Source organism: Acartia tonsa, chromosome 11 (genome assembly GCF_053477335.1).
Source record: "Acartia tonsa isolate MP-2025a chromosome 11, ASM5347733v1, whole genome shotgun sequence".
NCBI classification, from domain to species: Eukaryota; Metazoa; Arthropoda; class Copepoda; order Calanoida; family Acartiidae; genus Acartia; species Acartia tonsa.
Genome location: NC_137270.1, coordinates 20576836 through 20713103, shown reverse-complemented (window position 1 = coordinate 20713103; position 136268 = coordinate 20576836). Strand labels below are relative to the sequence as shown.

General features: G+C 33.6%; 3 protein-coding genes across 4 annotated transcripts; 2 read left to right on the top strand and 1 right to left on the bottom strand.

The window, feature by feature from the left end:
• Positions 1-22564: 22564 nt before the first annotated feature.
• On the top strand, positions 22565-25566 carry LOC145332184 (uncharacterized). The gene is made up of 2 exons (XM_080177142.1): positions 22565-23629; positions 23990-25566. The coding sequence occupies exon 2, from the start codon at positions 24123-24125 to the stop codon at positions 25149-25151; it is 1029 nt and encodes a 342-aa protein (XP_080033268.1). The 5' UTR covers positions 22565-23629; positions 23990-24122; the 3' UTR covers positions 25152-25566.
• A 6566-nt stretch (positions 25567-32132) lies between these two features.
• Positions 32133-116385, top strand: LOC145332656 (ATP-binding cassette sub-family G member 1-like). The gene is made up of 29 exons (XM_080177664.1): positions 32133-32225; positions 33126-33165; positions 34374-34484; positions 64686-64796; positions 65176-65265; positions 70428-70488; positions 71283-71332; positions 86598-86690; positions 88358-88385; positions 88888-88978; positions 89110-89174; positions 91721-91812; positions 92125-92180; positions 92524-92580; positions 93318-93405; positions 94293-94346; positions 94736-94800; positions 103091-103169; positions 107159-107280; positions 108167-108251; positions 108820-108934; positions 109651-109736; positions 112009-112119; positions 112286-112389; positions 112914-113017; positions 113721-113787; positions 114225-114279; positions 115392-115463; positions 115868-116385. Exons 1-29 carry the CDS (start codon positions 32194-32196, stop codon positions 115964-115966), a joined length of 2283 nt encoding a protein of 760 aa, XP_080033790.1. The 5' UTR covers positions 32133-32193; the 3' UTR covers positions 115967-116385.
• On the bottom strand, positions 95593-100254 carry LOC145332655 (uncharacterized). 2 transcript variants are annotated; one of them, XM_080177662.1, is made up of 2 exons: positions 100092-100254; positions 95593-100053 (listed from the first exon to the last, which is right to left on the bottom strand). In XM_080177662.1, the coding sequence occupies exon 2, from the start codon at positions 99546-99548 to the stop codon at positions 96360-96362; it is 3189 nt and encodes a 1062-aa protein (XP_080033788.1). In that variant the 5' UTR covers positions 99549-100053; positions 100092-100254; the 3' UTR covers positions 95593-96359. The 2 variants fall into 2 exon arrangements, with proteins under 2 accessions (XP_080033788.1, XP_080033789.1); XM_080177663.1 differs by having other exon boundaries at positions 95593-100042.
• Positions 116386-136268: the final 19883 nt, after the last annotated feature.

Here is a 136268-nt window from a genome sequence, read left to right as displayed (position 1 = left end):
ATAAAACAACAATAACAGTTCCTTGGATATTCAATTGGTCAAAGTAGACCATGCCCTCACAAGAAACAAGTAAATAGGTTTATTAAAGTCAAATTGTTGACTTAAACATTTCAATGTCCAAATACACAATTGTAGTATAAGTTAAAGACTAGCTTTGCTCTGATCTTAATAATTAGTCTAAATAGACAGCTAAAATGGATAATGGCCAAAAGGGGTAGCTGTCAATAAAGTATAAGCTGTGGGCTTAGGTAAAACAATGCAAAGCTAGACAACTTCAGTTGGTTTTAGAATTTAGCTTAGCTAGGTTCGCTCCCCTGTAGCTGTAGGTTTGAGTCCCTAGGTGTGGACACCACAGTTACATTATACCAACCCAGAATCATAAGTAATATATACATATATCCAGTTATTATTGAATCTACTATATTATTAATAAAGTGTTGATCAACATTAAACAAGGTGACATTAGTTATTTGTAGAAGTAGCAAATCTGCTCTATAATTCAGAAAGATCTGTCCTACGTCTATACTACAATTTTGGCGCAGTCTTGTACTTTTCATAGATTGAATTGTATAGAACCTTCGCTGCCTATTTTTGTCTACAATTTTCTAATTTCCTAAATTGCCATCTTATTTTGAACTTTTTGACTTCTTATTTTTATGATGGCTGAAAAAGGGAATATTAATATGGAGGTTGAAGAGCTCAGGGCGGCCATGGATAAGTTCATGGCAGATGTAACGGCCAAATTAACTGAAATTAACGCATCCAAAACTGAAGTGGCGAATTTAGTTTCGGCACAGGTTAAGGAACAAAAAGATGCTCTGTCCAATGATGTTGATGTTAAATTAACTGGGGTAACCACGGATATTAAGGAGCTTAGGAAAGTGGCTAAGGACCTGCCCAAGGATGGGAATCTAGACTCTTATATTAAGGACAGGATTGAACATGTTCAAGTGTTGGAAACCATGGGTTTGGCGGGTGGAAGTATGGACGATACATTGGATATTAGCTATGGAGAACATGTTTCAACCTCTCACTTAATAGAGGGGGCGGGTAGAATGGACAAGTCCAAAATAACGGCACCTGGCGAATTAAAAAATAGTATGTTTGACTTTTGGGGCCCCGACAACAATACAAATTGGGTGAATTGTTATGAGAAACATTTTTCGAATTTTGAACAAGCATTGATCGCTGAAATCCCTGTCATCCCTGACAGATACACTTATTTTGAAAGTTTGAGTATTTCTCTTAATAGGAGTACTAGGGAGGGGGGTGCGATCGATTCCGCACAAGATGTAACTCGTAGAATTGAGCGCCAACTTAAGTGGAATGATAATTTTAACAACTTTTCACCTGATTGGGATATTAGGGTTAATTTTGAGGATTATTTCACTATACTATGGAGGGGCGCTGAGGAAAATTTGATTGATGATCCAAGTATTATCAAAAAAGTACTTTACAAAAAAGTCATGAAGGCCAAGCCAGATATGGTGGGGTTAATAGCTACTCCTGAACGCTTCGCTTCGGCGTCGGCCTTTAAATATTACCTTCAGTTGCGACGCATATTAAGTCCCTATGCCGACGGTGAAACCGCAGCAAAGTTGTTTTACACTGTAAAGCAAAATGATGGCCAACCCTTGGATTTGTATTTCACTAAAAAGCTTAAGGCATATAAAAATATGCATCCAAGTTCGGTCAATGCAAGACAATGGAGAGAGTTTTATGATAATGTGGCAAGGGGCTTAAAATACAAAGAGCTAGCCAGGGACATGTCTAAGTATGGGGAGAGCATAAAGAATCCAGAAAACTATGGGGATTACTTGAACTATATGGTAAAGAGAGGGGCCCATTACATCTCTTGGGCTAACAATGGGCAGGGGGAAACCGAGAATATAGATTCTTGCTTTACTACGGCCACCAAGGATGAACTAGAATGTAAGAAAGAGAGTAAGAATGACAAAATTGTCATTAACGAGGTCAAAAACGGGGAAATAAATAGGGATGAAAGTGGCATTGTCCAAAATGACCCACATTCGGAAGGACAACTTGCAGAGTTTATAGATAGCACAGATCCTATAACTGGGGAGCAATTGTTGAATGTGATCGCAGCCTTGAATACGAGAATGAAAAAGAACTTTATTTGTTGGTGGTGTAATAAAGATGGCCATGCAGCAAATGAATGTTTTATAAAAAGGGATGGTAAACCACCCCTACCAAATTCTCGTTTTGGGAAAATGAACAAAAACAAGGAAAACAAGGGGGCAGCAACTAGATTTCAACCCTCATCCCGGCCAATTTCGGATCAATTTGCTCGACAAGTAAATCAGGTGGAAGCTAAAAACGGCGGGGATGATAAATTGACGCGGGAAATCGAATATTTAATAGCCGCGGGAATGGAAGCAAATCAAAATCATACGCCTATTTAAACACATAAAAGTTAACACAATATTATTATTGTAGATCTATATTGATATGGATATGCAAGAATATTATTGTGCACAAATGTGTTTGAAAGGGTTATGTCTAAAATTGGGGGAATTATAAACACATTTTGTTCAAGTTTGATTGGGGTTATGTCGACACAAAGAAAAAATAGTTTCGTTAAAGTACATTAATAAATTATCTAGCTATTATATATAAAATGATAGTAGCGCCTTTTATTATTTATATTGAAATTAGATAAGTTGGGGTTGATTTCTAAAACAAAAATTAATATTGTTTTGACTAGCTTGCAATATTATATCCATTATTAGGATTATAATGGATTATCTTTGCATAACACACTAGGGTGTTTCATAAATAAAATTAGGGTTACTTTACAATCAGAACTAATGTTCTTTTGAAACGTTTGCAAATAAAACTGTTTTGCTGAGTCAAAAAACATTTTGGGGTTATTTTTTATAAACAAAATACAAATTTTTTTATACGGTTGTACTGTAAAATCTTCCTAATAGGTTGTTTTGAAACGTTGGCAAATATTTATCTCTGGTGAGTAATTAATAGCCCGGGTTGCAAAACAAAGGGGAAGTTTGCAAAAATATAAGCTGTCAAAACAAAATCTTGGCACTAGCAAAATGGGGCAAAAGAAGGGGTGGGATAATAGGACGCACTTGCCTGCGGGGCCATTAAAACAGCTTAATGGGCTTCTAAAGGGTTCAAATCTTCTCCGTGACGCGTCGGAGAAAAGAGAAGGGGGGGAAGTTAAGATTGTTGTTTTTCATTGGGGGTAAACACAACAACAACACATTTTTAGCAAAGCCAAAAAGACATTGCTTGAAAGCACAGTCTATTTTTGGCTTTTACTCTGATTGGTTATAGAAATAAAAAATCAAAGTGAGTATTTTGATATTAATTGGTTACACATATATTATTACATATATGTATTATTGTAGTGTATATTTTATTTTAAAGTGAAGTCAAGTAAGTAAAACCTAAGTATATGGGGTAGACGGGGGAAATCATGGCTTATTCTAGCATACATTTTAACAATGAGAGGGGGGGGAAGTTGTTTTCCGCTAATTGTATATACGATAGCGGAAACAACTACCATTCGTTAATTAGTAAAGAATTGTTGGAAGAAAATAATATAAATTATTGGCCTCTAGAAGCACAAGCTTTAAATGTTAACTTGGAACCAGTTAGAATCATTGGGAGGGTGCAACTTAGGTTCACATTGGATAAATCTAAAAGTTCGTTTGTAGAAACATTTTATGTACCTTCTGTTACTAGTAAAGTGGTAAATTTAGGTCTACGTTTCTTGCAAAACAATAAAATAAATTTACTATTTGATACTAATGAAATCCAAATAGAGGGTGTTCACTTTAAACTGCCGCCGTATGAAACGGGGGGGGAAATTTGTGCAGAAGTTAGTAAAATTCCTAAATTAAAAGAATTAATACAAAACATTGATGTACGGGTACCGGGGATTAAGAATCACCAAAAATCATCAATGCGAACAGTAGGGGGGCAAAAATTTAACCTAACATTATGTCAGGGGGCAAACATAGTACCGGGGGGGGCAACGATCCTAGTAAAAGCGCCATCTGCAAAATTTCACTCTCGGGAATGGTATGTCGGTCCGAACACAAATAAAATATTAATTAATACAAGTCTTATGGTTTTGGAAGGGGTTTATAGGCCAAACTCTGATGGGACGTGTTTAATTAATTTAGTAAATATGAGTGGGAAAGAGGTTAAATTACAAAAAGGGATAAAAATTGCTTGTGGGTTTCAATCTTCATATGAAAAGGCACCTGAATCTAATGATATTAATTCTTTATCAACAGATGATTTATTGGAAAGAATACGTTTTCTAAAAGAAAATTTAAGGTTGGATGAAAATGAAATTCTAAAGAATGACAAAGTATTAAAGGGTAAATTACTTAAAATTTGTTTGGATAATTTTCATATATTTTCAAAAGGAGATTGGGACATTGGCCATACTAATATCATGCAATTTAATATACAACTTCAACCTGGGGCAATTCCAACTAAATCTCGAGTCATACCCCTTAACCCCACCTATGAAAAAAGTCTTAGGGAACAACTTGATAATTGGCTAAAATCCGGGGTAATTAGTGAGGGAATGTCTAATTGGTCCAGCCCAATTTTTGCTGTGCGAAAAAAGGGGGTGAATGGGAACCCTGGGAAGTTAAGATTCGTTGTCGACTACCGTCTGCTTAATAACCAGACGGTAAAGACTCAATGGCCTTTACCACTAATTCAGGATAATTTAGAAAGGTTGGGGGAGGGGCGGATTTTTAGCACATTAGATTTGACACAAGCGTACCACAGTATGCCTGTAGATAAAGAAAGTCGACCGTACACAGCATTCACAGCAAATAATAAGCAATACCTTTTTAACCGCCTTCCCTTCGGATTGTCTAATGCCCCTAGCTATTTTTGCATGTTAATGCAACGGGTGATGAGCCTAAATAGGGAATTGGAAAACTTTTCTTTGAGTTACTTAGACGATATTATAATATATTCTAAGGAAATATCCCTGCATTTAAGCCACATTGAGAAGGTGTTTAAAGTTTTGGGGGTGGCAAATTTAAAACTTAATTTAAATAAATGCAATCTATTCACGGAAAAGTGTCAATATTTGGGGCATATAATATCAAAGGAAGGTACACGAATGGATGAGGGATATTTGGATACGGTAAAAAGGTGGGCCAAACCTAGGACGGGTAAAGACATGCAAAGATTTTTGGGCTTTGCAGGTTACTATCGTGAATACTTTAAAGATTATGCAAAATTATGTCACAAGCTAGATGGGTTAAGAAATAAAGATTTAATTGAATGGGACACTGAATTAAATTCAGAGTGGGATAATTTTAAAAATATGTTCAATGAAGCAATCTCAAAGTCTTACCCTCAATGGGAAAATCCTAACCCTTTTATATTTGATATCGATTATAGTAGTCATTATTATGCAGGGGTAATCTCTCAAGTTCAGGAAGGAAAAGAAAAGATTATCGGTATATCAAATAGAAAGTGTAATGGGGCAGAGGGGGGGTATCCAGCGTGGAAGGGTGAGATGGCCTGTTTAGTTTTTGTATTAAAGAAATTTTTGCACCTAGCTAGATTTCGGCCATTCGTTGTTAGGACTGACTCAATGAGTCTAACTAAATATAAGACTTGGACAAAAAACTCTTTAAATGGTGTCACACACCGCTGGATATCTTTCCTGCAATCATTCGACTTTACTATTGAACATAGGGCTGGGAAATTACATGCGAATGCAGATAATGTATCTAGAGGGAAATTCTTGTGTAAAGACCATAATATTGATGAATGTACACAGTGTATAAATAACAATACTTTAGATCCATATCTCGACACATGTCCGCTAGAGGACCAAATCTTTAATGTAGAGGGGGTGCGAGTGGGGTCAGATAAACAAGCTTGGATATTAGCTACTCAAAATGATACTGTTTTATCAAAAATAAAAAATTATATTTTGGAAGGGAAAGTATTTACCAAGGGGGAATTGGAAATTTTAAATGGAAGGGAGGAAATGTTGGTTAAATTACTACCACATTTGCAATTTGATAAAGGTATCATTATTTTCAATCTACCATTACCCAATGGTAAACATGTAAAGAGACCAGTAGCACCTTTAAGTCTATATAATGAAATATTTGAATTAGCTCATAGCGGATATGGGGGCGGACACAGGGGGGTAGTCGAAACTACACTAAAAATAAACAGCGTTTATTTTTTACCTGGGGTAAACAAACTGGTGGAAACCAGAATTAATAATTGTATCAACTGTTTGAGAAAATACAATAAATCCCCTAAACACAACAGTGTTATAACTCAGTCTGCCAGATATAATCGAGTATGGGGGTGTGTGTCTATTGATCTAATTGGCCCTTGGACAGAAGTAATGTTTCAGGGGGGGAGGGTAAAGTTTGTACTAATATTAGTATGTCTATACTCACGCTATGTTTTCGCTCACCCAATAGCTGATGCTACTACAGAAAGCACAGTAAAATGTTTGTTAGAGGAATTTATTCCTACGTATGGATTATTTTCAGCACTCAGGTCTGACAGGGGAACAAATTTTACGTCACAAGTGTTTAAAAGCGTCATGCAAAGCATGGGAGTTAAAACTATACTAATTCCGGCGAGAAACCCTAATTCAAACCCTGTTGAAAGATATAACAAGGGGATATATAATGCAATTAGATCAGATACCAGCAGCGAACCAAGGGATTGGGCAAAGAAAATTAAAATGGCAACTTTTGTAATTAATATAAGCAAGAACAAAAGGACGGGGTATTCCCCATATTTTGTAGTTTTTGGACGGCAACCTTTGTTACCTTTGAACGTATTTTCACCTGTTGAGCAACAGTTAGTGGATGAATTGGATTGTAAATCATATGTAACATTTCTTGAAAAGGTTGAGCAGATTATGTATAACATTACTGGTAAGGAGGAAATTTACCTAGAATACGAAAACAGGAACAGGGGTGCCAGGGAAATTTTGGAAGTTAATGATATCGTATACGCCTTTTTTGATATTGCAAAAGTGGGAATTTCAAGAAAATTACAAAGTTTTTATGCAGGACCGTTCATTGTTAGCCATAAATTTTCAGATGCATTATTTGAAATAACTCCAATTCATAATTGCAATGTAAAATCAAAACATGTTATTACCAGGGATAAGTTAAGAAAAATTCACTCAAGCGTCAAAGTATGTGGAGAAAAGTTGTCATTTAGATCTAATCCTTCCATCGAATGAAATAATATTATCCTATTCAAACCCTAATTTCAATGAAAGTTTAGAAATACAGGGAGCGGGGGATAAGGATTTTGTAACTATTGACAAGTTAATGGACAATTCCGACAATGAAGATATGGGAGGGGAGGATACTAGGGGGGAGGGCGTCGAGGAATCCAGTAATGATGGTGATCAGGGAGGGGATCAAGGTAGTAATCAAGGGGAATACCAGGAAGGGGAGCAAAGCCAATATCAGGGGGAGGAACAGGATGAGGTATTTTCAGGGGAAGGGCACTCTTTTGGGGGGAATGCAGATTTAACTACTATTCCTGGGGAAGCTTCTTTTTGGAATAAAGAACCTATTCAATCCTCACCTGAAAAACTTGTTTCCATACCTGAAAATAGAAAAGTTACACTACCAGAATATGTTTACACCAATATAGTGGGAAAAAATTATGGTACTAGATCCAAAAATTTGGAGCAGCATTATGAGGTAGCACCTACAAGGCAATATACAAAGAAAAACAAAAATAAAAATAATTAATTTCATTTTTTTATTTCAGTTTGTGTCACCAGCAAGATGTCGGGGAAAAGATTTAACCAAGGTACATTTTTGTTTCTAATGTCAGTATGGCTATTCAATATTGGTTGGGCGGATGAACTAAATGTCAGTGTGCTAAATTGTACGGGGGGAAACATAACAATTAAAAAAAGTAAATGTGGGAATGGGTTATTTAATATTACTAACGATAATGTAAACGTACATATTCTGCAAAGGGCAAAAAAGTGGGTAATTCCTGGGGTGATTTGTCACATTTATGAAACACAACACTTTTATTACTGCGGGGCATATGCACATCTTCATTTAGCAAAACCAACACAAATTAACAGACCAATATTAATATCCGCTGACGAATGCGCCCAAGCTTATAAATCAGGGATAATAATTATTAGAGGGATACCCATATCAGTAAAATTAAATCAACAGGTTAAAGAATCTTTTCTAATAAATGGAACAATATATTTCAGGGATTCATGGAGGGATGGATTTAATCCCCAATGCGAGGGAAAAGGGATTTTAGTGGGCAACACTTTCGTTCCTAATTCATTTATTGATACTGAAGTAACCATTAATATTAGAACCGTTGATTTAATACAAACAGAGAATGGGTGTATTTTTAATGATATAATATTAGCCACTGACAATGAAACAAACAGGGATTGCGGGACGCCCCATCTTCATTGGGATATGAGTAGAATAATAGCATTAAATGAGACAGATACTCAAAAACGCTATTATTCAGGGTTTAGAACAATAAAAATATTGAATGCATCTATTCTAACGCACAGTGAATGGGGAGAAGATAATATCTTATATAACAAACTTCGGGTGATTTACAATGAAAAACATTCACTAGCTGTGGAAATGGGGGATAAACAAATATTTGGGGATGTCCTACCGGGAATTTACTACTATATAACAAACGTAGAGGGTTTATATGTATGGATTACCCACAGCATAAAGGAATTTTTTCCTTTCATCCACAGGGCAGAAATAGATGCAAATTTGGAAGATAAATTTTATTTATCTTATGGGCATTATAACAACTTAATAAATGAACACAATGACTGTACCTCTGACAGTGTTATTTTATACAATCTAGTTAAAGCACACAAAATGAAAATTCAAAGAACTATGGGGGAAATAATTTTGGAACAACAATGTGTACAAGTTAGGGTTAAATTAAATATTAGCGAGAAATTGCCTTGTTTTGTCAATCATTTTGCCGTGGCAATTAATGGGTCCATTTATGGCATTGTACCAAACACTAGATTATTAGTAAATAAAGATCATCTAATAGAGGTGGATTGCAATTTTAATCCAACGTACATTTCAGTAAATCAAAATGTGTACGCCGTTAACACGGATAAAGGGATAAATTTGGTAAAAGTAACAGAGGGGAAAGTTAAATCTTATATGTTTGAAGATCTTTATGGAAAAGTAATTGATGAGCAGGCAGATCAGGGGGAAACGTCTCTAATTAGCTTAGACGTCCTTAAACTACAGGAGCTGGCCCATGACGCTATAAAATTTAAACCCAAAGTCGAGATGACATGGGTCAAGTATTATGTAAATAAAATATCCGGGTGGGTTTCAACTAAATGGCATGAAATTTTAATGTACATGGCGGGGGGTTTAGCTGCAGCATTATCGGTCTGCTTGGTTGGGTCTATGATATATTTATGTTGCTGTGCTAAAATATTTAAAGTGAACAATACACAAGGGCAAGCAACAAATTAACAACTATTCTTTTATTCGTGGGAGGGAAACTAATTAGCCTTAAAATTTAAAATTAAAGCATGGATAATAATTACACCTTTATTGGTGATGGACGGGAAAGGAAAGCACCATACATTAAATATATTTGAATAATTATCCTTTTAATCGTGGTAAATAAGGGGAAAGCACCATAAAACACATATATATTTGTGTTAACATGTGGTAGTTGGACGGGGGGAGGAAAGCACCACTCACTAAATATATTTGAATAAAATTAATGTGTGGATAATAACTACACCTTTGTTGGTTAATTATTGGATAATTATCCTTTTACTCGTAGTAAATAAGGGGAAAGCACCATAAAACACATATATATTTGTTAACATGTGGTATTTGGATGGGGGGAGGAAAGCACCACTCACTAAATATATTTGAATAAATATCCTTTTATTCGTGGGAAATAGAGGGAAAGCACCATATTCCTTTGGGTGGGAAAATAAACCATGATAAAGCACATATATTATTTGTTTATTTATTTATTTGACTATTAATATGTGTTAATATTGTATTTGTATTGTTTGATATTGTAATTTAATTTTGCTATATTGCAGCACCCTTCGGACGTGGAGCCAGCCAAAGGAGGTTCAAAACTGAGCCCAGGGACACCACCCCTCCAGCAGCTGCCGCAGCCAACCTGGTATCCAACGACACGATGCTCGCAGTGATGATTGAGGTTAGACAGCAGGTGCAAGCCATGAACACTAAGCTGGATAATTTGACCGCTGTAGCTGGGGCCAACACTGCAGCCATCAAAGATCTGCAGAAGGAGACCTTAAGGGTGGACACCACCCTTAGGGAGCACACGGGGAAAAGAGGGATCACGTTAGACCAGTGGCAGCAGGAGGTCAACGCACTCCAAAATAATGTGACCTTCTGGGGCAAAAATAGTCAGAGTCAGCTCTCTGAGAACATGGATATTATTATCCATGAACTCAAAAAGCTGGCTGAAACGGTCAACTCCCATACTGATAGCGTGACCAGGGACAACCGCATTTCCAGTGTCCAAGAGTTGGGCTACATTCTACGACGAGAGTGCCAGGGCATCGTTCCAGCCACCACCGCCACCTTGGAGAATAAGCTGAAGAAGATCCAAAATTCAGTGACACTTGTACAATCAGCCCAAGACAGGTTGAGATTGAAGCTGGACCAGTTCCAAGGTTGGACGAAAAACAGGTTGTCCATAGCTGAGATTGATGTAACAGAGGATCCACCTGTCCAAGCACAGCGTAGCAACGAAGCTGAACCATCAATTTCTGCTGCTGCCAGAGCTAGGCAAACCTCGCCACCACGCCCTTCAAGTTCAACAGTAGCCAGAGTCAAGGAGATGACTGACCGCTACCTTGTTTCCACCCGTCCACGCAGCCCCAGACCACACACCCCACCCATGACCAGCGACAGGCTCTTGTTCACCAGAGATGATTACTCTGGTGGCCTGAGCAGTGATGATGAAACACTCTATGAGCCCCCATCACCCAGGTACACGCCAACTTCACCCAAGTACACACCAACCTCTCCTTCCTACAAGCCTGGTGATTTTTCTGAATCCAGCGATGAAGATGTCAAGCCGCCAAGGACCGAGCCCCCCAGGAAGAAAAGGAAAGGGAACCCCAACGGGATCCGCACGAGATCAGCTGCTGCCAGCGAGGCCGCAACCTGCCAGGATCCAGCACCCGTACCTGCTCCAGATCAGCAACCAGATCCAGCTATCCTTGATGAAGTGGATGAAGAGAACGACAGCTGACTAGTTGAATCTATCGCCCACTTGGTGGCCTTAGTAGTTATCAACATCAGACTACGCCGCCAGCAACGTCGACATGGGCGCAACCGCCAAGGGGGATAACTTGATTATCATTGTGACCACAAACAGTTATACCTCTAAGCTGCTTTGTACCAAAATTAAATAAGTGAACTAAAAGTTAAAACTATGTTCTTGCGCTGCGCTATGATGAATTTTGTAATGCTTGATGATTATGCCATTTTTGATATGTTTAATGTATTAGTATGTAAGAATTAGTATGTAAGAGGGTCAAAGATTACCAGCGGTAATCAATGATTTAATTATTAGTGCCATGGTTAATATTAAGGAAAGATTCTGGGGTTTAGGTAATTATGGGTAAAGGGAATGTAATTTACATCCCCTTCTAAGTCCGGGAGAATGTAGTATAAGTTAAAGACTAGCTTTGCTCTGATCTTAATAATTAGTCTAAATAGACAGCTAAAATGGATAATGGCCAAAAGGGGTAGCTGTCAATAAAGTATAAGCTGTGGGCTTAGGTAAAACAATGCAAAGCTAGACAACTTCAGTTGGTTTTAGAATTTAGCTTAGCTAGGTTCGCTCCCCTGTAGCTGTAGGTTTGAGTCCCTAGGTGTGGACACCACAGTTACATTATACCAACCCAGAATCATAAGTAATATATACATATATCCAGTTATTATTGAATCTACTATATTATTAATAAAGTGTTGATCAACATTAAACAAGGTGACATTAGTTATTTGTAGAAGTAGCAAATCTGCTCTATAATTCAGAAAGATCTGTCCTACGTCTATACTACACAATGACATATCGATCATGGGTTAGTCGTGGCCACTTTTATTAAACGCTGTATTGTCGACTTAATTTAAATTTTATGCTGAAAATGCTAGTTTTATATAATATCAAAATAGTACATGTCTCAACTAACTTCTACTATCCCCAGTAAAAAACTCAAGCTACTTCATTTCAATATTTATTGTCCAAATTTTCTAAAGAAGGCATCTTTCCTCATCAGGGCCTAAAATTACAAAATTTATGAACTATTTAAAAGTTTTTCATGCACAAATATTTAACAGAATTATCAATACAGTACAGCATGTTTGATCATTAAAAAGTCTAAGGTTAATCTTGCAAAAAGGAAAAAATGTATTCAATTTTAGATATTCCAACGGCTAATTTTGTTGCACGCAAATTTTTTCCTTTAGAGATTCGGTTCCCTGTTCTAAAATTTAAAACAAAAAGATTCACTTAGATTTAATTTTTTTTTATATATAAAATCCAACAACAGGCATAATATACAACATACATCTCATCCAGGCATTGTTTTTTGCACGCAATTTTGCTTCTTTAGGGATTAGATTCCCTGTCAATTTTTAACAATAAAATAAATGAAAACTTACATTTTTTCCATGATTTCACAACAAAAAACAATAATTTTTACATCACAGTGCATGTCTACAAATAGTCAAAAATATTAACAAACTAAACTAGCTTGGCGGTTATTCGGATTGTTTAGGTAAAAGATGGGGGTAAGAGGGGTTGGCGAGTTTTATACATTTTTTTAGCTTGTTGGTAATTACACCAGGAAATACATCAAAGTACATGGTGTGTCCATGAACATGGTAAAACATTCAATAAAATAAGGTTGGTAGAATACCTAGAGAGGGGACATTGGGATAAAAATTGTAAGGATCCACATAAACTAGTAGCGCCCCAACTTTTTAACCAATGATATTATTCTATACCTAGAAGAGTAATTTTGTTTACTATAATTGGATGTGTATCAATTTGTCATCCATGACAATTGTACATTAGAAGGAGGGGGCATTTGACCCACCCCCTCCCCCCATCTTCTTCAACTTTATTCATTTATGAAATATTATTATAAACCCCACAGTGAACACTAACATAACATAATCTATTCTGTAAAAAAACTTCAAAATAACATTTTATCGAATTGTTAACAAAAAAAACAATTATCAGATGACGTTTAGCTTCTGATTTTGTACAGCCAATATTCTGTACATACGGATTTTCCACGAGTTTTAGTTTTACATTTGAAAAAAGTTTTTTTTCTTCTAAAATGTACAAAAATTTATTTATGTATTCAACTCATAAAAGCAAAATTTTATTGGTTATTTGTCTTTGTAGTTTTTAAACTTAAGTACATTCTCGTACTATTGGGTATATATCACCAACTAGTAAGTTAACATTTAGAGCTTTTCGCTTAATTTTCTGTTTTTTCTTCTATTTTTAATAAACCTCAACCCTATCTGGGATTGGGATTTTTAAAAAAAAGGGAAGGGTCATGATCGATGTTACAAAGTGTATTTGTAAAAGTAAAATTATTTATCGCAACGTATTATAGACAACTTTCCGCGGATATTAAAATGAAATATTATAGATTTAAACTAGTTTTATTAACCCATAGGAGTCATAGTTAATCTAGTGTTGTTATGATGCTATACATTGTTTTTCAGTATGGCTGTGCACCAGTTCTAATCCAGCGGATATCAATTAGTTTCAAAGCCATATTGGAAAATATGTCAAACTTATTATTTTCTCTAGGGAATATATTTGAAAGGTTAGATTTGTCAGTAATCTCTCAGAAAAATAGCCCAAAACCTTCCTTATGCCATTGTAAAAATGCTTAAAATCTCCAATTCAGATATTTTAGATGACACAACCATTAAAAACAACTTTGTTAAAGCTGGATGAAACCCTTTTAGAAACTATCATACTTTATTTTAAATTTCAATATGTAAACCAATATTATGTTAAAAAATGTACCAGATTTTTCTAGTAAAGCCCATTTTTTGACCTTACCCAAATATTTACAAAATAGATATAAATCAATATTTTTAAATTAAACCATTTTGATATGTACAGCAGATAACTAAACTAATAATAATATTTAAATGGAAATTTATTGCTATCAATATTTTTACTAATTTACATTTGATGCAATTGCACTACAATGCACATTTATAAAATGGTGCTTCATTAGACAATTAGGCTAGATATCTTAAGCGTAAAACCTCTTTAATTCATTTTATAATTATGTTCTAATAAAGCAAGAACAAAAAACTACAAAAGAAACCAACTGTTACGACGAAGGATGGAGGGGGCATTGTACTGTAACTTAATCTTGTTCACAAAGTTTTATCTTTTGTTCACTTAGGAAGCTTGAGTACTTTTATTAAATTGCAGTTGGTTGGTGTCAAACTAGCAGTATCCATACTTTTCAACCAATTATTTATATCAACATAAGGGATTTACATCAATTTATCATCCATTGTCTTATCCCTTTAGATCCCTGAGTCGACACATTAAGTATTGTTTTTCCAATCCTGATTATATGCCTGCCACCCATAATTATGCAACTCTACTGTAATAACTTTGCACTGTATTAGAACCAATCGTCTACAAACACAGCGAGTGAAAGGAGCGGGTGGGTGACTGCAATGCCCCGTGCAAAAACTACGGTTTCTTTTTGCCAGTTAAACAAGCACAGTTTTTAGCACATTATTTTTTTAGTGAACATTATGTTATAAAAAAGTACAACTTAAAAAGCCGATAAGTTAAGTAGCATTTTGAACCTAAATAAATTTCGGACTTGAAAAATAAAAAATGCAAAAACTACGGATTCTTTTTGCCAGTTAAATAAGCACAATTTTTCATAATATTATTATAGTGAACATTATCCTGTTATTGTTTGTTTGTCTGTACCGAAGGATCTCACTAACTGCTGAATCGATCGGGTTCTTATTTACAGGGTAGCTTCTCATAGGTCCCGGGAAGGTTCATAACTATTTTAGGGGAGGGTACCACAACCCTCCTAAGAGAAATCACAAAAAATCAGAATTTTTAAAAATATTCTAGAGATTTGAACAAAAAATAGACACGAAATAAAAAAAAAATTAAGTGCCACTTGAGGCCTCTAGGGGCGTAGCCGCTAGTCCTATTATATAAAGTAACAAGGTGTTTTGTCTGAAGCTAAAGATCTTGGAAAAAAACTGGTACTAACTGATTGCACTTTTCAGTGAAGCATTATACATGTCTTGGGGGTGGTTTTAGGCTATTTTTGGTTTCAAACGCCCTTCCTTGGAGGCTAGGAGCGAAGCAACTCATGTTATAAAAAGTACAACTTTAATAGCAGATATTTATGTATAATTTTGTTAAAATAGTGAAATGTGTACTTTTAAAAGTGACTTATTAAGTTACAGGTAAAAGGGAATATGATTATGACAAACAATTCTAAGTGAAATTTCCCCACAACCCAATTCCCTTTTTTTCCTTTTCTTATCCACTTCCCTTTAGTTGCACTAAAAAACAAGTTTTGCGCCAACACTACGCCATCAAAATATTTAATTTTCGGCAATTTTATTTCATTTTATTTGGCTGAATATCAGCCCCTGATAAAGATATAAATCTACCTGCACTGTTTTAAAAAAATATTTTGTGCTTTCATTCAAACATATTTTTATAACCGCTAACCTATTTTTTTATTTTTCTCACTCCCTTTAAATTTAAGAGGGGTGTTTTTTTTAACTTGACATCCACCTTAGTTTTTTTAGGAAGTTGCAGACTCAGATCAATGTTGGTGTAAGGGGGTGGACCTGGACACATAGTTTTGCTAGGGGGTAGATACACCCCTGAAAACCCTCCTTCTGTCGGACACACATATCATGTTTTTAAAAACAAAAATAATAATCCAACCTTTGCAATCATAACTTACTGAATTTAATCGAAGAATTAACATAGAGCTGGATCGGTTTTGGTCAGTAGTTACAATGTCCATTGAGTGTGATTGCCTTTTGACCGTATTATAAAATAGTTATTAATGAAGAGTTGGGCTAGGCAAGGTTCGAAGCTATTTTTGAGAATAAGTTTTCCCTTCCTTGATATTAGAGAGGGGGAAGAGATGTATTATTACATTAGAAGTGAGAAGCCTCGATTTAGGGGTATATTAGTTCTTTAGTATGGCATGGGCCATAATAAGATATGAAAACATTGTACTGTCCCGGTAGATCGGCACTGGCCTATGGATAGGAATGCCCTTGCTGGTAAAGCAATTATCCCACTCGGAGGGTGGGAGGTTGTGCCCTTTCTGTGGATAGAAAGAGGAGAAAAAGTTGCACTGTACCGAAGGTTTGGTGCCTGCCTGTGGAGAGGTATGGCTGGCCTGTAGTGCAACATATTCCACTTGGAGAGTGGAAGGTGGTACCTTTCTGCGGATAGAAAGGGTAGAAAAGTTGTACTGTACCAGACACTCTCGATGGAGAGAGGGTCTTGCCAGTAGGGCAACATATCTCATTTGGGGAGAAAAGGTTGCTACCCCTCTGTGGAAGGGGGGGGGGTGAAGGGGAAACAATCGAATGTCCGGGAATAAGGAAGGCCGGGGAATAGAGGTAAAATGTATTGAGTCGGTCTGGACAGTACGACAATTATCTATTGACGGAGGGAAAATAAGTGTTACACTGTACCAGACTGGGAGAGTTGGTAGGGCCAAATAAATTTAAGTTGTACTGTTTCGATAAAGTGGGGCAGGAGAAACATACACACAAGCTGTTTACCAGACACACATACACACGCACATACACTCACTCACATTAGTACTTACAAACACAGACACACACATATTCTTTCATAACATATATACATACACACACACACTCATTCTCTTCTCTTTACTCTGGTGTCTCTACCCTCTCCCCTGGTCACAAGGTGAAAAGGGGAAAACCTGTTTTGTCTCCCACATGCCTTATCTGAAGAAAGAATGAAATATAAAATACTTAGTGATGGCTAAAAAATTGTAATATTCTATAAGTTTAACAGTGAAAAAATTGATAATTTGTAGATATAACATAAATAATAAGCTCTGTTTTAATTTAAATTGTAGTGGTCAGTTATATTCTAATCCTTTTTATTTATATGTCTTAAGTTATAGTTGGTATTGAGAGAAAAAGAAGGGGCTACATTTAATAAAACTCGTTTTTAATTTCCCACCCACCCACCCTGTTTTTTAAAGAATTCATCATTTAACCATCCACCCAACTGGTAAAAAATAATCCATGAGAATTAAATACAAATTATCTATAATTATTTCAGATTAAATTGTAGAAGGTCATCAACCAGAGTTAAGAGTTGACCCGCCGCCATTATGGAAGGAGATAAGAGCCCTAGCTCAAGTCCTAGAAATGGATCCGAAACTCCACCCCGAAAAGATACAGGTTTATAAAATTTCTATAAACTATATTGTAATTGTAATAATAATGGGAGGTAGGTAGACATCTTAGAGTGTTGAAATAGGGAATTGCATGTTAAAACCAATAAATTTAACAAAAAATTGGAAAAAATGTAGTTTAAACAAGTTTGGGAACTACAGGGAAGAAGTTTGTTTTTAGTAAACGATTTCAGGAGAGTGATAGGATGACACAAATCGTCAAATAAGGAGGAGGGGGCAGCTATGAGGTTCATTATGTAAATAAGCCAATATATTAATATATAGACTATGTTGGAGTAGATATTATCAAGTTACTATGTTGGCGTTCCACAAAAAAGTTTATCAATTTGTATGTGTTCTTAATGAGCAGGATTCATATAGTATGGTGGTTATTTTTAAAAGTAATATGTATATATTTTAGGTAGTTCACCGGAGGTGCCAGGGACACCACAGAAACAAAAGAAGCAAGGGAGTCCCATTACTGATATCCCTGCAAATAACACTAGTACTCCTGCCGGTGTCAGGGATAAAGATGGTAAGAGAAACCATGTGCATAGCAGTTCAAAGGAGACGTCCAGAGAACGGTCAAGGTCTAGATCTGTAGTGCAGAATAAAAATGAAAAAGACTCAGTGGATAAGGTGACACGTCTTGAGTCACAAATGGATGCCGTGTTTGGTATTTTAAAAAAGATTGCAGAAAGTAAGGGCAATGCAAAGATACGGAAGGATAACCTAGGACAAGGAAACAGTTCTGACGAAGAGGGGGAATATATCGACGAAGCTAGTTCAGAGGAGGAGATAGACTTTTTACAGTCTAATCAACCATCGCTTTTGAGACAAAAGGCTCCACACAAAATGGAGAGTAGTAGGATGTCCATGCCTGTCAAATCATGGACTTTAGAGGACGAAGGTCCTGGCACTAGCAGAGATTCAAGACACAGAAATCAAACTTCAAGAGGGGTGAAAAGACAAGCAGAAGAAGATTTGGGTTTGAGTCCAAAACGCAGCAGGTCCGCTAGTTATGTGACCATGGGGTTACCCGCGATCAGAGATTCAAAGGTATAGTTAGACAACAATTATTATTTAAAATAGAAGAGTTTGTCTGTAAAAAGTATTTCACCAATTAGAACCCGAGTTGGTTCTCTTTAATTCGATAATTAATAGAAGTACTGGGATGGTTTTTAATTAATTTCAATTACTTCCTTTATTCGGATTATTTAGTGCCTCCAGGGGCATAGTTCTCAAGTTATGAGGAAGAATAGTCATGTGTTGTCAAATATAAAAATGTTGAACAGTACCTTTAAACAATATGAGAGTTAATGAATCTTAATTGTTTATTAATGTTTACACACATCAGTTTAGTGACTAGCTTTACCTAGCTTTGCTAATGTTCTCCTCTCCCTTGTTTTTCTAAAAAAGTTGGGGGCACGACACCAACTTTTAATAAAAGATTAAAATAAAAGATGAGTGTAGAAAATTGATAAAACGAATGGGGAGGGGGGGGGTGTCATAATCTGAATTCACAATACAACGTAAAAATTTTTTTAAAAATCATGTAAGAATGGGATATTTAGGCATCTTATATTCAATAGGGGAAACATTAATATCAGACTGTTATAATTTTAGGCCCCCTGTTAATTTTAGTAATTAATGTCAATTTTTAGGGGAAACTGGTACAAACGAAGATTCCTGAAGTTTGTCAGTTCACTTATTCTGGTTTCATGCAATATCGCCAAAGAAGACACGGCCAAATTGGTAATCTTGTTACGAACAATAGAAGCGAGCTGATCTTCTTGAAAACCGAACTTTTGGAGTCGTTGAACCTAGAGGGCAGTTTAGAGGAAGCGATAAGAAGATTATACTTGATGAAAGCACCGGAAGATGTGAAACCTGAAATACACTCCAGTCTCGATGATTTGTTGTCTGGATACGATTGTTTAAAGAGAATGCAGAAAACAATAAGTCTAATGTTTCGGCCAGGTATAAAATTCAGCACAGCCACGAACTACGCTAACCAGCGCGATGCTGAGCACAGTAAGATGGATGTCAACGAGACTAGGTTGTTGGAAGAACTGATCAAGGAGCAAAAGGCAAGAGAAGAAGAGGATGGTAGGAACAAGCAAACCTATGGGGCTTACAAAAGAGGCAAGACTGCTGACGGTGCTATTAGTAGTAATTACAAAGGCAGGAAACAGTTATCTGATCTTACATGTTTTTTCTGCCAAACTAAAGGTCATATTGTTTCAAAGTGTAAGAAGAAGATAGAACATGACTCAAAGAGTAAGAGCACATGACTAGATCATCTGGATCTAGAACCAAATATACAAACTGCAGAAAACAAGTCAAATAGTAATCATTTATCACCCATCTCGTCTCAGGAATCAAATACAACCACCAAATTATCTAGACCTACACAAAAATTTAGTGAAAATTCAACTGTATCACTTGGATTCAACCTTCCATATTTTGTAACAGACATTAATATGGATGAGACTAATTTAAACAATTCACAGGAACAATCACAATCAGATAATGTAAACTTAAAACAGGAGCTTGAGAATGACATACAAACAGGCTCTGGAGATAAAATCATGTCAACTTTAGACCTTCAAGATATGGAGGATGATCAATTTGAAAATTTTCTACAAACAAAACGTAAGGAGTTATCGGATATGGGATACTTTCCATTACCGAGAGGTATTCATCAAGAAGGAGCTGTGCGAATGTATAGAGATGTTTTGCATGCGGGAGAAAGAGTAATGAAAATCCTGGAGTCTGGATATTCCCCTCAGTGGTCCAACGGCCCTCCTCCTAATACCAAACTCGAGAATAATAAAAGTGCAGCCCAGAATATGTCGTTTGTAAGAGAACAGGTCCAACAATGGTGTGATCTAGGGTTTGTCAAGCAAGTCGAGGAGGAACCATGGGTCATTTCACCGTTGTCAGTGGATACTAAAGTTGATATTTCAACAGGTAAAAGATAGTCAGGTTACTTGGTAGATAAAATTGGCTTATATTTACATGAATGACAAACAACCTTTATAAGGATAGAATGTTAGAACAGAGATTCAAGACAATTATAGACAGAACCATAGGCTTATTGTTTAACAAAAGTAGAAAAACTTTTCAATACGGGTCACAGGATTGTGAATGGTTTTAGATGCAAAAAATTCCATTTCAAACTCTAGTGAAATAGAATTTGTTAAAATTTAAAATACTTAAAATAAGGGGGAAAATTGAAGGATGAGTTTAATAAATTGTAAGCTGGTAAATTATGTAATTATATAGATATTTTAATTTAGGGGAGACAAAGAGACGTTTATGTTTGGATCTCAGCCGTTCTACCAATCTTTATGTGGATGTGAAAGGGACACCTATGGAAGGATTACCAAGATTTTTACCTAGGTAAGTAAGGGGAGGTTTTAAAAGGATAGTTTAAGTGACTAACATGGTGATAGAATTAATGGAGTCTGTAACAGTCATAGTTGTTGGGTTTAGTAGTGAAGAGATAATTCCATGTATACACAACTTGTAGACATTTGACAAATTCATATATGGTTAGAGTACATGTCAATTTAGATATTAGGGGCTCGTTATTCATTTTCACACTAGCATTAGGTTCCATAGGGTTTTAAGAACTTAGGATTAAAGGTAAACAAGGACTTAGAAACCTTTAACTATACTACATTCGAAATACCTGTAGGAAAGATCATGGGTTCAGATAAAACTTTACGTGGGTGAAGTTTTTTAAAAAATATTTCTTATCTAGGGTTGAGAAGGGAAGTTTCATCGGAACCCATGATATCCGTAGCATGTACCTACATGTCTCCCTCCATGAAGATGCTGTCAAATATTATGGTTTCTCAGTAAAGGATGAAAAAGGAGTAACGAGGCATTATGTGTATTTGGTTATTCCTTTTGGATACAATAACGCTACAAATATAATGTCAGATCTTCTGTGCCCTATCAAAGTTTACCTCCATTCATTATCGATTGATTGTAGCTGGTACGTGGATGATGGTGGAAACATTGGTTTATCGTTGAATCATATCATATCAAAATCACACTTTCTTTACGTTATCTTTAACAGGCTGGGAATTAGCTGAGGAGAAGACATCTTTACCGTCTACTTCTGTACTTTATCTAGGATTTATCCTAAATACACTTGAGATGACGGTGTCAGCTCCAATCAAGAAGATCATAAGGTTGCAAGCTGATATAGACCATATCATAGCAGCAAACAGATTCCAAGTTGAAATCCCATGTAAACAAATGGCCTCGGCGCTAGGTATGTGTGCACACCTGATTTATTCGCATGGAGAAGTTATTAAGATATGCACAAGAGAATCCCAACATCAGATGGGACAGAAAGTTGTGGAGTCAAGTTGGAATTCCGATAAGGCCGTCACAGATAGGATGGTCAAGGAACTAAAGTACTGTAAAGAGGTGTTAACTTCCTACAATGGGAGACCTATCAGATATGAACATAAACACACTACAATTGTAAAACCTGTACATAAATCTTATTTGTTGACAGAATGGAACCCCAAGGATGATGATAGAAAATTAATCACCATGGTCAGTGACGCGTCAGAAACTACTGCCTATGTTTTTCAGGCAGATTCTTTAAAAGTGGTGAAAGAATATCCATTTGATTTATCAACTTCACAAGCTTCAAGTACACTGAGAGAGTTAACAGCAATCTATAGATTATTTACAGAAGATGAAGGATTCTTACAAGACAACCAACACAAGATGATCCTTTGGCTTACTGACAGTCAAGTCTTGTGCCATATCATGAGAAGGGGTTCTAGAGTCTTAGAGTTGCAAGAGAGGGTTCTAGAGATTTATGAGTTACAACATAAATGGGGTAAGTTTTGGATATAGTGGAACACATTTGGACAAATAGAGCAGGACTAGAGTTAGACAGGCAAAGAGAGTATATGACTATTGAATCAAATAAATATTGATAATCGCTAACAAAATTTGTTTTTCAGATATCAAGTTGTACACGTTTTGGTCGGAGAGGTCTGATCCCAACCTGCAACTAGCTGATGATGGAAGCAAGAAAAATTCTACAGATGAGTGGACTTTAGATGAAACTTCATTCAAACAGTGCTTGAGAAATTCCAAGTCACCCCTGATTTGGATACCTTTGCCTCGTACGAGAATAAGAAATGTGATAGGTTTTATGCTAAAATCCCTGAGTTGGGTTGCGAAGCAGTAGATTTCTTTTTGCAAACATTATATAGTGACATTGTTTATTGGGTGTGCCCTCCTGTGTGTCATATAATCAGAGCCTGGCGCACAATTACTAAACAAAAGGATTTGACTGTTATATTTGTAGTACCATATTGGAGATCACATACTTTCTATGCTGAATTTCTTGACCAAGATCATTTTAAAAATTGTGTGGTTGACCATTTAATTTTTCCAGCCTCGTTTATATCTAAGTCAGAGTCATGTCTGTTCAATGGTACAACTATTTTTAATACATTGGCTATGTTGATAAAAACATAAGATTCATAGAGATAATAGTTAGTAATATGTTCAAATACTTTTCTAATCCGGGATTTCTGAAATAAGTTTTATTGGTCTAATTACTAGCGGGGGCAATACCAGTGGATATTATGTGACTTGTCAACAAATTCTCAAATTTATTTATCTGAATGTGTAGTTATATATTTTGATAAGTTAATAAGTTGAAATTGCTATAAAAGTTAAGTTTAGTCCATGAATTTATAGAATACTATATAGTCTCATTAACTGGGTGTCTATTAACTTAAATTCACGTTGTTTTTTAAGAAAGTCAAGTTAAAGGTCGAGCCGTAGGTGCAAACATTATTATGATTACTATTTACTCATTTTTTATATTATTTTCAGACCTATTAAAATGGGAAAGGTACAGACGCCCACAAAGGACAAATATGGGATGACAGATAGAGGATTTTATTCGAGGAAAATGCAGAGAAAAGCTGTGACTGCTGGGCCAATAGATATCCCAATCCAACCATTGGAGGTTCGGAATTTGGAAGCTTTGGAATCATTGGGTCTGGTAGGAAAATAAAAACTACAAGCCAGGTAAAGATCAAATGAGTAAAGTTCAGATGTTTTTTAGAAAAATGTTACTAAATAGTAGGATTTGCATATAACGTCGACATTATTAAGTATGGTGAAAGTTATGGTTCAAATAAGTTTCTGACACAATGAGAAACGAATGAGATGTATTGATTGATGCATGACCAGAAGGGTTAAATTAACTTGTTAACAAGTATGCTATGGTAATTAAGAAATATAATGTACATAAAGTTCCATGAAACAGTTTAATATATTGCATTAAGACTGATTTGGTTGACATTGATAGATAGACTGTTTTTTAAAAAATGAAAAACTTTGTTACAAGGTAATAAATGTTTTAGAATAATTAGAAATTCTGTTTAGATTGTCTGGTGTAGCAAGAGCAGCAGGAACGCAAAGACAACAGAACAGGATAATAAAAGACTTCACAAAGTTTATCCACCACCATGGTATAGCTCCACTAGAGGTTGATGAAGATATCATTCTGAGTTTTGTGATGAAAGCATACACAGACCAAAAATCTTACAATTATGTTAGTATGTTGAAAGGTTCAATAATGACGTTCTTGGCGGCGACAGGTTTGAGCAAAGAGAACTGGTCATTAACAACTGACAGGGTAGTACAAGGTATAATCAGAATTTTAGCACCTACCAGACAGAGGAGAGCAAAGGTTGAGCAGTTGCCTGGTGAGATTATTGCCAAAATGCTTAAGTGGGTAATACCGAATACACCAAAAAACACAAGTGAATTAGACAATATTTTGGGAAAGAACTTCAGAACCGTGGTATTACTGATAATTCAATATTACGCTCTCGCCAGATTGGCGGACGTGAGAAAATTGAGAGCTGGTGACCTTAGATTGGTGAAGTTGGAGGGATATCCAGCAGTTGAAATATTGTTTCGCACTATGAAGAATGATCCAACTGGCAATGGAAGCGTAGCACATATCATAGAGGAACCAGGACAATTATGTCCATACAAAGCAATAAAGTTATTTTATGCACATTGTGCTTATTACTTTAATGATGGCCACATCGATGATTTGAACTTTCTGCTACCAAGATTCCGCATGGCGAAAGTGACTAGGATATTGATACCTGATGGAAGGGTAGCTGTAGCAGAATCCACACTAGTAGCAAACATTAAGTCTCTGGCGAAAAGTGTCGGTTTTGAAGGAAAAGTAAGCGGCAAATCTGCCAAAATCGGCGGCACTTCGGCGTCATTTGCAGTTGGACTGTCCGACGCCGAAGTGCGAGATAAAGGCCGTTGGCGCACGTTAGATACAGCTCAATACTATAGACGTATAAGCGATTCCCACAAACTAAAATTAGCTAGAAGCATAAGTATCCAAACACAGCCACAAGAAAAACGGAATTTGAACTATCACGAGAGCAGAGGAACGAATTGTTCATACATTTATAATCCGGAGGTTCAATTTATGTATGTAGAAGATGCCCAAAATGTTAATGAGGATAATGTTAGCTTAGAACAGAAAATATTAACTGTCATACAAATGGACACTTGAATTCATTGTAAATAAAGATTATTTTGAAAATTGTCTTTGATTCACACAGATAATTAGCAATACAATAACTAGCTTGTACTATATTAGCCGGGTTGGTGAAAAGAGAAAAATAGGATAGATTAAGAATTAGAATTGTTTATTCTTGACAACTCAATTATCTATGCACAGTTCATTAAGTCAGCATATAGTTTATTTAACTCTTTCGTCAATCTTGCTAGTCTACATTAATTGCAACATACAAACTTCATATCACATTGGTACAAAGTTAGTTAAATATTGCAGTATTAAGGATAAAGGTTTTGCAGTCAAGGGGCTTTGTGTACTATAGCCTAATAAGTGTATCCAGCGACATTTTTCTAAGATGAAAGTCAGCTTTTTACCGGTCAATAAATGCTAATGTTTAGAGGTAAAAATTCAGTATTTATATGCCTGTGTACTTTTAAAACTTGTGCACATTCTCGGTCTACTGAGTATTTGTCACCTCAGGGAAGGAGGGGACAATGGGTAGTTTATTACACTAGTCCCCAAAATTTTAAAATAACGTTTCTTATTCGTTGGCTAATGCCTTAAAAACATTGGGGACTTTAATTGAATTCTGATTGGTTGGTTCATATAGTTAAGTGTCCAAACCATAAAACAATTTATCGGCCATTGTCTTATCCCTTTAGATCCCTGCTCCTCTCTACATTGGGTTGTAAGGGGTAAGAAAAAGGCGATAGGCATAACAAATATTACAAGAGTACAAAATGTAAATGAGTGGACGAGAGAGAAAGAGATATATAGATATATATAGAGAGAGATAGAGATAGTGTGGGAGATAGAGAAAGAGAGAGAGAGAGAGAGAGAGAGAGAGAGAGAGAGAGAGAGAGAGAGAGAGAGAGAGAGAGAGAGAGAGAGAGAGAGAGAGAGAGAGAGAGAGAGAGAGAGAGAGAGAGAGAGAGAGAGAGAGAGAGAGAGAGAGAGAGAGAGAGAGAGAGAGAAAGAGAATGAAAGAGAAAACGAGAGAAATGTAAAGAGGAAAGGAGGGATAAATGATAAAGCAATAAAATCAAAGGGTTAAAAAAGGCAGAGATAAATAGATATATAGAGAATTATGTACCTATAGAAGAAGAAAAAATATTATAAATTTAAAGAAAAAGATTAAATAAGAGGAATAAGGAAAGAAAAGAAAATTATTATAAAAAGCAAAGAAAAGACAATGAACTACCCCCGATGTAGAAAAATTAAATGGAAAAGGTAAAAAGACGTAAAAGAGAAAGGGGGGAGTTGAACTTCAGAGGCCATCATAACCCCCCAACACACACACATACACACACACACATACATAATATACACAAATACAACCTCCATGAATTGCCGGTGATTGTCAAAATTTTAGCAGTTTCCATAGTTAACCATTCTTACAATCACATAACATCGATAAGCCTTGTTTGGCAAAATTCATATTGTTATTTTAGTCTAACATACAGCCTTGGAATCAGGTAATCCTCTAAAACTCTCCCTTTTTGTTTTCCCGCCATTTCTCCCTCCCCGTGTCATATTTTTGTTTCCCTTTTTTGGTTGTACGTGCCTGCTCTAGGCCTACCGGAGGGTTTTTTTTCTCCCCCCACTCTCGTTCTTTTCTCTCCCTCCCTAGGGGAGAGTAAAGGTGTTTTTCTGAGAGAGAGAGAGAATTAAGAGGGGAGAGAGAGAGAGAGAGAGAAAAGCGAGAGAAAGGACTCATCCGAAGTGGCGAAAAAAGAGGGGAAGGAAAGATTTATTAAGATGTGTTCAGTTTCAAAACATTGCGTTCCTTTGTGCAGTGATAAACAACCAAGTGTTTTTATATTTTACATTACTGGATTACTCATCAATTTATTAGATTACTCATATTATTACTTTTTTACTGATGCAATATAGATTTTCAAATTATTACAATAAAATAATTTTATTATAAAAATCTTGCAAAATATTACGCAGGGGGAAATAATGTAAATATCAGCTGATTTTGAAAGATATTATATTCCCCATAGCAGTTATCTGTATATTGAACTTGATATAAATGATTATAACAGATAGTAACAATAGATCGATATTTTTCTATATAATATGATACATGTTAGAAAATAATATGTAATCTTTAATAATTAATTTCCTGATATTAGGCTTTAATCCTATAATATAAAATAGAATAGTTTTTAGTCTGAAGCTAAAGATCTCGGAAACTGGTAGTCAGGATTAATTGAACTTCTCAGGGAAGCTTTTTAAATGTCTATGGATGGTTTTATGCTACTTACCCGATACTCTAGACCCTCCCCTAGAATCTAGCGGCGAAGCAACAAGTAAACAATATTCAAATTTAAATGTATTTTATTAAAAATTTCAAGAATTCAATAATAGTTATTTATCGCATCGTATTATAATAGTTTTCCACGGAAAGTAAAATAAAAATTCATTAGATTTATTACAGTTTTGTTGACACCAAATGGCCGAAGTCCCGGGCTAACAAAGCTGGTATTTATATTTGTTTACTATTTGTTGAAAATTGTTTATAATACAATGCGAGACATGATTTTTTATATGGCACAGAACAGGTTCTTATCCTGCGGATATCAATCGGTTTTGAAGCCATACTGGAAAAGATTAATATGTTTTTTTTTCAACCCCTATTAATTTATTGATTTTCTTTAGCTTTCTTTCTTTGTATTAAGTATTTGATATTTCCCTTTCCTTAATTAAAATTATATTATTAGCGCAGTGTGGCTACTCTATAGTATGTTCATATTAAAATTATATTAATAGTGCAGTGTGGCTACTCTATAGTATGTCCATATTGAAATTATATTAATAGTGCAGTGTGGCTACTCTATAGTATGTCAATATTAAAATTATATTAATAGTTCAGTGTGGCTACTCTATAGTATGTCCATATTAAAATTATATTAATAGTTCAGTGTGGCTACTCTATAGTATGTCCATATTAAAATTATATGAATAGTGCAGTGTGGCTACTCTATAGTATGTCCATATTAGAATTATATTACTAGTGCAGTGTGGCTACTCTATAGTATGTCCATATTAGAATTATATTACCAGTGCAGTGTGGCTACTCTATAGTATGTCCATATTAAAATTATATTAATAGTGCAGTGTGGCTACTCTATAGTATGTTCATATTAAAATTATATTAATAGTTCAGTGTGGCTAATCTATAGTATGTCCATATTAAAATTATATGAATAGTGCAGTGTGGCTACTCTATAGTATGTTTATATTAGAATTATATTAATAGTGCAGTGTGGCTACTCTATAGTATGTCCATATTAGAATTATATTAATAGTGCAGTGTGGCTACTCTATAGTATGTCCATATTAGAATTATATTAATAGTGCAGTGTGGCTACTCTATAGTATATCCATATTAGAATTATATTAATAGTGCAGTGTGGCTACTCTATAGTATGTCCATATTAGAATTATATTAATAGTGCAGTGTGGCTACTCTATAGTATGTCCATATTAAAATTATATTAATAGTGCAGTGTGGCTACTCTATAGTATGCCCATATTAAAATTATATTAATAGTACAGTGTGGCTACTCTATAGTATGTTTATATTAAAATTATATTAATAGTGCAGTGTGGCTACTCTATAGTATGTCCATATTAAAATTATATTAATAGTACAGTGTGGCTACTCTATAGTATGTCCATATTAAAATTATATTAATAGTGCAGTGTGGCTACTCTATAGTATGTCCATATGTCCATCTGTAGCCGTCAAATTATATCTATAATACAAAGTAGAATGATGTCTGTCTGTCTGTACCTTTAGATCTCGGTAATCACTGAACCGATCGGATTCTACTCTTCAGAGAATATACCTAATGGTCCTGCGGTTGTTTTAGGCGATTTTCTTGAGGGTGGGACACCCCCCCCCCAGAAAAAACCCCCTATTTTTTTTTCAAAATAGAAAGTAGTGGTAGTACTTAATTTTTTTAACTACCTCTTGGGGAAAAGCCCCTAGAGGCTAGGGGCGAAGTATGTAATATATCTTTATTTTTATTGGCGGATTAAAAATCTAAAGGAGACCTTTAGCTGCATAAAATTGTAAATTCATTCGAATGTAGGCGGACATTCTTGTTTATTGTTTATTTGTAATTAGTGCATTATTAAAAAAGAAAGTTGCAGTATAAGGAAAAAAGTCATAATATAAATAATCATTTTTTACTGGCTACTTTATAAGTGTTGGTCTAAATAAACTGCTTTGCTAATGTCCGTATGTCCTTTATTATATCGTATTCAAAAAATTGGGTTTATTCATAGGACATTTACAAAAACTCCCGCAAAATAGCCTAAAACATTCCCATAACAAATAACAGCGTATTTATTTCCAAATAGAAACCAAATATTCAGCTGTTTGCAAAACTTCAAATCCATATTTTAATCCTTAAATAAAAGTAACAGGATGTCTTTCTATTTTTCTGTGTGTCTGTATAATAAGATCTCGCTAACCTCTGGATCTTTGTACGATTCCCCTTTACAGTGAAGCTTTGTTAGTTCGAGGGAAGTGTATAACTATTTTGGGGGAGAATAACTTCAACCACTCAAGAAAAAATACCACCGATATATCTTTTTACTTTTTCTTTTTAAAACTGAATTAAAAGTGGAGGGTTCAATCTTCCCCTCCCCCCCCCCCATAAATGACTCGAGAGGCCTCTAGGGGCGTAGCCGCTAACAATAGAAATAGTGTTGGCTACATGTTTTTTATTTGCTAATAACAATTAATTGTAATATGAAACCGTCTTTGATTATTAACAAGTTTCTCTTTAAGCCAATAATGGATATTTTATTACTTGGATGTAACACCAGATTTTCATGTTCCCTAAAAAGTTGAAACTCGCAGCGGCCTAAAATAATGATACTCTCCATCAACCCCATCCCCTCTCCCCTCCTACTAGATGAACGAATTGACCATTAAATGAGTTCCACGTTTGTAAGCTAAATTGACAAAAATTTTTCCCCAGTCATAAAATTGACGTAGATTTTATATCCATTAAGCCCATACTTCTTAGAGCCAATATTGATGTATTTTTTTTTTTGCAAATAAGCTAGTGGGAAATATGATTTTCACTGCTGCTATTTAATATAAACGGCTGTTTTTCTGGATGTGAAGATTCCCTAAACCAAAAAGCATCTAGTGTAGTGTAAAATTTTCTCTTTATATCACTTTGTCCGTATGTCTATCCTTTTTTTATTGTGCTTCGCTTTTTATGGATGTTGTCAGCCTTTTCTCTTATAAAATTAAAAATGAATGAAGTAAAATTGTGTTTTTATATTATTTTTTGCAATTTTAAGTCAAATTTCAGTAAGATTACTTGACAAAAAAAGTTGTTAGTAATTTTTCACAGAAAGTCTGATAATAGTTATTTATCGCATCGTATTATAAATAGCTTTCTGCGGATACAAAAATATATAATGTACCATTTTAAGATTAAAACCAGTTGTGTTAGACCCGAGATGCCGAAGGCACGGCTGACAACACTGTTTTTAATATTATGATTGTACATTATTATATTCGTGGAAACTTGACATATTGCGTTACCATACATGATTTTTCATATGTGGCTAAGAACCGGTTCTAATCCAGCGGATATTAATCGGTTTCGAAGCCACACTGGAAAAAATTGAAACAATGATATCTGTAAAGTTTAGGCTGATAAAGATTAATTCCAATGATTACAAAGCTGAAAATTCTAAATTACTTTAAGGCGTTTTATGGCAAATTAAAATATTTGGTTAATAAACTTATTATACTCAAATTCGGAGGCTCCGCTATAATTTAGAGGTCTCTGTATTTATAGGGTGGCTAGCAAAATAGCTTTAAACCATCCCAAAACTTCAATGATAAAATAGTTTCAAAATACCAGGGGAAGCTATGGAAAACTTAATCAGTGGTTAGCGAGATCGAAAGAAACGGACAAAATATATGTAAAAGAATATATGTAGAGCAGCGTTAGAACCAAAATTGCCTTTTTATAAGATAAGATACTTTTCTTAATACTAGCGGCTGCGTCCCTAGTATCTAGGGATATTAGAAGGGACATGAAAGTGCAGAAAAATAACTTAAAACCTTACAACGACTTTTTTTTATAAAAATTAAACAGCCTAAAACCACCCTGGGACTTATAAGAAGCTTCACTCTAAAGGAGAACCATATCGGTTTAGCGGTTAGCGAGATACTTCGCTACAGACAAAAAAGCGTACTACTTTATATAATAGGATACTTAATTACTTTTTACGTCTTTTAACGACGTAAATCATATTTAAGATATTAAAACAAAACAAAGAGCTTTATTTTATTCGCGCTAAAAGAATTTTTTGTTTACGCAATATTTTTTTATGAATTGTTATTAGTAAGTTATTTAAAGAATTTTCAGGGCGTACTTACTTTAAAATTACCTAGCGGGTGCGCCCCTAAAGGCCTCTATTTTTTATTGTAGTTTTAAAAAGAAAAAGTTTTAAAAATATTTTTGGGGAGATTTATCTAGGGAGGGTGGTGGTACCCTACCCTTAAATAATTATAAGCCTTCCCAGGACTTATGAGAAGCTAACCTGTAAAGGAGAACCATATCGGTTCAGTAGTTAGCGATATCCATCGGTACTCACAAACAAACAGAGATCCTCTTACTTTATTATAAGGGTGTATTTTGTATGGTTTTAAAAATTTGATAATACTATTGGTTATCATCATATAAGCAATCTAAGGAATTGAAAATAATTATATTTAGTGATTTATTAAGAACAACTGCCAAAATTCAAAAACTCTTTTAGTGAAAATGTATGTCATAAATTGTGCAAAAGTTGAGTGTATGGGAGCATATTTTGTATGAAAGGAGAGGGTGCCTTGCGCGTCAATTTAGTAATCAACCGTCGACGCCTAACTTATTTGACTGATACGGCTGCGCTTTGTTCACGCCCCCCCCCCTTCCTCCATCTGGCAAAATCCTGTGCACGCCACAAGTTATAAATATAATAATAATTAAACTTGCAGGGTCTAAAAATGACAGAGACCGACCCTCTTCACTCTGCAAGGTAGGATATTTTAAAAATAAAGTAACAGTATGTTTGTCTGTCTATTTGTACCGAAGAATTTCGCTAATCGCTGAACCGACATGGTTCTGCTTTACAGCGTAGCTTTTCATAGGACCTGGGAAGGTTTATAGCCATTTTTTTTTTTTGGGGGGGGGGGGAGGGTACCACCACCCTCTCAAAGAAATCGCCAAAAACAGATGTTAAAAAAACTGCTCTCAGCTATACTAAAAAATCATCTATCATATCATATTACAGATAATTTTCTACGAATAATAAAATGAAAAATCTCATAATTTATCGTTTTTTTTTCATCCGTGGAAAGTTGTTTGTAATACGATGCAATAAAAGAAAATTCGTACTACCATATCTTTTAATAAATTATTATGTATCCTTCCTTATTACTATATTAATTGATGTAATTATCCCTGTACTATAATATTAATAATACATAATAGGTAGATTAATAGGGTATAAATAAATAAATAACATGTATTTAATAATATTTTCAATAATAAGATTATTCTTATTTTCTCAGTGCGTATTTTGTTAGTTTTTCATGATTTTATAAAACTCTTTAAAATTATCTTTATTTATTTATATATGTGTTCGTATACTATAGCGTTTTATTGGTCTGGGACAGATTTCATTCTAAAATATATGTAATAATGGAAAAAATACCCCTGAGGGGTAGAGGGGGGGGGGGTAGTTTTTAGTTGGTTTTGTATTACTTTAGATCAGGTTAGGTTAGGTATTAAGTTTTGGGTTGTTCAGGGTTAGGACCCCCACATGGGTTACAAGTTAGAAAAAAATCATTTCTGTTTTTTTTTTTGGGGGGGGGGGGGGTCAGTGTTCGACAGGCACTTTTAGCGGAAAGCACAAATAATGTTTTCTCATTTTTAGGCGCAATATGAACGTGGCAAGTGAAAATGTGTCTATTGAGGAATGTTAAGCTTTTAAACATCATCATTTTGGAACAGCGTCGCTTCTTTATGTTTTTTTTCTTCAATTCTCTGTCAAAAGTTCTTGGATGTTGCACCAGATTTCCATGTAGTCTAACAAACAGCTGGCTAAAATAACGGGGTATAGTCCCTTTTGTAACATCGCACCTTTTGGGGCGATTCTTCGTATTTTTCACAGTAGCTTTTCTACTATTTCTAGTCCCTGTGGGGGGCTCTAACCCTGCGGGTTCCATTACCTAACCCTGTGGGGCAATCACCTAACCTAATATAACCTAACCTAACCTTAAATAACCTATAAAAAGCCATTTTAAAAATACGACGAATCGCCCCTTATGTGGCGATGTTACGAAAGGGACTATTCCCAAATAACGATACACTCCATCCACATCCGTTACCCTATCCCTACTGGATTAACGAACTGACCAAAAAATGAAATTCCTATATTGACGACATATTTTCCCCTGTCAATATATTCACGTATACTATGTCCATTACCAAAAGCTATATTTAAATCATAAAAAATATTAAGAATAAGAGGAGATTAAGATTAAAGAGACTCAGTAGAAGGAAAATGTACAGAATAAAAAAAGTGCTTAAACAAATGACCACTAAAATATTGTTTGGTTTTACTTTTTATTTAGGAAAACTTGAGAAAAAAGTTAATGTACAAAATATACTCTGTACAAAACAGTCCCAAAATCGGCCTATCATTAATGTTTATAACAACAAATCTCAAAAAGCCACTAAACCCTTCATTAATGAAAAGTTTAATCATTAAACAAGGATAGCAACATCCATGATAACCAAGTTTCAACAAATTAAAAATCAAAATGATAAGAGTGTCATGAACGGGTTAAAAAAATTGCCTAGGGGGGGATTTCTTTTGGGATGGTGGTTGTAACTTCCCCCCAAAAAGTTACAAACCTTTCCAGGACCTATTAAAAAGAGAACTATATCGGTTCAGCGGTTAGTTAGTTCCTTTTATACAAAAAGACAATATCCTGTTACTTTTATATTAGGATTAATGATAAACGAAAAGTTAGACTGAAGAGTAGTTTTTTAACACCAGCAATTCATGAAAATATGCTAAGAATGTTTAAAAGCGATGCTTTGATATAATGGTTAAAGTATTTGCGCTCTACCAATATGAATTATTGATGGTATAAGCTTAACACCGCTGTAACACTAGCCGGGAACCAGTAACGGGGGTCAACAGCTGGCGGCAGCTTCTAATTCCAGCGGTCACACACACAAACAGAAAGTTACAAACCAAACAAACCAAGATTCTCTAAATAACCAGGTCAGTCCATTCGGATCTTGGAAAGAAAACGAAGTAGCGGGTTTCGTCGTATTTTCACATTAGCTTTTAATAGGTCATTTTAGGTTAGGTAAATGTAATTGATTGAACCGCAGGGTTAGATCCACCCGCAGGGTCTAGAAATAGGAGAAAAGCTCCGACGAAACCCGCTACTTCGTTTTCTTTCCATGATCTATGCTTTCTATATGAAAATGCTAGCGGCTACGCCACTAGCATCTAATGGCTCTGTATTCAAATGGGCAGAAAGTGGTCATAAAAAAACATTAAACACGCCCCAAGACTTAAATCTCAAAACAAAATAGCCTTAAACCATCACAAGAACTGTGTGAAGCTTTTATAAAATCAAGAACCCAAACAGTTCAGCAGTTATTGAGATCTAAAGCTCAAAATAATACTACATATGACCTAGGAGGGGGATAATCCCCCCCAAAAATGATTGATAGTTATAGTTACAACGAAACTATATAATTAGGGGGTGTAAATTTGTAACAACAACGTAAATCTAACATAGAAAATGTGTTTATAGGCCTCTAGGGGCACTGCCGCTAGTTGCATAATAAAATAATAGATAATACTTGACAAAATGGGATTTGTGAAATCAATTTGTTTTTTTATTTTATTTATTCCTATCCTAGCATATGACTGCAGTAAATTAAAATATTTCATTCAGTTTTGACTTTAGCTTTCTAGATATTTATTAAAAGGACAGTCGCATATTCAATTATTATTATTATTTGTAAATCGCGTAAATAAATGTAAAGAGAAATAATTTAAATTTTCAAAATCTCTTAATAAACAAGAATTTTGTTGAATTGCTTATCTGGTTAAATTAATATGAGTAATTTCTTGTGTGAATAAAAAAAGATATTAAAACAAGGATGACAATATCCGTAAAAGCGAAGCTCTGAAACGGTAGGACAAACGAACATTAGTACTTGAAGATTATGGGAACTGAATATGCAGAAAATAAAAAATAAGTTTAAAGTCAAAATTGAAAGTAGATTTGTTACAAAACTGCTTAATTACAGGATACTGTTTAAGGAAATAATTACATTTTTAGGACTTAATTATAGAGATGCTTCACTTATAACATTGTACCTTGTTGTAATAAGAATCAGTTTTCAAAAATAAGATGAATAAGATAATTATATAACATAAAATTTGTTTTCAATAAGGTCAAAAATCCACATGTTTGAAATGAACGTACGGACATTCTGGTAATGATTATAGAGTAGCTACGCTTTCTAAATCGTACCTAACTGTTAAAGGAATCATCATGAAAAGTTTTAAATAGATAAGACAATACTAACATATCTAAATTAACAAAATTAGCTAAATAGTGTACCTTTAAATGATATGCAATGAATGTTGCATATAATATACCTATTTATTTACCCTTCAAAATATATTCAGAGGACCCTAGAATTGGATCATGTTCGATTACAGAATCCTGATGCAAAATCATTCCAGTTTTGGCCAGATCAAATGTCTAACAAAGTACCCTTACCGTTTAAAATTTGACCAAAAATGTTAAAAAAAACTTTATATTTTAATGTCAGGTTTCTATTATTAAACATGAAACTATTCAGGGGTCCTCAAAATGTATGTTTTATAATTGATAAATATTTTGAATTCATTGAATTTTTGACGCAAATGACCTTTTTGCTAAAATGCTAATATTAAACATTTCATACTGTATATGATTAGAAAGTTTAAATCCTATTGAATTTGATAAAGTTCTAACGACAGTAAAAATAAAATAGGTTTGGATCTTTTTTCATGAATAAAATATTGTCCTTTGCCTATAGGTTACTCTAACCTGATGGGGCTACGGTAACAAATATTAGATATGTTTACATTATAACAACAAAAGGGTGTGGGGCACTTCCCATGACGTTTTGGGGCGACGACCCTAGATGCTGGGGGCGAAGCACCATATGTAAATCATGTTTTATCGCAGATTTTTTTTGAGCCAATGTATGTTTGAAGTGACGCACAGCCGGATGTATGGATATACTTTGATTATAGAGTAGTTGCGCCACTTATAATACTCAAGACTGAGTTAATCCGAGAAAAAAACATTATGACAAAAGTGATAATCTCTTAATCTTTTACACTATAATGTAGAAAAATATAAAGATACTGTACTATGTTCATAGTTCAAAGTACTAAAACTTTTCTTTAATTAGAGTCGGCTCGTCCGTCCGTTTTACCGTAGCATATAGCCCTTATTGTAATTAATTTAGACATATCCTTGAGAACTCGGTTATCAAGATCTTAATGGGAAGACAAATACCTTCTACTTTATATAAGACTAAGGACACTTGAGGTGGAAGAGATGGAGGGGGGGGGGGGGGGATTTTGGATTTCGACCACCCCATATTTTTTTTTAGTTTAAAAAGTAAAACTAAAACAAAATGGAAGGGAGTAATTTTTTTGTAGGGGCGATATTCTTCCCCCCTAATAGTTATATAAACTATACCAGGAACTAAAGGAGAACCATATCAGTTTAGTGGTTATTGAGATCCTACAGATAGACAGACAGACTTCCTGTCATTTTTTATAAGAATTTTACTATCCAAGTTATCTAACTTTGCAATATGTTTGGAATCAGTTACAGACAGTTTTTATTAGCAGAAAACTGTTTTTGCTAATGTTGCAAATATCAAAGAAATATCGGATCTTATTCTTTTTATGTCGCAATAGTGGATGCGATATAGTCTTTGATAATTGGCTGTAGCTTAAGATTTCGATAACTGCGACCATTTATTAAAGATCCTAAGAGGATTTTAAGCTATTTTAATTTTAGATTTTAAGGATGGTTTAAGGCTCATTTTTCTGCTTTAACTACTTTTTTCAATACTGAGCTCCTATAGCTAGGGGCGCAGTCGCTATCTATTTTGAAATAACAATTTTAAAATCAAATATTTTCTTCCAACATTTCCGACAGTCAAATGTTTTTTTTTATTAATTTTTGTTTTAATGAAATCATTATCACATTAACGTAATATATGATAATACATATAGATAAAGAGATAGATATAGTTTAATGATATTCAGATTGAATAAAACAAATTTCGTAGTGAAATGCATCAACATTTATGTGAAAAGCATTAAAAGATCCGGATCTAAAAATATAAAAGTTCCCGTATTTTCCCCTTATCACTCTTTTTATCCTAAATTCAAGAATGGAGAGGTCAATTGCGGTAAAATTAATCCTCTATTCCCCCCCAATTATTACCTTTTAACACTTAACAATTGGGGGGAGAATCCTATTTCCGTCTGTTGCCCTATACTTAAATCCCTGGATAGCTTTTTGTCCATATTTACTTGAAGAGATTAGTATAAGAAACAAAGAGAAAAATTAGCGCGCAAATTATCTAATTTTGCTATTCAAGGTGATTTCGAAAATGAGGTCAATGTGAGATATGAAGTTTGAATACATTTAATAAAATTACACAGAGTACAGAACCCATTCCACCTTGTTTTTATAACGGGCTGGTAGTTTTTATTCTTAACACCTGCGGGAGGTTCTAATTCAGTTAGGCTAATACCTGCATTGCCTAACCTTGCAGGGCTACCCTGTACCTAATATAACCTAACATGGCTTACAGTTAAACACCACACAAAAAACTCCCCACCCCCCTTTCCTAACCATCAAACTATTTTAAATAAAAAAAAAATTCGGTTTGACTAGGCACTATTAGGGAAAGAGCCTAATTGATTTTTATTAATTTTAAAGTCTTTGCTTAAGTCAAGACACTGAAAAATTTATGAATTTGATCTAAATGTGATAAAAACCTTCACTATTATCTTATTATTTAAAATTATTGTTCGATATATGATATTTTGATAAACCTCTGTAGTAAAACTATTGTTATGTTTAATGAAAAGCAGATTTTTTAATAGTAATAAATCAAGTATAGTTATTTTTCATATCGTATTATAGACAGCTTTCTGTGGATAATGAAATAAAAAAATTTACGACAAATTTTTATTTTATTATTTGTTGAAAATTGTTTTTAATACGACACGATACATGATTTTTCATTATGGCCCAAAAACCGGTTTTAATACAGCGGATATTAATCGGTTTCAAAGACATACTGGAAAAGAAATGAAATAAAATCATAATGTTTTTCGATATGGAAAAGTAGATAAAGCCAAAAGACCACCATGCATTTGAATCAATCTTTTATATGGAATACAGTGTCTTATTTTCTTTGCAATAACATAAAATTAATGTCCCTAAATGTTATTGTTACATCACATATGTTTATATTCTTGGAAATATCTTTTATTTATCCTTTTAAAGGTAGATCAATATTTATAGAAGTGCACCTTAGAGGCAGGAATAAAGAGAGTGGTGTTCAGCCGTTTACGAGATATAAATGAACAACATACATGCATACAAACAATATAAAAAGACATTATATTACTATCCTGTGATATAAAGTAGTAAGCTTTTTTGTCTGTAGCGAAGGATCTCGCTAACCAGTGAACCGATATGGTTCTCCTTTACAGTAAATCTTATTATAGGTCCTCTTTTTCGGGAAGGTTATCTTCACTCTCTCATAAAAATACTTTTTAGCTTTTCTTTCTAAAACTTAAATTAAAAATGGGGGATTGAGCTCCCGCCTTAAGTGCCCCTAGAGGCTTCTAGTGGCGTAGCCGCTAGTTTTATTATATAGCAGATGTAGTTTTAATATTATCATTAGTTTTCACTAAAGTTGAGTTTTATTTTTTTTGTATGTCTCTGTAAATAGAGCCTTGTCCCAACTGCATAGTACTAAAAATGTATGTCTGTCTATATACACTCTTTACATAGATTTCCCAAGAGAGAGGCATGGTTTTGTAGATAATATGCATCATTATATGCATATGTGTATAATCAGAGAGAGCGGGGACAATGGGCTTTTCATTACACTAGTCCCCAAAGTTTTTATAAGAAAGTTTTCTTATTATTTGGCCTAATGACTTCTGGCCTTTTGTAAATTTTGATTGTTTGATTTATTAGGTTAAGATTTCAAGTTTTCAAAACTTTAGGTACCAGTGTAATTTACAGTTCATTATCCCTTACTCTAAATAGAATAAGAACATAAAAAACCTTAAATCCAGAGATCTAATGGGATAAGACAAAGGCCAATAAATTTATTTACATCCTAAATCAAGATTTACCCTATCTGTAGATTACAATTGATGGTTGTAATGTTTGGACACTCAACTTAATTAACCAACCAAACAAATTTGATAAAAGTAACCAAAGTTGTTAAGAAAACTTAATTATAAAACTTTGGGAACTATTGTAATTAACATGACAATGTCCACTCCCTCCCTGACTGAAATCTATGTCTGTCCTGCTTTTTATAGTTTGTTGATTTGTGTTTGTAATTGCCCACAACACAATAGAAACTAAAATCTACCAGGGTTTGGGGATTGTAAAAAAATCAAATAAAAAGTTTAGTGAAAAATTAAAATTTGGTTATCATTATATAAAAGAGTAACATGATGTGTGTCTGTAGCGTAAGATCTCGCTAATTGTAGGGCTGATATGGTTCTCCTTTAAAAGCTAGTAAAAGTGGCGGCACAGATTATGTCGTAAAAAAAATTAACCAATGAGAGGCCAGTATACACTGTAATTGACCAATGGTAAAATTTATAGTGGCCTCTCATAGGTTAATTTATTTTACGTCATAATCTGTGCCGCCACTTTTACTAGCTTCTCTCATTTACAGTGAAGCTTCTTATAGGTCCAGGGAAGATTTAAAACTATATTTGGGGAGGGTACCTCCACTTTTTGAAGAGAAATTGACCCGCCAGTCAAGTATAAAGAATTAAACTTATTACTTATAAATAGATTTGGAAAAATTTCAAAATCCATTTGAACTTACTTTTTCTTTTTCTACAGAACTAATATAAAACTCCAGGCCCTTTGTCCATGTGAATTAATCAATTTCCAGTTGCGGAATTTCTTAGAAACACAACCAGAGGCGTGCAGAAGGGGTTGGAGGAGGGGGGGGGGGGTTGGGGAGTATCCACCCCCGTCGTCAAATTACCAGACCAAGGAGACTTTTTAGACGGTCCTAGTACGAACGCAGGAGTTCCAATCGTCGGAGTGGACAAACGCAAGAGTGGACACTTAACCAAACCAAACGTTTGGGAACGTTTGTCCTGGAACCTTTTAAGACCTTTGAGTATGTTGAATATATAAGGGGATAAATACCTAGTGGGGTGGATAAACCCTCCTGACACACAAATACACCCTTATTACTGTCTGTACTATTACACACTTCTGGAGCTCACAACCACCTCGATTATTGTCTAAGGGTTTTGTGAAATTTTTGAATTTACTTCGCGCACCCCCTGGCAATACTCTGTGCATGCCACCAAATATAACCTTTATCAAAGATATAGGGACTTGAAAACTGCTAAAAAATTCTTTTTTATTGTAACCAGTTAAACTTCATGGTTTGATGTTATTATCATAACAAAAATGCTATTATTATGGGTATAGCGTTACATGGTTTATATTATTCTTAGTCGAAATCAACAAAAATTTGAAGTACTAACTTAAGAAGACATAGTTGTTTTAAAATCTAAAAATATAGATTTATATCAGACAACTACCTGGATCACCTTTTTTGTCTGCCAGCAAATTGCTTTCTGATCTTTTGTATTGGCGATTTGACTGTGTTAATATTCACGACGCTATTGGCTGATTTTCAAAGACTTAATTGAAAGTCGCCTCAGGGTCTTCAGTGTGGGGACAAACCCCTTCCACCTACACTTTTTTACTCGAATGTTTAAAATTAATCTCAATTAAGCATTATTTTTTTCAATTGGTTACTGCTTTATTCCTGAACTTTTTCCATTTGTCTTTAAATAACAAATGTAGGTTTGGCAATTCATTTCTTTAGGTAAATAATCAAGAAAAGGTTTTTCTTTAAATTGATGATGCTCCCTTTTTTAGATAAATGGCATCAATCCTTTTATTTAAAGGCAAATAAAAATAAGTTATAAAGAAACAATAAAATTAATTAAATATAAAAAATGATAGGACAGTATACATTTTAATTGACCAATGATAGGCCATTATAACGTCCTTTTTATAAGCACTGTACAAAGCTTCATTGAATAAATACTCTTTATGTAACATATTTACCTTTTTTATGTTATTTAAGCATTTCGAATATGACAAGACATAAATGTACTTTCTGTATTTTTAGTAGCGAAGCTTTTCTATTATTCACTTTGTTTGTTCGTCCGTCAGTCAGTAGTCTATAGGGAAAATGTGATTTTTCTCGGCTGTTGTTGAAGATCAAACAGCATAAATTCCTATGGCGTATCCTCATCTACATTATTCATCATTTGTCCCTTTATCTGTCGTTTATGCTTTAGAAGACATAAACATAATTTTTTAAAAGCGAAGCTTTTCTATAATTATTAAAAGCGAAGCTTTTCTATAATTAGGGTAGGTCTGTCCGTACGTCCGTCCGTACGTCCGTAACGGATAGCTTTTTTCGTTAATTAAGGCATGTTAGAATTGTCCTATCGATTTCAAATTTTGCATGGTGATTCCTTTAATAGTTAGGTACGATTTGGAAAGCATAGCAACTCTATAATCATCACCAAAATGTCCGTACGTCCATTTTAAACATGTTGATTTTTTTTACTTTTTTAACAACAAATGTTTATGTGATCTAATCATCCGATTGATCTGATTTTTGGTATATTGATTCCTGGGACAACAAAGAATAATGTAATAAGCGAAGCAACTCTATAATCAAGTCCTAAAAATGTAAGTATGTCCATAAACATTATCCTGAATCAAGCAGTTTTTCAACAAATTTATTTACAATTTTGCTTTAACTCTTATACATATATATTATGATTATTCAGTTCTGACAATATACAAGTGTTAATGTCCGTTTGTCCTACCGTTTCAGTGCTTCGCTTTTATGGATGTTGTCATCCTTGTTTTTTTTTATAGATTACATGATTTTTTATGATTTTTTCATATGCTCTCTTTTTTTCTTTATTATGACGGATCATATGCTCTAAAACACACTATGTCCGTTTGTCTATTCCATGATTTTTTATGCTCCCCTACTGATGGATTGCCATCCTTGTTTTTGAGTAGAAAATATTTGTTTTCCCTATTGTTACATATATGTGTCTTACATAATATTGTATCTTTACATATCCAGGGATCTAAAGGGATAAAACAATGGCCGAATGGCCAATAAATTAATTTACATCCCAAATGATGATACCCAAAATTACCCCTTATGTAGATTAAAGTTAGTAAAAATACTCAAGTTAATTAATCAACCAATCAAAATTCACTTAAGCCACCAAAATTGTTAAGCCAATGAATAAGAAAACGTTATTATGAAACTTTAGGGACAAGTGTAATAAACAGACCATTGTCCCTTCGTTCTCTAATTCTAAGTGAAAATTCCCCTCAAAGTCTTCCCTTTTTTCTCCCCTTCTTACCCACTTCCCTTTTAGTCAAACAAAAAAAAACCAAGTTTAACTCCAACCTACTCTCAACAAATTATTTAATTTTCGGCATTTAAATAAATTGGCTGAATAGCAGCCCCTGTGTATTCCCTTTCCAATATAACTAACATTTTATTTAGAATAAATTAGGGAGGGGGTAGATTAATTTATCGTCTATGATACAATCTCCTATTTAAATATCAGGTCACCGATTACAGGAAGGGAGGGGACATTGGACTGTTTCCCCAAAGTTTCATGATACTGTTTGTTATTCGTTGGCTCAACAACTTTGGGGAACTTTGAAATTTTAATTGTTGGTTCATTAAGTTGATATTCAACAAAAGATTTATTTGGTATATCATCATTGGGTATGTAAATCAATTTATTGGCCATTGTCTTATCCCTTAAGATCCCTGCACCGATTAACTGTTTTGATTTATGTATGCATGAAATACCCTGTCATAGGAGACTAGATAAAATCTACCAAATAACAGCTAAAAAGCTACTTAAATAGCTTATGTAGAAAAAACTCTTAAAATCTAACAAATTATGTATGTTACTCCGTCCTTTTTTTTATACTTTATGCAATGGCATTTACTCAAGGATCTAAAAGGATAAGACAATGGCTAACAAATTGATTTACAGCAACAATGATGATACACAAAATTACCCTTTCTGTAGATTACAATTACTGGTTGAAAAGTTTGGACACTCAACTTAACGAACCAACCAAAGTGTTAAATGAATGAATTATAAAACTTTGGGGACTAGAGTAATAAACAGCCCAATGTCCCCTTCCTCCCTACATTTACTAGACTTTAATTAAAGATTTTTGTGATATTTCGCTATCACATAAAGAGTAGTTCTGTAGCTTACCTCCAAACACAAAAAAAGTCAATTATCTCAGCTGCAATTTGGGATATGCATCTAAGATTCTCATATTTATCCATGTTGTCAGCCTTGATCTTTTTAAAAGTTAATTAATTCGATAGGTCATTACTTGGATGTTGCACCAGATTTTCATTTACTCTAATAGATTGAAACTCGCAGCTGGCTAAAATAACGATATCACACATTTACCCCTTTACCCCATCCTCTCCACTCCTACTGGATGAACTAACCGACTCATACAAGAGGTCCATGTTATATTGACGACAATTTTTCCCCTGTCAATATATCCTTCCACCTATAATATATATCCATAGTTAATTAGGATACAAGATAGAGAAAATTAAAATAGAAAATTAGAAATTCTTGCTTCAAATTTTAGAATTTATCAAGGATAAGTGACGAATTTTCTTCAAAAAAGAAAATTACTCTGGTACAGTAGCAAACAAATTTCTCTGAATACTTCTATTAAATATTGATTTGTTAGTTAGAACTGTGTCCGAATGTTTCAACCAATAATTTAAATCATCATAAGGGGTAATTTTGTTATACATTAGCTCATCATTCATTGTCTTATCCCTTAAGATTCTTAATAAGGAAATTATATCGACGAAAAAAATTGTCTCATTATAATTATTTTAAATCTTATGTGACTAAATATTAACAAAAAACCTAATATCGTCTTAAGTTGGATGGATTCTTTTATCTGATTGCCCATCTTGGATATTAAGTCCTTAGGTCTATTACTTTAGGAATTGTAAATGTTTTGTTTTTATGAATTATAGTCCTTCTTTAATTTTGGAAGGAGTTAAGATTTATGAAAATTCTTAACTAGAAAATTAATTTTGTATTTTCAAGCGTATGAAGAGCCAAAAATTTGAAATCTAAACGAAAAAAAAATTCTGAACCATAACTCCCAACTTGTAGAGTTTTGAATCAGAAACAATTCTTTAATTTTACTATAAAACAAGGCTGAAAACATCCATAAAGGCGAAGTTCTAACACCAGAAGGCAGGATAAACAAACATTAACACTTGTAGAGTATTAGAATTTTAAAAAGCATGCTATTAATTACTTAGTCTAAACAAAATAGAATGTAAAATTGTTTCAAACTTAATTAAAATATTATTATTCCAAAAATCAGATGAATCAGAATAGATCCGATGAAGAATTTGTTGTCAAAAATGTAAAAAAAATTAACAAGTTTAAATGGACAAACATACTTTCTGGTAACGATTATAGAGTTGCTCTCTTTCTCAATCATGCCTAACTGTTACAGGAATCATCTTGACAAGTTTATCAAATTGTCATATCAAAAAAACAATTCCAAAATGTCTATCATTTACACACGGATCGACCCTAAGATAAGAAAACTTTTGTAAATTAAATTTTAAAGTAAATTTTAAAGCAATTTTCATTTTATTTTAGAATTGAATGATATATTAAAACATACAAAAAAAGATTAAATCTGAAAAGATGTCTAGATTCTTATGAAAACCGATCAGCAAAATGTCATCAATCAATTTCAACTTCATTTTGGGTCAGTTTTTGGATGAAGATTAAACAGTTTGATATTTTGTAATATAATAGAGAGATTGTTCTATTTTGTTAGCACAGCTACTGTATGAACTTTGATTCTATCTATGCAGGGAGGGAGGTGACACTAAGCTGTTTATTACACTAGTCCCCAAAGGTTAAATAACGTTGTCTTATTCGTTGGCTTAACAACTTTGTGAAATTTTCTGGAATTTTGATAGGCTGATTAATTAAGTTGAGCGTCCGAACATTTCAACCACTAATTGTAATCAACAGAAGTGTTAATTTTTGATATGTACATCAATTCATCGACCATTGTTTTATGCCTTTAGCTCCCTGGTATTTATATGTCTTTCTCTCCACCATAATTTTAAAGATTAATTTTAAATCAGGTATCTAAAGGGGTAAGACAATGGCCGATAAATTGATGTATATCCCCAATAATGAAACACAAAATTACCCCTTCTTTAGATTAAAATTAGTGGTTAAAACGTTCAAACACTCAAATTATTGAATCAACCAATCAAAATTCCCCAAAGTTGTTAAGCCAACGAATTAAAATACATTATTATAAAACTTTGGGGACTAATGTAATAAACAGTCCCAATGTCCCCTCCCTCTCTGATTTAAATACTGTTTACTTAATTTTGCTGCAGTTCTACTTAGGAACAAATTGTTTTTTTTAGTACCTATAAAAAATGACGTCATACCATACAAATGACCAATGATATGTCAATACACAGACTAAATTACCAATGGTAGGCCAGTATGACGTCATTTTTATAGGCACAATAAAAAGCTCCTCTCTTTAAACGATTTTTCAAACGAAGGACAAATGATTTATAGCGTAGCTATGCAGCTGAAACTGAAAGAATGACGCACACACACACACACACACACACACACACACACATGAAAGATTTTGTGAACTTGCCTCATTACCTTTCTTTTCCTGGGTTCAATCCTTAAAAAAAGGACATATTAAAATCCTTCCAACCCTATTCAAGGGCAAATAAAATCGAAGCTGCGCGCGCAGCTTCGACCTAAAAATAAGAACATTTTCGCCCCCTTAGAAGTAGTTGAGGTTTAAAAAATTCAGATTTTGAAATCAATCCTTAAAATCCTAAAGACATACCTTATTTAATATTCGAACTTGCTTACATTTCATTCATTTATTGTTCATAACTATTTATTAAGGATTGAGCTTGTGACATCATTTAGCTTTTTAATTGTTCTTTTTCTTTACTTTTTTGTCACTAAGGAAAATATTATGTGTGCGTTTTCATACACAAAATATGGATAAGCTTAAAAAGTAAAAAAAAATATTAAGCCATTTACATAGACGTACCTTCAAGGGTTAGGGTAAAGGGGTGTTTACTCCTCAAACTCACATCAAACCTTTGAAAGTGTAAATGCAAATATTACTTATTTAAACTCTTTTTAGCTATGGTAAACTGTTTTATTGCCTCTTAATATTTGTGGGCTTTCAAAATCAATTCAATAAATTAACAAAAAATAACGTCTATTCGTTTTAGGCCATATATGACATCTGCAATGAATTTTTTATTTATTTATAAGTTAAATTTCTGAAGATTTATCAATAATACTGAAAGCTTATAAGATTATCCATTTACCTAACCTACAAATATTTCATACTTACTGCTTTCAAAATTTTAAGGATTGTTTTAAATTACATCAAACGTTTTAAATGGCATTTAATTGGATAAATTTATCTATGAGAAATTAAAAGATAATATATCTATGTTAGATAGGTACACCTAAAAAAACTAAAAAAAGTATGATGATTTTTTTGTCTTATTTGTAAACGTTTGTATTCTTTACATTTAAACAGCAATAAACTTATCTTAATGACCTCATGGCCAATGAATAGAATATACGTGGATATTATGACAGGGGAAAAATTTAGGTTGTTAACATACTTATTGGTCAGTTTGTTTATCAAGTAGAAGGAGAGGAGATCATTATTTTAGCCATCTACAAGTTTCACTTACTTATAGACATAATAATCTGGTGTAAGATTCAAGTAATTATAAATCCATTTCATGACCTAAATAGAAATAAAAACACTTACAAAGAAAGTGACCATTTAATTAAATGAATCTTAGAATAGAATTACAAGCTGTTCATTAGGTGTAAATTAATCAAATTGTATTTTGTTGTATTTCAAAACAAGGATGACAACATTAGAGTAAAACACTAGAGGGAGAAAGGGTTAAATAACTGTATCTCCCCATCGCAACCGCCTTTTGCAATAAGAGATATAAGTTTTCCGGAATTTTAATGTAGGGAGTAGATTTGAAATCTGCATCAAATTTTAAGGATTTTTTATAAAATTCGTTTTTTTTTAAATTCTTTATCTAAAAGCGAAAATACATTTTAAGTTAATTAATTTTGACCAATAGGATAGGTGGATTTTAAACTACCTGCGCTCTAATTGGTTGAATGATGTACGACATCCAATCAGAGCGCAGATTTTTTAAATCCACCAATCACAGATGCCAAAATTAATTAACTTAATTTGTATTTCCGCTTTTAGATAAAGAATTATACAAAAAACGAATTTTATAAAAAATCCTTAAAATTTGATGCAGATTTCAAATCTACTCCCTACATTAAAATTCCGGAAAACTTATATCTCTTATTGTGCAACCTTTCTATAGGGTCATTGAAAATCAACCAATGGTGTCGCTTATATTAACACAGTCAAGTAGCAGAAAATAATTCAGAAGCAGGAGAAATAGGTATTTGAAAAAGAAAGGGAGGTAGTTGTCTATATATACATCTGTTATGACAACATCCATAAGTAACGAAGCAATGAAAGTTAATGGAAGGACAAACAGACAAAATTAAAAAAAGATAAATCACAAAACCTTTCTGAAAAAATAAGAAAGTCTTTTTAATTAAGCATGACCGACAGACTGACGGACAAAGTAAATTACACACTTGATGCTCATTGATACATGGAATCTTCACCAAAAATTTAAGCCTTTTATCTACAATAGCAGTCGAGAAAATCACATTTTCCCCATAGCGTTACGGACTTATCGACGGACAGACAAAGTAAATCATAGAGAAGCTTTGCTACGTATAACCTTTAATTGATAACATTTAAATTTGATTTTAAAAGTAAAATGTGTCCAAAAACTTTTGTGTAAAATGTGTTGAAACACATAAAAATAGTTGTATCACTTTTTATGTGTTTTACTCATGGAATAGGTTAAAAATTCCTAAATAAAACTATTTAGACAAAGTAAGCTTCTGAATAAGACCAGAACGCCTTTCTCATATAGTAGCGGAGTGAATCAAATTGATTGAAAAAAAATTTGCCCAAATGAATTTTATGTATCCTCTGTACTTACAGTAGGACTGATTTTCGCGGATAGTAAAATTTTTGGGCATAGTCCCTTTCGTGAGAACGCCTCTTAAGGGGCGTTCCTTCGTATTCGTCAGCACACAAGCCATAGGCCCTGGCCAACACAACCGGGATCAATTAATTGAAGTTTCTCTATAACACGATAATTTACATAATTTTTCAGTTTGGCTTTAAACTGGTTCTTATCAAGTGGAATATAATTAGATTCGAAGCTTACTTAAATTTTTTATCATATTTTATCAAGAATAAATGTCAAAATTTTAGAAGAAATAGAAGCCTAGTAAAAGTAGCAAAAAAGACATTTCTATAATATTACATTACTTTCAAATCCATAACTATAAATACAAATATCTTCTGTCAATAGATTTATTACTGCTTGGATGTTGCACCAGAATTTCATATACTCTAATAAAGTAATACTCGCAGCTGGATTTTATAATAATACCCCCCATCCACCTCTTTATCCCATCCTACCTGATGAACGAACTGACCAATAAATGAGGGTCATATTAGCAACCTAAATTGACGAAAAATTTTCCCGTGTCTATATATCCATGTATTCTACATCCATTCTTCTGTCTAAGGGAGAAGACTATAAAATACATTTGTTTTCAAACTTGGGAATTTTTGCGGATTTATTCAAGAATAAAAAAAAGTACAAGGACGTCCTACCTTGGATGTCCTTAATACCACGTTAGTGTCATTAAAAAAACCATCTAGGGGCTCTGTAATCAAAGGGGTAGAAAAATAGCTTAATACTTAAGACTTAAATCTAAAAATAAGATAGCGTAAAACCGTCAAGGGTCATATGTAACGTTTACATAAGATAGAGAATCCAGTTCAGTAGTTATTGAGATCTTCAGCTTCAGACTAAAGAACATTACTGCGTTAATAAAGATAATTGCAGAAGATAAATTTACATTTAACAAAATTTGATTTATTTTTTCTATTGATAATTGTACTGACAATTCTAGAAAGAAGCAGAACTTGCTATCTTGAAACTTTTCATTGTAAGATAATTTTTACTTCTATTGAGAAACCCAACCTAGATAGAAAATACAAAATTCACAGGAATAAGGAATAATAATCAAAATAGAATAGTTGTAAGTAGAAAAAAAACAGTTTCATAAAATGTACTATGAAAATAAAATTTAATTTTTAATTTTTTTTTTTATTCATGTTTGGGTACTAAAACAGCCAAATGTCCTCTCCCTCCCTGAATAAAATGGCAGGTTGATCCCAGGGAGTAAGGAAGGGGACAATGGGCAATTAATTCAATTTAAGAGTTTTCGCTGTGAGGACATAAAAACCAGATTTATCCAGAAAATTTGAAGAAAATAGTAAGTGTTTATGTATATGTAATCTAGAAAAGGTTGTGGGGAAAAAGGTGGGTCCGGCTTTCTGGCATATCTCAAATTTGGCGAACTTAAAACTTTGCAACGCCTAGATAGAAATTATTTTTTTCTATTTAGAATATTTACATTCCATATTAAAATGCACTAAAAATTATTAAAGGATTATTATTTTGTATATCAAAAACATTAATTTGATTTTAAAAATTAGCGATGGTATCGGAGACAACTTCGCAAGAAACTAAATAAAATTCGTGTTACATCTAGGATGACTTTAGAGTTTAAGTTTTAGTAGCGAATTTACTCTATGTTTAACCCTAAACGGTCGGTACCCTTTCTGGACCTTAATAGGTTTGGGGGGGGGGGGGGGGGGCGTTGAAGTTCCCCCCTATTAAACCAACATCCTGTTATTTTCTTATGAGGATTGCTAAATATTTTTTTTTAAAAGCGAAGCTTTGCTACTATTAGGGTCGGTCCGTCCGTCCGTAACGTATAGCTTTTTTTGTTAATTTAGGCATGTTATAATTGTCCTATCGATTTCAAATTTTGAATGGTGATTCCTTTAATAGTTAGGTACGATTTAGAAAGCGTAGCAACTCTATAATCATTACCAAAATGTCCGTACGTCCACTTTAAACATGTTGATTTTTTTACTTTTTAACAACAAATTTTTTGTGATCTAATCATCCGATTGATCTGATTTTTGGTGTATTGATTCCTGGGACAACAAACTATAATATTATAAGCAAAGCAACTCTATAATCAAGTCCTAAAAATGTAAGTATGTCCATAAACATTATCCTGTATTAAGCAGTTTTTCAACAAATTTACTTACAATTTTGCTTCGACTCTTATACATTTATATTCTGATTATTCAGTTCTAACACTATATAAGTGTTAATGTCTGTTTGTCCTACCGTTTCAGTGCTTCGCTTTTATGGATGTTGTCATCCTTGTTTTAAGGTAGAAGAACAATCTATTAAGGAAATATTTTTCAAAACACATTTTTTTTGAAGCAGTGGTAAATCTTTGCAGATGATGGTCACTGTATCCAACGATTAACGGAAATATGTGAGAGGGTTTTTTACTTAATCTTAACCTTTAATAGTATTTAAATTGCTCCTGTTACCACAATGTTTGACATATAGAATTCAAATTTTATACTTAATACTTTTAAAAACACTAGCAGCTACGCCTCTAGAGGCCTCTAGTGGCGCTTTAAATGTATTTTTTTGTTCAAATCTATATGATACCTCTTTATTGCTTTAAAATTCTACAATACCGCTTTATGTCTCTCAAATATTTAAATTTTTGTCGACTTTTTTTATATCTCTTGGAAGGGTGGTGGTACCATCACCCAAAATAGTCATAAACCTTCACTGGACCTATGAGAAGCTACCCTGTTAAGGAGAACCCGATTGGTTCAGCAGTTAGCAAGATCCTTCAGAACAAACACACAGACACACAAATAGACATCCTGTTACTTTAGTGTAAGGATAACTGGATGACATATTAATATTTCCTGAAAATCTGCTGCGGTTTATCTGCAGATTGAGGCAGCTGCTGTACTCAAAATTTATGTTTTAAGGTTTCTAATATAAAATTTACATACTTTGGCAAAAACCAACAAACATTCAAACACATGACAAACATCCTGTTACTTTTACCTTTTTTTTAAATTTTCCTTTACAGCTTTATTGAAATTTATGTTGAAAAAGTTTACTTTAAAAAAAACAGGTTCATATCATAAGCTCAGAATTTTTATTTTTAGTGTGTGGGGGTCTTATGCTCCACTAGCCCCTAGAAGGAATGTCCCAAAATGAAATCTATGATGATTACTTAGTTTGGTTATGTTAAAAAAGTTTTCTGAAAAAAATCATCTCAATATCTCTAAAAATAAGCTCAGAACTTAAATTTTTAAGAGGAGGGGAAGGAGTAGTTTTAGAGCCTTCAAGCATCTTGTTGATGATGAACAACTTTTAGAGGCGGACAATTCTTTACTTATGTTTGATTGTCCTCCGGCTGACCGTTTAGCCATTATTCGCCACCGAAGGCATGATTTTTGGCGATTTTTGCCGTTTCTGAGGTTTTAATGGACATTTAGGAGGGGAAAGAGTTGTCCAATCAAGTTGATGGTGAAGTACATTTTTGTAGGCAATTGCATTGGCTAAATTTAATGTGAAGTAAAATTTTTTGTAATTTCAACCGGTTTTGCTCCAGCTGAATCGATTTACAGATACCCTCTAAAAACCGGAAATAACCCTTTCTTACTTTCACTCTCCTCTTTGCTAGATGGACTTCTCTAATTATACAAAATTCCAGCATCCCTTAAATTAGAATACAATTTACTCTCTGTTCCTAGGAAGTTTTAAGTTAATTATGCTCCATAATGATTTAAATGTTGACTAAGAATTTTTAGCCTGCTATCTTATATGGCAGAAAATCACATATTCCCAAAAGTATTATTGACTGACAGACTGATGGACTGATGGACAGACTGACAGACAGATGGACAGACATCTCAATATCTCTAAAATTAAGCTCAGAGCCTAAATTTTTAGTGTTTGTGGGGTCTTTTGCTCAACTAGCTCCTAAAAGGAAATTCCTAATATGAATTCTGTATTGATTACTTAGTACGGTTATGTTAAGAAAATTTTCTGGAAAAAATCATCTCAATATCTCTAAAAATAAGCTCAGAACTTAAATTTTTAGTGTTTGGGGGTCTTATGCTCCACTATCCCCTAGAAGGAAAGTCCCAAAATAAAATCTGTAATGATTACTTAGTTTGGTTATGTTAAGAAAGTTTTCTGGAAAAAAAAATCATCTCAATATCTCTAAAAATAAGCTCAGATTTAAAATGTTAGTGTTTGGGGGGTCTTTTGCTCCAATAGCCCCTAGAGGGAAAGTTCCAAAATGAAATCTGTAATGATTACTTAGTACGGTTATGTTTAAAGGTTTACTACAAAAAAAAATCATCTCAATATCTTTAAAAATGAGCTCAGAACTTAAATTTCAGTGTTTTGGGGTCTTTTGCTCCACTAGCCCCTAGAAGGAATGTCCTAAAATGAAATCTGTAATGATAACTTAGTTTGGTTATGTTAAAAAAGTTTTCTGAAAAAAAAATCATCTCAATATCTTTAAAAATAAGCTTAGAACTTAAATTTCTAGTGTTTGGGGTTCTTTTGCCCCACTAGCCCCTAGAGGGAAAGTCACAAAATAAAATTTTTAAAGTTTTATGGGTAGATCCAGTCATGTAAGAGAGCTTACAAAAAGAATTAGGTTGATAACTAGAAAAACAAGCCAGGGCAAAATTTGGTATTGAATTTCATTTCCTATAAGTGTACTAACTTCCCCCCTCCCCCCTTATTTCATTTTTTTTGCCAGCCGTTAAATATTAAAACAGCTGTAGAGCGGCCAATTCTAAAGCTATGATAACCAAATTTTAGGATGAACTCTTAGTTTACATAACAAAAAAATATTTTTCTGACCATCGCCAATTAAGTTTTTTATATGTTTATGATTACAGTAATAGACTACATACAAAATTGGCTGGTCTAGAGCTGTTTTGCTCCACTAGCCCATAGAGGGAAAGTCCCAGGATGAAATCTGTAAGTGTACAAACTCCCACCTTAAATTTGTTTATGGAATATGGATATGATTATACATGAATTATAATAAAATTAACAATTGACTTCCTCATTTGGCAACATCTATATAAGAAAACCTCTGAAATGTAGGACAAACGAACATAAACACTTGTAGCGTATCAGAACTTAATAAGAAGAATACTAAACACAGGTCTAAAAAAATTTGAAGTAAATTTAGTAAATTTGTTGCAATCTTCTTTAATACAGGATAATTTTTAAGGACATACTTACATTTTCAACTTATTTATAGAGATGATTTGCATATAACAATGTACCATGTTGTAATAGGAATCAGAATCCCAAAAATTAGCAGAATAAATAAAAAATCATCATGTTTTAGATGTACTTTCTAGTAACAATTATAAAGTTGCTACAATTCAAATACCATACCTAATTATTATAGGAATCATTATACAAAGTTTGAAATTAATAGGACAATTCTAACCTGTTTAAATTAACCAGAAGAGCTAACTCTGCCAGAATAATAAACTTACATACAGACAGACAGACTTTAATTATATAAGTGCTTTGCTTTTAAAAAGCTGATATGAATTTACTCACTAACAGAATAATACTGATTAATTTTCCAATATTTTTCTCAACCAGAGTACACTTGAACAGAATATATTTGTTTTATTTTTTAATCCTTAACCATTTGAGGGTGAGGAGAAAGTTGAATGGCACTCAGCAGAAAAATGTTGGCAAATAAATTAATTTTTAAAAGCAAATCTACACTGCAACTAACTTTGTTTTTTCTCCCTGTTAATCTGTCACTCTGAAATCCTATAAAGAAAATACCTAAAAACTATATAAAATTAAAAATAAATGTAATAAAAAAGTTACATTAAAGGAAGCCTGCAAGAAATACCACGCTTTGACTGCTGAAAGACTGCCACAAGTAGACCCAATACCCCAAATTTGAAGCCTTCAGCTTCTATAACAAAAAAGTTCTAGGCATTTTAAAATGACATTTTATATACACTGAAACTTTTGAAAGAATTTTAATGCTAATGTTAGAAATTTTGAAATTAAACTACGTGGCCTAGAAACAAAATTGTAAGCTTATTTTTGGCATAAATTTAGGTTGCCAGTAACTAATTATATTTTTACAATAAAAATACCCATTTTTATAGTCAAAATCATTAAAAAAAATTAAGTTTAACTTGCGTTGTACCGAGTGTACTGTAGCCAATCAGAAGGCTGAATCAGCTTAACAACCAATCACAGCTGAGCTTATAATAGTTTCCCCCTTTGTGTCCGCTATGATTTTCGTTTACAAATGCAATTTAAATCGATTTTTTTTCATAGATTTTGACTATGAAATGTGGTGTTTTTATTGTAAAAATGTAATCAGTTACCGGTAATCTAAGTTTCTGACAAAGATAAGGTTATAATTTTGTGTCTAGGCGACGTAATTTAAATTTTTTCTTTCTTTTATGAGCATTGCAAATCTTTAAAAATTTTCATTGTACATAAAATGCTTTTTTGAAATGCCTAGAACTTTTTTGTTATTGAAGCTGAAGGCTTTAAATTTGGGGTAGTGGGTCTACTTGTGGCATTCTTTCAGCAGTTGAAGCGTGATAGTTCTTGCAGGCGTCCTTTAACAGACTGACAGACATCTAAATTATAGATAAAATTCGCCAAGAATTTCAAGATCCATATTTCAACTCCATTTATCCCTGCAAACATAATTTACATTGATGCGAATACATTCAAACACATGCAACGCATGCGAATTTATTGATACTTTATCTAAAGTCGCTTGTAATAAAAGATTTAAATATATCTATGTATATAAAATACATTAATATACAGATTTTTATTTTTGTTTAAATTTTAATTATTGGTGGTGTTTAAACCATTTTTTTGAACAACGCCCCCATATAACGTTTCCATGTATAAATTGAAGAAAAGTACATTAAGCTATTAAGTACATCGATAAAATATTTTTTTTCTTCATAGTATTTAAATTAATTTTTGAAACAAACTTAGGAAAGAAGCTTTTGAGATTTTAATAATTATTAATTAATTAATTCTTTTAAAAAAAATTAATTTAAATATCTGAAAATTTGCCGTTAGTTCCCAGTTGGTATAAAACAAAATAATTTATAGTAGCGGGGCTACTCTATTATTATTAATATTACAGAAATTTTAAATGAGTAGTAAGTAAATATCATAATATTAGCACCAGTTTTGTTAGCTCAGGCATTTGGAACCCTGTTTTCACTTATTATCCACGGAAAGATGTCTATAATACGATGTGGTAAATTACTCAGCTAAATTTATTTAGGATCTACAATATTTTGATATACATGATACAAAATATATTTTTTTTATTTAATGAAAAAAAATATATTTCTTTTATTTCATGAAAAAAACATTTTTTATTTTTCATCCCTTTTGTCCTTGTTAACACAGTATAAACTTTGTACAGCAGAGAAAGAGTGGGCAATGACAATAGTCCCCAAAGTTTTAAACTGTTTTTAACCTATTTTTGAATAAGGGGTCAAAAATATACTAGGACACCTATAGAATCAGACTGCAGAGCCCAAATTTGAATTAAGTCCCCAATAAACTTTTTTTGGGGGATTTAAAAATTAATTTTTAGTGTTGCTGTAATCATGTTGACCAAAGCAAAAGCTCTTTTTTTACTTCGGGTAATATTGTGGCTTACAGAACATTTTTATATAATTCACTTTATATTGATACAATAAAAAAAACATTACTCTGTTCATTGGAAATAATTTTTTTTCCAAAACAATTAATTTCATTGAAAAATCTAACATTTACAATAAAACAAATAATTCTGAAATCTAACCAATAAGAAGTCTTGTTTTATTTCAATTCCTAACAATTCAAAAAAAGAGTGTTTTCACAAAGTGACTTATTTCCAATGTAGTTAAATAATTTTTATTTAATTAAAATGAAAAGAATGAAAACCATACACATAAAAGATACATTCTTTTTAAAATTTTTTTAAAAAATAAGTTTGAATAATCTTATTTTATAACGCATTTGTATATGTGACAAAAATAAATTTGTTGTATTGCATAAACATTTGTTGTCATTTAACCCTTTACAGCCATTTTTTATGTTTTTAAAATAAGTAAGAGAACACAAACATGTTAATGTTAATTCGTTGATATATTATAAAGAATTAACTTTTTAGTGAATTTTTATAGTAAAATCATAAGGCCTAATTTTACTCTATACCTGAATACAATATTTATGAAGCAAAACACTCTAAAAGCTACGAATTTTACCCAAATAAAAAAAAAACTTTTGCTTCGGTCAAAATGATCACGGCAACAATAAAAATTAATATTTAAATCCCCCCAAAAAAGTTTATTGGGGATTTAATTCAAATTTAGGCTCTGCAGTCTGATTCTACTGGTGTCATAGTATATTTTTTATATACGTTTTAAAAATAGGTTAAAAACAGTTTAAATAACGTTTTCTTATTAGTTGGCTTAACAATTTTGGGGATTGAGTCAATTTGAATTGGTTGCATCAATAGGTTGAGTGTTCACACTTTTTAACCACAAATTTTAATCTACATAAGGGGTTATTCTAAGTATCATCATCGGGGATGTATATTAATTTATCAGCCATTATCTTATCCCTTTAGATCCATTACACTCACTACTGTATACCCCTTCTAATTTAATTTGCTTTTGTGTATTGATAAAACAATATGCGTATGTGATAATATGCGGAAATGACCGCACACCGTTGAATTGGTCTTTTCCCCCCCAACTAATTTGTTTCACTACGCCTCCCACTGTATAAAAGTAGTCAGTAATTAAGAACGATAAATCATGAGATATTTGATCATGCACGGAATGCGTGGACCCACCATATTCCCCACAACCCTAGAAAACTCCATAATGAGAAAATTTCTAAAATTAAATTAGGTTACCAGTACTTCACAATGAAGTAAACATTCTGTAATAAATCACAAGTAAAAATTGCCCTTAGAACTTGCTCAACCTTTATAACTATAACTGCTACCAAAATTCAAGAAACAATAATTTTAAATATTAGGGCTTTTAGATTGTTTATTACTCAATTATCGAAGTAGTGTTTCTATCTAAGAAATGAAATTTCCTTGAAAAAAAGATTGTAAGAACGAGCCAAAATAATTCCATTCTATATAATTTTTTTGTCTGCTAGAAATTGTGTTATATTTTAATTGATTTTTGTCTGCTAGGATCATAACAAATTCAGCGGCAAATGTGCGCTAGTCACCAAAGTCCCCAAAATCTTGCTAAATCCTTAACGAACACTTTGGGCAGGTCCCCATGGTTGAGACCCATAAAATATTCGATCCATTGTCCCCTCCCTTACTCCCTGGATTGATCCATAGAATCTTTGTAGGCAGATAAATATTCAATGACATGGATCGAAAGGTTGGCCTAGCTTTCTGAATTTACAGTAGAGTTAGGATAGAGTAATCAAATCAATTATTCCACATAATTTTCTAGGTGGATAAAAATTGTGGAAGGGAACAAAAACCTCCATTAGAGTTTATTTGGGAATTTTCAAATATATGACTATACATTAAAATAAGGATTTTTTAAGCTGCAATTGAAGATTTTTATTACAATTTAAAAAGCCTAGCAGCCACGCCCTTGGGTGCATTTGAGGTGGTGGGGAGTTCACGTTCCGCTCCAATTTCAATTTTATAACTTTTTAATTGATTGGTTTATTAATATGAGTATTTAAAAGTTTTAACCACTAATTTTACACTACAGAAAGGGTAATTTTGTGTATAATTTGTATTTGGGGATGTACATCAATTTATCGGCCATTGTCTTATCCCTATAGATCCCTGCATGAACCAATCTTGTTGATGAAACACACCTTTCTTTCAGGGATCTTAAGGGATAAGACAAAGGCTGGTAAATTGAAAACATTTCCAATGATAATAAACAAAATCACCCTTCTTTAAATAAAAGTTAGTTGATGAGAAGTTTAGACACTCAAATTAATCAGCCCATCAATCAAAATTCTAAAAGTCCCCAAAGTTGACAAGCTAACGAATTAGCAAACGTTATAATAAAACTTTGGGCACTTGTGTAATAAACACTGGAATGTCCCCGCCCTCCCTGCCTCTCTTTGCAGTGAATACAATCTTTGAATTAATACTCAGTGCAACCCTTTAGGATCCAATGATAGGAAGATTAGTTATTTATCGCATCGTATTATAAACAGCTTTCCGCGGGTATAAAAATGTACAATTATAATATTAAAACAAGTTTTGTTAGCCCCGAGATGCTAAAAGGCATGGGATAACAAAACTGGTTTTAATATTATGATAGTACATTTTCATATTAGTAAAAAACTGGATATTTTACGATACATACATGATTTTTCAGTATGGCTTGGAACTGGCTCTTAACCAGCAGATATTAATCGTTTTTTGAAGCCATGTGGTAAAATTGATTCGACAGTAATCTAATTTGAAAATGATTTTTTATCTACAGTGTGTTTTTTTTATGAGCCCTTTTTTGAAAGCAATTTTACCCCACTTATAGTTATCAGAATTTAATGATTAATGGCTTATTTTCTTCGTTTTTTAAGGGAAATTATGAAACAACAAAAAAAATTACAATTTTTGTTGAAAAAGTACAGTAAAGTTGAAAATTAAATACTTAGGTGTCAACAACTAAAAATGGTTTTAACGCATTTTTCTTATGCTCAAATAATCAACCTTTTGCAAGAATGGCTGCTAAACACTTCAAAGTTGAGATATAGAGCTAAAAATGTATACAGATACTATTAGGGACATGTACTAGAACATACCAAAGTTTGAAGGTCATATCTCAACCAGGGAGGGAGTACTGGCCCCCCAAAGTCGACTACAGAAAATCCATTTTTTTAAGAAAAATGCGCTAAAACCATTTTTATATGTTGACACCTAAGTTTTTAATTTTCAACTTTACTGTACTTTTTCAACAAAAACTGTAATTTTTTTTGTTGTTTCATAATTTCCCTTAAAAAACGAAGAAAATAAGCCATTAATCATTAAATTCTGATAACTATAAGTGGGGTAAAATTACTTTCAAAAAAGGGCTCATAAAAAAAACACACTGTATCTATCATAAATCCCACAAAATTAATTATTTTGTGTTCTATTGAACATACTTTTCAAACATACTTTATTAGAACATAATTGTGTCAATATTTAGTTAATATATTCATAGAACCAGCTTGATTTAAATTTGGACACCTTCACATGAATAGATGCATGTTATAGTTCTGACAGATACATACCTATTCAGAAGTGACGCCCTTTCAAAAATTTTATTTCAAATGAAAAGGAATTGAATTAGTTCTCTAATTATTTCTGCAATATATATTTCTACTTTTTAATTTTGTTAACTGCTATTGTAGGAACTTTTTAAAAAAGTACCCGCTTGACCACAAACCCCCCGACACCACATTATTTTGAAATGAATAGAAAAAAGGGGAAAGGGAGTTTTTTTTTATTGTTAAGTTCAGGGTAGGTTTAATAACATTACTAAAAGTTTTAAGCCATTGATTGAGAGAGCGTGATTATAAAACCAGTGGGTACCAGTATAATTTACATTCCCATGTCCACTTCCTCCTGTGCAATGGGTATTCTTCTAGAAATTTTTTGAAAAATGAAACCGCTGTTTGGACGTTAGAGCTAATTGCTAATTAAGATCTTTTTAAGCATACTAATAATGTAATAATTAATAAAGATTAATTTTAGAGAATTCTGCACATAAACTTGTATTATGTATTTGTATAGCTCCATTAAAGGCTTTAAGTTTGTTTGATTTAAATACCATTATAGCTAGAAGTTGGTATCCATACCATATAACAAAGAAAAATATCTTTAAGTAGTCCTGCAAGAGGTTTTTAGATAAAAGAAAACTATTGAAAAGTAAGACAGTCTTTTAATTAAGACAAAAAACATTCTAATTCTATTAAAGACTATTTAAAAGGACAGGCATTGCCACAAAATCAATGTATTTAAATGGAATTAATATTACTTGGATATTACACCAGATTATCATGAACTCTAACAAAGTGAAACTTGTAGCACTCTCCCTTTGTCGCCTGTACCCCATCTATTCTCCTCCTATTGGATGAACTACCTGACCTATAAAAGAAAGACAACCTAAATTGACGACAATTTTCCCCCTGTCATAATATCCACGTTTATTCTGCATATGACATTTCATTCTTTTATCAACATTGTAAGAACAATTTCTGCTTCTGTTAGTTTACTTTGCAAACTCTGTAAATTACTACCACTGGTCAATCTATATAACTACCAGGAATCTGCAGGGATACGACAATGGATAAATTGATATACATCCTCAATGACAATAAACAAAATAACCCTTTCTGTTAATTAAATCATTTGTAAAAAAAAGTTTCAACAGTAATAGATTGGAACCAACCAACTTAAATACAATAAAAATAACCCAAAGTTTTTGAGCCAGCAAATAAGATAACATGGTTCCAAACTTTGGGTACCAGTATAATTATCAACGTAATAATCTCTCCCTCATTTAAAGAAAAGTCAATAATTTTGTTTAATCATAAATATTCTGTTACTCCATTAAACTAAAACTTTAGATTAAAATATATGAAAACCTTACCCTAATCTATAAGAACTTCCCTTTATAGTAGAACCTTAACGCGCGATCTCTTGGAATAGACAAACAAACAAAACACCATTATATGAACTACCTTTACGCCCCTAGAGGCCACCAAGGGCACTATTATTAAGATATGTCTCTTCTCAAAATGACAAAAAGAATTGCCTAAAGTGTAACTTTTACTAGATTTACACTTTTTATTTATCTTTACTGCTAGCTAAATTTTATCTTCTTTACACATACAATGTAAATATAGTGTAATACTTTTACATTATACTAGCGGCTACGCCCCTAGAGGCCTCTAGTGGCACTTTGAATGTTTTTTATTTAAAATATCTAATTACAGAAATAATTGTTTTATGTTTCGTTCAAGTCTCTTTTTCGGGAGGGGTAATTTTTTTCTAGGGGCGATTTCTCCTGAGAGAGTGGTGGTACCCTCCCCTAAAATAGTTATAAACCTTCCCGGGACTTATGAGAAGCTACCCTGTTAAGGAGAACCCGATCGGTTCAGTGGTAAGCGAGATCCTTCGGTACAAATTTGATTTTTCGATTTTTTTCATTGGCGATTTCTTAGAGGGTTATAAATAGTTATAAACCTTCCTTAGACTCATGAGAAGCTTCACTGTAAAGGAGAACCATATCAGTACAGCGGTTAGTCCGATCATGTGGTTAAAACAAAACAGTTAGACTGGCATTTTGGACACTCAACTTCATGAACCAACCAAAATAAATTATTATTAAAAACCCCAAAGTTTTTGAAAATATTACTATAAAACTTTGGGGACTAGTGTAATAAACAGCCTAATGTCCCCTCCCTCCCTGAGTAGATAGTCTATGTTTTTTCATGAAGTCAATTAAATGTTTAACTAGAATTATGAATGGAAAAATTGCTTACTTAAAAAAATTATCAAAAAACGTAATGAATTAAACACAAAAGTAATATTTGCTATTTAAGTTATAACTAACCTTTTGATAGCATGGCCTTTGTCTGGAAGTATAAATTGCTTTTGGTAATGAGTTGGGGCAAGATATTCCCCCGATTTTTACTAACAATGTCACACTTCAAAAACTCTTTTTTCCTAATTGACAATAAATTAATTGAACAGTATTGCAAAAACATTTTAAAATTTGCAGTAGTGCATGTGAAAATAATTTTGCATAATCTACAATTCACATGCGGTGTTCAACTGTTTCCACAGAAGAGACCTGAGGTGGATTCTTAAAAATAATATGCCCCACTAATCGCTTAGTTGGGCAAAATTGTTTATGTTATTGTTGTTAAAGGATTATGAACAAAAGATGTTATTTAATTTTTGTAGATTTTTTATGTGATTTTGGAGGATTTTTCACGATTTTTTTTTTTTAAAGAATCCACCTCTGATTAAAAAATTATCCTTATAATAAAGTAAATTGATCTCTGTCTGTGTGTTTGTCTGTCTGTAACGAAGGATCTCGCTAACCAAAGAACCGATATGGTGCTCCTTTCCAGTGTAGCCTCTCAAAGGTCCTGGGTAGGTTTATAGCTATTTTGGGTGAGAGTACCACCACCCTCCAAAGAGAAATTGCAAAAAAAATATAAGTAACCCCATCTGGTAAACTGCAAATCTTAACATAGATTGAAAAGGAAACATTTCACATGCCCCTAGTGGCCTCTAGGGGCATAGTCGTTAGTCATCATATTAAGGAAACGTAATATTTGCTGGATTTTCTGCGAATGCATTAAAACACTTTTTATCTACATTCACAGTACTCATATGTATTGTCTATTTCAATTAACATACACTCATAGATTAAGGACAAACATTCTTTAATATAGAATTAATTTTGCAGCACAAATAAATAATCCATATTATTAACTATTTTTTAAAGAATAGATGTTTAAGAATAGAAGTATAACCCAGACAACCACCTGGTTTCTTTGGTGGGGACCTTTTTCGTCTGCTCATTTGTAGCGAATTGGCTGTGTGAATATTTCCGCCACTATTGGCTGATATTCTCAGACCCAATTGAAAGTCGAAACAGGGTTTACACCATGTTAACATACAGTTATTTAACGCCTGACCCTTTATTCTTTTACTTAATATTGTATAAAATATAATACTTAATACTTTTGCAAAATTGAAATTGCATTCAATATAAAAGATTTTATCTAATTTTAATGGATTCATAGAATCGAATGAATTACAGATAATACAATTTGAAAACAATGTTTTCAGACAATTTTTTTCAGGGAGTGGGGGGGGGGACATTAGGCTAATTATTACACTAGTCCCCACATTTTTCTTATTCTTTGGCTTAAAATCTTTGGGGACTTTATCAAATTTTGATTGGTTAGTTCATTAACGTTTCAACCAATAATTGTAATCCAAACAAGGTGAAAATGGTTGATTCGATAATAGGGTGTTTAAACGTTTTAACCACTAATTTTAATATAAAAATTTTGTGTATCATCATTGGGGATGTATCAATTTATCGTCTATTGTCTTATCCCTTTAGATTCCTGCAATTTTTGTTCTGTTTTGTGATCTATCTTTTTATCTATCTATCTATCTATCTATCTATCTATCTATCTATCTATCTATCTATCTATCTATCTATCTATCTATCTATCTATCTATCTATCTATCTATCTATCTATCTATCTATCTATCTATCTATCTATCTATCTATCTATCTATCTATCTATCTATCTATCTATCTATCTATCTATCTATCTATCTATCTATCTATCTATCTATCTATCTATCTATCTATCTATCTATCTATCTATCTATCTATCTATCTATCTATCTATCTATCTATCTATCTATCTATCTATCTATCTATCTATCTATCTATCTATCTATCTATCTATCTATCTATCTATCTATCTATCTATCTATCTATCTATCTATCTATCTATCTATCTATCTATCTATCTATCTATCTATCTATCTATCTATCTATCTATCTATCTATCTATCTATCTATCTATCTATCTATCTATCTATCTATCTATCTATCTATCTATCTATCTATCTATCTATCTATCTATCTATCTATCTATCTATCTATCTATCTATCTATCTATCTATCTATCTATCTATCTATCTATCTATCTATCTATCTATCTATCTATCTATCTATCTATCTATCTATCTATCTATCTATCTATCTATCTATCTATCTATCTATCTATCTATCTATCTATCTATCTATCTTTCTATCTTATCTAATTATCTATCTAGAACCTGGATGGGCATGTACCGCTGGCGGTGTCACCTCCAGGCCTCCATAAGAAGATCTCCAACACTCAGGCTGAAAAGAAACTCATGACAAACCTGGCCAAGAGACCTCCGGTAAGTTTAGCATTCCTCTTTGAATTATAGTCATGAAATAATTAAATGCTTTCTCGTCATTTCTATGACACTTGAGACCTCACAAACAGTGGTATCTAAAAAGTTTGTCTGTTTATTCATGTGTCTGTTCCCTTGACCTAGCTTTTTATGTTTTTTTCATTTTTAACCCATAAAATTATTTATCGCATCGCTTTCTTTTTATTTACACGTTCTTTCATCTGTTGACTAAATTTTATGGAATCTTTATTGGTTTGTACATCTTGCAATACCTTTTCCTCAAAAGATTTTTATCTACCAAAGGGGTAATTTTGCTTTTCATAATTTGAAAAGGAATTGACAGGGATAAACGTTTGCAAAATCATCTTTTTTTTATTTGTAGGCGGACATAGAGTTTGATAATTTGAGTTATTCTGTGGCGGAACGAAGAAGTTTAATTCGACCAATCAGAGGATATAAAACTATTCTAAAGGTAAGAATAATTATTTTTCCTATTCATTCGAAATATCCGGTGGATTAGAACTGTTTTTTTAGCCATACGAAAAAAATATGTCTGGCATAGTATTATATCCAGTTTTCTACGACTATAAAATTGTTCAATGATAAGATTAAAACTAGTTTTTTTTAGCCCATTCCATTTTGCATGGGAATAAATTTTACCTGTCAAGGCATTTGCTCTTACTCTTATTAATCTATGCTATTAATCAATATAGGTGATTCAACCCGTTTTGGATAATCAATTCACATAATTTGTTTGTGGATTTTTATGTTTTTTAACAAAAATTGCCAGTGACTGACTTTAGTCATTTCATTTTATTCATTATTTATTATCAAAAAATGGGGGAGGGGGGGTATTTTTTTTAGAGGCGATTTCTTTCTTTAGGGTGATGGTACCCCAAATAGTTATCAACCTTTTCATACCGTTGAAAAGCTGCACTGTAAAGGAGAAATATATCTGTCTAGGGGTTAGCAAGACTCTTCTGTACACACAGACAGACATTCTGTTTCTTTTATATAAGGATATTTTTTTGGCTCTATAAAAATCTTATTAATTCCTAATTCTTTTATTCGTCTGTGAAAGATCTAAAATGAGAAACCTTTTATCAATAAAAGTTCTAACTTTGAGCTTAGGTAAAGCTTTTCTAGGATGACCATTAGGAAGAATTAACATTTTGCACATTTTCTCGTGGAAGTGTCTAAATATATTGAAAATACAACCTTTTCTATATTCTACTACTATATCAACTGCGTAACAAACAAGAAAGAACATTTCATTTTTTTTTTTTTTGGGGGGGGGGGGTTGGGTTGATTTTTTAAAGATGCATTGCCTTGGTATTACCAGAAAAGGGATTTTCTCCGATAAGCAAAGCCATATTGATCCAGTGGTTAGTGAAAATAAGGAGAGGCTACTTTTTCGTTTCTATGTTTTTTACTTAAGGTCAGTTTAGTTTAGTGTATGTTGGGCATTAGGTAGCCACGCAGGGCCAGAGCCTCGAAGGTAAAGGCCCCGTAGGGTTAGGGTATGCAGGTTTAAAGGGTAGGGATCCCCCCTTCCTATTTTCAATTATTTTTAAAAATACGGAGGTTGGAAGGGTTTCATTACTTGACATCCACATTAAGTGAAAGCACCAGAGCATGCAATAAAAGCACAACCAGAAAACAAATTGTACAAAACAACAAAGAAAAGTATTGGTCTTCTCTCGACCAGGCCAAGAATTTATAATATAATCCATAGACAACAGGATGGAAAAAAACAAAGAAATATAAACCCAGTAATAAAAGTATTCTGGATTTGCAATTATTTTTACTTTTGAAAGTGGAGGTTACCTTTATAAAATAGTTATAAACCTTCACTAGACTTAAAGGATGCTTTGAGGTTACCTCCACCAAAACAGTTTTAAACCTTCCCAGGACTTATTAGAATCTACCCTGTAAAGGAGACCCATATCGGTTCGGCGGTTAGCGGTTAGAATAATAGTTAAGCTGCTATTCTACAAAAGAAAACAAATATTAAAATACATAAGCAAAAGTATTTTGTCATAATGTGATTATAAAAAGCCTTAAAATGCATGACGGCGAAAAACCATTAGATTTATGATCTTATTTTACATTAAATTTTTAAAATAGAATATTTCTTGATTTTTATGCTTGTTATACCTGAAAAACAAACTTAAAATGCTTCAGGATAAACAAAGATATTAGCAGGGATATTAAGGGATTAGACAATGAACGATAAATTCATATACATCCCCAACAATAAAAAAACAATAACACCCCTTCTATAGATTAAAATTATTGGTTGAAAAGTATGGATAGAACCAGTTTGTAACAAACCAATCAATATATCATAAAAGTACCCAAAGATCATGTAGTTATAATACTTTGGGTACCAGTGAAATAATTCTAAAATATCTAATTTTGATTATAAAACTTTGTTTTTGTTAAATCTTTTCTGGATGTTATAGATAAAGGTATAAAATTAATTTTGTCGGAAAAACAAAATTAATTTCTATAAAATTTTGGGTTTATTTAAAAAAATATATATTTTGTAATCATTATTAAGAAGAAGAAGTAAAATGTTAAAGAGACTTTTTCTAAAAAGAAGTGGTTTCGCATTTAGCTCGACCATTGGTAAAGTAAATGGAAGAGGGTTAAAAATGGCCTAAAACCTAACATGATCCAATGCAAGATTATTTGTTCAGCAGTTTGTATTATGTTTTATTGGACACATAGAAAAATGTTTCTAAGAAACTATTGTTTATTTTCATTCTTGTTAAGTATAGTTTTAATTAATAAGCATAAAATTAATATGCTTAATTATACTAAAAAGCCTCCCGGTGTTGGAGCATTTTTTTCTGGCAGTAAAAAGCATAAAACTTGCATTAATGTATAAAACATGCAAATAACAAAGCTTGGTAATTTCCCTGCAACCGATACTGGTCCACTTAACAAATACTCAATACTCATAAGTTTAGTTAGGTAGATTTTGAAAAGCAAAGCATTTCTATAATTAGGGTCGGTCCGTCCGTCCGTCCGAGATTATTCGTTAATTTAGGCATATTATAACTGTCCTATTGATTTCAAACTTTGCATGATGATTCCTGTAGTAGTTAGGTACGATTTAGAAAGCGTAGCAACTCTATAATCATTACCAGAATGTCCTGACGTCCATTTTAAACATGTCGATTTTTTTTACTTTTTTAAAAACATATTTTTATGTGATCTAATCATCCGATTGGTCTTATTTTTGGTTTATTGATTCCAGGGACAACAAAGTACAATATTATAAGCGAAGCAACTCTATAATCAAGTCCTAAAAATGTAAGTATTTCCATTAACATTATCCTGTATCAAGCAGTTTTTCAACAAATTTACTTACAATTTTGCTTCGACTCTTAAACATTTATATTCTGATTATTCAGTTCTGACACTATACAAGTGTTAATGTCCGTTTGTCCTACCATTTCAGTGCTTTGCTTTTATGGATGTTGTCATAATTGTTTTATTTGTAAATTATTTATTAAAGGCTTTTAAAACTTTTTGGCGGTTTCCCTCTAAGTGGCCAATTATGAACAAAGCTATCTTAATTTAAAAAATAAAAATTGTGATACTTTAATGTGTTTGTTTTTTGTTTTAGGACAGGTTAGTTAGATTGTATTTAGTACAGGGTAGCCCCGTAAGGGTTTAAGTATAGGAAAAATCCTTGATTTAATTTAAGGAGGGGAGGGAGATGCTCTCTTCATGATTTTTTGGTTTAGTTTAGGTTAATTAAAGTCAAAGAATTCAAAGAAAAAGTGCCCAAAACATTAAGATTTTAGGAAAAGAGGGGGGGGGGGGGAGACTCCACTGATTAATTTTATGGATTCTACTAAAACTTGGAGAGTGCATTTTTTATCCTGTTTACAGCTAAGGTTCAATAAGTTTGTCATGGCTTTAAGTACAAATTAGTTTCAATACCAATACTTAAAAACTTCAAGACTGAATAGTATACTAGGAATGCTTCGCTTATAACATCTAGCACAAAAAGTTAATTGGATACAAAAAACTTGTTTCTTTGTTTCTTGCATTTAAACTAAACCTAGGCATCAAATTTAATTATAAAAGTCTAAAATTATTTCTGATCTGAATCGTTTTTAATGTGTGAAACTTAGAGTTATTTTCTATTTTTTGCACATATTATGTGTGTTGCTTTTTTACAATTTCCTACAAGGTTAGAAAATCATCATTTTAATTTTTTTTTATCATATTTTGAAAGTGAAACTTTTCTACATTTAGGGTATGATCGTATGTAGCACTTCTAATAGGGAATGGATTTGTACGCCGTTGCATAAAAATGAGTATTTTTAAATCCCAATTTATGATGGTTTAAAGGGTGCTTATCCTATTATAAAGTACGAAGACGAAAAAGTCGCTCAAAAATAATTTCTGACGTCATAAAAATGAGGGATGAGGAGATTAGGAGTGGGAAAGAAAACCCCTAAGAAAGAGATGGATAATCCCTCATTTTTATGACTTCACATTGAGCGACTTTCATCGTCTTCATAAAGTACTTTTTGTATATTGTCTGAAGCTTAAGATTTCAAAAACTACTAAGCTGGTTGAGTTCTCTTTTATAGGGAAACTTAACTTAGGTCTCCGGATGGTTTTAGGCTATTTTGATTTTTAGAGATTTAATCATTGGTATAGTTTTAGGCTATTTTATGCTTTTCCCAAGCTAGTGACGCAGCTGCTAGTATCATATTAAGGATATTGTTTGCAGCTTTTTGGTGGGCACTTATGCAAATTAAAAGTGATTACAAACTCTCATAAGCGAACAGTATTTTTAGTAGCGTAGTTACTCTAATAAACTCTATGTCTGTAGGTATCTGGATTGTAACTCTTTACGTTATATACATAGCTAGTTTCTTCGCCCATAGCATCAGTGGCTGGGTATATCCTAAAACCACACCAAGATATTTATAAAGCTACCCTAAAAAGTATTACATATTTGGATCAGCAATTTTAGAGACCTTAAGCTCAGACAAAAAATTACTTAAAGGATTAAGTGTGTATTTTTATTTGTAAATGTAAATGGACCACGAAAGCCATTGAAAAAAACTATAGTTATGCTCGTTTCGCGGTTTTGCAGTAATAATTAATTGGGTTGTGATTGATAAACCTACAAATAAAACAAGTTGTCCTTGTTTTCAACATTTTGTTGAACATGTTGTGTTGGAGATTAATTTTATATTAAACACAACAAAAACTTTAAAATGAAGGCTTACAAAATATATTCCAGAACTCTAAGCAATAACCCGCTATTTTAGCTTAATATATTCCAGCTTATTGTACATGGCACAGCAGATCGTCGTTTGGGGAAACATATCTGTAGTATAGATGTATATAAAGAAAACTACCTGCCCCCCTTTTCCAAGGACCTGTTTCGTCTGCTAGCAAATTATTTTCTGCTGCTACTTGGCTGTGTTGCACTGTTTCTATTCCCGACATTATTGGTTGGTTTTCAAAGGCACAAGGTTCTTGGGATGAGGACACACAGTTGTTTAAACCCTTTCCCCTCTAGTATTTTACTCTAATGGGTACGGTAACGCGGGAGTCTTTCAATATTTAAATTTTTACATGATTAATATTTTTCAGGGCGTGAGTGGAAAATTTAAATCAGGGGAGTTGACCGCTATCATGGGACCAAGTGGAGCAGGTGAGAAAAACCTTAATATTCTAGTTTGTAATATGGGCGGATGGTCAAAGTTTATTAATAGAGTAGCTACACTACCAAGAATTGTCAGTATTAAAAGATAATTGTAACTGAAGATTGGTATAATGCATGAAACATGATGTTTTTCAATCTTTTGTTTTTCATTCTATGTGGACTATACACTACCATATCCTATTTTTAGGCCTGGAGGTAGCTCTAACCCTGCAGAAAAGCATCCCTACGGGGTATTTCTTCTCCCCCCCACCATATTTCTTCTAAATATGGTTAGGCCGGATATCCGGCTGATTTCCAATGCCAGATTTCCGGTAATTTGCCGGATATCGCAAGTTTGCCAGATATCAGGCCTGGTACCAGATATCAGGCATTATATCCAGGTATCCGGCCCAACCCTACTTCTAACCTTTAAGTAACTCAACTTTAGAAAGCATAAAACCTTTTACTTGTTAAATGAAATACAAGGTGCGGCACATAAATCCGGACATTTTCTAATTTTTAAACAAATGAATATAAAATCGTCAATTTTAAAGATTTTATTGAATTTTAAAAACTGAGAGGCAGAATAGGTATTTGACTAATAGATTATTCAAAAAATGGCAGCCAGTCTCATTCACCGCCTCTACCCGCCTCCTCAACCGCCGAAAGGCCCAGGTCAAAATGTACCTGTACAAGCTGGTGAAGTTCTCCTTGATAGTGGCAATGAGGGAGCTCTTGTCTTTTCTAGTGTCTTACTTATGTATCTAATAGTATCTCCAGCAAGTTTCATATTTTTATTTTAGGAAAATCAACACTAATGAACATAATGGCGGGGTATAAAACAAGCAATTTGGTGAGTAATAATTATTTAGTGCACCGTGTTATAGACAGCTTTCCGTGGATAAAAAATTATTAGATTAATTCCAGTTTTGATGGCCAGAGTTGTTGAAGGTCCGGACTAACAAACTAAATTGCATTATATTTTATATTAATGGCTAAAATTTGTCTATAATACGACACTACGCATTAATTTTCAGTATGGCTCAGAACCGGTTCTAATCTAGCGGATAATAATCGCTTTAAAGGAATGCTGGAATAGTTATTTATCACACATCGTATTAAAGACAGCTTTCCGCGGATAATAAAATGAAAAAAATATTAGAATAATTTTTATGACCCCGAGGGGGCAAAGGAGCAGGCTAAAAAATTTGCATAAATTTATGCTTTTTATTATACGATACATTAATTTTTAGTACGGCTCAGAATCGATTTCTAAAATTTGGACGGCTGAAAACAGCTGTAGCAGTCCAAAAACTTTCTATAAAAATCTTAGACAATCAATATGCTCTCTCCAGTATAGATTATCATAAATTATATTTACCCAGGGAGGGAGAGGACAATGAAAAATCTACAAAACTTTCTTGTAATGCAGAGATGGGAGGAAAGCTACATTGGGCTGTATAAAACACTAGTCTCTAAGTGTTATAATGACGTTTTCTTATTCGTTCCTAAACAAAGTTTTGAATTTTCATTAGTTGTTTCATTAAGATGAGTATCCTAACGTTTCAACCACTAATTGTAATCTACATAAGGGATAATTTTATGTATCATCATTGGGGATATATATTAGTTTATTGGCCAAAGTCCTACCCCTGTATCCCTGACAATACCAAATGATATCAATTATTCTTTATCTTGTTTATATATTATGTTCTTCATTGTATAGTGGAGAAGAAAAGAGATTTTTCTATTATAAAGTTACTATTTACTTAGCCCCTACCCTCTACGGAAGGCTGAAGAAGGTGTGGAAATACCTTAAAACCACCCTGAGAGATATATTAAGCTTTCCTAAAAAGCACAACCAATTCGGATCAGTACTCATTGAGATCTTAAGTTTCATACACCAAAAAAACTTACTACTTTAAGATCTCTGAATTTGCTTAACCGGCCATCCCGCAATTTCTAGGGGAGGTTAGAATTATAGAAAATTTTATGTAATTTGGTAGGATACTTTCCTTCTTAAGCGATATAACCATTTTATGAACATTGTCATCCTTGTTTTCTTCACATAAATTATCATCAATATTTAATTTCTTTCTCAAATAATTTTACCACGGATCTAAAGGGATAAGACAATGCCCATTTGTGTACATCCCCAATGATGATACACAAAATTACACATTCTATAGCGTAAAATTGGTAGTTAGAACGTTTGAACACTAAACTTAATAAACCATGTAATCAAAATTAAACAAAGTCCTTAAAGTTGTTAGGCCAACGAATAAGAAAGCGTTATTAAAAAATTTTTGGAACTAGTGTAATAAACTGCCTATTGTCCCCTTTCTTTCTGCACTTTACCTTTTCTTAAACATACTACTTATTTATCCCTTTTATAATTGTTAATCTATGTATAAAGATAATATTAATTATGTATGCATCATTAGTTATAGATATATGTATCTCTAAACACATTGTACCCGTTACAAATAAGATATTCATTTATTGTTCTACTTTTATACTCGGGATAAAATGGGTCAGTATTTTTATGCTTGTTCGAAAATAAATTATTCCACCGATTTTCTAAAATTCCACCAAAAACTACTTTTAATAATATTTATTCAGATATAAAAGTAACAGGATGTTTGTGTAGCTATATGCTTGACCGATATGGTTCTCCTAAACAGTAAAGCTTAGTATTAGTCATGGGAAGGTTTCTAACTATTTTTGGGGGAGTGAAATCTTCCATAGAAAACCCCCCTGAAATTTTTTTGTTACTTTAAAAAACGTTAAATGGTCGACATCTCCCCCCCCCTCTTCTTTCTTGATGACCGCTCTAGGAGCGCAGCCGCTAGTATAATAAAATTGTTACATTTAACTAAATTAGGTGTTTTCTTCCTTTAATGTACTCTTATCACCAAAACTGTTATTATTAACCTGTAATTGCTATGCTACTTAACAAGGATGACAACATCCATAAAAGCGAAGCTCTGAAATGGAAGGACAAACGAACATTAACACTTGAAGATTGTCAGAACTGAATTAGCAGAATATTAATGCATCAGTACAAACAATATTGTAAGTAAATTTGTTGCAAAACTGCATAAATAGATGATACTATTTAATGACATACTTACATTTTTAGGACTTGTTTATAGAGATGCTTCGCTTATAACATTGTACCTTGTTGTAATAGGTATCAGTATTCAAAAAATCAGAAGAATCGAATAATTTTAACATACAAAATTTTGTTGTCAAAAAAGTTAAAAATCGACATGTTGAAAATGGACATACGAACATTCTAGTATTGATTATAGAGTTGCTAAACTGTCTAATTTATACCTAACTACTACAGGAATCATCATGCAAGTTTGGAATCGATAGGACAATTCTAACCTGTTTAGATTAACGAAAAGAGCTAACTGTGACGGACGGACTGACGGACGGAAGGACCGACCCTAATTGTAGAGAAGCTTCGCTTTTAAAAACCGTCCTCACAATGAATAAGTTAAAGTTTTCGATAGAGGTAAAGAATTCTAAGGGAATAATATAATAATATCAAGGGAAAAAACCCATTACAGAAAAATTCAGATAAAAATGATATTTAAATCAGCTAAAAAAAAGTATATATCTAGGGAGGGTTACCGTTATTTTAGCCAGCTGCGGATTACTTAGTAAGACTATATGAAAATCTGGTTCAACATCCAAGTAATTATATATAAAATCATATACTAGAAAATATCCCCAATATTCATTCTTTTCATTTTTATAGTTTATTACATATCTTTTTATTCGAGCACATATTGGTAATAGAAAAGATATCCCATTTTCTTTTATCAATTGATTATAACATATTAAATACAATATATCTTATTTCTATTATTTTAATTCTTTTTAAGAAGCAAAAATCATTGTTTTAGCCATTTAATTTATTTTAGTGAACCTGCACTATAATTTACTTTATCTATTTGTCAGTCAGTCCTATGACAACGCTATGAGAAATTGTAATTTTCTTGACTGCTATTGAATATTTCAGTAAAATTTCTATGACATTTGTTTTGTCCGTCTGTCGGTCATGCTTTGATAGGCATTAAGATATATAAGTTGGAAGGAATTTTAATGTTAGGGCACTGGTGTCCTGGATAGAAAACAGGTTTTTTTTGAGTTACGTATGACAAGACCAATATTTCTATGACCGGGCGTGTATGACGGTTCAGCACATAACTTTCATTAAATCACAGCTGATCATTTTTGTGGATTTTTTTGAAAATTACTTTTTTACCCATATTTTCATAGTTTTTCCCAAAATACAATCACAATATTCTCACATTTCCAGCTTAGTTATTCTAAATTCATGCAAAAAAGTATAATAGATGATAGCTATAACAAGATCAATAACCTCAATTGACTATTTTAAGATTTGTAGGTAAAACATAGATCCTGGATGTGATAAAAGTATCCTCTGAGGTTCCACCATAAAAGTTTAAACAAATCAGAATCAGCAATGATTTTGTACAATGTTTTCATTGTAGTATTGACAAGTAAATAACTTCTAGACACCAAGCATATGGAGGACTGGTAAAATTATTTCATTACTGAAACCAGGAACTTGACAATTAGGGTTCCAGCTACTGCCCTGTCTCACTTCTTTTTCCTGCCTGCATGATTTGTCCCTACCTGAATGATGCTATTAAACTTGCAGACCAACATTATGCTTTCACACAGGCAAGTTCACTACCACTGCCTTACAGAGTATTAAAACCTTAATCAACAACAGCCTAAACAATAAGAAACCAGTTATCAGAACAGTGCCAGTTGCCATTTATCTTTCAAAGGCTTTTGACACTGTAAACAATGAGGTTCTACTGCATAATATTAATGCAATAGACTTGAATGAGTACATGTAACGTTTTTATGTGAATACCTTAGAGGTAGACAACAATTTGTTGTTATCAGAGGATCTAAATATGCATACAAATCTGTCAAACAGGCTGACCTACAAGGAGGGGTCCTATACCATATACTATTCAAACTGTAAATTTCATAAATGCCAACACTCACTCTAATTACATCTAGTTTCCTCTGCTGACAACTCCAACAGCATAGGTCCCCTTATTTATCCTTATGTCAAGGACATAAAAGCTTACTTAGCAGTTCTTAATGATTGGTTAAAAAGTCAGAACCTTTTCATTTCTCCAGCCAAATCATCTACAATAGTCTTTACCACCTTTGGGTATAGTCCTTTTCACGACATCCCTCCATAAGGAGCGATTCTTCGTATTTTTAAAATGGCTTTTTATAGGTTATTTTAGGTTAGGTTAGGTTATATTGTGTTAGGTGATTGCCCCACAGGGTTAGGTAATTGGCCCCGCAGGGTTAGAGCCCCCCGCAGGGGCTAGAAATAGGAGAAAAGCTACTGTGAAAAATACGAAGAATCGCTCCTTATGGAGGGATGTCGTGAAAAGGACTATACCCAAACCCCCACCTTTTCAAATGAAGCAGGCACGTAGTCATAGTTGAAACAGTACCATAAGTCAGACATCCTAAGTTCTTAGGTGTTACATGTGACAATCTTTTCTATATTAACCATCTTGTTAAGGAGCCTACAAACAAACTAAACCCAAAAAAAAATGCTTTAAGCTCTCTCCACCAGAGGGAAAGAAAAGTAAGTTATAGTAAATACATAAAAAGCAATTTGCCAGTTCCTGATATTCTACTGCAGTTCCATATTTAGTAATGCCAGCTGGGACAGCCTACTGTTTGCTGGAAAAACTGCTCTGAGAACATCCATCTACTGTCACGTCATGAACCAGGAAGCATTCGTTATCAGCAATATTCTACCATGAACTGCATTAGATCCAAACTCATTACCCAGAACAGCTAAAACCACCCTGTCCTAATACTTTCAGGTTACAATGTTTACCTGAATACCTTAAAGTCCAGAGTAAACAAGAATCTGGTGCAGTTTGTGTCTGACACTGGCAAGAATTTCACACAACCACCATTATTTCAACTGCAACCATAACCCATCAAAACCTTTAAAAGCAGCCACAATACTGAACTGACTGTTTCCAATGATGATGAGCAGGAACAAACAATAACACAGGAACTATTTAGACATCAAGTCAGCAAGGAACCAATATTGAGCAAGATAACTTGTCATATTACAAGGAAAACTTTATACAGAATCATTGCTGATTCTGAAGCATGTTAGTTAAAACTTCATTGGTGGAATCTTACAGGGACATCTTATTACAGCCAGGAACTATGCTATAGCAATTCATGAGGCATGCATGAGGGACTTAACAAGTGAGTATTTTTTTGTGTTAACTACCAAAACAAACTTAATTTTTGTTTAATTGTTTAGACATTAATTCAAATAACAACTTCAAATAACTTTTACCCAACTTCTAGACCGCAAATCTTAGAGTAGTTAATTAATTCTGAAAGATCTTGTTATTGATAATAACATAATCTTTGGTGCAGCTGTCATCTATTATACTTTTCTTTGAATAAATTTAGATTAACTAGGCTGTAAATATGAGAACATTGTGATTTTTTGGGGAAAAACTATGAAAATCTGGGTAAAAAAGTAATTTTCAAAAAAATCCACAAAAATGATCAGCTGTGATTTAATGGAAGTTATGTGCTGAACCGTCATACAAGCCCGGTCATAGAAATATAGGTCTTGTCATACGTAACTCAAAAAAAACCTGTTTTCTATCCAGGACACCAGTGAGGGAGAGATTTGAAATCTGCATCAAATTTTAAAGATTTTTTTTATAAAATTCGTTTTTTTGTATAATTCTTTATCTAAAAGCGGAAATACAATTTAAGTTAATTAATTTTGACATCTGTGATTGGTGGATTTAAAACTATCTGCGCTCTGATTGGAGAAGCTTATGTGTCGTACATCTTTCACCCAATTAGAGCGCAGGTAGTTTACAATCCACCTATCCTATTCGTCAAAATTAATTAACTTAAATTGTATTTTTATTTTATAAAAAATCTTTAAAATTTGATGCAGATTTCAAATCTCCCCCTAACATTAAAATTCTTGGGTATAGTCCTTTCCACGACATCCCTCCATAAGGAGCGATTCTTCGTATTTTTAAAATGGCTTTTTATAGGTTATTTTAGGTTAGGTTAGGTTATATTGTGTTAGGTGATTGCCCCACAGGGTTAGGTAATTGGCCCCGCAGGGTTAGAGCCCCCCGCAGGGGCTAGAAATAGGAGAAAAGCTACTGTGAAAAATGCGAAGAATCGCTCCTTATGGAGGGATGTCGTGGAAAGGACTATACCCAAATTCTTTCCAACTTGTATATCTTAATAGACATAAACCTTATTTTTTGATTGTGTGGTTATTTACTTTGAGTGTTGCATATTATCTCTGTTTCTTTTCTATCTTATAACAACTGAAACATTTGCTCTAGAACTCACTTTGTCCGTTTGTCCATTCCATACTTCTTGTGCTTCGTTACATATTAACCCATTAGTGCCGAACCGGGCATCAAAACCCGGTTCCGAAAAATGGAAAAAAAACCGGTTTCCGGCTTCATAATTGCATCATTCTCAGAATGAATCCCCCCTCTACTACCCTGACTTTCATTTCCCCCTGGAGCAGGCAGTTTAGCTTACTTCCGTTTGCTAGTATAGCTCAACAAAATTTGAAAATCATGAAAATTCAAAATACCCCTTCTAACTTTTTTGTTTTTATAGTAAAGTCGCTGATTTTTTTTGTGAAATCTAATGTTTATTGACAAGTACATCTATTTGTGAATTCGTTTTATTCAAATTATAATTTTTATATGATTTTTTTATCGTTTTTTTACGCCCTATTATGACCCGGTTCGGCTTGGCCATAAATACCCGAAAATTTTAAAACCCGGCTCGGTTTTGGTTTTTATTACCCGGTTTTAACTTTTCAACCAATAAAAATAACAGTTTACGTCATTAGTAAGGGTTTGAGCCACCCTAATAACCCTAGTAATCTCTATAGGTGTCACCCAATAGTTTTATGCTCGTTTTCTGATATGTAACACCCAAATTTTATATGTTCTTTTTTTGTAGTGTGTGTCTTTTAAAACTTCGAGCAACGGGTTTTTTTACCCGAAAACGGCGGCACCTATAGCCGAAACACTAAATTTGAAATAAATCGCTTCGTATTATACTTGTAGCTCTTTAGATTACATGAGGTTGTGTAGTTTTCAATTACGGATCGTATCAAAGTTCTAAAAAGTGTTCATCTCACTTTTGGCGTTCAAAAATTACATTTTTAGATTTTTGGTCAAAATAACCGGGTTTATACAGGTCAACCGGGTTTTAAAACTGGGGGAAAGCACCAAAAACGGGTGTTAATGCCTGGTTGGTATTTATGGCCAAGCCGAACCGGGTTTTTTTTGCAACTTTCCTGTGCACGCCACTAGAGCAAAACAAAAAAATACGAATTCCGTTTTGACCATTATAAAGCTTCCCTGAAACTTACAGCTCGATCGGCCCATAAAAGTGGCGCTCGGCACTAATGGGTGTTGTCATCCTTATTTTTGTAATTTTGGTACAAAAATGATTATTTTGACAATTTTGCATTTTTGCTCCACAAGAAACAAATCTGTTTGAAAGATAGAAAGAAAAAAAAATAAATTCCATACAAAAGAGTATGTGTTTGGAAGTATAAACAGTATCATTTGATATGCTTACACAATTCTTAAAGAAAATTTGTATTTTGGAAGCTTTCTATCATACCTATAAAAAATGAAGTCATACTGGCCTATTATTGATCAATTAAAATGTATACTGGCCTTTCATTGGTCAATTAAAATGTATACTGACCTGCTATTCATAGACGTCCAAGCTTTTTATTTGGGGGTGGGGGTAAATACCCCCTCCTTAATGGTTGGGGGTAAATTTTAAATGGGGGGAGTAAAAAATTCGTTTGGGAGGGGTAATCGCCACTTTACCCCCCCCCCCTTGGACGTCTATGCTGCCATTGATAATTTAATCTGTATATTGGCTTATCATTGGTCATTTGAATTGTATGACGTCATTTTTTTATAGGCACTGAAAAGAGCTTCATAAATTTGATAACAATTAATCAGGTGGCTATGGCTGTTTTTTTTATTTTTAATGCTTTGTGAAGTATACCATCTAGATTGAAGAGTAGATGAGAGAAAATTGGATCATGTGTTGCCAAAATATTGCCAACAGCACATTTCATTGCCTTCAGTTGCCTTTCATGTCAGGCCAACAAAATTAATTTTATAATTCTTATGCAAAAGCTACTTTCAAGGTTTCAATTTGAGAAAAAAAAATTTGTCGCCAAAGAAAATTGAAAATTTACTACTTTCATCGACAGATTATTACTTGGATGTTGCACCAGATTTTCATGTACTCTGATAAAGTGATACTCGCAGATGGCTAAAAACGATACCCCACATCCACCCCCGTTACCCAATTCCCTCTTCTCCTACTGGATGAACGAACTTACCTATAAATGAGGTCCAAATTAGCAACTTATATTGATGACAATTTTCTTTTGCCTGTTAATATATACAAGTATTATATATTCATTATTTCATTTCAGCTAATTAGAAATCATTATAACGTAAAGTAAATTAATCTACATACAAAAAATTACTTTATATAAAAGGATATAAAATAGTTTTTTGTCCGTTTTGAAAAAAAGCAAAGCTCTAAAATCAGACAGAAAGACAAACGAATATTAACACTTGCCGAGTGTCAGAACTTAATCAACAGAATATGAATTAAAGTATACGTTGTTTTACATTGACCTACAGACTTTCGGGTAAAGATGTAAGAGTTGCTTTATGTATCTAACTGTTACAGGACTCATCATGCTCGTAACACTACAATAATTTATAGAAAAAAATACGCATTTTGATTCAATAATGATGATTTTTGATAGCTGAAAAGTTTAACGTAAATTGCTGACCTATTGAGGTTCAGATTTGATAATTTTTTAAGCATATCCCTTTTTTTTAAAGCTTAGCTTTTCTATAATTAGGATCGGTCCGTCCGTCTGTAACGGTTAGTTCTATTCGTTGATTTAGACATTTTAGAATAATCCTATCGATTTCAAACTTTGCATGATAATTTTATCACCAAATTATAAATTTTAAAGGTATGTCCTTTTGCTGTATCAGAACTGAATATACAAAATATGAAAATATAAGGTTTGACTAAATTATATGTAATTTTGTTGCAAAACTTCTTAAATACAGAATTCTGTTTAAGGACATACTGACATTTTTAATACTTGATTATAGAGATGCTTTGCTCATAATATTGTACCTTATTGTAATAGGAATCAGTAATACAAAAATCAGATCAATCGGATGATTTTATGACATAAAAAATTGTTATTAAAAAATTAAAAAATCAACATGTTTAAAATGTACGTACGGTCATTCTGGTAACGATTATAGAGTTGCTATGCTTTCTAAATTGTGCCTAACTACTACAGGAATCACCATGCAAAGTTTGAAATCGATAGGACAATTCTAACATGCCAAACTATCTCGGATGGACGGACGGACCGACCCTAATTATAGAAAAGCTTCGATTTTAAAAAGATGTACAATTCTGTTTTGAATTACAAATTAACGTTCTGGTTATTAAGTTCTGACAATAAAAAAGTTCTTGTTCGTTTATCCTTCCTTCTGATTTTAGAAATTTTTTAAAGGCTGTTGTCATCCTTGTTTGAATTTAACTATTCTTCCTGCAGTTATAAATAAACCATAAATGACAAAAACATAAGTTTTTTAAAATTTTACAATTTCTTATTTTATTAAGAATGTGAGTGTTTTGAATGTTGGGAGCATGCTTGTACATAATTGTTTTCCAATCAATTTTCAGGAAATAAAAGGATATATTATCCTACTATGAAAGTAACAGGATGTGTGTACAGAAGGATCTCGCTAACCGCTAAACAGATATGGTTCTTTTATGAAGCCAGAAAAGGTTATAACTATTTTGGGAGAGGATACCACCACCATTTCAAGAGAAATCTGTCCTTGAAAAAAATGCCCCTCGCTCAAAAAATTTAAATCAAAAGTGTAGCTCCTTTCTGTCTTGCTAGCAAATTGCTTTTCGTTCTTTTGTAAGAACCCAGCTGTTTTTATATTTCCGACGCTATTAGCTGATTCCAAATACACAATACGAAACTGGGACAGGGTCCCTGCTCTGAGAGGAGAGTTACATATAGCTCATGCCCCCGTTATTATTTTACTTGGAAAACAATAATTTTATTTTAAAAAGACAAACATCTTGTATATATGAATTCAATATAAAAATCCTAATTTATTCTTAGTAGAAATCAAGGATAAAATATTTCACAGCAAGCAAACATTGTTCCCACATATTTTGAGAAGTAAACAAGGACAACAATTGAGCGAAAGAAAATAGTCTTATTTAATAGTACTAAATATACAACTCCAGAAGTGTCCAGCCTTTTATGTCGGTCTTATAATTAATTGCAGATTTTCTAAATATTTAAAAAAAACAATTCACAAATTGAAAAAAAAACAACCCTGCGAGGCTACTGAGTGAGTACCCATTAAAACCTAACCTGACTTAAAGAAATTTACAAATTTACAACAACAAAAAAGACAAAACTACCCCCACCCCCATTTTAAATTATTTCAAAATAAAGGGGACGGAATAGAAGTTCAGCACTTTAATATTGTACTTTGTGTGATAGCACAAGAGTTTTAAAACTAGATTTAAATAAAAAGAAGCAGTTTTGTGTTTTTTAAATATATCTTTGGTTAACTTTTAACTTATCTTGTATGACTATTCTTCTATTTCATAATTTATCGTCCTTGTTTTTGATTAGACTGAAGAAAAAAAGTTGTGTAAAAAAAAATAAAATCAATTAGTTCCACCTGGATTCCAGCGGCTGGCATGCTGGCACAGTCTAGAACCCGACACCCACCATCTGCAACTGATGGATTTTCAATAATCACTTTTTTGATCGAGTTTTGTGTTTGTGGTGTTTTTGTATGATTTGAAGTTAAGGGATAAGTTTATATGAAGAATTTTATCAGAATCACTTTTAAAAAACCAAAAAATATTGATTTTCTTTAGCGAAGCTACTCTCTAACACTGTAACACAACTATAAATCTAACATGTACTACGTTAAGCCAGGGATCTCATGGGATAAGACAATGGCCTATAAATTGATGTACATCCCCAATAATGATACACAAAATTACCAATTTAGTATATTAAACTTAGTGGCTGAAACGTTTGAACACTCAAATTAATGAATCAACAAATCAAAATTAACTGAAGTCCCCAAAGTTGTTAAGCAAACGAATAATAAAACGTTATTATAAACTTTAGGGACGTTTACTCTAGTGTAATAAACAGCCGATTGTCCCTCTTTCTCTTTAAGCCGTTATCTAAAATAGGTTTTTATCTACTAAATATTTAAAGGGCGGTTGGCAATTCTTTTAACAACTTTATTTTTTCTATTTATTTAAAACTTTTTCAGAATAGTTGAACAATACAAAGTGAAAATAAGGATGATTAAACAAGGATGACAACACCCATAAAAGCGAATCTAAAACGTTATGACAGACGAACATTAACTTCGTAGAGTGTCGGAACTGAATATACAAAATATACATATATAAGTTTTGACAAAATTATACGTAAATTTGTTGCAAAACTTCTTAAATACAGAATACTGTTTTGGGACATACTAAAATTTTTAGGACTTGATTATAGAGATGCTTTGCTTATAACATTGTACCTTATTGTAATGGAATCAGTACACCAAAAATCAGATCAATCAGATGATTATATCACATAAAAAAATTGTTGATAAAAAATAAAATAAAAACATGTTTAAAATGTTCGTACATACATTATGGGAACGATTATACAGTTGCTACGCTTTCTACCTAACTACTCCGCCAATCACTATGCAAAGTTTGAAATCGATAGGATAATTCTAACATGCCTAAATTAACGGAAAAAGCTATCCGTTTCGTACAGACGGACGGACTGACCCTAATTATAGAAAAGCTTGGCATTTAAAAAGACAAAGAGTTCTGGAAAGAAATAATAGATATAATCTAGATACATACTCTCTAAAGCAGCCAATAGGAAAAAAGGTGAGGGACAATCCGTTCATATTATTGGTTAGAAAGTTAGATTTGGATAAGATAAAACATATATGTATATTAAGTTAGCTAAAAGTAGAATTTCTTAAGGATAAAGGTAGATTTCAGGAAAATATCTCGCTCGTAATATTGAAATGGTTTGGATTTCCTTTTTAAGTTTGACGGATTATGGCGCCAAATTGAACATCTAGATGTACTATATCTATTGCAGAAAGAAATAGTTACTAATTGGAAAACTTTGCTTGCCAATAATTAGCTACATCTAAAACATGTTGTCTTCACAGTACAAAAAGAACATCACAAATGACAAAAACTTTGATATCTAAAGATATATCAAATTTAGGATATAATTCTTTAAAAAATACTATAATTAAAAAATTAATAAGCTTAGATATTTATTATTATCAAAGATCTAGTTAAAAATTTTAGTAAATGATACCTTGAGAGCCATAGTATTGTTTAATAACAATATTAATTTTTTTTATTTCTAACTTGTCATAATATGAAATTTACAAACAAAAGAACGGACATACATTCGATTACTTTATAAGTAGCTTTGCAATATGTTAAACCTTTTACCAAAATTGAATTAAATTCCTCAAACTTTTTCCTTTCTTTTGAATAAGAAAATATATTGAAATGTAAAATACTTTTGGAGATAGAAAAATTGAGCACCAAAACTTTTTGAATAACTCACCATCAAAGAAAGTGACATAAATTCTTTGTATAAAAGTAACAGAATGTCTTTTTGTTGTCTGTGTGTGTGTAGCGAAGGGTTTATAGAACTGCTGAATCGTAAAGATTCTCCTTTACAGTAAGTTAGGTCCAGAAAAGGTTTTTAACTATTTTGGAGGAGCCCACTGCCAACTTTGCCAAGAGAAATGATGAAGCACTTTATATTGCCTATAAAATATGACATCATACAATACAAATGACCAATGATAGGCCGATTCAGAGAATAAATTACCAATGACATGCCAGTATACATTTTAATTGAATAATGGTAGGACAGTATGCCGTTATTTTTCAAAGGACCCAAAAAATCTTCAATCTCCCTAGGAAATAATTAGCCCCCCCCCAAAAAAAACAACTAAATTTGAAAGTGAGGGTACTCGACACTCCCTATAAACCAAGTGCCCTTTTGGGGCGTTGAAAATTGAAAGTCGTTAGAATGTAGATATTATGTTATATCCATTTCCAATTTTACTTAATGCCATATCAATAAAGAAATCATCTTAAGAAATTTTTAAAAAATGATAACTTAAAAAGGGGTAATGTTGTTCATCATAATTTTAGGTCAGATTAATATTGTTATTTTCTGCAAACATTTCCCTGTCTTGACTAAGCCTGCGAAATAAAAAAGTTTTCTTTTATTGAAAACTCTTGAATTATTTGAATTATTATATTCTGCACATTTAAACTTTGATGCACCTTGTTGAAAGCTCCCCAGAGGATAAAGAATTAAAATAATTAGATTAATTTATTTTGCTTATTTAAAGCGCTTTTTTATAAATAACTATTAATATCTGACATAGAAGCAGTAGGAACCATTTTAATATCTTTAGTTATGACACGGTGTTCAGCCAAGATTCTCAGGAATATAAAGAGATAAGACAATGGCCGTTAAATTGATGTACATACCCAATGATAATACACAAAATTACCCAATCTGTAAATTACAAATAGTGGTTGAAACGTTTGAACACTCTACCTAGTTAACCAACCAATAAAAATTTAATAGAAGTCTCAAGAGTTTTTAAGCCTACGAATAAAAAACTTGATATTAGACTTTGGGGACTAGTGCAATATTAAACACCTCATATGTGCCTACCTCCCTGCGAGATTCTAGCTTATTACCTCCCCGACGACTAGCGGATGTTTTATAAAACATATTGACTGGTTTTATTGTTTTCAAATCTACACACGATGTTTTCATTTCCTTTGAAATCCTTTGAAATGAAAACAAATATTTATTTATCAAATCAGGAATTGTAGATATATTGCATCTTAAAGATTTTTTTCAGTATGGCTTCGATATCGATTAATATCCGCTGGATTAGAACCAGTTCTCAGCCATACTAAAAAATCATGTATGGCATCGTATTGAAATAATAATCATAAAATTAATACAAGTTGTGTTAGCCCGGAGGGGTCGAACATTAGTCTTATTTTTTTATTTTAATATCCGCGGAAACTAACTATTTAATGACTAAATTTTCCACCTGCCAAAAATCTTTTTATTACATTTTCTGAATGTGTCTTATACCATTACAGTTTAGAAATTAATCTTTAATTAAATTAATTAAATTATTTTCCTCAAGTTGCTTAACAAGCACCAACCCCTACGGGGCTGTAACCCGTGGAGCCTATTCCTCCGGTGTCTTATATAAACCAACCTAACCTGACCTAAATGAATAAACAATTCTTTATTTCAAATGCTAGATCCTTTTTACCATTTTGTTTTGAAAACCAACATTAAAGAATGTTTTGTGCTATAATTTCCACAAAAATATTTTTAATGTATTTGCTTTTGAGTCTTTTTTCAATTAAGAAATGCTTTTTACAATATGCGAGAGTTTGTGCGTTTCTATTAAGAATTGTTATTCCATTATGTCTTCGAAACTGATTGATATCTGCTGGATTAGGACCGGTAATGCAGACAATTTCCCACGAATATTGATTAGATCTAATACCAGATTTGTTTGCCTGTTCGGTCCCCTTGGAGCTAAATATGATTTATATTTATTCTAATATACACGGAAAGCTGTCTATAATTAAAAATAATTAATCAGAGTTTTGTTGCCCCCCCTAGGGTATTTTTTTTATCACATATCAAGGTATTCAAGGATTTATAATAGATGTTAAATTAATTTTTCACAAGAAATCATATTTAAGCAATCTTAAGTTGTTTTTACTTTCATTGGGTTTCTATATTACGTTAGGTTGGGTTTTACTTAATCTATGATTTGTTTTAGGTGGGTGAGATCACAATAAACGGAGTTCCCAGAAACCTGCGAAAATTTAGAAAAATGTCCAGCTATATCATGCAGGATGATTGTCTACCACTGGTTTGAAGCTATTTTGAATAAAGAATTTATAAATATAGAGTATATAAAAATTGACGTCATATAATACAATTGATCAATGATAGCCCAGTATACATTTATATTGACCAATAGTAAACTGTAATTGGCCAATCATTGGTCATTTGTATTGTATGACGTCATTGTTTATTGGGTACTTTTAGCTGCTTCTTGCTTCCTTTGTATATTTGGAAACTGCGCATCTAGCATCTTGTATTCGCATGGGAAGAAAGGCTGCAGAAAAATAGCCTAAACCATTTCAATACTAAAGAATAAAATTGCCTAAAGCCATCACAGGACCTGTTTGATACTTCTCTAAAATTGAGAATTCAACAATTTCAGTAATAAGCAAGAACTGAACAAACAAATAAAAAAACTTCTTGCTAATTTGCATTATAGGGTATGAAATTCATCGTTAGAAATTTTGTTTCATGTTGCTAAGTCAGAGACATGACCTAAAGGATGAACAAATCTAGTTTTGAAGTAAACTACTAATAAGTAAGAAATTCAACAACAAAAATTACAAATAATAGTATGCATAAAAATAACGGCATGTATTTACACGCTGTATTTAACTTTTACTATGGTTTCTTTTGCTTCCATATAATCGATATATTATTAAATGGATGTTGCATTAGATTTTCATTTATTCTGATAGACTGATGTTCGTAGATTGCTAAAATAATGATACCCCCCATCAACCCCATTTATCATGTCCCCTTCTACTGAAACAGACCAAAAAATGAGGTCCATATTTGCAAGCTAAATTGACAACAAGTTTTCACCTGTCAATATATCCACGTATATCCTATATCCATTGCGTCAACATAAGGTTATTAAAACACAAAAAGAATTAAAAGAGGAAGGAAAATTTTATCAATGATTCTAATTTACTTTCAACAAGGACGTCCATGCTCTTTAGGGGGTTGTGAGGTTGGTTTAAAACTTTGATAGCCCAAACAACCCCCCCCCCCCCACCCCGAAAAAATTCTGAGTGGGAAGAAAAATATTCTTTTGAGGGGGGGGGGGGGAGGGTAAGGAATAATTAAAATTGAATAAAGCTGCTGAAAGGTTGTGCCTGTTCCGATTGTTAAAAGCGAAGCTTTTCTATATTTAGGGTCGGGACGTTAATTTAGGCATGTTAGAATTGTCCTATCGATTTTAAACTTTGCATGGTGATCCCTGTATAAGTTAGGTATGAGTTAGAAGGAATAGCAACTCTATAATCATTACCAGAATGTCAGTACGTCCATTTTAAATATGTTGATTTTTTTTTACAATTTTAACAACAAATTATTACGTGACCTAATTATCCGATTAATCTTATTTTTGCTATACTGATTCCTGGGACAACAAAGTACAATATTATAAGCGAAGCAACTCTATAATCAAGTCCTAAAAATGTAAGTATGTCCATAAACATTATCCTGTATCAAGCAGTTTTTCAACAAATTTGCTTACAATTTTGCTTTGACTCTTATACATTTACATTCTAATTATTCAGTTCTGACATTATACAAGTGTTAATGTCCGTTTGTCCCACCGTTTCAGAGCTTCGCTTTTATAGATGTTGTCATCCTTGTTTTTTTTTTGTATTTTCAAGTTAATTTTATTTGTTATATCTATATTATCTGACATTTCTTTTTTTTCAGCATTTAACAGTGATAGAGAGCATGAAGGAAATCTAACAATCATGTCTATCTTAAATTTTGAAAAAGTATTAATTATTAGAATTTGTTAAATTGGGCTTAACAATAAAGCAATTTATTAATAATCCCTAATACCTTTTTATGGTATAGTCCCTTTCGTGGCAACGCACCTTAAGGGGCGATTCTTTGTATTTTTCATAGTAGGTTTTCTCCTATTTCTAGCCCCTGCGGAAGGCTCTAACCTTAGCCAATTGCCTAACCCTGTGGGACAATCACCTAACCCAATATAACATAACCTAACCTTTAAAAAGCAATTTTAAAAATAAGACGAATCTCCCCATGAGGGGCGTTGCCATGAAAGGGACTATTCCCCCTTGTTCTTTTAAATGTATATTTTCCTCCTTAAAAGATTCTATCCTAAAAACATTTTTAGTTTTAAAAAAGATACATAGAAAACTGACTTCAATTTGATTGATTGATTTTTGCCGCCCAAAGTGTATTGATTGATTGTTAGAATAACTGATGTGCGCAGGTTGCCGCGGATTTGAAGCTGGGCGAGACTTTGTCCCAGGCTGACAAGAATATTGTTATCAATGAAATCATGGAGAATCTTGGACTTACAGAGTAAGTATTGCAGATAATCTATAACTATACAGGGTGGCCCGAAATAGATTGCTTTTTCCGATTTTGGGAAACAACCAGTATTAACGATGACCAAGCACTATTTGTGAAATCATCATTACGTATATTTTTAGATGTGGAACCACTCGAGTTGGACGGATATCTGGCGGTCAGCGGAAACGGTTAGCCATTGCCCTAGGTCAGTCGTCATTTATACTTTTAGAAAACTTATTATCGAGATCGAAGCTTTTTTTTTTTTTTAAAAAGGGTCATTCGTTTGTAACATATAGCTCTTATCCTTATACTAAAGTAACAGTATGTCTGTGTGTTTGTGTGTTTGTCTGTGTGTTTGTGTGTTTGTACCGAAGGATCTCGCTTACCGCTGAACCGATCGGGTTCTCCTTAACAGGGTAGCTTCTCATAAGTCCCGGGAAGGTTTATAACTATTTTAGGGGAGGGTACCACCACCCTCTCGGGAGAAATCGCCCCTAGAAAAAAATTACCCCTCCCGAAAAAGAGACTTCAACGAAACATAAACCAATTATTTCTGTAATTTGATATTTTAAATAAAAAAAAACATTCAAAGTGCCACTAGAGGCCTCTAGGGGCGTAGCCGCTAGTCATAAATATAGACATAATAAAATTGTCCTATCTACTTTAAACTTTGTATGATGGATCCTGCAACAGTAAGGTGCGATGTAAAAAAGCGCAGCGTAGCTACTCTATAATCGTTCCCAGAATCTCGGTATCCTATCTTATTTTCAAAATAATGATTCCTATTACAACATGGTGTATAATACTGATACTATAAACAAGTCAGAAAAATGTAATTATGTATCCTGTAATTGAATAACTTTGCAACAAATTTATATACAATTTTGTTTAGAATTGTAAATTAATAATCTGTTTATTAGGTTTGTCACTCCACAAGTGTTGATATTCGCTTTTCCTACGGTCTGAATTTAGTCCTTCGCTTTTATGGAAATTATCATCTTTGTTCACTTTGAATTTTTGATTATTTTACAAGTTGAAAGACAGATATAAAATGCACAATTCTCTGGATAAAGCTATTCTTGTTATTTTGCAATATCCAAAAATTTGATGAGTTGAAATTTTACAATGATTTAATAGGATTGTGTTGTTTTTTTCATACCAAAACATAAAGTTTAAAATTTCAATATTCATAAAGTGCAAAATCCTGTAACAGTTGGGAGTATGAAATCAATTTTATAACAGCAGAATTTTTGGGGGGAGGTTGTGGGTTTCCCACCCCCAAACATTAGCTTAAAACCACCACTGGATCAGTAGATATATTCCCCGAAGAATAGAATCCAATCTTTTCTGTGGTTCTTAAGGGATGGGCGGACAGACGTACGGACAGACATCAAGCTACTTTGTATAACAAATGATTATAGTTTTGTCCCTGTAAATGTAGAATGTAATAAGCAGAATATTAATTCATAAGTCGAAACAATATTTAATATAATTTTGTTTGAAAATTGCTTAAAACAAGATACTATTCATTGATACAATGTTGCCCTAGGAATCATTGTTAAAAAAATATATAAATGGGATCAGAGGCGTCCAAGCTTTTTTATTTGGAGGGGGTAAAATTTTGAAAATAAAAATTTTTTTTCGGGGGGTAATCTTTTTTTCATAGAGGCATTTTTTTTTATTTGGGTGGGGGGGGGGGTAAAAATTGAAAATCCAAAATTTTTTTGGGGGGGGGTAAACACCCCTTTACACCCCCCCTTGGACGTCTATGAATGGGATAATTATATGATTAACGCACTGACTTTCTGACAATAATTATAGAGTTACCACCAAGCTTTCTAAATCTTACCTAACTGCTATAGAAATCATCATGAAAAATTTGAAATCGAAAGGACTGACGGATTGACACTAATTACAGAAAAGCTTTGCTTTTAAAAATCCTTTAAATTGATGCAAAAGATGTTTATGGCAGCTATTTAATATAAATCTCGCAAGGGCCTTTCAAATTTAATGGAAATTCCTTTGAAAATTTTAAAATGAATTGAGCTCGTAAATTTTGTCCTCTGACTATTAATCTTTACATAAATCTTGCTTCTTTTAAAAAGATCTTGCATCCATATAAAATATAGTTATAGAGAAGCGAAGCTACTCTTTAAGTATTGAGTATTGGAAGAATATTTCCATTATGGCTTTGAAACCGATTAATATCCGCTGGATTAGAACCAGTTCTCAGTCATAATTAAAAACATGTTTGGCATCATATTAAAGACAATTTTCTACTAATTTTAAATAAAAATCACTAAACTGTTTTTTTTGTTTATTATCCGCGGAAAGCTGTCTTGTATACGAAACGATAAATAACTACTAACGTTTACGATATTTGAAATCCTTATGATACACCTATGTATCGGCCAAGAAATTGCTCTGATCTTAATGTCACTTCGTGCAGCAGTTGATGCAACACGATATTTTGAATTGATTGAAATTAAGGGTGGTGGCAGTTTTCGAATGTTCATTTCTTCCGGTCAGGTTATGTTAGGTTATATTTTGTATAGGGTAGCCCCGCAGGTATGAGCCTCTCAGGGTTAGGGTCCCCCGCCGAGGTTGGGCACAAGAAATAAGAACAAGCCCCATAATGTCAAATTATTTCAAATAACAAAAATGAGAGCTTAGGGGAGGTTGTAAGTGCTCAACCAGCTTCTTGTAGGGAAGCACCTCTAATCCTATTTCTTATTTAATTTTTTTCTTCAGAATTAGTGAATAATCCCCCTGTGATGTTTTTTGACGAACCCACCAGTGGTCTGGATTCTGCTAGCTGTATGTCCTGTATCACACTCTTAAAGGTATAATTTTGGTAGAGTAGCTACTATTTAAATAGTAAGGTATGAATGTATCAAACGCTTTGTTTAAGTCTACTTGTATAAAATTACCTAAACGCTTTAAGTCTATTTGTTTAAAATTACTTAAATTCATATCGGTCCAGCGGTTAGCGAGATCCTAAGCCAAAAAAGACACAAACACAAAGACAAAAAGACAAACATCATATAACTTTTATATAAGAATACTACTTGTAAATTTAAAGTTTTCTTAAAGAAATATATGAATACACTATATCAAAAGCTTTGTTTAGGTCTAATTGTTTAAAATTACTTAAGGAGCTGGCTGGGGAGGGCAGAACAATTGTTTGTACAATTCACCAACCGTCTGCCAGGTATAACTTTACAGGGGAAGATTCAAATAACGTTTCCAAGAAATATAGTAGATAAGGTGCTTGCTTTCATTTCTCAGGGTATTTATTAAGAGACTAATTAAATTATCACTAAGGAAGAAATTGTTGTTTCAAGTAGGACACCTTCCGTAAAAAATCTTTATAATATAAAGGGATAAGACACGAAAAATAATTTCATGTACAACTCAACTTTCATAAACAAAATGTCCCAGTATGTGGTAATGGTCCCGCCTCCAATAAGAAAATTGATGGAAAATGTAGATGGACGGACGTACTGATTGACGTTGTTCTTCTTTTCCTACTAATATTAACATTTGTTTTTTAGAATTTTTGAGAAATTTGACAAGCTATACGTACTTTCTGAGGGACAAACCATATATAGGTAATGTAAATATTTAACTTTCATAACAAAAACAAATTGTATTAGATGGGGAGATACCAATAAGTAAGGACGCGGTGCTGTAAATACGATAATGAGTAAACTTTAAAAAAATTAAATAAGCTTCAATATATGCTGCTATTATTATTAGCCGTCCTAGCATATGGGGAGCTATGTATTAGAAAGGTTGAGATTAGATTTCGAAGTATAGATTTTTTGAAAAAATAACTTAAAACCATCACAAAGACTTTATGAAGCTTGTCTATAATAGAAATTTTAAACGGTTATATAATAGTCCATGCTTAACATGAGTCACTAAAAAGTTATTTAATTTTCTTATTATTATTCAGGGGCAGTGTAAGTGGTTTGATACCTTTCCTTGGCTCCATGGGGCTAGAGTGTCCCAGCTATCATTATTTATTATTTAGGGGAAGTGTAAGTGGTTTGATACCTTTCCTTGGCTCCATGGGGCTAGAGTGTCCTAGCTATCATTATTTATTATTCAGGGGAAGTGTAAGTGGTTTAATACCTTTCCTTGGCTCCATGGGGCTAGAGTGTCCCAGCTATCATTATTTATTATTCAGGGGGAGTGTAAGTGGTTTGATATTTTTCCTTGGCTCCATGGGGCTAGAGTGTCCCAGCTATTATTATTTATTATTCAGGGGGAGTGTAAGTGGTTTGATACCTTTCCTTGGCTCTATGGGGCTAGAGTGTCCCAGCTATCATTATTTATTATTTAGGGGGAGTGTAAGTGGTTTGATACCTTTCCTTGGCTCCATGGGGCTAGAGTGTCCCAGCTACCATAACCCTGCGGATTTTGTCATGGAGGTAATATATTCATTATGAATTATTTCTTTTACATTATACATTTTCAAAAGCGAAGCTTCTCTATAATTAGTGTCGGTCCGCATGTCTGTACGTAACGGATAGCTTTTTTTTATTAACAGCTAGGTACGACTGAGAAAGTGCAGCAACTCTATAGTCTGTAATCATTACCAGAAAGTCCGTAAGTCCATTTACAGATTTTTTACTTTTTTTGATATCAAATTTTTGAATGTTAAAATTATCCTATTCATCTGATTTTTTAATACTTCTTCTTATTAAAACAAGCTATAGTGTTATAAGGGAACAATCTCTATAATCAAGACATAAAAACGTCAGTATGTCCTTAAACAGTAACATTTAATCGGTTTTGCAACAAATTTACTTACAATTTTGTATAGACAATGACATATGCATTAATATTCATTTAATTCAATTCTGACAGTCTACTAGTGTTAATGTTCGTTTGTCCTTCCATTTCAGAGCTTCGCTTTTATGGATGCTGTCATCCTTGTTTATGTTATTAATAAGTCTTTAAGCTTTTAATTGTGCTTTTAAAATTAAAAAGGTATATCGTTTTGACCTCCTGCAAAATAATAGATATAATCTAGATAATTACTATTTAAATCAGCCAATAGGGATATAGTAGAGGAATTATCCGGTAATATTATTGGTTCGAAATTGTACAGATTTTAAACGAAAGGGAAATTATTTTCCTTTATTTTTAATGATCTAAAAATTGTTTAATTTATATTTTTATCATCCGCCAATGCAGAATTTTTTTTCAATGTGCTTCTAGTATTAAGTACTGTACGTACACGTTACGTTTATTTTGTGAATATAAAGTAAATTATCAATGTTTTTCTATGGTTAAATTGTAAATTGAATTCCAGGTTGCCAGCGGAGAACATGGACAGTTCACAGAAAAACTGGTAACAGCTGTTCAGGTATGATTTCATAACAGGGATCTCAAGGGATAAGACAATGGTACATTCTAACTGATAATATAAAAAATTACCCCTTCTGTAGATTAAACTGAGTGGTTGAAACGTTTAAACACTCAACTTGATGAATCAACCAATCGAAAATTTCCTAGAGACTTGTCACTGAATTGCGAAGTCCCCAATGTTGTTATCCAAAAAGTAAGAAAACGTTATTATAAAACTTTGGGGACTATTGTAATAAACAGTTCATTGTCCCCTCTCTCTCTGATTTCATACTCTTGCTTTGGAATTGATTTATTAGTACTTGGATATTACACCAGAATAAAATATACTCTAATAAAGTAAAACTTGTAGCAGACCAAAATATTTTTAAATAAATTTCCTTATTCTAGAATGGTAAATGTAACAACATGTCAGAAGGTTCACCATCCTCACCAAAGCAGTCACACAACCAAAGGTAGGCTGTGGCATTACTGACTACCGGGACAGTGAAAAGTGTCATGTGTGACGTCATAAAAATACGTCTATTATCTATCTCTTTTCTGTAGGTTTTCCTTTTCCACTTCTCCTCTCATCTTTCCCTTTTAGACGTATATTTATTATGTGACACATGACACTTTCCACTGTCCCCCGACTAATATATCAATCACAAGACCGGTAGGGATGTCCAATAGAGAGGTGGCTAGAGCCAGGGATTTAAAGGAATAAGACAATGAAAGATAAATTGATGTACATAGTACATTTCAATGATGATACACAAAATTGCCCCTTGATAAAATTATTGGATGAAACATTTTGACACTCATCTTAGTGAAACAACAAATTAAGATACAATAAAAGTCCTCAATGTTTTTAAGCTAACGAATAAGAAAACGTTATAGTAAAACTTTTAGGATTAGCCCAATGTCCCCTCCCTCCTTGGGTTAGCGCATTATGCTCTTGTTGAGAAAAACTGAGTTAAAGTCCTCCCATATAATTTGCACTTGGTTGAAAATGCTGTCGCAATATGTTAGATTATGATCACGCAACCTTTCATGCGATATCCTTATGTTGTATGGAGGGAGATTAGTTATGATTCTACCTTGCAAACAACTTTTATCATGATTTCCTTCATCCATGCTCCTCATTAGAGTGCCATTAACTAGGGTGGCTCACTGTGGAACACCTGCAAAACCAGGGGGATGAAATAATTGAGTAGCTCCATTAGAATTGTGGGTCAGCTTAAAGTGTAATATTGTGGTATCCGCCTAGGGTAAATGGCAGACACCAGAGTTCGAATAAAGACTACGGCAGTGTGAACAGACGTGGACACCTTACTATAGAGAAGCTACGCTTCTCTAGCATTCACTAGACAAGAATCAACATCTATTTCAGTTGTCACTTTATTGAAGGTGTAAAGGATACTAAAGCTATATACAACAAACATTAACTACAATGGATAGGAATAAATAATCATAACATAAAAGCATTGTAATACATATACAATAGTCAGTTTGGGCAATCATGAGTCCCCATCCCTGGAAAGGGTGGGGGGAATTAAGAATACAGTTAACCATAATATAAATACATATGGATTAGGAATAAAGATAGTTAAAGATAAATCATACAGTAAAACATAGGTAATTGCAATGGTTAGGTAGATGGCTATCCCTGTCTGGGGCAGGCAGGATAGCCCATGGAGCAGCACAATAGGTAGATAAGCATAGAGGGGTTGAGTGGTAGGTCTGGGTACTAAAGAGGGAAGGTTTGATGATTACTGGTGACAACAACAGTTTGTGTGGGGGTGATCCTATCAGGTGAGGGCAGGTTTAGATCCTTTATCCTCAGGGTTGAGGTGGTGCTGATAACTTGGTGGTTGAAGGGGAAGGTTCCGGTGCTTAGGATGGGAGAGGGAGGGGTAACACCCCCTCCCTCCATTTGCAGGACAACTGAGGGATGAAACCAGTACCGTTATCTGACATATTTTCAGGTGGCTTTATAATTGTAGAATAACAGGATTTAGCTAGGTGCGTAGCATCACCATAATGTCTTGGTTTCTGCATGGTCCAGAGCTGCCGCATACCACAACTCTCCCCTCGGAAGGCTGGAGGGGTTGTCTGCACCGCCAGACTTCCGACAGTGGTTGCGGCCTTCAGTTTGTTGTCCTTGTGGAATGGGTCCGCCAGGATACCAGTTGCTGGATGGTGGTGGACTCCAGCCCTCCCCAGGTCTAACGGAATCGGCTATATCTGCTGGAGTAGCTGGTCCTGTTGGATATTCTGGCCGTTGGATGTGTACCTCTGAGGCCACCCTGGCAACCTCCAGGAGTGGCACAGCACATGAGGGGGCTTGGACCAACAGCCGCCTGGTATACACCTCTTCAGGTTTCTCCACTGGGCTGGTGGTCTCCATCGTGTTGGTCACCTTGCTGCTGGCAGGCTGGCTACTGGATGCAGGCGCAGTTTCTTCGCCCTCGGGGCTGGTCAGGTTCATTCGGCTTCCAGGGTCTCTGTCAACGCGGGCAGGTGGTGGTTGCCATACTGTAGGAGCGTTGCCTCCTTCAGGCTCATTCTGGACATTGGCAGGGTGGTGCATGGCAGTCCGACCTGCGGGGTAGGGAAAGGTAACAGTCCATCCTTTATGCCGGAGGCTGTCTTGGATCTGCAAGGGTGGCTCCGCTCTAGTTGGCTGGGAGACAGGCCCATCCACGGCCACTGCTGCTGGTAGACTGGAGGCACAAGGCTCCGGATTTCCTCCCCTAGCCTGAAGGGGTCCAGGCACATTGTCTCCATCTTGGGTAGACATAATTGTTGGGGATCCTCTACTTCTATGGTTAGGCTCGGCACTTGGCACATCTAGTGGTGTTACTCCCCAGGCAGCGGTCAAAGCTTCTTCAGTTTGGCTGGTAATGGCTGATATCCTGGCTCCTGGGGCAGATGCAGGGGGCGCAGGCAAGTTTGGCCCAGCCCAAACTTCCTGGTACACCAGTGCAATACAATTACCTTGGCTTGGTTGAGGGAGGTAGACAGCTGGATGCAGTTGAGGGTGAGGGACAGCTGGACTCTCCCTGCTGGCTGGGGGCTCTGGCTGACTGGGGGTGACGGGTGTCACCCCTTCCTCTGGGGCTGCGGGCTCATTCCGGGGTCCAGGTATCTCGGTGGCGGCGACGGTTGTCGCCCCAGGCACCAGTGTGGGGGCGCTGGATAGCACCCCCCAGTCTTCACAGGGGTCCAGGTCTCTCGGTGGCGGCGACGGTTGTCGCCCCAGGCACCAGCGTGGGGCGCTGGATAGCACCCCCCAGTCTTCACAGGTGGCGGCGACGGTTGTCGCCCCAGACATCAGCTTGGTGGTGCAGGGAAGCACCTCTCGTTCCTTCCAGGTGGCGACGCCGGTTGGCGTCCCATACATCGACTCAGACTCGCTGGGTAGCGCCCCTCGGCTCTTGCTGGGGGCGACAGGGGTTACGGACACCGGTCCCCTGTGATTGAGGCTGAGGTCCAGGCCAACCCGGTTGGGTTCAGCCGCTCCTCCCAGCACGTTGATCCTGGCCACTATGGTCCCAATCTGAGACACAGACTCCTGGGTAGCCGTGGCCCCAGCGGCGGCAGCTAATTGGGGTGACGGCTGGGCATCTCCCTCCAGGTGGACCTGGGTGGCAGACTGGTTGCATGCAGGTTGTTGGGCGGCCTGGTGTTTCTTCATTGCTTGGTCCCAACCGGTTCTACACTTGGCGGCTGTGTGGCCGTTGAAGCGGCAGCGCCCCTTCGTCCAGCTGGGTCCCATCAGGCCGGCTTCCCCAGGGTGTATCAACCTGCCAGGTCTCTCCTCCTCCAGTTGGGGCACCAGCTGACAAACAGGGTCTCCCCTACTAGGGGTCAGGCGGTGCTGGGCTGCTTGTGGTGGCTCCTTGGTTACATTCAGCCTCCTCCCCATACACACAGGTTCCTTCCATCCAACAGCGGCTCTCCTCCCCTGGGTGGCGAGGCCAGCCTCGGCCTTAGCTTCTGCAGGTGCTTCTCCACATGAGGGATCCTGCCTCTGGGTATGCCAGGTAGTTGGTAGCAAAGGCCGTTGATGGTGCCAGTCGGAAAGGGGGCTATGATCTCTGGGGGGTACCTGTGGCCAGTGTGTGGACAGGTACCCACAGGTGGACCAGCAAGGCCCAGAAGATGCCATACTGATGGTAGCCTGGACTGTATTCCGGACTGTCAGCAGACTGTTGGTAGCCACCTGAGTTGGGCCAGAGTTGCCAGCTGGTATTGCGTCCCTGCCAGGCTCCGTCAGCTGCTGGTGGGGAGCCCCTGCGGTGGTTCTGGTTTTGGCAGGTGGTGGCCTTCTTATTGACTCCCCTAGTTTGAGCTCTGCATCCTGGTGGGCCTCCATCTTCAGCAGCATGGGGGAACTTGGCTGGGACATGTGCAGTGGTTCAACAAAGTAGCGGCATCTGGTCTTGGAGTGTGGGGGGACAGCCTCACTGCTGCGGGTCAACCCTGCTCCCCCCGTGCTGGGTAAAGTCTTCCACTGCGGCAGGTCACCAGTCCCCATCCTTAGGCCGGTCCCCAGTCGTTCCATGCCTGGGGGCTCCCAGGGAGGCTTGGGTGGCGGCTCCCCCACCCCCAGGTACGCGTCGGGCATCTGGGTGAAGGGCCTATTCCCCTGGGACAGCTCCCCATCCTCCAGATTGGGGAGGCCAGTGCCAGGGAGGACCTTTCCACCCCAGAAACAGGTGGTACTGGCCCTAGGGCTGGGCCCCTTTGGAGTCTCAGTTCTGGTAATAGTGTCCATCTTGGGGCTGGCCACTAAGTTTCTGAAGCTTGTCACCTTCTCATTAGGCTCAGTTGCATCGTTCAACACCCCCAGGAGGACACCTACAGGTTCAGCAATCCCCAGTCCAGTATTGCTATTTCTCGTACGTTGAGCACCAACTGAACAGGAGCTGTGCAGCGGACATTCAGTCATCCTTCCAGACAAGGGCATCTCAGGGACCAGGGGTCTGTGACCTGGCATGTGTTTGATGTTCACTGTACTCAACACAGTAGGCCAAAGTAATAACAGAAGCAGTATCTTGTAGATATAGGAGCAGAGTAGAGTAGCCGCACCGCAAGGAGGTTCGAGCCGGCTCACCCCTAGTATAAATACTATAGCTGTGTAATTAGGGTGGTAGTCCACGTAGCCGTAGGCTCGGTCCTCCTGGCTCAAGAGTTTCTGTGGCTGGCGCGCCCCCATGATAAGTAGCAGGGGGTTGGTCTGTTTGTGCCAGCGTCTTGTTTAACTGTTGAGCCTGAGTTGTTCTCCTTTCCAGTATAGCTCTTGATTTCTGTGGTAACCAGCGGATCTTAGCTTAAAGGTAACAGGGAATATGTTAGGTATCCCCAGATGTCTCTAGGAGCGTATCCGCTAGTAGATATATGGATAGGTAGGCTATCTATATATATACATGGCTACACGCCCATATATATATATATACGTGTATAGGAATATCCCCAGCGCTAGCTAGCTTTTCCTCCTTGCTCCAAAAAAAATCACGCTTCCTCTGTATATAGTTCACAACTATGAAGGTCGATGGTCCAGGTACACACCACCACTGCCCAGTGTGGGGGCAGCAAGTCAGGCTATGTCCACAGGGTGGGCGTACTTTCGTTCAGTTACCATATCAGTTTCCAGTGTTGTTTGGTGAGGTTAGTATTCACTTACTTGTACCCATGATACAAAAAAACAACCTTATTTATCACTTGGGTATTTATATATACATATATTTGCTTCACTAACCATTCAGCTTTGAAGTAGGGTTGGCAGGCTAGGAAGATGTTGAGGGTCTGAGCGGGTTTAAGGAACTGGTTTAGTTTTCCTTATCACACTGTAGACAGGGAGGGAGGAGCTTGCAAGTTTTTCTCCTAAAAAAATATCTCTGATGTATGCTATAGAATAGCCCCTCTCCTGTGTGGGTGTGTGTGTGTGTGTGTGTGTGTGTGTGCGCGGAATCTCCTGTCCTTGTAACGCGCGTCCGCGCCGTCAAATCCGCGCACACGGGGAAAACGCGCTCTCACCCCTCAACTCGCTCTCTCATTGGTCCGCTTCGTCCGTTGGATTTATGATATTTTCCGCACTCTGTTGCGCTATCCGTGAATGGCGCTCTGTGTGTCCGATCGCTAGCCCCACACTACAGACGGACTTAGTCTAGTGTGGGTAGGAAGGGGGGAAGCGCGTGAGGGGACGGGGGTAACTCCGTCCGTTCCCCCTGTGAGGGAGGGGGGTAACTGTGTGCTGGTGTAATAGGGCCTTTTCTTCTCAATCCTAGGTTTATCTATTATATCACCCTGATTGTATTTGCCTTCAATGGAGAGGGGCCCCTCCCCTTCCCTTGGAATAAGGGGTGTATTGTTGTTGTTGTGCTGTGGGCTTGAGATTGTTTTGATTGTATATCAGGGTCTTTATTATGTTACATCTAGCTTCTATTTCTGTCCTTATCACAATTGCATAACAGATTTGTTTACCAACTCTGTTCTATTTTTAGCTGTTATCACAATACACAATAATCCAAGCCTGTTCTATTCTTAGATTTATCACAACACAACAATTTGTTTGCCAAGCTTTGCTCATAAATCTATTGTTTGGCCATCACACTAGGGTGGTAATCCCCGAAAATGTGATATAATATCTGTTTTCTAGATGGGTGGCTGCGTTGTAGCCTCTCAGGATACTCGGAGTTGACGTAGTTTTTCTCTGTTCTGGTGCACTACACTCGTATGTTAGCTCGCAGCTTGCAGCTATGTGGCATGTTTCAGCCTATCGGCGGCAGGGAATGTCCCGTCCTGCTAGCGCCGCTTATCCAAATCCAGCTGATGGCAGCAGGGAATGTCCCGTCCTGCTAGCGCCACTGGTTCGGATCCTGCTATCTCTTGCAGTAAAATTGGCCTATTTTCAGCCGTTTACACTTATTTGGCTTGTTTCAGCCGGTCCGCAGGCCTGTTTCAGCCCTTTTGGCGCTCAATTCTCCGTTAGATATCAGCGCTGCTCGCGGTTATTCATCAAATTTCGCTGTCTCGCTTCCACAACTGCCGGATGCAGAGTTAAACTTTGCTGTCCAGGGTGGGTAATTCAGGTTGCTTGCGTCAGTTTTGCCAGATTCACTGCTGGGAGTACCTTAGCCTCAGATGCGCGTCTGCTCTACACTTGTGGTTCGCCGTAATCTCACACAGCTGTCACCAAAGTTGTGGTATCCGCCTAGGGTAAATGGCAGACACCAGAGTTCGAATAAAGACTACGGCAGTGTGAACAGACGTGGACACCTTACTATAGAGAAGCTACGCTTCTCTAGCATTCACTAGACAAGAATCAACATCTATTTCAGTTGTCACTTTATTGAAGGTGTAAAGGATACTAAAGCTATATACAACAAACATTAACTAAAATGGATAGGAATAAATAATCATAACATAAAAGCATTGTAATACATATACAATAGTCAGTTTGGGCAATCATGAGTCCCCATCCATGGAAAGGGTGGGGGGAATTAAGAATACAGTTAACCATAATATAAATACATATGGATTAGGAATAAAGATAGTTAAAGATAAATCATACAGTAAAACATAGGTAATTGCAATGGTTAGGTAGATGGCTATCCCTGTCTGGGGCAGGCAGGATAGCCCATGGAGCAGCACAATAGGTAGATAAGCATAGAGGGGTTGAGTGGTAGGTCTGGGTACTAAAGAGGGAAGGTTTGATGATTACTGGTGACAACAACAGTTTGTGTGGGGGTGATCCTATCAGGTGAGGGCAGGTTTAGATCCTTTATCCTCAGGGTTGAGGTGGTGCTGATAACTTGGTGGTTGAAGGGGAAGGTTCCGGTGCTTAGGATGGGAGAGGGAGGGGTAACACCCCCTCCCTCCATTTGCAGGACAACTGAGGGATGAAACCAGTACCGTTATCTGACATATTTTCAGGTGGCTTTATAATTGTAGAATAACAGGATTTAGCTAGGTGCGTAGCATCACCATAATGTCTTGGTTTCTGCATGGTCCAGAGCTGCCGCATACCACAATATATTACCGAACACTTTCATTCTGTTGCAATTGTTGAGTTATTGGGATAGCTTTATCTTGTGCTTCTTATATACCCACTAATTGATTTAATTATCAAAAACACCCTTCATCCAATAGAAAAAGTTTGTTAGGAAACACAAAAAAAACTAGAACCGTATTATAGACAGCTTTCCGTGGATATTAAAATGAAAAATGATAAGATTAAAACCAATTTTGTTAGTCCCAAGGTGATTTTATGATTTAAAAAAAATGTTAGTGGACAATTGTCAATACGATGCCATACATTATTGTTTATTATGGCTGAGAGCCGGTTCTAATCCAGCGGATATTAATCGGTTTCCCAGCCATACAGGAATGACTGAATACATGTATAAATAATACTCATAAATCTCGTGTAATCTTATTATTGTATTGCGGATATTTTTATGTAAACATGTAGTTATGCTTTTTTTCGTTTTATTTTATATTTTTTTAATTAAACTAAAATTATTATCACAACAATTACAATTATTTTCATAAGTAGCGTAGCAATTACAAGTTAACGAGAATTTAAACGAGGATGAAAACATTTTAAGTAGCTATGAAATCTTCAATAGCAGCCAATAAAATTGCATTTCCCCCATAGTGTTACGAACTAACGGATGGATAAGGTGAATTATAGAGTAGTTTCGCTACTAAAAACTAAAAAAATAAATGACATTGATCGAAATTTTTTTGTTTCAGGTTATTGGGAATAACATCGAAAGGAACAAATTCTCTGACTCTAAAGAACGACATCACAAAATCAAAATCAGACAGTAAGGTAAAAATTTCATGGGCTGTCGGTTTGTAATGCTTATTTTTTGTTAAAGCTGCAGTTAAAATTAAATACAGAACACAAAAGTCAAATAAAGGTAAATTTTTTGGTTATGAAATTATAATATACAGGGTGTTTTTTTAATAGGACAAAAGTATTGCTTAATATAACCCACTTGCCATTGATAGAAATTAATAATCTATACCCAAATTTCTTTATTGTGTTGGGGCAATTTGTATAAGAAAAAAATACTTGGCGATTTTTAACAAATTATGCCTTAAAAACTGGTTTTTCCAAAGTACCTACTTTTGGAAGAATTTTGGATCATGGCCAATTTAAAGAGTGTGCAAAAGTGCGTATATTTTTAAAATTCAAATTGCGCGGCTTGTGTTAAGAGTAGAAAAATGTTATGCATATCGTTAGAATCGTCATAAACTCTAGTTTTGGGTGTTTAAGAAATGTTCCTTTGCTACGTATAGTTTAGGAGCTACGTCGTAAAATGTCCCAACTTACTTAAAACTTTTCAACCTTTCTCACATTTTCCAACGTAGCTTCTATATATACTACAAATAGCATGATTATGATACATATATTTCCAAAAACTAGAGTTTATGACAATGCTAATGTACATATATGTACATAATTTATTTTATTTTATATTAATCAAATATATCTATAGATAGATAGATAGATATGTATTTCAACATAAGCATACAAAATAATAATAATAAAATTATTACACATATTCACATATTTTTTATGCATAGTTTGGTACTTTCATAACCTGGGTTGGCCGTTGCATAAGCTGAAAATACCAGTTCATGACAAACATATTCAAAAAGATTTTATAAGGTTTCTAGCTACATCGAATTTTAATAAGATAGTCATATTGGATATATACATATAACATATAAATAGGTTTGAACAGAACAAATAAATAAATAAAAAGTATGGTATTAGCAATGGTATTTACACTATGATACAATGGGGTTAGAGAGTTGTTAAAAATTTTACAACAAATTTAGGCATATTTTAATTATTTTTACAGACAAAACATTTTTGCTTATTACAGTTAAAACTCTTGTACTTATCTAATGATTTCTTTTTAATGAGATTTTTAGTGGAATTTTTAGTTTTAGCACACCTTATAGCAGTGTCTAGATTGTTCCATGTTTTAACAAAGCAGACATTGGGAAAAGTTTCTAAGGCTTTATGTTTAGGTAAAGGTACTTTTAATTTCATTACTCTGTTTGATAACATTGGTTCAAAAATATTATTGAATGAGTCTGGCATTTGTCCTGCAAGGAAACTTTTTACAAAGCTACCTATATTAACTATCTTAATATCTTCAAGTTTAAGTAACTCAAGCTTTTCAAGTAATGGATCTACATGAGCATTGTACTTTGCATTAGCGACATATCTCACAGCTTGCTTTTGTTTTAATAATAATCTATTCATTCCCTCACATTTAGCATTACCCCATGTTATAACAGAAAATTCCAAGTGCGATTTTACAATTATATATAGATTTACGAATTTTAGTGGGTACAAACTTTTTCAATTGATTTAATACAAAATTAGCACTAGATACTTTGTTAATAACTGAGTTAATATTGTGTTCCCATGTTATAAACTCATCTAAATGAACACCTACAAATTTAAAAGATTTTATATTACAATCATTCCCGATTCTTTCAATTTTTTCACCACCAATTTTTATGTCTAATGAATCTTTAACACACTGCATTTGTTTGGTTCTAAAAACCATAAACTTAGTTTTGGCAACATTAAGTGAAAGTTTATTTGCTTGAAACCAAAGTTTAGCTTTTTCTAGTTCAATGTTTACCCTCTCCTCTAATCTTTTTAAATTGCTATCACTGTGTGCAAAAATTGTGTCATCAGCAAAAAGTGAGGAAAATATATCAATTGCATTAGGCAAGTCATTTATATATAATAAAAACAGTATAGGACCAAGAACACTTCCCTGTGGGACTCCATGGGTTATGTTTTGAATAGATGATTTGATACCATTAATTTCTACATATTGAGAACGATTATTTAAATAAGAATGGAACCATTTATTTGATAAACCTTTAAAACCATAATGATTTAGTTTGTTTAAAAGGATTTGGACATTGCAAGTATCAAATGCCTTTTTTAAGTCAATGAAGCATCCCAGTGTGTATTCTGGTGTTTGAGAATCAAGACCTTGGTATATTTTATTCAATAGTTGAATTAAGGGCTGGGTTGTGTTGTGCTTGGGTCTAAATCCATACTGATGTTTATAAAGAATATTGAACTTATTTAAGTATTTAAACATTTGACAGGCAACTATTTTTTCCAGAAGCTTAGAAAAGGCATTTAATATACTAATAGGTCTATAGTTATCAAATGAATTATTCCTTCCTGATTTAAAGATTGGCAAAATTTTAGCGCATTTATAACTGTTTGGAACAAAGCCATGTTTAAAAGATAGATTAAATAGGTGTACAACAGGCCTTATAATACTTGGCATAATTTCTTTTAAAAGTTTAGTAGAAATATTGTCAGGCCCACAACTTAGTTTAGGTTTTAGCTTATTAAGAGTAGAAAAAATTATTTGAGGGGTGATTTTTTGAAACACAAAATTTTCATTGACTGGAACCCCAAGGTAGTCATTAAAATCATTTTCGCAAAATGGAATTTCGTCCGCTAGTCTGGGACCAACATTAATAAAAAAATTGTTAAAACCTTCACAAATATCTTGAAAGTTTTCATAAGATCTGTTATCATCAGTAAAAAGATTTGGGATAGAATGCGTTTTTTTATTCTTGTTAATGAGTTGATTAATTGTAGACCAAGTTTTTTTCATGTTAGACGAAAATTCATTGAACTTAGAAAAATAGTACTCTTTTTTGGCTTTCCTAACTGCAGATTTATAAATATTATTTGCAGTGACAAATTTTCTATTGCTATCAACGGTTTTATCCTAAAATTTTTTTCTTAATAACATTTCCTTTTTCTTTCTTAGGTTTAGTAAATCTGTTGACATCCAGGGATTTTGGGGGATAACTCTTTTGTTGGGTTTTATAGTTTTAAAAGGGAAACATTTTTCAAAGTTTTCGTTGATAACATTAGAAAAGTTTTCAAAAGCACTCTCTGGACAAGAATCTGTAGTTATGTCAGACCAATCAAAAGAAGATAAGGATTGCTTAAATATTTTAGTATTTTCATTAGACATATTTCTTTTTTGTAAAAAAGAATCTTTGTTTTGCTTAGGATTACTAACATTTAAGTAAAATATTGGGAGATGGTCAGATAGGCTTGAATAAATAAGTCCAGCATTGTAATTATCCATCCTTTTATTTGTGAAAATATTATCAATCAAAGTGGCACTTGTTGGTGTAATTCTGCTAGGTAATGTAATAACTGGTAAAAATGAATGAGAGATTAACATATTTAAAAAGTCGTTGGTTGGAGAATGTTCATTATATTTAAGCAGATTAATATTTAAGTCAGAGCAAAGAATTATTTCTTCTGCATTCATAATTTTAAGAGATGTTAGAGTTGTGTTAAGCCAATCAGAAAAAAATTGTATATTGCTATTTGGTATTCTATAAATATTTGCGATTATCTTAAACTTGTTTTTTGAAATGTAAACTTTAATTATTAGAGATTCAAAATTGTCATTAAAGCACGAGAATTCTTTAATAATTTCATAGTTTTTTAAGTTAGATAAATAAATAGCCAAACCCCCTCCTCTCTTTTCTTCCCTGTCTTTTAACATTAATATCACATATAAAAAAGGTGTTGGTGAAAAAAAGGATTAATTCGGGGAAATGGATTAATATTTAGGTTGCTAACATAGACAACATTTATTGGTCAGTGCGTTTATCCAGTAGGACGGAAGGGAATTTGGTAGAGGGGTTGATGATTTTTTTTTGGGAATTTTAGGAAAAAAAGGTCACATTAGTTCACTAAAAGAGGGGATTATAAAACAACCTTTTTCTGTTTAGACTGAGGACGTGCGGATATACCTACCCATAGAGGGGGAGGAGTTGTACCCCCTGGCCGCTAATTCAGACAAAGAACCCCTTGATGGTGAACCCCAAAAGGGAGAGGATGGCTTTCCCAAAAGGTATGCGATCTTTTTGTGTCCCTCCGTGTGTCCCCCCGTGCGCTATGTAAGGATCTGATATTATATTCAGAAGTGTTAGAACTATTCTATCCAATTAAATCATGCAAAAAAAAATATGACTATGTAAATAAATGTAGATAAACACAACGTAAAATCTTAAATTTAAAATATATCAAACTGACGTATGAGGGGATGTACAGACAGACCGGAATACGAGTATAGAGTAGCTTCGGCGCAATTATATATTAATAATCTAACAAAGGTATTTCATAAAAAATACAAGATTTATTAAACATTTAAACTGGTCAGAATAGGCAGAATAATGGGACGATTAATTATTCGATATATTTAAATATGATATCAATTAAAAGCTTGGACGTCACGTTTTCTGTACAGGACAGAAAACCACGTGCACAGGAATAAGGAACTAAGACTGTCGACAACCTAGCATATAGGTATACAGTCTACCGAATGTAAGCTGGTGGTGAGATGTTCACACAAAGGCCTACATAAATCAACTAGCTCCTCAACGCAGCAGGATGGAACATAGTGGCGGTTATCAGTGTTGGTCTGACTCAGCTGGAGAAGTATAGGAATGTGGACAGGGATGGAAATGCATAAACTTGAATGAAGAAGGCACTATGCCACAAAACTTTATTTTGATATACTCTGTAAAAACTCTATATTTAGGTCTACATAACTAGATATATATAGGATCTATGGAAAGTGTAGAACTCTATAAAAACTCTATATTTAGGTCTACAGAACTAGATATAGGATCTATGGAAAGTATAGAACTCTATAAAAACTCTATATTTAGGTCTACAGAACTAGATATAGGATCTATGGAAAGTATAGATGAACTCTATAAAAACTCTATATTTAGGTCTACAGAACTAGATATAGGATCTATGGAAAGTATAGATGAACACTGCAAAAACTACGCTACATCTGCCTGGACACAGTTTAAGGTAATTGACGGAAAGCCAAGTTTTTCTACACTTAATGATTTTGACTGTAATAAATGCTTCCAATTTTATGTTATAAAGTATACTAATGGATAACATTATTAAAAGTTAAGCTTTACTATAACTGTTATCGGTCCAAACTTTGCATCATGATTTTTATAATAGATAAGTACGATTTAGGAACCGTAGCAAATCCATAATCGTTACCCGAAAGTCCGTGCGTCCATTAAAAGCATGCTAATTTTTAACTTTTTGTATGTTATAATTATCCTAGGTATTCATTTGATTTTTAACAAGGCATCTCTATAATCAAATTCTATCAATGAATTATGCAATTTTGCAACAAATGTATGCACAATTGCATGATTACACTTACAAATTAATCTTTTGCTTATGAAGTTCTGAACAAGAGTTATTGTTCGTATGTCCTTACTCATTTTAGAGATTTGCTTTAATGAAAGTTGTCATCCTTGTTCTATTTTAAGTTACAAGATTTAAAATTAAAGTTTAAAGTTTTTGTTTTTAGATGCTATACATTACTTATAATAGCTAATCTTTTTATTTGTTTTAGATTTTGTTTGTCCGAACCTTTTTCTCCATAATCCGTGATCAGACCTTGACCAACCTTCGCCTAGCCTCCCATGTAGGGGTGGCATTTCTCATTGGCGGATTATATTGGAATATAGGTAAGTAGAGGATATGTATGCCTTTTCAATGATTTCATATTCATTGCTTTAATTGGATTAGCATTAATTGGATTATTATTAAGATGGATGTTTAACTGTCTAAATACAAATTTTGAATAACTTCGCCTTTTTCTTCATTTTTATTTTTTTTACTTTTAAGTTTCATGTCATGATCTTTTTTATTTCAAAAAGGCATAAGTTTTTAAGAAATTATTGTTTCGCAGTGAACTGTGAAACTATTCTAGAACTTTGTTTGTTGTTTGTCTGTCGTTATTACCCCGTTTTTCATTCTAAATTGAATTTTTTGTAGCGTAGACACTCTATAATTGTCACAATCCAGCAAATTATTTCTTAGAAAAATCATCTCCTTCCATTTAGAATGTAAAGAATGAAATCAATTGTAAAATTCCAAAGATTTACTTTTAATCAATTTTAAATCCTATGCAAATTAGGTTTAAATACATTTATTACTTTTCAGTTAAATTGCAGATTATTTTTGTATTTATATTTTAAATTGATAGTTCAATAAAAGATAAATTATTCATTCTTTAAATACCTATTTTTTTAAAATAACATATTATTATAAATTTAAAAATGTATTTTTACTTATCAGTATTGCCTTTACTTCTATTTAATTTTGTATAAACCAGGAATTAGTTGGAAAATATTTCATTTTCTTATCCACGGAAAGCTGTCAATAATACTTGTATTTTAAGGAAACGAGGCAAGTAAGGTGTACAACAATGCCGCGATGCTTTTCTTCTGTATGCTTTTCCTCATGTTTACTGCTATGATGCCAACAGTAAGTACTAATTTATTCCAAAGTATGGTTTCATAACAGATTAATATCCGCTGGATTAGAACTGGTTCTCAGCCAAACTAAAAAATCATGTATCGTATTATATTCAGCTTTCTACGAATGTAAAAATGTACAATCATAAGATTAAAACCAGTTTTTAAGCCTGTGCCTTCGGCAACTAGGAGCTAATAAAACTGATGTTGATCGTAAAATTGTACATTTTATTCCGCGGAAAGCTGTTTATAATACGATGCGATAGATAACTAATCTTTCATATATTATACTACGATGTTTGTTTCTTCAGATCTCACAAACCATGAACAATAGAGATAATATACAGTGTGTTTTTTTATGAGAACTTTTTTGAAAGCAATTTTACCCCACTTATAGTTATCAGAATTTATTAATTAATGGCTTATTTTCTTCGTTTTTAATGCAATTAATAGAACATTAAAAAAATATTTCAGTTTTTTTCATTAAAAAGTGCAGTAAAATCTAAAATTCAAAACATAGGTGACAACATCTAAAAATGGTTTTAGCGCATTTTTCTTATGCGCTCAAATCTTCTACCCTTTGCAAGAAAAAATTTGATTTTCAGTAGTTGACTTTGGGGGGCCAGTACTCCCTTCCCGATTGAGATATGGCCTTCAAATTTTGATATATTCTAGTACATGTCCCCAATAATATCTGTATCAATTTTTAGCTCTATATCTCAACGTTTTGCAGCCATTCTTGCAAAAGGTAGAAGATTTGAACATAAGAAAAATGCGCTAAAACCATTTTTAGATGTTAACACCTAAGTATTGTATTTTACATTTTACTGTACTTTTTAAACAGAAACTGTAATATTTTTTTGTTGTTTTATTAATTGCATTAAAAAACGAAGAAAATAAGCCATTAATCATTAAATTCTGATAACTATAAGTGGAGTAAAATTGCTTTCAAAAAAGTTCTCATAAAAAAACACACTGTATATAGATGGTTCTTCTGACCTCTAAAATTCAACATACCTTAAAAGGAAATTGTACCAGAAAATCATCTTTATTTATGTTTGTTATACATGATTTTTTCTAATAATAATACCTGCGACGAAATATTTATTCTGGCTTTGTGAAGGTTTTAAGCTATATTCTTCCAAAAAATAGATCACCCCTCCCCCCCACATGCTGTAAATACAAATATTGATAATATGGGTCTATCCCCAAGTCTATCCCCACCCCATCTTGGGACGAAGCCACTAGCATGTATAAAGACAACAATTCTCTATAATATCAGGATAAAAAATTCACAATTAAAAATCATAAAAATCTATAAATATAAATGTATATCTAGACATTTACATGGATCCCTTTGTTGCTTACCTTTTTCGTCTGCTGGCAAATTGCTGTCTGCTCTTTAGTAGCGTCTTGGCTGTGTTAATATTCCCTACGATATTGGTTGATTTTCAAAGACCCAATTGAAAGTCGACACTGGGACATATGTGGATGGGGGTCATACAGTTATTAAAGAACACAGTAATAGTGCAGGGAGTAAGGGAGGGGACAATGGGCAATTAATTCAATATAAGAGTTATCAAAGAAAGGACATGAAATCCAGTTTAATCCAATAAATTTGTAGGAAATTATAAAGGGATTGTTAATTGAATAATAGATTTCCATAGCGTCATGTAAAGTGAAATCACAACTTGTTTTTGATGAAATATATTGAGGTTTTTTGGTGTGATTTTTATATTACAAGATTATTGGACCCGGCCAGCTGCTAGCAAGAATATGACTGCCCCTTTTTATTCTGTTTATTTCCCTTGCCACTTGCCCCCACCTCCCTTCTCCCTTCTCCCCCTCTGCTACATTCCAAACTAACACAACGAGTGTTTATTTCCCTTGCCCCCACTTCCCTTATCCCTCCTCCCCGTCTGCAATATTCAAAACATACATAACGAGTAGCGGCATTTCATGCGCAAGTACCCAAATTCAGTCAGAAACTGATAAATTCTTGCACATTCCCTTTAAGCCAGTACCCAAAGACTCCTAAAAATTGAATACTCGATCCATTGTCCCCTCTCCTACTCCCTGGTAATAGTGTCTGACTGATTATGACGTAACAAAAAAAATAGCCAATGAGAGGCCGTTATTGACCAATGGTAAAATTTATAGTGGCCTCTCATTGGCTAATTTTTTTTGTTACGTCATAATCAGTCCGACACTATTACTGTGTTCGTTATTAAATCCCTTTCCCCTCTAATGTTTTACTTTATTATTGACCCTGCTTTTTACAGGTGATGACATTCCCCCTGGAGATGGGATCCTTTAAGCGTGAGCATCTCAACTCGTGGTATTCTATCAAGTCTTACTACCTGGCAAAAACTATGGCAGATCTACCTTTCCAGGTAGTCAAGGACTTCTAAGCTTATATTTTTTGAGGGTGAATCGGGGAGGGGGGGGGGGCTGATTTTTTTTTAATCCCACACTTAAAAAAAATATTTTGGGGGGAGGGTAAAAAATGAAACTTAATTTTTCAAAAAATATTAGCAAATATTTTTTATTCCATTTTAGTTGGTATTTCCGTTCATCTACGTGGTGATTGTGTACTTTATGACCTCCCAACCACTGGATCCTGCCAGGTTTTTCATGTTCCTCTGGATTTGTACTGTTACCAGGTATATACAAGTTTATTCAGTACAATTCTTATTTTTAATTTTCCCCTATACTAATTATAGAGGGTGCTATCACGCAAATTGCTTTTTGAACACTGATACACCCCACCCCCATTCCCCTATTATTTGAAATAAATTGAAAATAATAGTAGCTGGCTAAAGTGTCTCACAAAACAGCCATGTAACGTCATAAAAATGAAGGAGATGAGAGGAGAAGTGGGAAAGAAAATCCTAAAAAAGAGATGAATAATCCCCCATTTTTATGACGTCACAAGGCTGATTTTTGAGACACTTTGTCCAGCTACAAATAGAAGGAAATTGGGATTTTTCTCATGCCTAACTTTTGCTATAGGGGGTTTGGATATGCCTGCGGTACCCTAACCCCACGGGGCTACCAAATAACTTGACCTATAGAAATATATAAACAAACGAAAACTACCCTAACTTGCCCTATTTTTATTTATAATTGAAAAATTTCAAGTTGCAATTGATAATTTTTTTCATAACAACAATCCCACTTTTTCTAGTTTGGTGGCACAGAGTCTTGGCTTAGTGATTGGAGCGGCCTGTGATATAGCTTCAGCGGTGTATCTTGGCCCTATTACAGCAATTCCAATACTTCTCTTCTCAGGTAAATATGCATCCATCCATTCATCTATTCGTAAATCTATTATCTTTTTTATCTATCCATCTTATTAAACAATTAAACCATCAATTATTCTCCACCTATGAATCCAATTATCTAACTATACAAATATAACGTAATCATAATTATAGCCACATCTGTTTTTAAAAGCAAAGATTTTTCTAAAATTAGGATCGGCCCGTCCGTACGTCCGTCCGTTACAGCTAGCTCTTTTCGTTTATTCAAACAGGTTAGAACTGTCCTATCAATTTCAAACTTTGTATGCTGATTCCTGTAACAGTTAGGTACGACTTAGAAAGTGCAGCAACTCTATAATTGCTACCAGAAAGTCCGTACGTCCATTTAAAACAAGCTGATTTTTTTACTTTTTTGACAACAAATTTGTGTTAAAATTATATTACTCATATGATTCTTTTAATACTGATTCCTATTACAACAAGAGACAATGTGATAAGCGAAGCATCTCTATAACAAGTCCTAAAAACGTCAGTATGTCCTTAAACATTATCAGGTATTTAATCACTTTTGCAACAATTTTACTTTCAATTTTTACATATAAACTTATCCATTAATATTAAGTTCTGACGCCCTACAAGTTTTAGTGTTCGTTTGTCCTTCCATTTCAGAGCTTCGCTTTCATGGATGTTGTCATCCTTGTTTCGTAATAACTTTAATTTAACTTTTTTAGGCTTCTTTGTATCATTGAACAACATTCCAGTTTACATGCAGTGGCTATCTTATGTTTCTTACGTCAGGTAAGGATAATTATGACGGGCATGCAATCAACAAATCTACATATAATATTGTCGTTCGATTTCAGGTAAATGAAGTTATCTGAAGGGATAAGACAATGACCAATATATTCATGTACATCCCCAATGATGAAACACAAAATTTCCCCTTTTATAGATTACCATTAGTAGAGGTTAAAAGTTGGGACACTCAACTTCATGAACCAACCAATCAAAATTCTATAAAAGTCACCAAAGTTTTTAAGCCAACAAATAGGAATACGTTATTATAAAACTTTAAGGTCTAGTGTAATAAGCAGCCCAATGCCACCTTCCTCCCCAGTTAAATGTAACAACAAGTTTTTTAATCACATTGTATTTATCTTTCGGATTTTATTACTTTCTCATCTTAAATTCCCTTTCACTTAACATCTCTTCATTATAATGAATAACTATTTTAGGTATGGATTTGAAGGAACTATGCAGGCCATCTATGGTTATGACAGACCAAAAATGGTAAGGCCCCTTTTTAAAATCGGAATAATTATTATTTTTAGTGGATTTAGTTTTAAATAAAGTTTAAGAAAAACGGTACTTTCACACAAAGTGATTGCAGCGCACTAATATCCTAATCCTCTTATTTTTAAAAAAATTCCCTATGTCCTACCCCTGCTGGAACTCGGGAGGTCTAACCTTGCGGGGCCTCCACCTCCGGTACATAACCACTTATTTTCAATTAATATTGAAAACAAAGGGGAGTTGTTATCATTGCTCAAAAAGCCACTTTATGTTAAAGTGCCAACAAACTATTACTTTTGATCAGAAAAGATGCATTTAGCCTTATTTAATAAAATCCATTTCTATAAAACTATACAATTGTAGATAAAAAGTCATATTTTTGATTTTCTGATTTTATCGATTAAATGTTATATTAAGTTCAAAGTGTAAGTAAAAATGAATACATTTTTTATGAGATTACGCATTTGGCAATGAACAATAAAAAAATACTCCTTTTAGAGTTTTAGATAATTGTAGGAACGTTTGAAGAATTCTTTTTAGCGCTAATCTAATCCTAAATATCGTTTTTCCTCTAACAATTTTAACAAGTTTTTAAAGTTTGGGGGAAGATTTTAATAGGGTTGGGCCGGATACTTTTTTGGCCGGATACCGGATATCCGGCTGATTTCAAACGCCGGATATCCAATAATCGCCCGAATATCCGGCCAACGCCGGATATCCGGCAAATATCCGGATATCCGGCCGGATAACCGGCCAAATTACCAGATATTAAAGTAGTAAAAAAAAATTTCTTTAGAAATCTTATATAAATTTACATAAAGTTAAACTTATTCAGAAAAAATGTTCTTCTAGCTTCAATAATAAGAAACTTATAGCCATTTAAGATTTTAAAAAGCAGATATTTTTGGTGTAAAGTATAAAAAATTATAGAGCCGGATATCCGGCCGGATAGTTTCAATATCCGGTATCCGGCCGGATATTGAAAATGGCCGGATATCCGGACGGATATCCGGCCACACCGGATATCCGGCCCAACCCTAAATTTAGATTTATTTACAGTACTTTTCATCCTTTCTCTCTGTTTCATGATATTGGTTTAATTGTTTTAGGATTGTAGTCAGCCGTATTGTCATTTCAAATATCCAACAAAATTTCTTGAAGAGCTAGCTTTGCAGGACGCGGTATGTACAATTTTAATTTCATCAGTAGCGAAGCTACTTTATAAGTGATTGCGATGGCTGTATGGACGTTTGTTCATTCCATCTATAATGCAAAATGATTTCATAAGATGCGTCGATATATCCATAATCCTCTCGCTCACTTTGTCTGTCTCCCTTTCTCCCTTGATTCTCTATCTACCTATCACTTCTCTCTTTCCCTCGATTCTCTCTCTAATAAATAAGATAAATAAGTAATGCAACTACTCTACATATATACTACTGTTAAGTCCGTTCGTTTGCCTGTTTAACATTGGTTTTCGAACCTTTTTTTAGAATAGTTCGCTAGACTTTCTAGCTTTTATTAAATCTATATTTTTGTGTATTATGGTTTATATTTTTTTCTCATTCTATTATCTTATTTTCAGGTATACTGGATTGATATTCTGGTGTTGATTGTGTTTTTCATAATACTTCGCAGTATTGGTTACTTTGTTCTCAAACTGAAGATTAGGATGGATAGATAAATTAGTACATTTTTTCTTTCATTTAAAATATTTCTAGTTATAGATTTGTAATTAATTTAAATTTCTAGATTTAATTTATTTAATACCCACTTATGAACCAATAGCACCAAATTGATTATAAATGAAGTCAAACTTTTAAGGCACTCGAAAGCATTGGGAAATTATGATCATAAAGCGACTAAAATACTCAAAATAACCACTAAATTAATTACTTTTGATTAAAGGGTGTGCAAAAAAATACGGAAATTTTTCATATTGCGCGGCTTGATTTGATAGTAGAAAAATGTTACGTATTCCGTCAGAACCACTGTGAACTCTACTTTTTGGAAACCTAGCTCCTAAAGTATTTGTAGCACAGGAACCATTCATATATTTCCAAAAAGAAGAGGTCAGAGCGGTTCTAACGTTATGTGGAACATTTTTCTACTGTCAATACAAGCCGCGCAATATGAATTTAAAAAAAAATTACACACTTTTTAGAAGCAGCTTATAGTGTCTGATAAAAAAATGACATCTTACAAAACAGATGACCAATGATAGGCCAGTATACTTTTTACCATTGGACAATTACAATGCATAATGGCTTTTTATTGGTCATTTTTTATTAGGCACTATAAGCTGCCTCTTTATATTAAAACCTCTCTTGTGAAACTATGATCATAAAGCGACTAAGATACTCAAAATAACCACTATTTTTTTACCTTTTTAAGTAAATCTCTTTACCCCCTTCTTAACCCAATCCCCTTTAAAAGTAAAGAACGTGTCCTAACTTTTGTTATTAAAAAAAAAAAAAAATAGCTAGTCGGTGCTTTTAGTATGTAGTAGATGTAAAATGGTCCATAGAATTTAGATTAGAATCGTTTTTTTTTATAGAACTCTTATTTTTGAATTAATTTGAGTTTAAAAAGTTGGTTTCAAGGCAAATAGCAAAAACAAAGAAGAGAATTTCCATTATGAACAAAAATAGTAAGATCTTTAATTTGACACCTTGCTTTTTGAATTCTGTTGAGTAAATATTGAAAAAAATTATTTTGTTGAACCGCGTTGGATCAAAACTCTGAACTTTAGGAGCTCGTCACGAATGGGTTAAAATAAAATCACGAAAGGACACGTTCTTCAAAGTAAAAGAATAACCCTAGTAATCTCAAAACGTGTAAGTAAGCAATTAACATTTTTTTTGGCTTACTTAAATGTGCCATTGTGCCATTTTTGTGGTAAATTACTGATAAGCCATAAAAATACTAATTGCTTACTTATATCAGCATTCAACAACAATTTGGTCTTACTTGTGTGATAAAAGAGGGTGGAGTAAATAAATACTCAGTCATTTACAGTAAAAGTGACTTATATAAGTTAAAGTGAAGAAAAAGAAGGAGGAGTAATAATTAATCCCTTCCTTCCTGTAAGCAGTTTATGAAAAAAAGAGAAGATTTGGCTGATATAAGCCAAATAAGCAACAAATGTGATTGATTGCTTATAAGTAATTTATCAAAAAATTGGATGAGTTGGTATATAAGCCAAATAAGCAATAAATGTGATTGATTGCTTATAAGTAATTTATCAAAAAATTGCATGATTTGGTATATAAGCCATATAAGCATTTATTGTGATTGATTGCTTATAAGTAATTTATCAAAAAATTGCATGATTTGGTATATAAGCCAAATAAGCATTTATTGTGATTGATTGCTTATAAGTAATTTATCAAAAAATTGCATGATTTGGTATATAAGCCAAATAAGCATTTATTGTGATTGATTGCTTATAAGTAATTTATCAAAAAATTGAATGATTTAGTATATAAGCCAAATAAGCAATAATTTTCATTGATTGCTTGTAAGTAATTTATAAGAAAAATTGTATGATTTGGTATATAAGCCAAATAAGCATTTATTGTGATTGATTGCTTGTAAGTGATTTATGAAAAAATAGCATGATTTGGTACACAAAACAAATAAGCATTTATTGTAGTTAATTGCTTAAAAGTAATTTATCAAAAAATAGCATGATTTGGTATTTAAGCCAAATAAGCAATAATTTTCATTGATTACTTATAAGTAATTTATCAAAAAATTGCATGATTTGGTATTTAAGCCAAATAAGCATTTATTGTGATTGATTGCTTATAAGTAATCTATCAAAAAATTGCATGATTTGGTATATAAGCCAAACAAGCATTTATTGCAATTGATTGCTTATGAGTAATTTAACAAAAAATAGTATGATTTAGTATATAAGCCAAATAAGCATTAAATGTTATTGATTGCTTGTAAGTAATTTATGAAAAAATAGCATTATTTGGTATATAAGCCAAATAAGCAATAATTTTCATTGATTACTTATAAGTAATTTATAAAAAAAATTGCATGATTTGGTATATAAGCCAAATAAGCAATTATTTTCATTGATTGCTTAAAAGTAATTTACCAAAAAATAGTATTATTTGGTGTGTAAGCCAAATAAGCAATAATTTTCATTGATTGCTTACAGGTAATTTATCTAAAATAGCATGATTTGGTATGTAAGCCAAATAAGCAATAATTTTCATTGATTGCTTACTGGTAATTTATCAAAAAATAGCATGATTAGGTATGTAAGCCAAATAAGCAATAACTTTTATTGAATGCTTACAAGTAATTTATCAAAAAAAAGAATGATTTGGTATATAAGCCAAAAAAGCAATCATTTTCATTGATTGCTTATAACTAATTTACCAATTTACTTGTAAGCAATCAATGAAATTATTGTTTACTAGTGGCTATGCTCCTAGAGGCATCTAGGGGCACTTGAGAAGAGGAGTTGAATCTCAAAACCATAAAATGTTTTATATTAGTTTATTTTGTTTATTTCTCTTCAGAGGTGGGTGGTACCCTCCCCCAAATAGTTATTAACCTTTCTGTGACCTATGAGAAACTACCTTGTTAAGGAGAAACCGATTGGTTCAGTGATTTGTGAGATCCTTCTGAACTTGTTCTTATGCCCTAGAAGCCTAAAAGGGTACTGGAGTATATGGGAGGGGGGGGGGGTGGTCATTAACCCTCCATTTATGATAATGTAGATACCCTTCCTGAAACATTCTCTGTACCTATACCTACCATCACAATAAAGAAGAACCATATTGGTTCAGCGGTTAGCAAGATCCTTCACTAGATACAGACATACAGACACCCTGTTACTTTTAAAATAAGGTAATAGCAAGCCTAAATCATCGTGAATGAAGAAACATCCATCAAATATTTACATCACGCCTATTAACATTCTTAATACTGCTTTTGTTTCATTTCTTCAAAACAATGAGATATGGTAAACTGATAGCTAGCTGGATAGATTGATATATTAAAACAGGGAACTATAGGGATAAGATAATGGTTGATAAATTTATGTATATCCCCAATGATGATACACAAAATTACCCTTTCAGTGGATTAGTAGTTGAAACATTTGAACTCCCAACTTAATGATCTAAACAATCAAAATCACAAAGTCCCCAAAGTTGTTAAGCCAACGTATAAGAAAACGTTATTATAAAAATTTTGAGACTAGTGTAATAATTTTGGGAGAGTACTTCAACCCTCCAAAGAAAAATTGCCTTAGAAAAAATAAATCCTCCTCAAAAAAGTTTCTACTTTTTAAAATTGAAATTTGGGTGTGATTCACTATCTCCCCCTTTTTCTACAGGCAGAATGGTGGTGGTACCCTCCCTCCAAATAGATATAAACCTTCCCAGGACCTATAAGAAGCTACCATGAAAAGGAAAAGTATATTGGTTCAGGGATTAGCAAGATCCTTCAATACAAACAGACACACACATACACAAATATCCTTTTACTTTATATGGTTTATATACCAAATAAAATTATTTTTTAATAAATTACTTGCAAGCAAACACTCAAAAATTTTGTTTATTTTGCATAAATACCAAAGCATACTATTTTTGATAAATTACTTGTAAGCAATAAATGAAAATCATTGCTTATTTGACTTATATACCAAATCATGCTATTTTTGATAAATTACTTGTAAGCAATTAATGAAAATTATTGCTTATTTGGCTTACATACCAAATCATACTATTTTTTTATAAATTACTTGTAAGCAATCAATGAAAATTATTGCTTATTTGGCTTACATACCAAATCATGCTATTTTTTGATAAATTACCTGTAAGCAATCAATGAAAATTATTGCTTATTTGGCTTACATACCAAATAATACTATTTTTTGGTAAATTACTTATAAGCAATCAATGAAAACCATTGCTTATTTGACTTATATACCAAATCATGCAATTTTTTGATAAATTACTTATAAGTAATCAATGAAAATTATTGCTTAATTGGCTTATATACCAAATCATGCTATTTTTTCATAAATTACTTACAAGCAATCAATAACATTTAATGCTTATTTGGCTTATATACCAAATCATGCAATTTTTTGATAAATTACCTGTAAGCAATCAATGAAAATTATTGCTTATTTGGCTTACATACCAAATAATACTATTTTTTGGTAAATTACTTATAAGCAATCAATGAAAACCATTGCTTATTTGACTTATATACCAAATCATGCAATTTTTTGATAAATTACTTATAAGTAATCAATGAAAATTATTGCTTAATTGGCTTATATACCAAATCATGCTATTTTTTCATAAATTACTTACAAGCAATCAATAACATTTAATGCTTATTTGGCTTATATACCAAATCATGCAATTTTTTGATAAATTACTTATAAGCAATCAATCACATTTGTTGCTTATTTTGCTTATGTCAGCCAAATCTTCTCTTTTTTTCATAGTATTTATTTACTCAATCCTCTTTTATCTCACAAGTAAGACCAAATTGTTGTTGAATGCTGATATATAAGTAAGCAATTAGTATTTTTATGGCTTATCAGTAATTTACCACCAAATTATGCTATTTTTTTGATAAATTACTTGTAAGCAATCAATGACCACCATTGCTTATCTAGCTTATATACCAAATCATGCTATTCTTTTGATAAATTACTTGTAAGCAATTAATGAAAGTTATTGCTTATTTGGCTTACATATCAATCATACTATTTTTTGATAAATTAATTTTAAGCTATTTAAGATACTTTTTTGTGGGTCTTACTGTTTAAGAATCATTTTTTGTAGCTAGAAAGTGCTGAATACTTCATTTTAGTCGCCTTTAATTGCTTTATAATATACAGATAATAATTTGGTTGTTTTAGAACAGTTGACTAAAAAATCGAGGTTTTGTGATAAAAGCACTTTTGTTGTAACTCCAAAAGTATATTTTTCCCCAAAATTTTTGGCTGTAAAGAAGCTTTATATATTCATATAACATCCACTAAAATTTGACTTATGGTATATTATTCATAACATCACCAGAAGGAATTAGATTTTAGATAAAAAGTTTACAATTCATTTTTTACACTGCTATGCATCGTTCAACGCCCCTCTCCTATTATCTCAGTTCCTATTAGAGCTAGAGGGATAAATTTTTTTGTGCAAGTCCCCTGTGTTATGATGAATTTCCGACCTTAAGTAAGTCAAAGTAAATTTTTGCTTCCTTCACCCTTTTATTTAACAACCTTTGTTTTTAGGTACTTTTTAAATTAAAAATTACAAACAGCTGTAATTTTTTTATTTTTGAAGCTAGAAGAAAATTATTTTGCAGAAAATGTTTTTCTGTATGTAAATATATATTATATTTGAAATATCAAAATATAAATTTCAGAGGCCGCAGCTGTACTTGGCAGCTGCCAGCCGCCACCGTCGGCGGGAAAACGGCGGCGGATCTTTATGAAATTTATTACATACATTATGTAGACATGGAAGAAAAGCTTAAGTTTAAAATTTAAAGTCAAAAATTGCGGCCACAGGAGCCTTTTAAAGATTTCTAGAGACCTGGAGAATCAGGATCTGCGGGATCATACCTAAGACCTGAAATTGACACCTGTATCTAATATGAGGATGTATTACTAGAGAATACTTTAGTATTTTGGTAAGACAAAATGCTTTGTTTAAGTCAAAAAAATATTTTTGCTCTTTACCTGGATGACCCTGCCAGGTTTGCTGGCATCTGTGCCCGCCAGGATGGAGACATTCAAAAAATTCCAACTCTCAGTTATGTGTCATACCCATACTTAAAAAGTCACCCAGTTTGGGCTCTTTATCTTTAACACACAGAAAATGAGATAGAAACCCCCCCCCCCCCTAACCGTAAAGGGTTAATAATGGGAATGTTGTCAAAAAGTTTCAGCCTTTTACCTTTTATAGGAGCTGAGAAAATCACGTTTCCCCCACTTCGTGACTGACAGACGAACGGACATTTCGAATTATAGAGTAGCTTTGCTCTACTAAGAATTATAGAGTAGCTTCGCTCTACTAATAATAATAAGATTAAAACTGGTTTAATGATTTTATGATTTTTTAATATTCGTGGTGGAAAATTTTCTTTACGATGCTGTCATTATTTTTTTTAGTATTGCTGAGAACCGGTTCTAATCCAGCCGATACTAATCGGTTTCAAAGCCATACTGGAAAATGGATTGTGAATTTTTTTAAACAAAGCTTTTCTATAATTTGTGTCGGTACGTCCGTTCTTACACCAATATCGATTTAAAACTTTGGATTATAATAAGGTACCAGAATGATTGTTCATACATCAATGTTGATTTTTTAACCTTTTCGACAAAAAAAAATTATTCATCCTGTTCATTTTTTGGAATACTAATTCCTGTTACAACTAGGTACAATGTTATAAGCATCTTTATAAACATGTCCTAACAATGTAAGATGTCCTGGAGCAGTATCATGTTTATTCAGTTATGCCACTCTTATACAATTGATAATGTTCATTTTAGAGCTTCGATTTTATGGATGTTGTTTCTTTGATATTTATCAGGGATCTGATGGGATAAAACAATGGCCGATAAATTGATGTACATCTCCATTGATAATTCACAAAATTATGACTTCTGTAGATTACAATAAGAAGTTGAAATTTCTGGACTCACAACTTAATAAACCAACAAATCAAAGTTTAATAAAAGTCCATTATCTGTCCCATTTTATTAAAGTCAGAATTTAGTTCATAACATTTTTCGTCCATTGTTCCATCCCTGTAGATATATGTATATACCAATATATATTCAAAATCAGTTTTTTAAAAGCGAAGCTTTTCTATAATTAGTGTCGGTCCGTACGTCCGTCCGTCCGAGATAGATAGCTTTTATTCGTTAATTTAGGCATGTTAGAATTGTCCTATCGATTTCAAACTTTGCATGATGATTCCTGTAGTAGTTGAGCACGATTTAAAAAGCGTAGCAACTCTATAATCATTACCAGAATGTCCGTACGTCCATTTTAAAAATGTTGATTTTTCTACTTTTTTAACAACAAATTTTCAAGTGTTCTAATTATCCGTTTGATCTGATTTTTGGTATATTGATTCCTGGGACAACAACGAACAATATTATAAGCGAAGCAACTCTATAATCAAGTCCAAAAATGTAAGTATGTCCATAAACATTATCCTGCTTCAAGCAGTTTTTTCAACAAATTTACTTACAATTTTGCTTCGACTCTAATACTTTTAAATTCTGATTATTTAGTTCAGATACCATACAAGTGTTAATGTCCGTTTGTCCTACCGTTTCAGTGCTTCGCTTTTATGGATGTTGTCATCCTTGTTTATATTGGACACCAGTTGTTTCCAGTATGGCTTCGTAACCGATTAATATCCGCTGGATTAGAACCGGTTCTCAGCAATGTATAGCATCTTGTTACATTACAGACGAAGTTCCCATGAATATTAAATAATAATATTACAAAATTATCACCAGTTTTGTTAGCCCGGGGTTTCGGCCTCTTGGTTATGTAATCGGTATATCCCTGCATTTTACTTCCAGTTTACTATATTTATAACTAGCGGCTGTGCCTCAGCTAGGACCTTTGCCTTCATCTAACAATTTCTTAGATTATCATTATCTTATATTTTTATATCCTAGTTTATTATTTATCTTTTATTGACCTGTGCCCTTTGTGTGCCATTGTATTTATTTGAAATTGGCATTGCCCTGTATTCCATTAAATCACGGATATCAAGGGATAAGGCATTGGACAATAAATAGATATACAATAATGAATAATGAATAATGAAAAAAATAACACCTTTAGAAAATTCAAATTATAGGTTGAAACGTTTTGAACATACCAATCAAATTTCAATAAAAATGCCTAAAGTGTTTAGGCCAACGAACGTGGTTAAAAACTTTGGGTACTAGGGCAATTTACAGTTCAATAAGAAGCTTCACGGTAAAGGAGAACCATATCAGTTCAGATGTTAGCGAGATCCTTTGCTACAGAAAGACAGACAAAGATCCTGTTACTTTATTTATGACCCCTCATTGTCCCCAATTAGTTTTTTGAAAATTAAAAAAAAATTTCTAGGGGCGATTTCTCTTGGATGGATTTCTATGAGAAGCTACCCTGTAAAGGAGAACCATATTGTTTTAGCGGTTAGCGAGATCCTTCGGTACAGACAGATCGACTGACATACATACATACAGACAATGATCCTGTTACTTTATCATAATGATTAAAAAAAATAATGGCCTAAAACCACCTCAGGATCTTTAGGAATCTCCACAGTAAAGGAGAACCATATTGATTCAGCGGTTATCAAGATCCTTAGAGACATACATACATACAGACAGAATTCCTGTAACTTTATTATAAAGAATACAAATACAGTGCCCTAAAACCATCTCAGGACCGATAGGAAACTACCCTGTAAAGGTGAACTATATCGGTAACGGTTACCGAGATCCTTCAGTATAGACAGACAGACAGACATACATACAGATAAAGACCCTGTTTTTTTATTATAAGTAATAAAAATAAAATAGCCTAAAACCATCTCAGGACCTTTAGGAAGCTTCACTGTAAAGGAGAACCATATTGGTTCAGTGGTTAGCAAGATTCTTTGATATAGACAGACAAACATACATACAGAGAACCATATCGGTTCAGCGGTAAAAGAGATCCTTTGCTACAGAAAAAAACTTTCTATTTTGTATATCGATAATATCTATTCTTTTTTTTATATTGCTCTATGTTTTATATTTTTATTATTTACTTGCGGTTGCGCCTCTTTTAGTGTAAGAAGGAGGCAGAAAAATAACCTAAACCATCTAGGGGCTCAAATCTAAACATGAAATAGCATAAAACCAACCCAGGACCTATATGAAGATTCTCTTTAAAGGAAATTCAATTAGTTCCGTAATTTATGAAATCTTTGGCTTCTTAAAAAAAACCTTACTATTTTGTATAATAGGATACAACTAGTGGTTTTACAAACAAATCAGTAATTTTTTTATTGGTTAAGTGTTAAATGTGTGTGTGTGTGAGTGTGTGCATGTGAGCGTGCGTCCTTTAGGTTTGACTGTGGCATTATGTGGTAGCATTGCGGTCAAAACAGGTAGTAATCATGTATCCGTTTGAGGATTAACACTGAGTGAACATTGTGTGTGTGTTACAACAGTTAAAATTATTAGAGTATTAATAACCATCAATTCAAAGTTTGGAGTATGTGCAAACAAATTAATAATTATTTAAGATAATGCTGTTAACATTTTTAAATTCAAATATTAAATTTGATTGTTTGAATTCCAATATGTATACAATGCAATATTTTATTATTCACATTTTTAAGAATCGATGTAAACAAACAAACCAATACATCAAATACCAAGCCATATGAATTACGTATAAGGTAGGGTGAAGTAAATAAACAAACATATTTCAGTATGTATTTTAAATCAAAATTTCCTTCTGAATTAACCGACTCTTATGCATACGGAAAAATATGTATTATTATGTAGATAATTTCGTGGCAACGCCCCTTAAGGGGCGATTTGTCGTATTTTTTAAATAGCACTTAATAGGTTATTTTAGTTTAGGTTAGGTGATTGTCCCGCAGGGTTAGACAATTAGCCCTGCAGCGTTAGAGCCCCCCACAGGGGATAGAAGTAGGAGAATAGCTACTGTAAAAATACGAAGAAACGCCCCTTAAGGGGCGTTGCCACGAAAGGGGCTATACCCAATTTCCTAGTTAAAACGAAATTTCCAGTATGGCTTTGAAATCGATTAATATTTGCTGGATTAGAACAGGTTCTCAGCCACACTGAAAAATTATGTATAGGATCGTATTACAGACAGTTTTCCACGTATCTTAAAATAAAACTCATAAACCTAAAACCAATTTTCTAAGCTTGGGCACCGCGGGTTGAAGAAAACTGGTTTTAATCTTAACTTTTCATTCTGATATCCGCGAAAAGCTGTCTATAATACGATGCAATAAATAATTATATTCTTTCTTTTACACTTACATGGAAACTTTACAGTATACTGGTAGTAATGTGATTTTTTAATATTCATGAAAAATTGTCTGTAATACGCTGCTTTACATATTTTTTTAGTATATCTAAGAACCGGTTCTAATCCAGCGGACATTAATCGGTTTCGAAGCCATACTGAAAATGGATTTATTAATATTCAAAAGCAAAGCTTCTCTACAATTGGGTTCGGTTCGTACGTCCATATTGGTTAGCTCTTTTTGTTAATTTAAACTGGTTAGAATTGTCCTGTCGATCTAAAACTATGCACTATAACACTACAATCAAGTCCCAAAAATGTAAGAATCTACAATACAAAGTAGAACGATGTCTGTCTGTTCTAATCCAGCGGACATTAATCGGTTTCGAAGCCATACTGAAAATGGATTTATTAATATTTAAAAGCAAAGCTTCTCTACAATTGGGTTCGGTTCGTACGTCCATATTGGTTAGCTCTTTTTGTTAATTTCCTCGTCCGTTCCTTAAGATCTCGGTAACCACTGAACCGATCGGATTCTACTCTTCAGGGAATATACCTACTGGTCCTGTAGTGGTTTTAGGCTATTTTCTTGGGGAGTGGGACACCCCCAACCCCCCAAAAAACAAAAAATCCCCCCCCCCCATTTTTTTTGTATTTCCTTGGTCCTTTTACGTATTTCGTCCAATTTTTTTTTATCACCTCTTGGGGCAAAACCCCTAGAGGCTAGGTGCGAAGTCGCTAGTGTCCTTAAATAGTATCATGCTCCTTTCATAGCTTTGATTTTATAGGTTTGTCATCCATGTTTCTTTGATATTTATCAGGGATCCAATGGGATAAGACAATGGCCGATAAATTGATGTACATAAATTTTGATAACTTTAAGGATTTTGATTAGTTGGTTTCAAACTTATTTTGCCCAAACTTCAATCAATTCAATTAACGATTTAAATCCACATAAGGGGTAATTTTATTTATCATCATTGTCTAATTTCTTAAGATCCCTGAATTATACACTACTCTTAAAAATGGGATTCTCCTTCAATTTTTAAGTAATCATCTAGGGTTGTTAGGCGAAAAAAAAGAAATTATGAAACTTTGGGAACTGGTGTAATAAACAGCTAAATGTCCCATCCCTCCCTGAAAAAAAACCTCGTTCATTGGTCAGCTAAAAACTTTAAAACTGTAGAATTAGATCTAAATGTTATATTTTGATATAGTTTAATATTAGATTCAATTGACTTTTATTGTCCTATCTCTCTCTGAAAACATAAAATTCTTTGTAAAACCAAAGTTGGTAGTGCTAGCACAATGAAAGATTAATCATACTATTGCATTATTGCAAAGAGCGGGTATAGTCCCTTTCGAGGCAATGCACCTTAAGGGGCAATTCTTAATAATTTTTCACAGTAGCTTTACTCCTATTTCTAGCTCCTGCGGGGACTCTAACCCTGCGGGGCCAATTGCCTAAACCTGTGGGGCAATCACCTAACAAATTATAACCTAACCTTACCTAAAATATCCTTTAAAGAGCCATTTTTAAAATACGACGCATCGCCCCTTAAGGGGCGTTGCCACGAAAGGGATTATTCCCCATTATTTATTATTTGGAAAGATGGTGAAGGACAATGAAATATTAATTATCATTAACCAAGCAAATGTTGCACTATGTTTTATGTAAAATAGGTATTGTTATTAACGTAACTTTGTCCCCTCCCACCCAGAAAGTTCAACACATATTATATTTTTTCTCATACATGAGTTTTTGTAAAAAAAAACATTTGTTGTCGGGAAAAGAAAACAAGGATAAATGCATTTACAAAAACAAAGCTAACAAATAAAAATTATGAAACATTAGGATTGAAAAGGGATAACACAATAGCCGATAAATTGATGTACATCTCTAATGATGATTTACAAAATTACTCCTTCTGTAGATTAAAATTGGTGGTTGAAAAGTTTGAACTTTATAAACTAATCAAAATTTAGTAAAAGTCATAAAAGTTGTTAAGTCGACGAATTAGAAAACGTTATTATATAACTTTGGGGACTAGTGTAATATACAGCCTATTGACCCTTCCCTCCGTAATAACCACGTCGCCCTTTGGTCAGATTAAAAACTTTGGGTACATAGTCCTCTCTCTCTCTCTCTCTCTCTCTCTCTCTCTCTCTCTCTCTCTCTCTCTCTCTCTCTCTCTCTCTCTCTCTCTCTCTCTCTATTAACAAATAATAACTAAAACAATAGATAAAAGCGAAGCTACTTTACAATCCATGTCTTTGTCTGTCATGAGTTTGTAACTTAATTGATTTTCCGGTATGGCTTCGAAACAGATTAATATCCGCTGGATTAGAACCGGTTCTAAGCTATACTGAAAAATCATGTATCATATTGTAATATATCCAGTTTTTATGAATTTAAAAATGTACAATCATAAATAATATTAAAACCAGTTTTATTTAGTCATCTCGGGGTTGAATGTATTTATTTTAAAGTTTATAAATTGTATCTTTCTACATATAGTCCGTCCTTATTTGTCTATTTTTGAAAACGATTTGACACGAACCTTTTTACATTTTTTATAAGCTAAAAATTTTGTTATTAACATTTTCTTGTTATAACTTAAGAAATAAAGGAAATGGGCGGGGATTTAATATTGAAGTTTTTGGATTAGAAACTTAAATAATAGTCAAAACGTTTTTTTATGTGATGCATATATTTGAGCATGGGAGGTGTCATTAGACCATAAATTACACTGGTACCCAAAGTTTTATAACAATTACTGGGGGCGGATAGTGAGATCCTTAGGTAGAGACAGACAGAGAGACACACACAGATCCTGTTACTTTATTAAAAAAGGATATAGAGCAGGGTTATACATTCTATGATCAAATAAATAATAATTATTTCATAACATCTTATTATAGTCAGCTTTCTGTGGATATAAATATGTACAATTATTAACACCAGTTTTTTTTATGTTTAATCTTTTGATTGTGCATTATATATTCATAGAAAACTGACTATAATAGTTTTTCAGTATGGCTGAGAACCGGATATTTATCGGTTTCGAAGTGAAACTGAACATATTTTTCCAGTATGGCTTCGAATTCAATTGATTTCCGCGGGATAAAAAACGGTTTTAAGTGGGACTAAAATTTATGTTTATCGCCTCCAGGGATCTAAAGGGATAAGACAATATTCGATAAATTGAAGTACATCCAAACATACCCCTTTCTGTAATTTACCATTAGTGGTTGAAAAGTTTAGACACCATACTTACTCAATAACCTAACCAATCAAAATTCAGTAAAAGTCCCCAAAGTTGTTAAGCAAACAAAATGAAAACATTATTATAAAACTTCGGGAATGAGGGGGGACAATGGGCTGTTTTATACACTAGTCCCCAAAGTTTTATGATAACGTTTTCTTATTCGCTGTCTTAACAACTTTGGGGACTTTTGGTTAATTTTGGTTGGTTGGTTTAACCACTACCATACTTGATAACCTAACCATTCAAAATCCCAGAAAAGCCCCAAAAGTTATTAAGCCATCGAATAAGAAAACATTATTGTAAAACTTTTGGGACTAGTGTAATAAACAGCCTATTGTCCCTTACTTACTTAATAACCAAACCAAAAATTAATAACCTAATTCAAAAATTCAGTAAAAATCCCCAAAGTTGTTAAGTTAACGAATAAGAAAACGTTAATATAAGACTTTTGGAACTAGCAGAGAGAGAGAGAGAGAGGGAATGAAGATTGTGCTGTTTAATACACTAGTCCCCAAAGGTTAAAATAGCGTTTTCTTATGTTATGGCTTAACAACTTTGGGGACTACAGAAGGGGTAATTTTGTGTGTCATCATTGGGAATGTACATCTTTTTATCAGCCTTATTTTATCTCTAAAGATCCCTATATTTTGATATAGTAAAAACAAGAAACATTATAGACAGATTTCCGCGTATAGAGGAATGCTATTGGAACTATATAACATTAAAAATAATCGTTTTTTTCCCCGCGTTCAACTGTTGAATTAAGGGATCTAAAGGGATAGGACAATGGATGATACATTAATATATATCTTCAATGATTATAAACTACCCCTCATTAATTGTAATTTTATTGAGTAAAACGTTTGCACATTGCAAGTAAATTAATTAACAATGGATAATATTTTTTTATATATCCCAAAAAGTAATGAACAAAATTATTGAATCGAAAGTACCCAAAGTTTTTGAGCCATCAAGCTCAACATTGTGGACCAGTGTAATTTACAGTCAATGGTCACCTCCCCTTATATTATTCAATATTTCTTTCTGTGTTACAATTTATTAAAGCTTTGTATAAACACTAGCGGCTTCGCCCCTAGCCTCTAGGGGCTTTGCCCCAAGAGATGACAACAAAAAAATTCAAAAAAAAAAAATTAGAAGAACTAAAGAAATCTTCTACAAAAGAAATTTTCTACAAAAGAAATCTTCTACAAAAGAATTCTTCTACAAAAGAATATTTCTACAAAAGAATATTTCTACAAAAGAATTCCTCTACAAAAAAAAAAAAAAAAAAAAAAAAATGGGAGGTATTTTTTTTCTTTTTGGGGGGGTTGGGGGTGTCCCACCCCCGAAGAAAATAGCTTAAAACCACCACAGGACCAATAGGTATATTCCCTGAAGAGTAGAATCCAATCGGTTCAGCGGTTACCGAGATCTTAAGGGACAGACAGACGGACAGACGGACAGACATCAAGCTACTTTGTATTATAGAAAGGAGGGAGGGGACACTGGACTGGAAATTATACTTGTGAGAAAAACTAATCTGTTGTTTGTTGGCTTAAAAACTTGTATGTTTTTTTTGGGTTGTACAAACCAACAGTGCCTTAACCTTTCTATTACTAAAGTGTTACCTACAAAAAAAGATTTATTGTAATTGAGGTGCTTACATAAATTTATCGTCCATTGTCTTATCACCTTTCCTGGTAAGATCGAAAATTTAGTCTATAATGAAAACAAGGATAGTTCACTACATTAAAGGGAGGGAGGGGACCATGGGCTATTTAAAAACTAGTTCCCATAGTTTTATAATAATTTTTCCTATTCGTTGGCCTAACAACTTTGGGGATTGGTTGATTCATTAAGTTGAGTGTACAAAAGTTTCAACCACTAATTGTAATGGAAGATTTTTGTTTTATCATCGTGGATGTACATTAATTTCTCGGCCTTTATCTTATCCCTTTAGATCCCTGCATTAAAGCAATAATAGATAAGAAACAATTTAGTTATTTTAATTTCGTCTAGTGTCACATCCCTTCACTATCCATACAATGCTTTACTGTGGTGGGCCTTCACGTCTGCATATTGTCATATTTAAAACAAATATTTTTGCAAATTAGTATAAGACCATACATATTTGAATAGAATTTTGTTTGATGAAGGTAAATATAAATGGGAAGATTAAGTAATAAACTATGGTTCTGAATATTCTATCATTTTGACGAAGGTGATGATGCACTATCCTATCATATAAAGTAGTAGCGTTTTTTGTCTATCCCGAAGGATCTCGCTAACCACTGAACCTATATTAGTCTCCTTTACAGTGAAACTTCTTAGAGGTCCTGGGAAGGTTTTAAACTATTTTTGAGAAGGGTATCTTCACGCCCCCCAAAACAAAAAATATTTTTTTACTCTTTTGAAACTCAAATTTAAAATAGACTGAGGTTGACTTTTCCCCCTCCTACCCCTAGATGCTTCTAGGGGTGTAGCCGCTAGTTAATTATCATAAAGAAAGACAAAATAACCCTTTCCTTTGTTATATATTTCAAATTCTAACATTTAAAAAATAAGCAAACAAGATCATAGGTAGGGCAACAATAACAATTCAACCTTTATAAATCTTTATATTTTTTTCATAAGAAGCGCAGCAATAACAATCTACACCTTCTTAAACAAGAATGATTAGATTATAAGTAGGCAAGTAGCTTCTTAAAGAAGAATATTAACCCTACAAATTGGATATTGATAGCTGATTACTTTTTAGTAGCGAAGCTACTCTATAATTCGAAATGTCCGTCCGTCCGTCTGTCCGTCCATCTGTCCGTCCGTCCGTCCGTCCGATCGTCCATCCGTCCGTCTGTCTGTTTGTCCATCTGTCAGTCTGTCTGTCTGTCAGAGAAAAAGTGGGAAAACATGAATTTCTCGGCTCCTATGACAGATAGAAGGCTGAAACTTTATGACAACATTCCCATCACTAAGGATTATAATTAACTTTCACACATCCATGGCGGTTGGCATAGACGTCCAAGGGTGGGGTAATGGGGTGATTACCCCCCCAAAAATTTTTTTCATTTTACCCCCCCCCTAATTTAAAATTTACCCCCAACCATTTAGGATGGGGTATTTACCCCCCCCCCAAACAATTTTGGGGGGGTAAATACCCCCCCCACCCAAAAAAAAAATCTCTGGTAAAAAAAAATTTTGCGCGCTTCGCGCACATTTTTAATACTGAATATTTAATAAAATTTAAATTACCCCCCCCCAAAAAATTTTACCCCGGGGGTAAATTTTTGGGAGGGTACACTAAATTTACCCCTGCCAACAGATTTCAGGGGGGGTAATTACCCCCCCCCAAGCAAATTTTACCCTCGGGTAAAAAAAATTTGCGGCTCGCTTTGCGCGCCATTTTACCCCCCCCCCCCCAAAAGCGAATTACCCCCCCCTTAAAAAATAAAAAGCTTGGACGTCTATGGCAGTTGGACTGCTTTTTAGCAGGTTTTAGGCTATTTTTGTTGATTTCACCAAAACTTTGGTGTTCATAATCCGATTTTCAAAATTTTTTTGTTATAGATATTTAAATTAAATTTCCTGCCCTTTAATGAAACATTTATGGAGGTAGGACTGCCTTTTAGCAGGTTTTTGACTATTTTTATATTTTTACATATTTCCCCATATCTTTGGTGATTATGGTCTAATTTACAAAATTTTTGTAGTTAAAGAATATCAAAATTAATTTTTCAGTTGTTTCATAAAACATCCATGGTGATTGGACTACATTTTAGCAGGTTTTTGGCTATTTTTATATTTTTACATATTTCCCAATATCTTTGGTGTTTTTGGTCCAATTTTTAAACTTTTTTAAGATGACCGTATCATAATAATTTTTCCTATTGTTCTGAGCATCCAGTATGTAATTTACTTTGAACATTTGTATGTCAGTCAGGGGCGTCCAAGCTTTTTTTTGGGGGGGGGGGTAAAAATTTTTTAGGGGGGTGGGTAATTCGTGTTTGGGGTGGGTAAAATGGCGCGCGAAGCGTGATGCAATTTTTTTTTACCCCCCCAAAATTTTTACCCCAGGGGTAAAATTTGCTTGGGGGGGGGGGTAATTACCCCCCCTTAAATCTGTTGGCAGGGGTAAATTTAGTTTACCCCCGGGGTAAAATTTTTGGGGGGGTAATTAAAATTTTATTAAATATATAGAATTAAAAATGCGCACAAAGTGCGCAAAAATTTTTTTTATTAGAGATTTTTTATTTAAATAACCCCTCCTAAATGGTTGGGGCTGCCTACGGCACCCCCAGGGTAGGGGTAAATTTTGAATGGGGGGGATAAAATGAAAAAAAATTTTGGGGGGGGTAATCGCCCCATTACCCCCCCCCCCCCTTGGACGCCTATGATGTCAGTCATCATACAAAAAAAAATAAGGTTTTGTTTTTTTTTTCTCCAATTAATTAAATCTATTCTTGATTTTAAAGAATACTCTTTCTTTCTACTTGTAGGTATTCCCATCCACAATTTTTGTGCTTTGCTACTTATGGATGTTGGCATCCTTGTTCAATTTTTTACTTGCACTTCCATATTTCTTCTTGTAAGTCTGTATGTAAATCCATATGTCTGGACTAGCTAAATGTCCATTTGTTTGTATGTTTATCTGTATGTCCGACAATCTATCTGCATGTCTGTCAGTCTGTCTGTCTGTCTATATGTCCAACCATCTCTCTGTCCATCTGACTATCTGTCTATTTTTTACTCTATCCATTTTTCTGTCTGTCTATCCATCTGTCTTGAAGTCTTTCTAACTGTCCATCTGTTTGCATATCCATCTGTATGTCCATCTGTCTGTCTGTCAATCTATTTGTATTTAAACTGTTTTTCTGTCTGTCTGTTAGTCTTCTGTTAAGATTAATTATTATTTAAGTAGTGCAACAATAACAATTTACACCTTTGTAAACAAAGATAATTATATCAATAAGTAGCACAAAAAAACATTGTATACTTTTTAAACAAAAATAATTATTTTATAAGTAGCACAAAATAACATTCTATACTTTCTTTAACAAGAATGATTATTTTATAAGTAGCGCAGCAATACCAAGGTATACAATAAGTAGCACAAAATAACATTCTATACTTTCTTAAACAAGAACAATTATTTTATAAGTAGAGCAAAAATACCAAGCTATACCTTCCAATACAAGAATAATTAGAATATAAGTAGGGCAACATAACAAGAATACCTTCTTAAACAAGAATATTAACCCTAATAAATTGGGGGTAGGGGGGGGGGGGGAGTTTTGCTATCTGTTTGAAAGTATATCTAAATGTCTGTTGATTTGTCTGTCTACATTTACATCTGTCTGTTTGACTGTCTGTCCATCTGTCTGTTTATCTTTCTGTGTAAGGTAAATAAATACTTTTTTTAATTTTTAGAAAAAAAGGCATCAAGTTTTCAATTCCACCAATTTAAAATATTTTTTCAATGCTTTCATGTCATTTTGTCTGGTTTTTGGGACATTTGTCTGTCTGTTTGTTTGTTAGTTTGTTCATTATGTTTATTAGGGTGGGTTCATATTGGCAATTTATCTGACACCAAAGCAGGAACTAGAACTTGATTTTTATAACTACAATACACCTCTGGATTTTTTTTATTCATCTTAAGTCTAAAAACTGTTGGTTACCACACATTCAATTGAATAGCTATTTGTGAATTGTCATAAGCTCTAGTTTTTGGATATGTAAGAATTATTCCTGAGCTAAGTTTAGTATAGGAGCTATATGGTAAAATGTTCCACCTTACTTAAAACTTTTCAACTTTTTTCTCACATATCAATATAGCTCCTAAACTACAAATAGCTGAAAAAACTGGTATTCAAGGCACAATAATAATCAAAATGTTTAAAAGTTTCCTTATAAAAGTTCTACCCTAAATTAAAATACTTTTTTTGAAATTTATTCAGGTTTATTAACAAACAGGCATTGAAATATTATTTGTCTCTATATTTTATATATTTTATTAGTATTTATTGTTATTAAATGTTGATAAAATTCTTGAATGTTTAATTGGAAATTGTTAAGAAATATTTTTATGTAATCCTATTTAGTACATTTGAATATATTTTGTTTGTCTGTAATTATTTTTCATTAGATTACTTCAGTGAAGAACATAAACTTATCACCTGAAAAAATAATAGGGTGCATTTAGAATCACTTTAAAAATAGATTGTTGTTTTTTTATTCAGTCTGTTGTTAGAGTGGTTTTGCTGGAACTCCTATAGACTTCATTTAATCAGAAACATCAAATTAATTTGTATCAACTTGAATAAATTTTCATCAGAGTCTTTTGTATTATAAATAAATATATAAAATAATTTTTTAAAATGTTTGAGCAAGTTTATGTGAGGTTTTAGTAGCTCAAAAGAAAGGTAAGTAAACATAAGATAGCTGGTGTTCAAGCACATATTTCACATTAAAAAGGTTGAATTAAAGAAAGCATAAAATAAATAAATGGATGACTTAAGTAAGCAATCAACCCCAAATAGCTTACTTAAATCATCCATTTTGGTTGCAAAATCCTTACTTAAATAAGCCATTTTTGGGGTTGATTGCTTACTTAAATCATCCATTTTTGCTACAAAATCCTTAATTAAATAAGCCATTTTTG

Excerpts from the sequence above, each read along its gene's own strand:
- LOC145332184 (XM_080177142.1), top strand. The coding sequence starts at position 24,123 with ATGAAAGCATACACAGACCAAAAATCTTACAATTATGTTAGTATGTTG.
- LOC145332656 (XM_080177664.1), top strand. The coding sequence starts at position 32,194 with ATGACAGAGACCGACCCTCTTCACTCTGCAAG. Across the intron at positions 32,226-33,125 it reads GACCCTCTTCACTCTGCAAG|GCGCAATATGAACGTGGCAA; the intron begins GTAGGATATTTT and ends TCTCATTTTTAG. Across the intron at positions 64,797-65,175 it reads ACCTGGCCAAGAGACCTCCG|GCGGACATAGAGTTTGATAA; the intron begins GTAAGTTTAGCA and ends TTTTATTTGTAG.
- LOC145332655 (XM_080177662.1), bottom strand. The coding sequence starts at position 99,548 with ATGGGGGCGCGCCAGCCACAGAAACTCTTGAGCCAGGAGGACCGAGCC.